Consider the following 144,179-nt stretch of genomic DNA (forward strand, 5'->3'; position numbering starts at 1 on the left):
AAAAGTGGACAGGCCATCAAGAAGATTTCTGCACTTCTATGCAAGAGCCAGTCACTACCAGTTCAGAGTACTGCCCTTCGGGCTCTCTACAGTCCCCAGAGTGTTCACAAAGTGCATGGCAGTCGTCACAGCTCACTTGCGACTACAAGGATTCCAGGTGTTTCCATACCTAGACGACTGGCTCATTTCCGCCCCCGCCAGTCATCTACTGGAAGAAGCCCTGGCATACTCTCTCCTCACTGCACAAAGGCTAGACATAACCATAAACTGGCAAAAATCCAATCTCACCCAATCTCATTCCACAGAATTCATAGGGGTTATCTTGGATACAAGGAACTGCAGAGCTGCCATTCCGGAGCACAGAATTCTAAGGATAAAGCAACAACTGATTCCAATCCTTTCAAGGGAGAAATCCACAGCTCACTCTTTTCTACAGCTGTTGGGTTCCATGGCAGACTCCATCACCATCGTCCCCCTGGTTAGGTTTCATATGAGGCTTTTACAGTGGCTACTGCTCACCCAATGGTATCCTTTTCAGCATCCTGTTTCAGCCAAGATTCGAGTAACCCACAGGTGCAAACAGGATTTAAATTGGTGGATGGCACACAGTCTGTCACAATGGTCTCGCCCCTTCTCCCCCCAGCAACCCAAGGCCACAGTGACCACAGACACCTCCCTGATGGGGTGGGGGGGGTATGTCAGGGACAGACAGTCCAAGGCACTTGGTCCAAATTGGAGGCCCAACTGCATATAAATGTTCTAGAGCTGAGTGCGGTGCTTCTGGCGTTGCAAGCATTCCATCCCCTGCTGCTGTCTAGGACAATTGCAATTCAATCAGACAACATGGCGGTGGTCTGGTACATCAACAAACAAGGTGGAACCAAATCTTACCCCCTTTGTCGAGAGGCCATGAGGATATGGCAATGGGCGATGGCTACCAACTGTTTTCTTCTAGCAACGCACATTCTCGGGAGTTCCAACGTGATAGCAGGCAGACTCAGCAGGTGCATTCTACAACCTCATGAGTGGTCCCTGAATCCCTTGATAGCGGCGGAGATTTTCCACCACTGGGGCCGTCCTTGCTGCGACCTCTTTGCATCTCCAACCAACTACAAATGCAGCAACTACTTCGCCCTGATTCCCCCTCCGGGACAGTCACCCAGGGATGCTCTAGTCTACGATTGGCCCTCTGGTCTTCTTTATGCATGCCCACCTTTTCCCCTCATTCCCCAGTTTCTGAAGAAAGCCCATCGGTTGAAGAGCAAGGTGATCCTTATAGCACCATATTGGCCTAGTCAGATTTGGTTCCCCTTCCTTTGGCCTCACCTACTAGATCGACCATGGATTCTCCATCCAACCCCGGAGTTGATCTCACATCCGTAGAAATTGATTCATCCCAACTTGGACAGCCTGAAGCTCACAGCTTGGCTACTCCAATTCCCTTGATTGCCAGGCAGAATGATCTTTATTTACCAGTACGGGACATTCTTATTGCATCTCATAAGTTTTCAACTAGAATTACTTATCTAAGCAAGTGGAAAAGATTTACCTGTTGGCTGAAAGAAAAACAAGTAGATCCCTTCTCAGCACCAGTGTCGATAATACTAGAGTATCTGGCCAACCTTTTTCAATCGGGTCTTTCGGCCTCTACCATTAGAGTTCATTTGGCTGCAATATCTAATTTCCATGAGGGTGACCAAGACTTCTCTGTTATGTCACACAAATTGTGCAAGACCTTCAAAAAAGGTGTGAATCATCTGAAGCCACATTTTAGGGAACCTATTCAACCATGGGATCTGTCACTAGTTCTACAAGCTCTGACAATGCCACCCTTTGAACCAGCTTCTTCTTGCGACCTCAAATATTTGTCATAGAAAACCTTGTTTTTGGTTGCCATTACTTCTGGCAGACGTATCTCTGAGCTTCAAGCTTTATGCATCAAGAGTCCATACTTGATTTTTCGTAGAGATATTGTCTTTGAGAACTAATCCCTCTTTTCTGCCAAAAGTGATCTCTGAAATGTCCAATAATCAAACCATTGAATTGCCACTTTTCTTTCCCATTCATTCAAACAGAGGAGAGTATTGCCTACATACCCTAGATATTCACAGGCAAATCCATTTTTACTTAAACAGGACTAGGTCCTTTCGTAAATCTGACCAGTTATTTTTGGCCTATTCTGGACCTAGATTAGAATCTGCTGTTGCTATGGTCACATTAGCTAGATGGTTGAAAGAATGTGTGACCTTCATTTATAAACAACGTAATATCCTGTTGCCTACTACCATGAAGGCTCATTCGACAAGATCGGTGGCAACTTCTGCTGCCTTCCATGCCAGAGCTTCTTTACATGACATCTGTGCAGCTGCAACTTGGGCTATGCCTCATACCTTCATCAATCATTACAAATTGGATTTAGCCTCCAGGGGAAGAGCATCTTTTGGTTCTATGGTGCTCAGGAATGTCCTTCCATGAGAGCCTCCCAGGAATAGAGGTAGCTGGGAACTCTGTCCCATACGTAAGGAATGAACGAGGATTAACAATATCAGATAAAGAAGTTATATTTTACCATAACGTTCCATCTGTATTGTTGATCCTTGTTCAGTCATTACGACCCTCCCTCCTTCCCCCTCCTGTGGCTTTTAGTGGATCTCACCATCCGGTTCTCTTAGGTCATTTGACCAGAGGTAGCCTCTACCTTCTTTTGACTTGCAAACTCAATCTGAGGTAACAGGGAGGGGGGGGATTATGGGTAAGAGTTTAGCTCGAGAGTTTGTAGCTGACACAAGCTTGGAAAATGGCCGGCTCGGTTCCGAGGTCGGAACCGATACCCATACGTAATGACTGAACGAGGATCAACAATACAGATGAAACATTATGGTAAGACATAACTTCTTTTTCCCAGTTACCTCTTTCTTCCCCATCACACCTCCAACATTTTATTTTATTTATTTTACATTTGTTGACTGGGCTAGTCTAGCTGGATACATGTCCATTTTTAGTAGAGGCCTGGGGAGAAAAGCTCCAAGAAAAAACATACAGAAAGAAATATAAAAGTCATAACAGATCAAACTAAAAAATACAATTGTAACAAGAAAAAAAAAACTATTTTTTTTTTGTACAATAGTCAGTGTTGATAACATTAGCAGTAAAGCATCAATGGGTAATGTACAAGAGATGGTGCAATATCCAATATATACATACATTTTATTTGCAATAATATGGTATTTTGCTTCATTAGGGTAAAATTATAAAGTTTCAGAGTAATTATTAGTTTAAAAGGAAAAAAGTTAGTCATGGTTAGTACAGGAGCATAGCCAGTGTGTCTTAAGAAATAGCTTTAGATTCCTTTTAAAGAGTGAAAGAGAAATGTTTGTTTTGAGTTCAGTGGGTAGTAAATTCCATAGCTTTCCTACAGAGTTAGAGTACATGGAGTCACCTGATGAGTTATTGGATCTTGAAGTGTTGATCAGCAGTTTGGTAGAGAATATTGGAGTGTTGTTGGGTTGATGCATGGTCTTGTGGACAATGGCAAACTGGTGAAATTGAAGATGGTTAAGAAATTCTAGCCAGTCTAGTTGTTTTAGGTTCAGACAGTGATGAGTTCTGAAAGGAGAGCCTGTAGCAAATCTAGCAATATTATTATAGGATGTTGCCAGTTAAGTGTATATAGGGGAAGCATAGAGTAGAGTTGAGATTAAGTGGGTTCTGGCTATAGTGGTCCTAGCCACTGGTGTAAGAAGGGCTTAATTCTGTAAAGGGATCCCAGTTTTTTGTTCACTGATTTTATTGTGCTGTTTATATGATTATCAAAGTTGAGGTTGTTGTCTATTGTTATTCCTAAGAGTTTAGTGGTTGTGTCGGGAGAAATAATAGTACCATCATTAGATGTGAGTGTGAGATGAATAGGGGTGGAGTTTTGGGTTGGTGTGAAGAGAAACAGTTTAGTTTTTTTGGGGTTAAGGAGGAGGCAGTGGTTTGAGAACCATTGATGTTAAGTTGTCAATCTCGCCTTCATTCTTGCTTGATGGGTTCAGAGCCGATCCCTCGGCTCCGACTCGGCACTTGCTAAGCTCGAGAGTCACGTTTACCAGCTCGAGGCAGCCCCATATCCCATGATGCAAGGCGGTAAGTACCCAGATCTCGTTTGCCGCTTCGCTTATGAGGTCCTCCTTTTACCAGCTCCTGGTAAGTGATTCACTTTTTTGGATATTTAAGCCCCTTTTTGCTAAAAACCCTTTTATTTTTAGTTTTAAGTTAATTATATAGATTTTCTGACAGAAAATCCCTGTCTCTTCTAATTTTTTTTAGTCAAACTTTACCCATCCCATCCCCTCCCTGTTAGGGTGTGTGTGTTTGTGTTTGTAGTAATACCTTTTTGGTATTTTATTTAATTTAATTCTTGACTGGTGTGTGTGTGTGTGTGTGTTGTGAAGCACCATGTCAAAGGAGAGGGTCTCAGGTTTTAAGAAGTGTGACTCGTGCTGTCAGAAGATGTCTCTGACAGACGGTCACACTTCTTGCCTGTATTGCCTGGGGCCTCTTCACCTGCAGGACTCCTGTGCTATTTGTCATTCCTTCAGCCAGAGAGTCCTGCAGGAAAGACGTAACAAGCTGATACTTAGGGGTCTTCTTAAGCCGGAGGGCTCTCCGGCTAAGTCGGCTCCATCAAAATCAGCCAAATCTTCCAAGGCCCAGGCTTCTGTGTCTAAGCCTGCGGCCTCGGCTCCCACTCGTTCTGAGTCGAGATCGCTCGGCTGGAGCCGATTCTGGCTTAACAAAGCCTTCGGCACCGATGGCTATCGGTGCCGATTCTGCATCGACCACTTCGGTGTCGGCTCCGATCGGTTCCGACCACCATGTGGCACAGGCATCGGTGTCGGCTCCGATCGGCTCCGACACCGTTACTTTTGTGGCTGTATCGGCTCCGGCTGGAGCCGATGCATCGAGGCTTCCTGTCGGCTCCGATAAGTCTTCGGCTCCGACAGGATCTATAGTATCGGTTCCGATGGCTCATTCCAGGAAGAGGTCGAGGTCTCCTTCCTTGGAGCCGATACTTCGGCTCGGCTTCACCTCTCCTTTCGAACGGAGCCATCGGAGCCGATCTTCAAGGTCATCCAGACTTTCAGACCATGACCTAGAGAGTGGTCAGCAGATTACTTAAGGCACAGGTACTGGCCCAGATGTTACATAGTCCGTCTCAACAGGCGACTGTTGGTCCACACCCGTTACAGTTCCTCCTTCAACTCTACCCCAGAGCTTGGAGTTGGAGTCTTCGGAATGGTTACTGCTACGGCTGGAGGATGGATACCCCTTCTGTTCCTTCAGCCTCTACTCTTTATCTCCTCTTGAGACCTTCCTTAGAGGGATTCGTGGTCGGGCTTCCATGGTCTCCTCCGAGGGGTGAGTGGCATCGGACCCTTGTCCGAGCCGCTCTTCCCCTTGGAGCCTCGGCCTGGTGAGCTCGGCTCCGACATCTGCCTCGAGACTTCCCTTCGGTGGTCCCTGGAGTTCCTAGTTCTTGAACGGGTTCTCTCGGACCTGCCTGGGAGGGGAGCATTCGAGGTGATGAAGAGTGTGCTGGCCACTGGTATCAGTCAGCAGTCTGTTCCCGTAGCTCCTCCCTCTATAGTACCTGTTGACATCTCTGCCACTTCTCTTGCTACAGGACCCAGAGATCCTCCGCCTCAGGTTTCCCCATTGGGAATTTCCCCCTCTTCCGAGGATTCTCCTGATGTTTGGAGATCCTCCTAGGAAGAGGACTTGTAAGAGGAAACATGTAGACTCCCCGAGTCTGTCACTTGGATACTGACTTTGATGAGTCAGAGGGATCCCCTAGATCCCCTCTGAGGATGTCTCCTTCTCAGACATCCTAGAACTCCTTAAACAGAGGGAAACTGGCCCACCAACAATCCCTCTGAGGATGAGTCAGTATACCTAGAGGCGTTTGGATCTCGGCCCTCCACCTCCTGGGTGTCTCCGCCTTTCGCCCCCCTTATGCAGGTTATTGCACGAAAGGCGTGGGCAGCTCCTGACTCTGTAGAGCCAGTCTCTAGGAGGCCTTCAAAATTTATCACTGCCCCGTGTGACAAGCAATTCCTCACTAAGGGTGTCCCCGCTGATGCCATGGTGGTGGCTGCGGCCACCAAGAAGGAACTTGCAGATCCTTCCGTACCCGTCCATCCTCCTAATAAGGACTCTAGGACCATGGATAGGTACGGTAAGCGGATGTTTTCCTCAGCGACCTTTGCTATGCATTCGCTGAATTACCTATGTCACTTCACCAGACTCCAGAGGGATATCCTTAAGGAGCTGGGTGAAGTAGTACAGGATCCTACAGCTGCAGGGGCTCAAGAAAAAATTGCTTCGCAGCTAGGAACCCTTAATTCCATTGCAAACTCCTCCATGTGGCTAATATCTTATGCTGCTGATGGAGCGAGTAGAGCCGCAGGTACAGGTGTGGCTCTTAGACGCCAAGCCTGGATGCGGCTATGTGATTTTGCGGATCCCTTTAAGGCGTCCTTCACAAATTCTCCCTTTGATGGGTCAGCTTTGTTTGGCCCTCAGGTGAAGGAAACTTTGACCAGGTGCGAACAGGACGGCAAGACTCTTTCTGCTGTAGGAGTCAGTTTTCCACCCCTTCTAGACCTTATCCCAAAGGACAGAAAGGTGGGAAAATGTGGTTCCGTAAATCCCAAGAAGTCACGCCGGATTCACGTGGTCAGTTTACCCCTAGAGGCAGAGGGGGTAACAACAACAGACGCCGCTCTAGAGGCAGAGGGGGTCCGAAAAACCAGGGAAACAGAGAGCCTCTCTCTGACAAGCCCTTTCAGCATCCCTGAGATGTTGCCCGGCTGTCCCTCCTTGGAGGCAGTCTGGGGAAGATTATCACTGTACCCAGAAGCCTGGCATTCCCTCACACAAGACAGATGGGTACAGTCGATCATATCCAAGGGTTACATAATTCCTTTCGAGGAAAGTCCCTTCCCCTCAAATTCCCTTCCAGATGTACCACCCGGTCTAAGGGAAATTGCAGAGTTAGAAGTCTCAAAACTACTGCAAAAAAGAGCCATTCAGCCAGTTACAACAGACCATTCAGAGCCCGGAATCTACTCAAGGTTCTTTTTGGTCCCCAAAAAGACGGGAGACTGGAGACCAATATTGGATCTCAGCAGACTCAAGTCTGTCAGGAAGACAAGATTCCGAATGGTCACTCTTCAGTCAATTCTGCCCTTCTTACAGAAGGACAACTGGATGTGCTCAATAGATCTTCAGGATGCGTACTATCACATCAAAATTCACAGACGCTCCAGGAGATTTCTCCGCTTTCGGCTGGGGTCCAGTCATTTCCAGTTCAGAGCCCTGCCCTTTGGTCTCACTACAGCGCCCAGAGTGTTCACCAAATGCATGGCAGTGGTCACGGCTCACCTGAGACGTCAAGGATTCCAGGTGTTTCCGTATCTCGACGACTGGCTCCTGTCAGCCACCACCAGGCATCAGCTTACACAAGCCAGGGATTACACAATAAACCTTTGTTCTCATTTGGGCATCTCGATCAACTTGAAAAGTCATCCTTATCGCCCTGCCAGTCTATTACCTTCATAGGCAAACTTAAACACTGTTCGGATGTCAGCTACCCTTACAGATCAAAGAGTTTCAGACATTCAGAGTCATGTCAGAATCATTCTGGCCAACAAGAAAGTACAGGCCAGAATGGTTCTAAAGGTATTAGGTCTCATGGCTGCGGCCATTACTCTTCTTCCCCTGGCTCGATTCTACATGCGCCTTCTTCAGTGGATGCTGTTCACATAATGGTCATACCAACAACTTCCAATGCGTCACCAGATTCTGGTGACACAGACATGCAAAGAGCATCTTGCTTGGTGGATCACATCTCCTCAGGTTCACCAAGGCAGGTACTTTGTACCCCCATCCCCAATAGCCACTGTCACCACGGATGCCTCCCTGATCGGGTGGGGGGGTCATTATCAGGGCAGGATGGTTCATGGGACGTGGCAGCCGTTCGAGTACCATCTGCACATAAATGTCCTGGAGATGAGAGCAGTGCTTTTAACGTTGCAAGCCCTCAACGACTTTCTTCCCGTAGGGACAATTGCAGTCCACACAGACAACATGTCTGTAGTTTGGTATATCAACAAACAGGGCGGAACCAAGTCTTACCCCTTGTGTCGAGAAGCGCTCAGACTATGGCAATGGGCGATCTCCTCTCATCGGTTTCTGGTAGCAACGCATATCCCTGGGAAAACCAACATTGTAGCGGACAGATTGAGCAGAGCTATTCTCATGCCTCACGAGTGGTCTCTCAAGCAATCTATAGCGGAAGACATTTTTCTGGAATGGGGTCGACCATGCTGCGATCTTTTGCTACTCCCCAAAACAGCAAATGTCCAGACTTCTTCTGCCTCTTCCCTCCATCAGGCCATCCCCCCAGAGACGCTCTGACCCAGGATTGGCCCCAGGGACTTCTTTATGCCTTCCCTCCATTTCCTCTGATCCCTCAGGTTATCCAGAAAGCTACCGTTTGAGAGCCAAATTGATTCTCATTGCCCCTTACTGGCCTCGACAAGTTTGGTTTCCATTCCTCCATCATCACCTTTTGGTGCAGCCGTGGCATCTGGACCCAGTGCCAGATCTTCTGATTCACCAATCGGGTCAGCTGCACCGGTCAATCCCTTCTCTCAACCTCACAGCATGGTTGCTCCACTTCCTTCCTTAGCCAGGCTTCCTTTGATCTCTAACCCAGTTAGAGACATCATAGTAACCGCTAAAATCCTCTACCAGGAGGATTTATACAAGCAAATGGAAACGTTTCTCTTATTGGGCTAAGGCCAAGAATATTGATCCTTTTACTGCCCCTGTTCAGGCAGTCCTGGACTTCTTAGCAGAGATTTTTCATGCAGGCTCCTCTTCTTCCACAGTCAGAGTTCAATTGGCTGCTATTTCCAATTTTCATGTCGGGATAGCAGATCATAATATTATGTCCCATAGGCTCTGCAGGGCCTTCTTGAAAGGAATTTTCCTACTAAAGCCTCCAATCAGGAATCCTTCTCCTCAGTGGGATCTAAATTTAGTGCTGACATCCTTAATCCTTCCCCCCTTCGAGCCAGCTGTTTCTTGTTCCCTGAAATATCTTTCTTGGAAAACTTTATTCCTAGTGGCTATTACATCGGCCAGGAGGGTGTCTGAACTTCATGCTCTTTCGGTTCGACCCCCCTATTTGGTTTTTCACAAAGACAGAGTATCTTTGAGAACTAACCCAACCTTTTTGCCTAAGGTCGCTTCAAAGAACAATTTGAATCAATCCATTGATCTCCTGTATTTTTCCCCAACTATTCAGATAGAGCTGAACAAAAGCTACATTATCTTGATGTCCACCGTCAACTTAGATATTATTTGGACAGAACAAAAAAATTTAGAAAATCTGATCAACTTTTTGTTTCCTATGCGGATAATAAAAAAGGCCTTCCTGTTTCTAAAGTGACTTTGTCTAGATGGCTTTCTTCAGTCATCTCTGAAATTTATCTGCTCAGGGGAAAACAGCTGTGCTCAAAACCTAAAGCACATTCAACTAGGAGCTTAGCTACTTCTACAGCCTTTCAAGCTAGACTTCCTTTAGACACTATTTGTGCAGCGGCCACTTGGGCCACTCCTCACACTTTTGTTTCCCATTACAAATTGGACTTGGCCTCCAGGGACAGAGCCAGTTTTGGCTCTACAGTCCTCAAGAGTTTGTTCCATTGAGCCACCCAGGATAGAGGTGCTAGGGACGCGGTCCCATCAAGCAAGAATGAAGGCGAGATTGACAACTTAACATTAAGAAGTTATGTACCTACCATAACGTTCCATGTTAGTTGTCTTCTCTCGCCTTCTTTCTTGCGACCCTCCCTCCTTCCCCCTGGCCTGGACAGACCTTTGTTATAAGAAACTGTTATGCTGAAGACCATTCAAACCTGGTCCTCCTTCCATCTGTAAGTTTTCTTTCTTCCTTTTGGGAAGTATTTTATGCTTGGTGCTATTGCCCTTTGTCATCAAACGAGATCTGGGTACTTACCGCCTTGCATCATGGGATATGGGACTGCCTCGAGCTGGTAAAAGTGACTCTCGAGCTTAGCAAGTGCCGAGTCGGAGCCGAGGGATCGGCTCCGAACCCATCAAGCAAGAAAGAAGGCGAGAGAAGACAACTAACATGGAACGTTATGGTAGGTACATAACTTCTTATTCTACAGTATTGAAAGCTTTTTGGGTAAGAGATTTAAGTTCAGTTTGAGAGGTGGCTGCACAGATAATAGTAGAGTCATCTGCATATTGAATGCAGGTGGTGTGTGGGATTGCTGATTGAAGGTCATTAATATAAATGGAAAATAGGAGTGGGCCTAAAATGGAGCTCTGTGGAACACCGAGGGAAATAGGAGGTTATTAGAGAGTTTATTTTGCCAGAGTACAGCCTGTTGCCGGTTTTCAAGGTAAGATTTGAACCAATTCATGGCTAGGGGATTGAGTGAAAGGGATTTCAGTATGTGTAGGAGGAGTTGGTGATTAACCATATCAAAGGCTTTAGATAATTCAATGAAGACTGCAGAGGAAAGAATATTATTCTTACAGTTTTTATTGATGCTGTCTGTGAAGGATAGAAGGGCAGTGGTGGTACTGTGGAAAGGTCTGAATCCATGTTCACAGTTGGCAAGTAAGTTGTTATGGAGAAGGTGGTTAAGTAGTTGTTTATGGATGCATGTTTCCAGTATTTTTGCAAGAGGAGATAGCAGAGCTATAGGACGAAAGTTAGAATAGTCATTGGGAGTGTCCCCCTTTATGTAGTGGGATGATATGGGAAATTTTCCATGTAGATGGGATAGTTCCCTCACTTATGGTTCTGTTGATCAGAATGGAAATGGGGTAAGCAATGGCTTTAGCTCCTTTTTGTAGGAATTCTGCTGGGAGTTGGTCTGCTGAGTGGGGTGGTAGGTTTTAATCTTTGGAGAAGGGAGCAAATGAAGGAAGTAGACACTGCTTGTAAATGAAATGGTGGGGGTGGGATAGTGGTAGAAGTAGGCAGATTTGAGGTATCAGGAGATATATGGCTAGCAAGATTTTGGATAGTGTCAGTGAAGAAAGAATTGAAGGCATTAGCTGTTTGAGAGGGATTGTTAGGGTTGGAGCCAAGTGGGTTGGGAGTGATTGATTGACCTGGGTATAGACGTTTGTTAATGCTAGTCCAAAACTTTTGTGGTTCCTTGTGGTAGGTTTGCTGTATTTGAAGGTAAAAGTTCTTTTTGTCTAACAGGATGTTTTTTTTGTATTATTTCTATGTTGTCTAAAGATTTGGTGATCTGATGGATTTTTAGTAGAACGCCATTTTTCCCAGGATTTGTTTCTAAGAAGGATTTTTTTGCCTAGTATTAGTGAGCCAAGGGGCTGGTTTAGTTTTATTTCTAACAGAGCATGATGGGGCGTGATGGTCCAGGATAGTTAGGAATGTAGAATTGAAGTAATCTACTGCTTCATCGAGTGGGAGAGATTTTAATGGTGACCAATTACATTGTTTGAGTTCAGTTTGGAAAAGTTCCGGGTTAAATTGGTTTTTGGTGCGTAGTGTTCTGTATGAGAAAGGGAAAGATAGGTTGGTTTTATGTCTGATAATATAGGTTAGTGAATGGTCACTTAGGTCATTTGGGAGGGTTCCTGCTTTGTATGCTTGATGGGGACTATTAGTAAGTATCCAGTCCAAGGTACTTTCTTTGTTGTTGGGTCTATTAGTTCTGGTAGGGGAGTTAATAGTTTGTGAGAAGCCATAAAGGTTGATATGGGTGGTTGGGTGTGTTTTACTACAGGTCTTCCAGTCTATATTAAAGTCGCCTAGGACTATGGTTTCTTGTGGGAGATTTATGGAAAGCCAGTTAAGGATATTCTCAAGTGTACTGATGTTATTTCCTGGAGGAAGGTATATACAGATAATATTTATGGCCTTATGTGTGTTGATTTGAAATTTAGAGATAAGTATTTCAGCACTATTGTCTGAAGGTGGGCTAAGATTTACAGTGCTAACTTGTAGCTCTGCTTTATAGAGGATTGCTACCCCTCCTTGCTTTTTGGCTGTGCGGTCTAGTCTAATGATATTGTAGCCTGGTGGGGTGACTTCATTGTCCTTAACAGCAGGTTTTAGCCAAGTTTCAGATAGGCATAAGATGTCAAGTAGGTGAACATCTAAAAGGGCATGAAGTTGAGCAATTTTATTGCAAATGCTGTGTATATTGAGGTGCGTTATAGAGAGTGCGTTAGAAGGTCTGATAGGTTAGGGTACTAGTTTTGTTTGGGTTGCAGTTTGGAGTGTTAAGGTTATAGTTTGGGCCAGGGTTAGGGTGAATGTCCCCATCTAGTAGGGAGTGGAGGAGTGTTGTGTGTTTAGGGTTGAGAGGCTTACAATAATAGTCTATTAATTTTCTAGCATTTCGGTTAGTATACTTAATGTGAGCTAGTCTATGATATTTGGCTAGTAGGTAGCTGGGTTTGGATATGAAATTAAGAAGGTTTGGATAGATAGTTAATGGTGGTGTGGAAGTGTGTTTGGAGGGGAAGAGAAGAGTAGAGTATAGTGGTTGTTCATAGGAGGTTAAGAGATAGGCAGTGGTTAGAGGAGGTAAGAGGGAGAGAGTAAGAGTAATACTTGTAATTGGTGTGGGATAGTTGAAGTAGACATTATATTTGTTTGAGAAGTGGGAGAAAAATGGGTGGTAGAGTTTTGTGAGCAGGTTAGGAGAGTTGTCAGTAGGTAGGGTGTTTGATGTCAAGCTGAGGAAAAAGGCTTGGGAGCCTGCTTGGGGTATAAAAACACCTATGTAAACACTTCCGGGCAAAGATCCTAAATCTTCTAGATTTTGTTGCATATTTGGGAGACATACATACATATATCCCCCACCCCCATTGTTTCTTTGTGAATTATTTATCCAGTTTCTCTTCCCAATCAGTCCTAAACTCCTCTGATTGTTTCTTATAGTTATCGGGCAATATTTTATATGCTCTACTAATTATTCCTTTCTTAACTGCAACTTCTGTTCTAGATTATGCCAAAAACTCTACCAGTGCTGGTCTTTGTTTTAGGGCTCCCCTATTTCTTTCTCACTGCCTATACTTTATCAATCCGTGATACAGAAGGCAATCTCTAACCTGCAGTCCAAATACGTTCTTAGCGTCTTCCAATTCTGTTACCTTTCCCTCTCTAGTTATTTGCTCTCAATACCTTGGTTCATTTGCCATTTTTCTCCAATATATTCCCACCCTGTCTTGCCTATTGTCTGTATCCCTAATTGCAGTCATCCCTTTTGGCAGAATCTCCTTTCTCCATTCTTGTATTGGCTTAGTTCTTAGAATACCTTCGGCTACTTTATGACTATAATATTCTGTATGATTATTATTCTCAGTCCTCTTCCATGACCTATTCAAAGCCTTCAACACCATTTCTCACCCTCTTCTCTTTACCCAACCCTCTAAAATTGGTCTCCCCCCACCCTAAACTGGTCTCCAGTTATTTATGTGAAAGACAACAGGCTGTTAGATGGCAAAACGCCATGTCTCCTTTCCTCAACACCACCATCGGCATTCTCCAAGGTTCCATACTTATACCAGTCCTATTTAGCATATTCACAACTTCAACTTGTCTCTATCTCAAGGAGCCATCATTCAGTATGCAGATGACTCCTATCATCTGCTTTGCTGACTCTGTTTCCAACTTACTTTTACTAACTCAAAATGCCTTTTCTTCCACAGAATCCTGGATGCACAACAAACACCTAGCCCTAACCCCCCCCCAAAAATCCAAAATCATACTTTTCACCTCTAAGAAAACAACCCCCTTAAGTAAGAAGGAGTTCACCATCTTTTCTCTTAATAAATCATTAATAGAAGTCGTTACCCACACAAAACGCCTCAGAGTCACTATTGACGAACATATGAACTTCAACCTTCATGTATAACAAAACATTTGCAAAACACACTTTAAACTTGGAAAGCTTTATAGCCATAATCACTTCCTAAGCCCCTCCACAAGAATAACCTTAGCCACAGCATACCTACTACCCTCTCTCCTCTACAGTGCCCCTCTACTCACTAATATCCAAAGCACCTCTAAACTCAAACGTGAGGCATGCTACAGTAAAATCACCAAATTCACAACCAACTCCAAATACTCCACCCATCACTGCACTACTTTAAAATCACTGAAATGGCTAGAACTACCTAACTGCTACTCCTACCTGCAACTAACCACAGCTCACAAAATACTGTTCAAACCCCAAGACTGTCCTGCCCTAAGCTCAGCATTCAACTGCCACCACCCAAATAGGCCCCATACATCAGGGGATCAGAAGCTGTTACAAGTTCAGAAACCTAACCTCCCACCTGGCCAGCTTCTTTACTCTTTCTCAATATCTAAGAACTGGAACCCTTTGCCTGTAACCATCAGAACAACTCAAAACCCCTCCTATTTCAAAACTTCCCTTCATACACACCTTTGTTTATGCTGGAAGTGTACTTGCACCAAGCCCCCCCTAGAATAAGCAGATTACCCTATTTCTTGTCATCACTGTTTTTTATATGGAATTGTACTACGGTAAATAGAGATTGTTACAATAAGCAGTGTATATACTTAAAGCAAAATACACACAATGGCTAGCGTGCAAAGCTCCTCTCAATAAACAGCAACTGTCCAAAAGATAAAAACAGAGAGAGCACCACTGCAAAAGTAAGTTATACAAACAAATAAAATATTTATTCAAGTAAGAGCTTTCACGTCTCGATGGATGCTTCTTCAGACTTCAATACAGTACAGCTCAAGAAATGCATTTTATATATAGCAATGAAATCAGTTAAACAATTAAAAGTCCATCATCCCTTCTCTTAAAGAAATATACAAATCTTACTCGGTCAATGTTCTAAATAGAATTAAATTCATATTATTAAATAAATTCTTATTTATACTATTAAAAATCATAAATGTGTACAATGATTATATCCCATAAAACATAAAATGTATATACTTACCTTAAACTGATTGTATAAGATTGTACTATTGCTCAAAGATGCTCCTGTTTCAGGATCTTCTCAACACTTGTATATACTATTTCCTTGTAATTGAGTTATAATTTCTTTGCAATTTCATTGCAGTTTCATTTTTTGTAACTTCAAACTGTTAATTTATTGTACAGTGGAGCTTTTCTCCCCAGGCCTCCACTGAAAATGGTTTCTGTTGGCCCAGTGGACTTTCCTGGTAAACAAAAAGCAAATAAATAAGCAAACAAACAAATAAATAAATAAAATTCTCCTTAAAGGCCTGCATCCATAATCCTAGTCTCTCCCTTTTACTTGAGCTTCTCCCCATTTCATCATCATCTCTTTCTATTTTTTAATTATAGTTTTCTGCTTGTGCTATGTATAGCAGCCTTAACAGTCTTGCTCTGAAGTACCTCTTCAATTCGGGTAATTCCAATCCGCCCTTTTCTAGTGAATGAATAAGCTTATCCCACTTGACTCTTGCTATCTTCCCCTCACATATAAAATCCTTCAGCTCTTTATTAATTACTGTCTATAATGTCTCCTGTGGTTGATAAAAATATGCATGACCTGTGTATAAAACTAGAAGGACTAAAAAACATTTTAACTGCTTGTATCTTATTATCAATATCCATATAACAGAGCTTCCATTTCCTCAGTTTTTGTATTATCTTTTGTTTAGTTTCTTCCCACATATCCTTAGCTGCCTTACCAGTATCATTTTTAATCCATACTCCTAAATACTTCATTTTTTCATGTCCCCATAAGTATGGATATTGCTGAACCAATTTGTATGTGGGTATATAGTTTACCACCATTGCTTTTGTTTTAACTTCATTAGTTTTGTATCCAGAAAAAGTTTGAAATGGTCTCAGTATGTTCCATAGCACTGTTATGTCCCTTTCTGGATTTGTCAGGTATAAAATAATGTCCTCTGCAAATAGAGCCAACTTTCCATGACTACCATACCAATTATATCCTTGAATTTCTGAGTCCCTTATTTTCGTTGCCATTGGTTCTAAATGTAATGCAAATAACAAAGAGGAGAGAGGACACCCCTGCCTGGTTCCTCTGCTCAAGCAGAGATTATCAGAGAGGACCCCACCCACTTTAATTTTTGCCTCCAATCCCTCATATATCCTCCTAATCAACCTCAGAATAGTATCAGAGAATGCAAATGCTTCCGTTGCTGTCCTCATAAAATCCCAGCTTACTCTGTCAAATGCTTTCTCTGGATCAAGACCTGACAACAACAATGGTATTTTCTTACATTCTGTTTCCCTCTGGATCATCACTGTTCTGTTAACATTGTCAAATGCTTGCCTCCCCTCCAGAAAACCACACTGATCCATATCTATCAATTTTGCCATTCTTTTAGCCGTTATAGACATAAATACTTTATGATCATGATTTATTATCGAAATGGGCCTGTATGAAGCTGGATCTGATGGAGCTTTACCCTCTTTAGGTATTACAGCTGCCACCGCTTTCTTCCAGAATTTTGGTACTTCTCCTCCTCTTAAAATACTGTCAAACAAAACCTTCCAGATCTTTATCAGTTTTTCCCCACCTACCTTCCAAACTACCACAGGAATACCATCTATTCCTTGAGACTTTCCTGTAGATTGGTTATATATCACCATTTTTTATCTCATTTCCTCCTGTACCTCTAATGCTGGCATATTTAATTCTTTCATAAACATTTCCATTTGTACCTTTTCTTGATTTCCATATTTCTCTGCTTTATACAGACTTTCACAGAATTTTTGAAATATTTCTAATACTTCTACAGGATCCCTTATCTTCCTTGTTTATAGGCTCCATAAGCTTGGTGACAGCCTTTTCTACTTTCTGTTGTCTGAGTCTTTCTGCTAAAAGTTTTTGTGCTCTAGAGTTATTATCAAAAAACAGTTGGTTAACAGTAGCCTTTTTAAATGCATGCATATTATTGAGGTAATCCAGTATTTTCTGTTTAGCATTCTGCAGGTGCTACTCCCCTATTTTGCGATACTTTAACATTTGTCAGTCCCTCTACGTAATTCTTGTTACTTCTTAACCATATCTCCCTTTCTTTTATTGCCACCCTATTTTTAAATTCCACTTTAATTTTATCCCACTCCCTAGCTATACTTTCAGAAGAAGTTTCTATCTTCTCTAATATCTCCTGAATAATTTCCGCTACCCATTCCTTAAATTCCACTATTTTCAACAAATAGCTGGGAAAGCGCCAGTGTCTCATTTTTATTTTAGTTATTACGGCATGCAAAAATCTACTGCCAATCCTTAGCGGACCGGAGTTCCACTGTGGCGACACCTAACCGGGAAAAGCCGAAAGACACAACATTGGTGCATTGTCTTGAAGAAGTTATTGGGTGTGTTTCAAGACCTTCAATTAAATGCCCATGTTCCTGTGAAATGTAAATTCAGTCTAGCTAGTCCAGTTTTTATATCTTGGGGAATAATATGTAAATTCACTCCAAAGTCATAGGACTGAATTCACATCTTCCATGCCAAATATTTTCATAAATTTCTTTAAACATCTACCCTCCTCTGTTATATTTTCCCTTCTGGGTTCCCCAGACATATCCTCACTGTTGCAAATCAAATTCTAGTCCCCGCCTATAAGTAATATTCCTTGCTGAAAGTAGATTATTTCTCCCAGAATTTTCTTTAGCTCCATTATAGCAGTTTTCAGTGGAAAGTAAATACATGCCAGTGTAATATTTCTTCCTTGCTAGTAGCCATTTAGTACTACAGATCTGCCATTATTATCTTTTACATTTTCTTCTATTATTATCAGAGCTCCACTTGCATCTAATATAAGTACTCCTCTCTTCCTTTGCCTCAGGCATTCTGTCGAATAACCATCCTGAAAACCTTTCTTTATCAAATTCACACATTCATTTCTTTCCAAGTATATCAGCTGGAGCACAGCTATTTGCAGTCTACATTTTTATTATAGTTCACTACTTTTTCTTTTTTGGATTTATCAGTGAGACCATTAATGTTTAAGGACATTATAGAAAGCATGTTCTTGAGGGATTATTATTCCTACCATTTATATATAACAGCTTTTTTGTTAAATGTCTGGTTTCAGATTTTGTGTTACATGCATGCACCATTTGGCAGGTTAATCTGTTATCCAGTTGCTCCTTGTCATCTCCATTTGAGCTAGTATCACATCTTGCAGAATTTTTGTTTTATTGAAAACCCTCAAAATTACACACACTCCCCAATACCCCCTACAACCTATTAACTTAATAATACACAAACTATGTACATAATAAAAACAAATGTTCCAAACTGATAGCCACACCCACAGGCTAGAGACAAGCAAAAAAGGTCATTCATGCTAAGGTGCATGATGCAGCCTGTGCTTTTAGTAAGTGCTGTCTGGTTTGGCTTATCTTTATTGCTCTCCCTACTAAGAAAACACTTGAATGTTTTCAGTAAACATTTTCTCCAATCCATTTCTCTTTATCAGATTGTCCTCTGGTGACATGCAAACCAGACACAAAACTGCAAAGGATACCTTGTTTACCAGAAAAAAGCCTTATAATGGTCAATATTCTTTTCCATTTATATGCTTTGTAGTAAACTTGTTACTGAATAAATCCTAGGGTTAACCCAATCATTTCCCTATGCAAGCATGAGAAGAAGTACACTAATTTCTTTGTCATGCTCTCTTAACCAGACCTTTCCTCTCTCCCTTTTCCCCCACACTGCAGTGCCTACATTTCTTCAAATTGAAAAAGAAAAAAGAGAAAAGAAGGAAGAAAAACAAGGACCTGTTTATATTAATATCCCATTACTTTAAAAAATTAACTAAGAGAACTTTACTTCATAGCTTGCTAAGAAAGTCATGCAACATTTAAACATTACCATTAAAGGAAAAAAAGAGATTTGTTTTACTTACAGTTAACTTTTCCCCTCTCCTCCCCTGTCCAAATAGTTCTCCGAAGATTAATGACATAATGTAGGGCATATGCTTCAGAGTCCCCTACAGGTTTAACAAAGTCCACAAAAATCCAGTATTTCCAAATCCTGTTGTTTTGCCATGTTTCATAGGTTGATACTAGGCTATCTGCCCTAGGGCATTTATAAGCCTAGCCAGAGTGTGTTTGGCTTTCGCCACCCTTTTAGATTAGTTGACTGTGCCTCTGTATATTAGGTCACAGAAGATAGCCCTTTTAAGGTTAGTTTACTGTGCCTCTGTCTAGTAGGGACACAGAAGAGATCCCAGGGGTAAACCTACGATCTCCCATCCACTCGTCAAGATTTCTCTTGAAGAGGGTCATTGAGGGGCTCTGCCTAACATGGATTGGGATTTTGTTCCAGAGTGAGGGGAGCCTCTGGGAAATTAATCTGTCCCTCCAGCATGTCCTATTTATTTATGTGCTGAGGTTTAAGTCCCTGGAGCGTGTAGCTCTAAGGGATTTGGATTTCCTGAGGTGGAGCATGTCCATTAATTTTGGGTTGGACATGGCTTTATAAGTCAGGCACAGATTGCCTCTGAGTAGGCGGTAAGCAACCAAGTAGAGCTGGAGTTTCTTTAGCCTAACTGTGTAGGGCATCTTTTTGAGTCCCTTGATCCTCTTGGTGAGCTACTTATGGGGTCTTTCCAGTTGCTGCAGGTGTCAAGTAAGGTACATCCCAAATGGGGCATTGTATTCAATTATGGGCCTGATGAGTGATGAGTAGAGGGGCACAATGACCTCTCTTGATCTAGATGGGAACCCTTTCGTGATAAGGTGGGCTATATAGAAGGTCTTTCTAACCACTTTGGCAGTGTGATTGTCAAAGGAGAGATTGCTATCTACTTGGGTCCCCAAATCCCTAATTACTTCTTCCGTACTTAATGGATTACCACCTATGTGGTAATTTGTGGGCACTTTGTTTTCCCAAAGGAGATGACTATGCATTTTTTGGCATTTAGCTTTAGGCCATGGCTCTGGCACCAGTTATCCGTCTCTGTGAGACCCTTTTGGAGGATGATTGTGTCAGTCGGCGAGTCGATTATGGCACCCAGTTTGCAGTCATCTGTGAACTTGGTCAGCCATAGTCCTCCCGTGTTGGCCTGTACCTCAGAGAAATATATACCGAACAAGAGAGGTCCCAGGACTGAGCCTTGTGGGACGCCACTTGTAACTGGTTTAGAGTCTGACATGGCACCTGCAATTCTGACCATGTGGGTTCTATCCCTGAGCCAGTTTGCAACCCATCTTGTGACATGGGGTTTATATTTAAGCTGGAGAGCTTATTTATGATGCCCGAGTGGGGTATTGTGTCGAAGGCTTTTGCGAGGTCCAGGTAGGCTGTGTGGGTTAGCTTCCCTTCATCTATGGCCTTGGTGACTGTTTCAAAGAAGTCAACCAGGTACAAGAGGCAAGATCTGCCCTTAACAAAGCCGAATTGGGTAGGATCCAGTGTTTGGAGGTTCCCAATGTCTTTGTTTATGAGTTCCATGATGATACGCTCCATAGCTTTGCAGACCAGGCTAGTCAGGCTCATAGGGCGATAGTTTCCGGGGTCCGTTGTGGCACCACCTTTGTGGAGTGGGATATAATATTATTATTATTATTATTGCTTTGTAAACCCACATTTGTCTGTTTCCAGGGTACTGATTTTATTCTTCAAATATTAATAACATGAAGCAGGGTATATGCTTTAAAGTCTCCCACAAGTTTAACAAAGTCCAAGGAAGTACAATATTTACAGATTTTCTTGTTCTGTCATGTTTGACAAATATAATTATTGCTTTATCATCCCATGGTTGTTGATTTCCAAGTTACTAGCTTTAATCCTGTCTATCTCCATCTCCCAAATCCTGTCTCTGTTTCATTTCAAACATATTCCTGATTCTTCTAGTCAATTCTTATGTTTTCTTCCTTCTCTCAGGCATCTGAAACAGTGGAAAAGCTATCACAGGCTCAGTCTCTCTGTAGTCTTTATCACTAGGAGAACATGAAGCATTACCGCCTCCTGATTCACAGCTCACCTTCTGTTGGACAAACTTTTGTATTTCTTCCTTAGCATGTACTTCATCAAAAAAATTATTTTGTTCCTCCAGGGGAAAAACACTTTGAAGATGGCTGGGTACAGCAGTTTGAATCTCACACCTGCGTTTCGACATTCCCTAAATATTTATTCCTCTTCTGCCTGGTATATACTGAGTAATCATTCTCCACAAACAATCAACAGTCTACCACCTTTAGCACTTTATCCTTCTGCCACAGTTTTGTCAGAATTAACTCTTGCTGCTGATAAGACTGCATCTTTACTATTAACGGTTTAAGTTGTTTTCTAGTTTCTCGTAAACAAATTTGGAGCATAGACATGATGTAGCCTTTCAGTTAACAGTTCCTGTTGTGGAATACCAGTCTAGTTGCTTATTTGTGCTTTCATAAAATTACTACAGTCTGTTCCTTCCAACTTCTGTGCTACAGCATAAAATCCCAGGTTTTCCCTATGTGCTCAATCGTCCATCTCTATTATTTTTTGAAACATCTCTTGTGCAGTTTCATATTCAGCCAGCATTTTCCTCATTTCGACCTCTGAGTTTTGCATTTCTGTCACCTTATCTGAATATCATTTTAAAACTTCTTCCATTCTTTCCAGCTTTTCATTGTTTGTATTGATATACTCCATCAGTATTTCATTTATTTTAACCAGTTCTGTGTGCAGCTGCTTTATACGCTCTTCTAGGTTACTGGAAGTCATGTCTGGAACTTTTACTGCCTCTTGCTGAACAACTGCAGTACTCCTCTCAGTCTGTTTCTTTTTCACCTTTTGTAGCTGATTTTCCTCCAGATCCTTTAGATTTCTTTTTTCCTGGCATCCAGGCAGTACACTTATTAGACAGTTACTGAAATTTACCCAGAAATCTAGGTCCACTGGCCATCTTTAAGTTTCTCTTTTCAGACTGGGAAAGCCAGAATTAAGCTGTTACTCAAAGTGCAGCCATCTTGAAAGTTCCCATAGAACTGCCCTTTCATCTGAAAATTATATAAAAATGCAGATTCATTTAACCCAGAATTAAATTTCTTATCCTCCATGTATTCATTCAATATGATTTTGAAAGTTGACAAGGATTTCACATAGAAACATTAGAATGTAATTTATGCCATAAAAGCGGAGATTTTGGGAGATGTAGGAGCCCCCTAAGTCATATTTTATATACTGAGCCCCTTGGTTAATTGTCAGGTTATTGATTACCGAATATTAGTCCTCAGTCGTTTCTTAAGCCTTCACTTGATTTTGCTTTATAAACAAGACATAGTTTCTCGCACAGTATTATGTAACCTCTGCAACTAGTTCTAACTTTTGGAGTAATTGGTTATACACTTTATTACTCATACCCCTTGATTTTTTATAAATCTTCTTTGTATTGATTCTAAATGATAAAAGTCAGTAATTGTCAGTTGACGAAAGCAAGAGTGCTTTGGTACCATAGTAGCCTGAGATTACTAGTGCTACTTTCACTGATATGATGCGGCAGTATTCTGAGATCACTGCCTTGATATACCTGTAGTTATTGTTATCAGAGTGATACAACAGCATTCTAAAACGAGTACTGTAGTACCATGACGTTTTCGAATTATTGTTATGGTGCAGCCACACTCGGAGAATGTAGTTGTACAGCAGCATGCTGGCATCAGTACTCTGTTTTAACAGCAGTGTGATGTCATGACAATGGGTTGACAGCTGGTACAGGATGACTATCTCTGCCATGTGCTTATGGAGTGCTGAGATAGGCTTTAGCTCCCCTTGAACCTGAAATGGATTAAGTAGTTAACTGTTAAAAAAGGAAAAAAAGAGTGCATGTAGGGTAGGCAGTATGCTGCAATATATGAGAAATATGAAGATAAATGGAATAGTAAGGGTAGGAGGTAAGTAAAAGGAAGAGAGAAAGATATGTATAAGTAAGTAAAATAAACAAATAAAGCAGTTCAAGTACCAAACAATAAAAGTGAAAAGACAATTTGTAGCAAAAATACTCTTTAAATGCTCAGAAAATAGCTCCAAGATGAGTTGTTGTATAACTTCATTCAATAATTTTGGATATAACCAAGAACAAAAAAAAATCATATTCACTAAACTTCAACATAGAAGGAACATTTATCTGAGGTTTTAACAATGAAATTATACATATATAGAATCAAAGATTAGTGTTCATTCTTAGACCTTTATAACTTCATAGGTTCATAGGTTAGTACTAGGCTAACTGCCCTTGCAAGCCTAGTCAATTATCCCTTGTGAGACTCAAACCCTGCACCTTGTGTTTGTAAGGCAAATACCTTAACCATTAGGCCACCCTCCCAGATTGATCTTTTAAGACAATTAACTATGAACATATAATTAATTATACATATAAACATTTAAAATTTTAACTTGTCAGTTAAGAGCAGTGTGTATATATATATATATCTCCACATGTGTCCACAGCCCCTTTTTCCCATTTTTGCATATGTGGTCGGGGTGTTACTTCAACAGTGACAATCATCTAGAGCCAAGGTTTACACCACCAGGTGGCTAGCCCTACTGGGGTAGTTCTTTCACACCACGCACATATGCACACTCTCACCTATGACCAATTTAGAGTGTTCAGTCCACCCACTGTATATCTTTGGAATTTGGGAGGAAATCAGAGCACCTGGAGGAAACCCATGCAAACACAGGGAGGACATGCAGATTCTGCACATAAGGCACCCTAGCCAAGAAATGAAGTAGGGAAGCTCTTGCTGTGTGGTGACAATGCTATCTCTTTTGCCACTGTGCTATCTATCTATATATATATATATATATATATATATATATATATATAGTGTGTGTGTGTATGACTATGATATATATATAATTATTATATATATGTATTGTGTGTGTATGTATATATAGATTTTTTTCTTTCTTAGATGCATAGGCAGTCATGACATTTAAAAGATGGTAGGATCATCTGGATTTCAATATTACTTTACGTCTTAAAATAATTTTCTTGAGTAATCATTAGATGTTCTTCATCTCACATTGCTGCAGTCCTTACATATGGGTAGTCCGCTGTCCTCGGTCGGCCCGAATACCAAAGTATTAGGCTGACGTCGGTCAAGGCGCCTTAGACTGACATCAGAACGTCAGGGTACAAAAGCGCATGACCGACGTCATATCCTCAGTCTTTTTTGCCGCATGGTCCGATGCAGAAGCAGCGTTGCAAGTGCCGTTCGGCGTTCTGAAATTTTTCAGGTTCGGAGTTTCAGACCGAATCCAAGTTGGCTAAGTACCCCGTTGGGGAATATTTTGTTTTTTTCTTGCCTCAGTGTATTACCGGATGTCAGAAAAAGTGAATATCTGTATTTCTTGTGGGAAACAGATACCGCATAGGGATTATCATTCTTTGTGCATTCCTTGTTTGGGGCCTGAGCACGACGTTGTTGGGTGTCGCTTTTGTGCGAGATTCAATAAGCGCACTATTAAGCGAAGGTTAGATTGTGCTAGGCTGGTCTTCGGTAAGCGGTGCAATTATAATATGCCGTCGGATTCTCCGGCGCCCGCTTCTTCGAAGAAGCGCAAAGACAAAACAGTTAAACCCAGGCAAGATGAGTCGTCCGTCCCGGACGCCGGTTCTTTAGAGGCTTCAGTGGAGCCGGTGGTTCCGACGGAGACTTCTTTGGAGTCTCAGGGGGAGACTTTGATTTTGCAGGATGTGGCCTCTCAAGAGGCAGGTCAGGCTGAAGGGGCTTCTCAGGTTTCTGTACTTCCCTCCCTTCCTAGGGTGGTTAGGCCCTCTCCTTCTGTTTCCAAGGCTTCTCCCAGAGGCAGGCCAGGTTTAGCTTCTGTTGGTGTCACTCCTAGTTCAGCAGGGTCTGTGCCTAAGAAGCACATGCTTAAAATGGCAGAAGATTTGATTACTCTGATTAGAGGTTCTTTGCCCCCTCCTGATAAGAGGCCTAGGGTGGAGCCAGAATTGGGAGGTTTTGAGCAGGCTTCGGATGTTTCAGAGTCTTCGGCTGAAGACTTGCAGGAGTACTCTCCTTATTCTGATTCTGATGCAGATGATTCCACTCCTACTGCTTCTCCTCCAGAGGATTTTTCTTTTTCAGAGACACTTCATTCTATGAGGGAACATTTTAAGTGGGAAGGTCAGGACTTCTCGGATTCCCGGAAAAGGCTTAGGGAATTTTTGCTTTTACCCCAACACAGGCCCTTGGCTATACCTCCTGTTCTGGATGTTGTGGAAGATGTGTTTTCAGAGGCTTCACTTAATCCTGATTCTCTGCCTCCTGCGCCTGTTAAACCAGATAGGTATTACAGGGTACCTGAGGCTCATAAATATCTTTATAAGAGTCCTAGGGCAGACCCAGAAACTATTAGTCAGGGGCTTAAGGGTGTTAAGGCTTCTGTGGCAAAGAATCCGGTTCCTCTAGATAAAGAGGCCAGAGCTTTGGATAGATGGGGAAAGAAGGTCTATACTTCTTCTACCTTAGCTATGAGGGCTTTGAATTGCCAGTTTCATATGTTGAAATATCAAAACTTTCTTCTTTCTCAGTTGAAGTCTAAGGTGGATGCTCTGGCGGAAGGCATTGAGTGTAAAGAATTACAAGATTTGGTGCATGTCTCTGAACAGGTGGGTAAGCATTCATTACAATGTGGTTTTGATGCTGTGCAGACCTCGTCTAGGGTGGCTGCCACTGGTTCAGTTCTTCGCAGGCACGCCTGGCTGAAGGATCAGAATTTATCTGACCATGTTAAGACAAGGATTTTGGATGCTCCTTTGCAGTCTGATGTGTTGTTTGGTTCACCTGTGGAGTCAGTCTTGAAGAAGATGGAGGACAAGGCTAAGTCTATGCAAGCTGTTAAAGATTTTTTGCAGGTTCAGCCTCCAAAGTTTAGTAGGAATTGGCCTGCTAAGGGGTGGACGTATCCCTCTTAGGATTCTCAGTCTAGGGGTAGATCTAGACGTGGTAGGGGCAGAGCTCAGGGTTCTTTCAGACCTAGAACAGGGAGTTCACCTGCACAATCTTCGGGTGAGGGCAGGGGCCAGTCCTTTCGTAAACAGGCCCAATGACCTACTTTTTCAGCTGCCAGATCCTTCTTGCTTGGCAGCACCTTTGGGAGGAAGGTTGGCACTCTTCAAGGAAAATTGGATTTTGATTACCCAAGACAAATGGGTATTGGATATCATTCACCAAGGTTACAAGTTTTATTTCCATACTTTGCCTCCTTTCAGAGGCATGCCAGACGTTCCTCCGCAGCAAAGACTAGAGGCTCACAAACAAATTTCTCTACTACTTCAATTAGGGGCCATACAACCGGTCCCTCTGCCAGAAGTGGGCCTAGGATTTTATTCTCGCCTGTTTCTAGTACCAAAGAAAGGGAACACGTGGAGACCAATTTTGGATTTATCTATCCTCAACACATATCTGGACATTCCCAAGTTCAAAATGTTGACGTTACATCAGCTTTTACCTCTGCTGGGCAAAGATCACTGGATGGTGACTCTGGATCTCAAGGAGGCTTATCTTCATGTTCCTATCAGGCTCAGTTGCAGGAAGTATCTGCATTTTCGAGCTGGGACTTCTCATTATCAGTTCTCTGCATTGCCCTTTGGCTTATCTACTGCGCCCAGAGTGTTCACGAAGGTTCTGGCTCCAGTGGTAGCTTTCTTCAGGCTAAGAGGAATACAAATCTATCCTTATTTGGACGATTGCCTGATTCTGGCCCAAGGAAGGGACGAACTTCTTCATCATTTACAGTATGTGATGGCAGTGTTAAGATGCCTGGGGTATTCTGTGAACGAAATAAAGTCCAGTCTAGTACCCTCTCAGGACATGTGCTTTCTGTGTGTGAGACTGAATACAGCATCCCAGATGGCCTTTTTGACCCCGGACAAACAAAAGAATCTTTCTCTTTACTTCCATCAATTGTCTCGTCAGTCCAGGCTGACTGCAAGGACAGTCCTTCAAGCCTTGGGGTTCATGGCATCTTGTATTCTGGTACTTCCCAATGCCAAACTGCATATGAGGAAGCTACAGTGGTATCTCAAGAATGTATGGACACAGCACTGCCAAGATTTGGACACTGTCATTCAGATAATACCTTGCATTCAAAAGGAATTTTTGTGGTGGGCTCAGGAATGTCACCTAAACAAGGGACTCTCTGTGACCCGACCAGAGGCGAGTCAGAGTCTAACGACAGATGCCTCAGACAAAGCTTGGGGAGCTCATCTAAATGGAAAATGGGTACAAGACACGTGGCCTGCCAGACTTCAACATTTACATATCAACTTGAAGGAGATGTTAGCAGTCCAGTTTGCATTGATAGCTTTCAAGGATTTACTTCTTCCAGGGCAGGTGTTGATTCAAACAGACAACACAACTGTCATGTGGTACATCAACAAGCAAGGGGGGACGCATTCATATCCTCTATGCAGACAAGCAATGATTTTGTGGGAGACTGCTCTTAGTTTACAGCTAAATCTTCAGGCAAGGTTTCTGCCAGGAGCACAGAACTCCTTAGCAGATGTGTTGAGCAGACAAATTATGGATCCCCACGAGTGGAAATTGGATCCTCATGTATTTCAGAAATTGACAGTGTTATGGGGAACTCCAGACATAGATCTGTTCGCTTCTCCACTAAATTACCAGCTGCCAAGGTTTTGCACAAAAAGGTTTCATCCCACAGCTTGGAAAGTGGATGCTCTCTCATTCAATTGGAGCAATCTTCACGTGTATGCCTTTCCACCTCTACCTCTCCTCCCAAAGGTACTCCTGAAGGTCAGACAGGACAAGCCAAACATGATTTTAATAGCTCCGGATTGGCCTCGACAGCACTGGTACCCATTACTGAGAAGTCTGGTACGGAAGCCTCCATGGCCGTTGCCTTCGATTCCTCACCTGCTGTCTCAAGAGAACAGTCATTTACTCAATGTCAAACTTCACACTCTACATCTAACAGCCTGGCATATTCTGTTTTAAACCCTGGAGGGTCTCAGCTTCCACAACAAGTTTTGAATGTTATTTTGGAGGCCAGAAGGCCTAGTACAAGGAAAGTTTACGCAGATAAATGGAGGAGATTTTTATTTTGGAGTACAGCAAAGGACTTTGATGTTTCTAAACCTAATTTAAGTGTTGCTCTTCAATACCTTACTGAGTTATTGGACAAAGGTTTGTCCTTCTCCTCTATAAAGGTTCATGCTGCAGCAATCTCTGCTCACTATGACTGTGACCCACCATTATTTTCTCATCCTTTGTTTAAGCAATTCCTTAGAGGGGCAAAGAATATAAGACCCCCACGTAGAGCTCCTAATCCTGCTTGGGATCTCAATTTTGTGTTGGAGAAACTCACTCTACAACCTTTTGAGCCTGCAGCAACAGCAGAGTTGAAATATTTATCATGGAAGACTGCTTTTTTGTTGGCCATTACTTCTGCGAGAAGGGTTTCTGAATTACAGGCCCTTATGGCGGTTGAGCCTTTCTTAATTTTCCACAAGGATAGGGTGTCTTTGCGTACTAACCCTTCTTTTATGCCTAAAGTGGTTTCTAGTGTGGCTTTAAACCAAACTATTCATTTGCCGACTTTTTATGCAAACCCCCAAAATAAAGGGGAGAGGATTTTGCACACTTTGGATATACACAGACAGTTGCGATATTATTTGAGCAGAACTAAAGGGTTCAGGCAGTCTCAGCAGTTGTTTGTTTCTTTTGCTTTGGGTTCTCAGGGCAAACCAGTTTCAAAACAAACTATTTCTAAGTGGATTGTTTTTTGTATTTCTTTCTGTTATTCCCATCATGGTAAGGAGATTCCAGCTGGGATTAGGCCTCATTCCACTAGGGCTACTGCCACTTCTACAGCTTTTTAAGGGGGATGGCTACTAAAGATATTTTGGAAGCAGCTACTTGGAGTTCAGTGCATACTTTCTCTAAGCATTACCACCTTCCACTTTACTCTAAATCTAGGGCTGGATTTGCCACTGCAATTTTACAGGGCATTTTGGCAGCCCCTAATGCTTTTTAGTTGGCCATCCTCCCTTACCTCTGCTTTGGGATTCTACCCATATGTAAAGACTGCAGCAATGTGAGATGAAGAACATAGTACAGTTTTGTACCTACCATAAATGTAGATGTTCGAAGATCCACATTGATGCAGTCCAATTTACCCTCCCTCCTTCCCCTCTGTATTTAGAGGTGGTGGTGTGGTTTGGGTTGTGCATATTGTAAATATGGTTAGTGCAGGGGTGGTTGGTTATTTTTTGGCTTTAGCCTTTGTTGTTAGGGCCTTCTGACATCTGGGGCAAGAAAAGACTGAGGATATGATGTCGGTCATGCGCTTTTGTACCCTGACGTTCTGATGTCAGTCTAAGGCGCCTTGACCGACGTCAGCCTAATACTTTGGTATTCGGGCCGACCGAGGACAGCGGACTACCCATATGTAAGGACTGCAGCAATGTGGATCTTCGAACATCTACATTTATGGTAGGTACAAAACTGTACTTTTCAGTGGTTTTAGTAGGTGTTGCCTAACACTGTATCCCGGTTAAGAGGTGGCACAGAGTATGTTCTAGTACATACAGGAGGTGCAGCTAATGGCTTCACGCATCTTTGATGATTTGTTTGCACTAGCCGGTAAAGAAATAGACAGTGCATTGTTCAGATGGCACATGAGTAGCCAAAAGAAAAAGGAAAATGTGTAGAGGGCTGTACTCCTCTTCCAGAATAAGTATCAGGGTCTTTGTCATTCTAAGTGTAATGTGTGGTGTGCCCTGGATTCCATTTGCGCCCCACCCCAGTTCATAATCAGAGCTTGCAGTACACCCCACCTGAGAATAGCAATTTTCTGTATAATAGAATTGCTGCAAAGCATCACTGAAATTATAATGTGTATCATTTTGGTTATATCTGTTTTTGTTTAAAATTACTTATTTCCTTCTTACCATTTTTTGATAGCAGCTCATCTGAAATCCTCAGTGGCTAACTGGGATCCATTTTTGTCTATTTCTTTATCTCACCTTATAACAAAGGCATGTAGAGAGGGTTTCAGATTCCTTTTGGCCTGCATTACCCAATACCCCATTCAGCAAATTATTTCGTTTCTAGTGCAGCTGTTGCAACATATTAAATGAAAGAATTACAGACAAGATATTTCTCCTTAAAACAGTGCAGCAGCCATCACAACACACAATCGATTTCATTTGTCTTTTATGAACTATAGATGTTCTTCATCTCACATTGCTGCAGTCCTAACACTTGGGTAGTCCGCTGTCCCTCGGTCGGCCCGAATATCAGAGTATAAGGCTGACGTCGGTCAAGGCGCATTTGACTGACATCAGAACGTCAGGGTACAAATGCGCATGACCGACGTCATATCCTCAGTCTTTTTTGCCGCATGGTCCGATGCAGAAGCAGTATTGCAAGTGCCGTTCGGCGTTCTGAAATTTTTCGAATTCGGAGTTTCAGACCGAAGTCAGAGTTGGTTAAGTACCCTGTTGGGGAATATTTTGGTTTTTTCTTGCCTCAGTGGTTTACCGGATGTCAGAAAAAGTGAATAACTGTATTTCTTGTGGGAAACAGATACCGCATAGGGATTACCATAATTTGTGTATACCTTGTTTGGGACCTGAGCACGACGTTGTTGGGTGTCGCTTTTGTGCTAGATTTAATAAACGCACTATAAAGCGAAGGTTGGATTGTGCCAGGTTGGGCTTTGGGAAGCGGTGCAATTACAATATGCCGTCGGATGCTCCGACGCCGGCTTCCTCAAAGAAGCGCAAGGACAAGGCAGTTAAACCTAGGTTAGAGGAGTCGTCCGAACCGGACGCCGGTTCTTTAGAGGCGTCAGTGGAACCGGTGGTTCCGACGGAGGCCTCTCTGGAGTCCCAGGGAGAAACTTTGATTTTACAGGATGTGGCCTCCCAGGAGGCAGGTCAGGCTGTAGGGGCTTCTCAGATAACTGTACTCCCCTCCCTTCCTAAGGGGTCTAGGCCCTCTCTTTCTGCTTCCAAGGCTTCTCCTAGAGGCAGGTCTAGTTTAGCTTCTGTGGGTGTCACTCCTACTTCTTCAGGTTCTGTGCCCAAGAAGCACATGCTTAAAATGGCAGAAGATTTAATTACTTTAATTAGAGGCTCTATGCCCCCTCCTGATAAGAGGCCTAGGATGGAACCAGTGTTGGGGGATTATGAGCAGGTTTCGGATGTGTCTGAGTCTTCGGCTGAAGACTTGCAGGAGTATTCTCATTACTCTGATTCTGATGTGGATGATTCTACTCCTTCTGCTTCTCCTCCTGAGGATTTTTCTTTTTCAGAAACCCTTCACTCCATGAGAGAGCATTTTAAATGGGAAGGTCAGGACTTCTCTGATTCCAGGAAAAGGCTTAGGGAATTTTGTTTTACCCCAGCATAGGCCTTTGGCTATACCTCCTGTTCTGAATGTGGTGGAAGATGTGTTTGCAGAGGCTTCTCTTAATCCTGATTCTTTGCCTCCTGCTCCTGTTAAACCAGATAGGTATTACAGGGTGCCTGAAGCTCATAAGTATCTTTTTAAAAGTCCTAGGGCAGACCCAGAAACTGTTAGCCAGGGGCCTAAGGGTGTTAAGGCTTCTGTTGTCAAGAATCCGGTTCCTGCAGATAAAGAGGCCAGGGCCTTGGATAGATGGGGAAAGAAAGTTTATACTTCTTCCACTCTTGCCATGAGAGCTTTGAATTGCCAGTTTCACATGTTGAAATATCAAAATTATCTCCTTTCACAGTTGAAATCTAAGGTTGATGCTCTGGCGGAAGGTATTGATTGTAAAGAGTTACAAGATTTAGTGCATGTTTCTGAACAGGTGGGTAAGCATTCTTTGCAATGTAGTTTTGATGCTGTACAGGCCTCGTCTAGGGTGGCTGCCACTGGGTCAGTTCTTCGCAGGCATGCCTGGCTGAGGGATCAAAATTTATCTGACCATGTTAAAACTAGGATTTTGGATGCCCCTTGCAATCTGATGTCTTGTTTGGTTCTCCTGTTGAGGCAGTTTTAAAGAAAATGGAAGACAAGGCTAAGTCTATGCAGACTGTTAAAGATTTTTCGCAGGTTCAGCCTCCAAAGTTTAGTAGAAATTGGCCTACTAAGGGGTGGACGTATCCTTCTTATGATTCCCAGTCTAGGGGTAGATCTAGACGTGGCAGGGGCAGAGGTCAGGGCTCTTTCAGGCCTAGAACAGGAGTTCTCCTGCACAGTCTTCGGTGAGGGCAGGGGTCAGTCCTTTCGTAAACAGACCCAATGACCTACCTTTTCAGCTGCCAGAACCTTCTCGCCTGGCAGCACCTTTGGGAGGAAGGTTGGCACTTTTCAATGAAAATTGGAGTTTGATTACCCAAGACAGATGGGTATTGGATATCATACATCACGGTTACAGGTTTTATTTCCATACCTTGCCTCCTTTCAAAGGCATGCCAGACATTCCTCCTCAACAAAGAATAGAGGCTCACAAGCAAATTTCTCTGTTACTCCAAATAGGGGCCATACAGCCGGTTCCTATGCCAGAAAGGGGCCTAGGATTTTATTCTCGCCTGTTCCTTGTACCAAAAAAGGGGAACACGTGGAGACCAATTTTGGATTTATCTATCCTCAACACTTATCTGGACATTCCCAAGTTCAAAATGTTGACGTTACAACAGCTTTTACCGCTGCTGGGCAAGGATCACTGGATGGTAACTTTGGATCTCAAGGAGGCTTACCTTCATGTTCCTATCAGATTAAGTTGCAGGAAGTATCTGCGTTTTCGGACTGGGACTTCTCACTATCAGTTCTCTGCATTGCCCTTTGGCTTATCTACTGCGCCCAGAGTATTTACGAAAGTTCTGGATCCAGTGATAGCTTTCTTCAGGCTGAAAGGAATACAAATCTATCCTTATTTGGATGATTGCCTGATTCTGGCTCAAGGAAGGGACGAGCTCCTTCGTCATTTGGAATATGTGATAGCAGTGCTAAGATGCCTGGGTATTCTGTGAATGAAATAAAGTCCAGTCTAGTACCCTCTCAAGACATGTGCTTTCTGGGTGTAAGACTGAATACAGCATCCCAGATGGCCTTTCTAACCCCGGACAAACAAAAGAATCTTTCCCTTTACTTCCATCATCTATCTCTTCAGTCCGGGCTGACTGCAAGGACAGTCCTTCAAGCCTTAGGGTTCATGGCATCTTGTATTCTGGTGCTTCCCAATGCCAAACTGCATATGAGGAAGTTGCAATGGTATCTCAAAAATGTATGGACACAGCACTGCCAGGATCTGGACACTGTCATTCCAATAATACCTTGCATTCAAAAGGAATTTTTGTGGTGGGCTCAGGAATGTCACCTAAACAAGGGACTCTCTGTGACCCGGCCAGAGGCGAGTCAAATTTTAACGACAGATGCCTCGGACAAAGCTCTGGGAGCTCATCTAAACGGAAAGTGGATACAAGACAAGTGGCCTGTCAGACTACAGCATCTACATATCAACTTGAAGGAGATGTTAGCAGTCCAGTTTGCATTAATAGCTTTCAAGGATTTACTTCTTCCAGGGCAGGTGTTGATTCTAACAGACAACACAACTGTCATGTGGTACATCAACAAGCAAGGGGAACACATTCTTATCCTCTATGCAGGCAAGCAATGATTTTGTGGGAGACTGCTCTCAGTTTACAACTAAGTCTTCAGGCAAGGTTTCTGCCGGGAGCACAGAACTCCTTAGCAGATGTGTTAAGCAGACAAATCATGGATCCCCACGAGTGGAAACTGGATCTTCATGTATTTTAGAAATTGACAGTGTCCTGGGGAACTCCAGACATAGATCTGTTCGCTTCTCCACTAAACCACCAGCTGCCAAAGTTTTGCACAAAGAGGTTTCATCCCACAGCTTGGAAAGTGGATGCTCTTTCTTTCAGTTGGAAAAATCTTCATGTGTATGCCTTTCCACCTCTGCCTCTCCTCCCAAAGGTACTTCTGAAGGTCAGACAGGACAAGCCAAGGATGATTTTGATAGCTCCAGATTGGCCTCGACAGCACTGGTACCCATTACTGAGAAGTCTAGTACGGAAGCCTCCATGGCCTTTGCCTTTGATTCCACATCTGTTGTCCCAGGAGGACAGTCATTTGCTCAATGTCAAACTTCACTCTCTTCACCTAACAGCCTGGCATATTCTGTTTTAAATCATAGAGGGTCTCAACTTCCACAACAAGTTTTGAATGTGATTTTGGAAGCTAGAAGGCCTAGTACAAGGAAAGTGTACGCAGATAAATGGAAGAGATTTTTGTTTTGGAGTGCAGCTAAGGATTTGGATGTTTCTGAGCCTGACTTAAGTGTGGCTCTTCAATATCTTACTGAGTTGTTAGACAAAGGTTTGTCCTTCTCTTCTATTAAGATTCATGCTGCAGCAATTTCAGCTCACTACGACTGTGACCCACCATTGTTTTCTCATCCTTTGTTCAAGCAATTTCTTAGAGGGGCAAAGAATATAAGACCCCCACGAAGGGCTCCTACTCCTGCTTGGGATCTCAATTTTGTGTTGGAGAAACTCACTCTACAACCTTTTGAGCCTGCAGCTACTGCTGAGTTGAAATATTTGTCATGGAAGACTGCTTTTTGTTGGCCATTACCTCTGCAAGAAGGGTTTCTGAATTGCAGGCCCTTATGGCAGTTGAGCCTTTCTTAATTTTCCATAAGGATAGGGTATCTTTACGTACTAATCCTTCCTTTATGCCTAAAGTGGTTTCTAGTGTGGCTTTAAACCAAACTATTCATTTGCCTACTTTTTATGCAAATCCCCAAAATAAAGGGGAAAAGATTTTGCACACTTTAGATGTACACAGGCAGTTGCGATATTATTTGGACAGAACTAAAGGGATCAGACAATCTCAGCAGTTATTAGTTTCTTTTGCTTTGTGCTCTCAGGGCAAGCCCGTGTCAAAACAAACTATTTCTAAGTGGATTGGATTTTGCATTGCTTTCTGTTATTCCCATCATGGCAAAGAGATTCCAGCTGGGATTAGGCCTCATTCCACTAGGGCTACTGCCACTTCAACAGCTTTTTTGAGGGGGGTGGCAACTAAGGATATTTTGGAGGCAGCCACTTGGAGTTCAGTGCATACCTTCTCTAGGCATTACCACCTTCCATTGTACTCTAAATCCAGGGCTGGTTTTGCCACTGCTGTGTTGCAGGGCATTTTGGCAGCTCCTGCTTCATTATAGTTTAGCCATCCTCCCTTACCTCTGCATTGGGATTCTACCCAAGTGTTAGGACTGCAGCAATGTGAGATGAAGAACATAGTACAGTTTTGTACCTACCATAAATGTAGATGTTCAAGATCCACATTGCTGTAGTCCAATTACCCTCCCTCCTTCCCTCTGTAGTTTGAGGTGGTTGTGTGGGTTGGGTTATCCATCTGAGGTATATTGTGTATATTGTATATATTGTATATATTGTACATATTTTTGGTGTTAGGCTGGTTGGTTGTTTAGTTGTTGTCTATGGGTTTTGACCTTTCTTTTTAGGGTCTTCTGACATCTGGGGCAAGAAAAGACTGAGGATATGACGTCGGTCATGCGCATTTGTACCCTGACGTTCTGATGTCAGTCAAATGCGCCTTGACCGACGTCAGCCTTATACTCTGATATTCGGGCCGACCGAGGGACAGCGGACTACCCAAGTGTTAGGACTGCAGCAATGTGGATCTTCGAACATCTACATTTATGGTAGGTACAAAACTGTACTTTATCATGGTTCATTTAGTAGGAAATCTACCTCTTCACCTGTAGGCTTTAGTCCTCCAAAAGCAATATCTTATATCCTTAAAATCAAACAACTGAAAAAGATCTATGAGGAAAGAGAATGTTGTGGTACCTTTCAGGTAGGGTTTTTTCCAGTATTTCTGCTCTTCATTTGTGCTTTAATGCCTGCCTAGTTTATCATTGGTGATGTACCTTGTTCTGTTAGCACCACTTCCAGTGGAAGGGGTAACCCACAGATAGCAGATAACAAGGCTTATGATGGCAAGTGTAATATCCAAAGGATAGTACTGGAAGGTGTCTAGTATAACTGAGGGATTTTCTTTTTTCTGCAATGTGAACTGCAGTCGTGAGGGATTAGAACACCAGGAATAAAATTCTACACCCCCTCCTGCATACACACATGCATCAAGGAAGGGAGCATCTATGATTTTTCAGCTGATCTTTTTACAATCAGTGACCCACATTTTGCTGTGGATGCAGTAACAGACTGGGACATGAAATTAAACATTAAACTGAGTTATTTCTATTTATGTGGCTGCTGTGCTAGCTAGTGGACATTCATGGATGTTTCTTAAGATGGAATGGTGCTTCTTCCAGTCTCCTGGTTAATTTCTCACTGAAAAGATTGGCAGTTGCATTTTCTGATTTAGTTTCAGCAGGATTTTCTGTGTATAACCTTCCTCAACACACACACAGAGCAGCCTAAAAGCAACAATTTCCAGAAGGTACTCTTAGTTTAAAATATGTAAAAATCAATAGCATTTCAAAGCTCCCCTGTCTGAAAACAATAGTTACATTATGTTGTTCCTAGTTTAAGATCAACTAAACTTAATAAAGAAATTTAAAAAAGATTACAAAGCACTCCTCAGCACTGACCTAGTTTTCAGTTGTTGAAGAAAGAGTAGGTGTTGCAACGTAGCTTTGTATTTTTTTCCAAGCTACATTCCATTCTTTCAAATATGAGACATCAAGGCCATTTAATCTATGCAATGTTTTCAAGCTTAAACCTGTGATAAAATTCCTTTCTTTCTTTTGAAATTAACAGCTAGAATGTAGTTAACTTTTCTTTAAGTGAATATCACAACATATTTCAATATTAGAATCTATTTTAAAATTAAAACACAGTTTTGCACTCTTAGAATTTCTGTCCTCTGGAAGAAGTAACTTGTATTAGATCCACACCTTATCTTTTGCCTCCACCAGATCACTATTCAGTTGTGAACATCCTTCTCTTTGCTTACATATTTACATGTAAATTACCCCTCCCCGTGGAATGCAATGGTAAGTTGGCTTCTGCACTTGGATGTAATCGAACATAAATCCACTTCAAGAAGTGTTGTTATCTATGCCTGGTTCATTTCTTTCTAAATTCTTTTAGTGCTTCAAATATTGGGAGAATAAGCTGAGATTAAGCTGCTAGTGTTTAATACTGATTTGTTTGCGTGGGTTTCCTCTGGGTGCTCTGGTTTCCGCCAACATTACAAAAACATGTAGTAGGTGGATTGGACACTCCAAATTGGCCATAGGTGTGCATGTGAGTGTGGGGTAAGGAAGAACAGGCGGCGCCCTGTGTGGCAATGGTTGCTTCGGCTTATCAGAGAAATGTGCATTGTTTGTGTAATTCTGCATCTAAAGCAAGTAAAACAACCGAATCAGGGACAAAAACATATGAAAAGCTAACGGGCAGTAAGGAGAGACTTCAGAAAATTCATCTACAAAGCTCGATGTGCAGTAGGTTTGATGGACTGCTGGCTGCATGGCCTGTAAGGCCTAATACACTCCACGAGCTACTGGAACTAATAATTATACTGAAATACAATCCAGACTGCACAAATAAGGTGGAATCAGTGCTTATTACTCAGGGAAGGAGAAGGAAAAGAAAGACGTGTGAAAGAACTGGTAAGCGAGGATCCATGTCTGGAAACATCACAAGGTTAAAAGTTAACCCCCTTCAGGCCTGCACTGCCATCCATTCTACTGGCTAATGTTCACTCCCTGGAAAACAAAATAGACTACATAAGGCTAGAACTAACTAACCACAGCAAGGTGAGAAACTCTTGTGTATTTATCTTCACTGAGACTTGGCTGAGCTCTAGCATAAATGACAGTGCAGTTCATGTGGAGGGGCTATCATTATTTTGTGCAAATAGAATACAGTCTCTAAGTGGGAAAGCAAAGGGGGGTGGTGTCTGCATCTACATCAATAACAATTGGTGCACCAGCTGTGAGGTGGTAAAAACACACTGCTCTGAGGACCTAGAGTTTATGTCGCTGAAATGCAGACCTTTCTACCTACCAAGGGAATATAACAGTGTCAGCATCACAACAGTATACATACCTCCCAGTGCCAACACAAACAAAGCACTAGTTAAACTATATTGTTCTATAAATGATTTGCAAAATCAAAATCCTGACAGAGTACATATAACAGCAGATCAGGCAAACCTGAAAACAGTCATACCTCAATACTGCCAGTATGTAGACTTTGCAACCAGAGGGAAAAATACACTGGACAAAGTCTATACAAATATAAGCTAGCATTTAAGGCAGTACCTCATCCCCACTTGGGTAACTCAGATCACCTTACCATTATGCTGCTACCATCGTAGAGACCACTGTTGGCTAGGGGGAAACCGTCAGTGAAGCAAGTAAGAGTATGGTCAGAGGGACCAGTCTCAGCAATACAAGACTGTTTTGAGAGTAGCTTTGTATTTGGAACATCTTCAAGGAGGCAGCCACAGTAAAACAACACATCAAGCTGGAGGAGCACACTGAATCAGTGATGGGTTACATCTCAAAATGTGTTGACGATGTGACACTCACCAAAAACATCATTACAAGAGCCAACCAGTAACCCTGGCTAACAAGTGAAGTGTATGAGATCCTGAAAGCAAGGAATGCAGCATTCAAGTCTGATGATAAAGAGACTGTCAGACTGGCTAGATCTCAGTTAAACCAAGGGGTGAGGGAGGCCAAACACAAATATGGTCAAAAGACTATGAGCTATTTCTCAAAAAAAAAGGACCCCAGGCACCTGTGGCAGGGCATCCAGTCTGTAACAGATTACAGGTCCCTGTCTTAACAGTGTGATGATGATACAGAATTCCTAAACAAGCTCAACATCTACTTCAGTAGGTTTGAGGAAGGGAACAAGATAGTAGCAGAGAAAATCGCCACAACAAGTGTGAGGAAGAACTCAGCCTCAACCCTGCTGATTTTAGAGGAACCCTGTGAAGAGTTAACCCCAGGAAAGCAGTTGGACCTGATAACATTCTTGGAAGAGTGCCCAGAGACTGTGCGAACCAACTAACAAATGTACTCACAGACATTTTCAACAACTCACTGAGTCAAGCCATTGTGCCCAAATGTTTCAAGTACACAAACATTATACCACTGCCAAAAAAGTCACCACGCGCGAGCCTAAATGACTATCGTCCTGTAGCTCTTACCTCCACTGTGATGAAATGCTTTTCGAGACTGGTCAGAGATGTAATAACTTCCAAACTACCTGCAGACTTTCATCCACTTCAGTTTGCATACAGACCCAATCGCTCCACAGGAGATGCTATTTTTTTGACACTCCACATATTGCTGGACCACCTGGACAACAAGAATAGCTATGCGATGCTACTTTTCATCGACTTCAGTTCAGCTTTCAATACAGAAAGCTGGTTCAACTGGGTATCAGCACTCCACTATGCAACTGGATTCTGGACTTTCTTCTAGATAGACCCCAGAAAGTGTGCATAGGCAAGAATACATCAGAGAGCATCACCCTGAACACTGGAGTCTCACAGGGATGTGTCCTAAGCCCCCTGCTTTTCACCATACTAACCCACGACTGTACTTCCAAGCACAGCTCAAACAATATAAAATTTGCAGATGATACGACAGTTGAGCCTCATCAGGAATGATGATGAGACAGCCTACGGAGAGGAGGTGAATCAATTCATAAGCTGCTGTTATAGCAATAATCTTGCACTAAATGTCAACAAGACCAAAGAAATAATTGTGGACTACAGGAAGAGCAGAGAACACTTTCCACTTCCAATCAATGGAGAAACAGTTGAGAGAGTAAAAAGCACACAATGTCTGGGGGTTCACATTGCAGAAGACTTGACGTGATCATCCAACACAAATGTCATTATTAAGTAGGGTCACCAACAGCTTCACTTCTTGCGAAGGTTGAGGAGAGCAAACCTACCATCAATGGCTCTCATAACCTTCTACAGGAGTAACCATCAAAATTATACTAGCAAACAGCTTTACAGTATAGTATGGAAGCTACTCTGCTTCCAAGCACCAGTCCCTCCAGAGGGTAGTGAAAGTGGCTGACAGGATTATCAGGAACTCCCTCCCATCCACACAAAACCTGCACATGTCCAGATGTCTCAGCAGGGCAAGGAGAATAACCAGGGATAGCACTCATCCTGCTTACAAGCTGTTATCACATTTAACATCAGGAAGGTGCTTTTGATGCATACACTGCAAAACCACGAGATTTATAAACAGCTTCTTTTCACTAGCCATCAGGTTACTAAACTCTAGGAACAGTACCCTGCACACTGGGCATTAAGGCAGTAATCCAACAGTACTGAAAAGTCTCTATAGTGCAATATCTAACAAGGTCTTACCCGCACCCAGACAGCAAAGTCAGCAGTAATCAAACTGAACCGTCTTACTGTGCAGTATAAATGTAGGCCTTAAATCAATTGCTTAAGTGCAATTTTTCCAGTGAAAATAAGCTAATAACCTAGTAATGAGTGACAGTCTGTTAAATCAGTGCAATAATGCAAGTATTTATTATTGTTGTTTGTCTGTGTGTATAGAATTTTGTGTATTATTGTTACGTTGACTGTAGTCTATGTATTGTATGCACATCGAGTCTGAAAAACATAATTTTGCTCGGTTCGCACTTGTATGAATCGAAATGATAATAAAGTTTACTTTGACTTTTGACTGTCAGTATTGAAGTGACTCCCTGTCCCCATGTGTAAAAATGGGAAAAGGGGCTGTGGATGGATGGTTTACCACTGATGAGTATATTTTGTGTATACAATGCCTTTTTCATTTTATGCCTTGCTGCTGCAGTACTGCCAGTGGCCACACAGTAGTGCTAGGGCTACATTCAGTGCAGTAGTCCTGATGGAAGACATTGTCCTGGATACTGGATCCTCTTTGTGTGGTGGTTATATTCATTCTTAAATCATCACCAGCTACAAAAGGCAGTTGTATCATTTTCATTCCTTCAGATACTTGGCATACCGGGATGCTTCCTGCTCCTGCTATGAGGACATCCCAATGCATATATTACAAAGACCAGTGCCTTATCAGGCAGTCTGCTTTATAGGATCTGCAGTAAACCATCAACTTATTAATATGTGAGGTGGCTAGGTGCTGATTTTTTTTCTCATTTATTTCTAATTCCTAAGGCTAAAAACAATACCTGTCTTGAAAATGTACCTGCTCCATATTTACTGTGTTCTAAAAGTCTCCCTTTTTTGTTCATTTTATGCATCAGTAGTTTTTCTGTTATTTATAGTACATATATTTTGTCCTTTCTCCATGAAGGGATATTGAGTTCATCCACCCCATCTCCCTTACCTCCTTCCCTAGTGACAACTTTCATCTGGGATTTGACTGTCCAAGTCCTTTTGGGAATTAACTAGCATCTCCATCCCATATTCTTAATTGTTACATAGTTGCATAGATGTCTTTGTGTTCCCTTCATCCTAAATTACATGTCTTTAGTATCCACCCAATTGACCCAAACTTTACCTGAGCCAGATAGGAACAAAAAGCAATTTTCTTTATAAGTCTGTACCATTCCTTTTGCAAACACAATTAAAAAACATTGAAGACTTTGGCACTCCACTGCTTAGTAAGTTTGTTTCTCAGCATTCTAATGTCAGACTCACCAAATGCTTTTGATCAGACTGCCATTTCCATCTTTAACATCATCATTTGAGTCCTGTGCATGTCTTTTAATTTTTCTACCAATTTCTTTTGAGGCGTAGTGTCACAGACCTTGCTGTATTCCAGGCTCTGTTAGCCACCTCGATGGTGGCCCACTCATAGAAATGGATCACATTGGATCGACAAGATATCTGCTGTGTGGAGCCATAATGTTGTCCCTCACACAGAGAATTACCATACCTGTTTACTACTCAGGCTCCCACATCCATGCCTTCTGTGGAATGAACATGAGATGAGTAAGTCAAAATGAACATGAGATGAATAGACCTAAAGTCACTTCCTTCTTAGACTCGCCTGTTTTGCAAGAGAGCTAATGTCCCCAGCTGCAGTATTATTGCACTACTTCAGTTACTAAAGCAGGAATGTGAAACTGGGCCAGCTATTCGTGAATAAATGCAGTAAAGTAGCATCCTAGGAGACAGCAAACGTTCTAATGCTGCATGTTTCTGAAATCATTCGGGAGATATACTATGGTGGCTCAGTTACCATTAAACCACACATGCTAATCAAAGAGTTTTGGACTTCACTGTCTTCTGGTGGGGATTTTATCCAACATATTCTCCATGCATGGAAAGGCCCCTTGCATGCCACTTACTTATAAATGACAAAAAGGTCACAAAATCTTTGAGAGAGTTATTTCTGAAGTCCCAAAGCACTGCCCACTTGGCTGGGCTTTTAAAAGACAAATGAATGCCTTCTCAAGTTCCTCCCTTACTTTTTTCATAGTTACTGTGAAAATAATTTACTAGCAGTTATGTTTGTAATATCCGAAAACTTCATGTTAGTATGAAGTATCTGTAGAAGTAATGTGGGTATTTTTGCCACAAGACTGATACTAACACCAAACATCCCATTTTCCTCCTGTGCACTATGCTTATCTGTATGTTACTGTATATTTAAATTTATGCAGTCCTCGTTATTCAAATATTTTTCTGACTGAAGACATCACAGATCTATGTTGATTAAAAGATGGAGACGCTTCACTTCATAATCCTCTGCTACACCATGCAAAGTTCAAACATTAAATTTAAGTGCTCAAAAACCTAAGCAGTAGATAGTTCAATATAAATGCATCGGGTCTGCTACACATGATCGAAATTTCATATGACTGAAATTCATTTGACTGAGACCAGAACATCAAAAATTCAAAACACTGAAAACTTATTTAACTGAAACTCATAACACTGACACATTAAAGTAAAGGGCATATGCCCTTTTCCCCACTATAGTGCGATCCTGGAGTTAGTATATGTAGTTGGGGGGGCACAGCCTCCCACATTGGGGGGTGTGGGGGCGTAGCCTCCCTCATAGTTTAGGTATATTGTCTTCTGCAAAGAGTTATTCATTGCAATTATAAGTATCCATCTGTATGTTTTAAAATGTATAACGTATGTGGGGGGCTGCGTCCCCCACAGCCCCCCCTAACTATATAGAGAGTTCCATAGGTATATACTAGGCTAACAACCACCAGGGCCTTTATAAACCTAGCTGCAATAATACCCAATTGGGTAGGTGTTATTGGGAAAATAACAGACCCATGTAAGATCCATTATTTCTCCTATAATATCCACCCCTGCAGAGTATTATGACATTTAGATAATGGGTTATCTGTTACACTGTTTTTTATTTTTTCCTTAGTATATACTGTAAGTGTTTATTTTATATGTTTGATGTAAAATAGTTCCTCCGCCTAATGTTTCAGACTTGCTGCAACATCTGTAATTGATTTTGGAGGAAGCATGTTGCATCTAAAATGTATCTGGTAACTGCTGCTGCTTTCTTGATTAAATAAACTTTGTGTGTCATTGTGATCAAATGAATTATAAAATTAAAAAAGTCATGCAGTGTAAGGTATTTCAATCCCCCTTCCATGCCTCCCAACTGTCCCTAATTTTGATCTGTCCCCAGAAAAATGATTTTCTGTTAAATCACTGAAGATTACTGTCAGTCAATGAAGGCAGATAACCTATTGTTCTGAAACCCCCCCCCCCCATTGGCTCTATCTTGAAATTTTCAGCAGAGAAGTTAGTTGAACAGTCTCTTGTCTGTCTTTTGATATTGGCTTTATCCTGAATTTTTTGAGCAAAGAAGTTGATCAGTTTTTCTATTTGTGTGTCTCATGCATGCACTCACACACACACACACACACACAAATATTCTCACTCTGTCATGCAAGCACACAGACACATTCACGCACACAGACACATTCACACACACGAACAAGCATTACCTTTTTTTTTTACACACACTCACTAAGTAGCTAAGCTGTGTTTACTTAGTGTAACAAATGGTGCCCATTTTGTTTTGTTTTTTTTCTGTGCAAGCTTTGTGCCAGGTAACTAACTATACTGCTATGAAGCAGCAGACAAGTTTTTTTTTTAACCTACTTATATCTGTACTTCAGTGCCCTGTGGCAGAACGTTTGCTGTCCAGTGGAGTATTAGTATATGATTAGCCCATTACATAGTATATACAGACACACACAACTTCAAAGATAACTCTAAACTGTACACAGATCATTTCTGTTTCCTGTATGGCAAAATCTCTTATTTTATATACTTGCAGCTTAATCAAATTAAATACATAATTTAAAGAAAATCTGTTGGTCTTGTAGTTTTCAATAATAGTTAATATTTAACTTTGTGTTCTAATTTGTATAAATTGCATATATAGTGATAGAGTAATAATTTCACAAACTTCTGTGGTGGTGCAGCGGTAGCGTTGTTGCCTCACAGCAAGAGGTTCTCCAGTTCGATTCTCGGCTGGAGTACGGGGAGTGCCTTCTGTGTGGAGTCTGCATGTCCTCCCCGAGGTTGGGTGGGCGGGCATTCGAAAGACATGCATAAATGGGCGTGCCTTCATTGAAGGTTGAACGTCGAGCTGGCACCTCGGCGTTTGTGAAAATCTACTGCCAATCATTAGCGGACCGGAGTTCCGCTGTGGCGACCCCTACCGGGAAAAGCCAAAAGACAACAGCATCATGCCAAGCATATATATCAATATTTTAAATAAGTGAATTGCTTAATTGACAAAGGAAGACAACTTTTTGAACTATCTAGCAACCATAGATGTTCTTCCATATCACTGTTGTGATACTCCTTACAAAAGGCATATACTGCCAAGGATAGCCATACATCTGGCCAGCATACAAAAGCCTTGGGCTGTTCCAAGCACTGTATGTCATACATATGTCCCACATACCTATATATGTCTCTTCTATAGTTATGTAAAGAATCTCCACGGCAATACCCAGATTTGCTCTGCGGTACTGCACGATGTTACCTACTGTAACGAGCCAACAGATATTGCCAATATACTGGCCAACAAATTCATTGCCAACTTTGCCCCCCCCCCCAAGGACCAATCACAATACCAGTAAATTGCCAGGCACCCAATATTACTGCTGCACAGATTGAAACAGCACTGTCCAAGGCCAAGAATACAGCTTCTATGGGACCTGACAATATCCCTGGCTGTGTTCAACATGAACTGCAGAGTGAAATTGGCACCTCATCTGTGTGCCCTGTTCAATCACAGCCTCACCTCAGGCTTTGTCCCTACCAAATGGCACACTGCTACAATCATCCCTGTCCGCAAAGGAGGAGCGACTACAGACCCTGGGAACTATCTCCCCATTTGCCTGACGAGTCTGATATGCAAAGCTATGGAATGCATCATCATGGACCTAATAAACAAGGATATAGGGAATCTCCAAACTCTGGATCCCACACAGTTTGGTTTTGTGAAGGGTAGATCATGCCTGCTCAACTTGGTTGACTTCTTTGAGTCAGTCACCAGAACTGTGGATGAAGGCAAGGTGATTCATACAGCCTACCTTGAACTGGCCAAGGCCTTTGATACCATTCCCCAGTCAGGAATCATAGAAATACTCATTAAGCTAGGCATCAACCCCTATATCACCAGGGAGGTTGCAAACTGGCTCATAGATAGAACCCACAGTGTGAAAGTAGCTGCCTCCAAGTCAGACTGCTGATCAGTCATGAGTGGAGTCCCACAGGGTTCATTCCTGGGTTCTCTCCTGTTTGGTATCTACTTCTCTGAAGTCCAGGCCGACACGAAGGGACTCTGGCTGACAAAGTTCGCAGCTGATTGCAAGTTGGGAGTTATTATTAACTCCCCAAGTGATGTTGACATCCTACAGAAAGGTCTCACTGAGACCAACGACTCATGTCAGAACCATGGCCTTAATCTCAATGCCAAAAATGTGTCGTCATCCCCTTTGTGAAAAAACTGGTTCCCGTGAATTACCACATCGATGGTAGTCCATTGAACACAGAAGGCGTTATGAGAGATCTGGGAACACAGGTTGACAGCAACCTCTCTTTTGACCACCACATTGCCACTGTGGTCAGAAAGTCCTTCTGTGTGGCACATCTCATTACTAAGGGTTTTGCATCTAGAAAGAAAGAGGTCATTGTCTCTGCTCTTCCCTCATTAGGCCAATCATAGAGTACAGTGCCCATTTGTCATGTACCTCACTAGACACCTGCAACAACTGGAGAGGCTGCAAAAGTACCTCACAAAGAGGATCCTAGGTCTTAAACACTTGTCCTATATGGACAGACTCAAAAAACTCCCAACTATTCTCTGTCTCATATCACCTACTTAGAGGCAATCTCTGCTTGACTTACAAAGCCATGTCTGACCCAGCTCTGTTAGAAATGCTACATCTAAAGGAATCCCAATCCCTCTGCACTACATGCTGCAGAGACCTCAACCTCATTACCACAATCAACCGAACGTGCTGGAGGGACAGGTTCATAACACAGAGACTGCCCATGATATGGAATAGACTTCCCATACATGTCAAACAGAGCACCTCACTGGTCCTCTTCAAAAGAAATTTTGATGAGTGGATGGGAAATAGAAACTTCACCCCGGGGATCACTTCATTGGCATCTACTGTTATGGTACATTTTTACTTATATGAAGGGGTGCTGATAAGTTCTAAGCCTGACCAACTTTCTAAATTCTGAGTGTTATTTTGCCTCTGTAGCTGAAAAGAGGGTTATTTCATCTTGTAAAGGGCAGAATCATAATGCTGTATTTTGACATTGTTTCAGATCATTGATTGAACCATGTTAAAGCAAAGTGTGGAATTTTCAAGTGTGGCACTCCGAGCTGTCATGACGTTCCTATTCCTGTAGAAGTAAACTCCAAAGAAAATCCATGAATGTATGATGCAAACATTGAGTGACAAGTGCCCTTCTTACTCAACTTTGAAGAAGTTGTGTGCAAACTTTCAGCATGGAGATTTCAAGACCAATGTTGCAGCAAGGTCTGGGAGGGCTCAGACAGTGTCAACTCCTGAAGTTGTTGACCATGCCCATGACCTGATTTTGGCAAATCAGCGAATATCAACTAAAACAATTGCTGAGACACTACAGATATCCAGGGAATGTGTTGGGTTTATAATCCATGAGCAGCTGGGTATGCAGAAGCTGTCAGCCAAGTGGGTGTGCAGATGTTTGAATGCCGATGAGAAAAGACATCAAGTGGACACTTCCAAGTTGATTTTGCTGTGTTTTCATCAAGCTGGTGCCACCTTTTTGGAACGGCTTGTTACTGTTGATGAAACATGGTTACACCACTGTGATCCTGAGACAAAACAAAAGACCATGCAATGACAGCATTCAGGTTCACCAAGGCCAAAGTTGTTCAAGATCCAAAAGTCAGCAGGAAAGCTGTGCCAATTAAAGGAGGCATTGAAAGAAAAAAATAGAGGGTGGGTGTGGAAAGGAGTTCTCTTTTTGCAAGACAATGCACCTGTTCACAAGGCTGGCAAAATGATGGATGTTTTGACAAAATTGGGGTTTGAGTGTATAGATCATCTACTCTTCTCACCACATCTTGCTCCATCTATTTCCTGTATCCAAACTTTAAAAGGAGTTTGAAAGGGTGGCAATTTACGAGTAATTTGGAGGTGATTGCAGCAGTGGAGCAGTATTTCAGTGACCAGACGTCAGACTTTTTTGGCAGGGTTACAGAAAGTTCAGACACTATATGCCAAGTGTGTTGAGCTCTGAGATGAAAATGTTGAATAACTTGTAAGTTTCATGACTCCAAGTCATTCCCTTCTAGGTCAGGCTTAGAACATTTTAGCACCCCTTTATGAATAAAGTAATATGTCTGCACCACTACAACAGATGTATTTGGAAAAAAGAGTTTTTGGACTTCACCTACTGAACTGTTTTAATCAGTATTACATTACCTAAACAATTTATATGAAATGAGTGATATATTTTTGAATTAAAGAATAATCTTCTAGAAAAACTTTAGTTAACATGAACACTGGTATTTCTTCAGGAAGTGCTGTATTAAACAGAGAAGCAGTCAGAAATGTAACTTTTTTGTGGAAACTGTTTTATTTTCTTCTCTAAAACTTGCTTATTTTGGCAACATTATTCGTTAAGTGTCAAGATTAGCCTGTGTTTACTCAATGTTATGTCTTTTAGATGTTATTAAAATCCTTAGTTTGTAGAATGGAAAACATCACCGCTGAATACTTAAGTAACCTTTATCTGAAATCGCAGTGAACTTCCACAGTTTCCTGTATTACGAGTCTGTGCTGACAATGTATCCCTGTATTCTTCTAATGTTCGAAGAGTAATGTCATTCATGTAAAAAGACCAACATAGATTTCCTAAGGATTGCATGTTATTTTTGAAGTAAATTAGCCTTCATTTCCATTACCATATATTCTTCTTTATCCTAGCAAAGAGGTACAATACCCACCTCCCCCTCAAAAAAAAAACTTCTCCATCTTTTAGGAATGCTTTATTTGCTCATCTTAACCTAACTTTTAGCCATTACCCCGATAATGAGAATCAGTCTTAGTTTTTTACTGCGCCGAGATGTATCATACATTTTAATTTTTTATTAAAAATATTTAAGTTGTATTTATTTATTTAACATTTGTTTACTGGGAAAGTCCGACTTGGAATGAAGCCAATTTTCAGCACAGGCCTGAGGAGACATGCTCCAGACGTATGTCTTTGTAACGTGGGAGGAAACCGAAGCACCGTTAGGAAACACACACGAACACAGGGGGGACATACAGACTCCACACAGAAGGCACCCCAGCCGAAAATCGAACCAGAGAGCCTCTTGCTCTGAGGCGACAATGCTACTGGTGTACCACTGTGCCATCCATTTGTCCTTTTAGTTTCTGATTTTTATTTTAGACTTATATTATTCAAATATTGATGCCTTATTAAAATATCTGACTGATTTCTACTACATGTACTCTATTTATCTTTGTTTATGATATATCCACACTGCAAAATTTGTCTGCCTTTGACCTGGGTCATAGCTAGAATACTTCCCATGAACCAGCCCACCCAGTTAACAAACAAGTATATAATTTTTTTAAGGAGAGTTTAACCTTCTTTAAAGCTAGGATAATAAGAATCTACCTTAAAAACTCATGTCACGATAAAATAATAAATATTCTTTGCATAAAAGACATGTAGGACAGTTTTCTTACTCCTTATTGAACTTTGACTGAACAAGACTTCAACTTGGCAAATTTTTGAAGTGTGCATTGGCAATAATTCCTTTTTTTCCTGGGAAATTTCACCCTTTTACATGTTTAGCTAATAATGGAGTTGCTATCTATAAGTTCAGGGGGCATAGGAAGGTTGCTCATCCATATTTAAGGGTGCAGGGAGTCTTGTCCAGCTGCAGAAAGTACTTTGTTTTAACTTTTTAAAGACATGGTTACAACCAGTTGTTTTTGTCTGGTTGTAAACTTCTCCAGATGAAGATTATTGGTCATACTAGAATCTTCAAGAACACCAACTTAAGTCATAAATATTACAATGACGAATTAATAATGCTTAGTTATACATTGTCACACACCTTGTTATGGAAATTTTTATTTTGGGTGACTTGTCTCCTAAAGATTATATGAAGGACTAGAGTAGCTTCTATAGATTTATTTCTATTTACATGACAGCTAAATATGAAAAGAATGATTTTAATGTTCTTGTATGGAGATGTACAGTGAAACTGTAGGTTATACTAAGAAAACATATCACCAAATGAGTTTAACTATTGTTTTACAGCAAAACTGGAAAATGTAATATTAATTTGCTCATGTACCGATCATGGATATTACACTGCCTTTCACTGCATGATTACTTTTTTGTTATATTATTTTATTTGATGCTGGTATCTGTAACATATGTAATTTATGCTACTGGAATACAAGTTGTTATTGTATAATTTACGTTTTTAACCAGCAAATTATGCATCATTCAGTCTGATGAGAGATATATTACATTACTGATTTATTGGCAATTATTTTGGTAATGCTTCCTGGGCCCCCTCCCAGAGGTAACCTAGCACTGTCTGGGAATCTACTTAGAAGCTATTATTTACTGGAACAGTGACCCTACACACACACACACACACACACACACACACACACACACACACACACACACACACACACACACACCTTCTGTGTTCTGGTAAGTCATTTATCATAATAGTAGATCTTTTTTTTGCAACAATTTCTAACCATTCCGAGGATAGCATATTTTCATATTTGTTATGTTACATTTTATTAGAACTTTAAGTGGTACAGAAACTCTGGGCTTCAAAACAAGCTTTGTACTATAAGAATGGAGGACTGCAGTGATTATCCCACTTCAGAAGAGTGAACCATCAAATGACCCTAGAAACTACAGATATATTAGTCTGACTTGTGTAATATGCAAAGCCATGAAATGAATTATCATGGAAATGATCAACAAAGACATAGGCAACCTTCATCCACTGAACCCAATGCAATTTGGCTTTGTCAAGGGAAGGTCATGCTTACTAAACCTGGTGGACTTCTTTGAAAAGGTCACCAAGGCAATGGATGAGGGGAAAATGATGCATGCTGCATACCTAGACCTCAGTAAACTGTTTGATACAATGCCTCACTTAGGTATAGTTGACAAACTTATCGATCTGGGTGTAAACGCCTACATAATTCACTGGCTTGCCAGCTTGCTCGCACACAGGACCCAGGACATTTGCATTGGTGAGACCACCTCCACTAAGAGACTGGTCACCAGTGGGGTACCTCAGGATTTCATGCTGGCATCTGTTTCTCTGAGGTAAAGGCTAATGTCAGTGGCCTTTGGCTGACCAGGTTTGCAGATGGCTGCAAATTGAGAACTATCATAAATTCATCCCCATGACACAAACATCTTACAAGATAGTCTAACAGTGACAAATGACTGGTGACAAAGTCTCAGATTAAAACTCAATGTCAAGAAATGAGTTATTGTACCTATAGGGAAAACTGCCACCCAGGCTGATTACTCCATCATTAAGACACCCATAAGAGTTGATGTGATAGTCAAAGATCTGGGAATATATGTAGACAGTAATCTGGCCTTTGACCAACATGTGGCCAAGGTAGTAAGAAAATCATTCTATGTCACCTAACTTATAAGTAAGGGCATGGCATCCATCATTGAGGATAGTGCACCCTTCAGCGTGTACCTGACCAGACATATGCAGCAGTTGTAACACCCGCAAAGGTTCCTTACCAGGATAATCCATGGTATAAACACATTGTCCTATGTGGAACATCTTAAAGCCCTATTTCTATACTTTGTCCCCAACAGGTTACTGAAAGGTGACCTATGCCTGGCATATAAGACATCCTCGGATCCAGCTCTGATGGATTTTTTGCACATCTGCAAAATGAACAGTATCAGAACCACTAGATCCAAGGAAATGAATTTCACTTGTGACCATAAATAAGGCATATTGGAGAGACAGGTGTGTCTCAGAGGTTTCCCATGCTCTGGAACAGGCTCCCCATCCACGTGAAGCAAAGTACATCCCTAGCCGTATTTACGTGTAATACTGATCAGTGGATGGGAAATTGGAATTTCACCCCAGGTGTGGCCCCCATGTCTCTGATAGACAAAGACAGGCAGTAATGCCCAAACTAACATACCCCCGCACATAACTAGAAACTTTCTAACATACCCCCTCTTAATAAATGCCCATGATACATATTGGGTTGGATTGCACAGCAAGGCGAATAAAGGCTCTGATCATCGTTAGCCTAGTATATACCTGTAGACCTATGAGATCTACTAAGCAATCCTTTCTACAAAGTCACAACATTTTTTTGGGTGTTGTTCAGTATATGTTGCACATTTAGATTTGCTTTGCAGTTTGTTTTCCCAGAAGCACAGTTCTTCATGGAGATAGGCTCAAAGAGCCAACAATAATGAAGACGATTGCAAGACATCTAAGTGAATCTCACTCCTCCTTTGTCAGTATCTAGTTAGCTCCTCACAGGACAGATAACTACTATTTGGACATGGTAAGCAGAACACAGAAGGTGGATAAAGGGTCTGAATGGAGAGATAAGTCAGCAAGCAAAGGAGGGTAGTATTGCTGGAAATGAATTAATCCTCAAGTCTTGGTGAATACCTTCAGGAGGGTGGGCCCTGTTTTTCACAAAATCTCACCAAGATGACACTATGTACCCTGTATTTTATATAGCAAATATCATGGACAGAAGTAGGTTAAAAATAAAAAAAAGATAGTTGGGTGCACAAGACCCAGGATAAAAAAGTGCCCAGTCTGGGTAGGCACACTGGTGCCAGGACTGGAAAAAATGGCAGTGTAGAATCCTCAAGGCACGGAAACATTCCTACAATGTGGCTAGGCCAGGCCCAGAGGGAGCATGCCCCCCCGCCCCGTTGTAGAAGGAAGTAGCAGTCCACAAAAATCATAAAAACTGATGGGCTAAAAAAGAGCCATAAAGATGATAGAGTGGACTATTAAGGATAAGATAGAAATTATGTATTGTTTCTATTATGCAAGAAGCTCATAATTTCCAGACAGAAGATATACAAAAAGATTGAGAGAAATTAGAGGAAAGAAAAGTACTTTGAAAAGAAAAAGTGTCAGAAGCTTCAAATAAAAAAATTATGTTTGTTAATGCAACAGATTTATGAAAAACATTATATAGACCAAGAAACCTTTGTCATTTAGAAAAAGAAGCAACTGAGGAAGTGTGAAAGTATAAAGAGCAAAATCTAGAGACTTTTTAAAGGTATAAAAAAGAAATATGGACATGGGAAAGAAAGAAAGATCTGATATGGTATAATGTCTATGCAAAGGAGAAAGTCAAATTAATCAACACAAAAAAGGCAACCCCAAAGATATTTGAAGAGAAATATAGGCAAAGCAATCCAAATATGGAAAATTTCACAATAAAAAAAATAAGATCACGAAGAGGAAATGTAGAACAGAAGATTAGTAAAGTAGAAGGTAAAAAAAATAGAAGTTGATGTTCTGGAATACTTGGGAAGTGAAGGACTTCATGTAGAAAGTCTAATACAGGTTACATCACAGCATGATGGAACAATGAGCCCACAAAGTAAGGAGAAATTGGGGGGGGGGGGATCAGGAGACGTCTGAAGAAGAAATGTGGACATGGGAAAGAAAAAGAAATTTAATATGGTGTAATATTTATGCAAAGGAGAAAGGAAATCTAATCAGTACAAAAAGAGCAGCACCAAATAAAAACGAAGCCATCTGGACATGGAAAATGTTACAATGCAAAAAGTATGAAAACAAAGAGGAAAAGTAATGGAGAAGTTAAAGAAATAGAGACTGCGGTTATGGATTACCTGCAAAGTGAAGGATTTAATGTAGAAAATCTAACTCGGAAAACATCCCAGCAGGATACAGTAATGGATCCCCAAATTAAGGTGAAACCAGTGGAGCGTGAAACATCTAATCAGTTGTCATATGAAGATACTTTGGAGCCTTACATAGGAAACCAGTACAAACATTCAGTTGGAGTTGCAGAGCAAGAGGAGAAGCAGGAAACTGTGACAACTCTGAAGCAGTCAGTGTTGTGGAGTGATAGGCCAGTGAGTTCCCATACGAAAGTGCAATAGATGGCACAGGAGGATACTCTGGAACATTCTGTAGAGTGCCCACAGGAAAAGAACAAAGAATGTGCCCTCAGTTTAGAAGAAAATGATCTAAGAGTAGAGTTTCTTGATTTAATAGCAATGGACAGATATATGAAGATCACTTGAAAGAAATATACTACAGAAAATCAATAAAACCCTAAAAGTTAGAAATTTGATAAAACAAATGACACGGTAATTAGGAATGTCCATAGAGATTCATGTGATATAACAGAGGTAATTAGGATGTATTCCTGTGCAGCTAAATTAATAACAGATAACATCTTACCCCAAAAACTCATGGTAGTAATGGAAAGAAAGGGGAAAAATCAAATGCCATCATGAAAGTATCAAATAGGGAAAACTATAAAGCAATTAAGAAAAGAAAGTGTCACTGTTAGAAGAGTATAGAAGAGGGAACAGAGCAACAAAAATACTCAGAAAGATAGAAGTAATAAAAACCATGCTCAGTATCAGAACAGATCAGGATCTATCATGCCCTATTGCAAATAATAAAATAAAAATATCAGCACAGTCAGAAACACTTAGAAGATGTGCAGATAAATGTAAAAGAAAAGTTCAAAATAAGCAATTTATTGATGACCCAAAAAAGTTTTATACAGAATTGGGAAACAAGGCAAAAGGAATTGAAACATCACCAAAAAAAGAAGAAACAGATTCATTTTGGAGAAATATCTATGAAGATGCTGTGGAACATAAAGATGCTAAATGGATAGAAGTAAAAGAAAGAATAAGAAGTTCAAATGTACAGGATATGAAATAGGATGAAATAACAGACAGAGAGATTGAAACAAAGTGAAGAAAAGCTCCTAACTGGAAATCCCGAGGTCCAGGTGCAATACCTAACTTCTGGCTAAAAGTATTAACATCTTTACATGAAGATTTAGCCATGAGTAAGAACTATTTGTATGCAAACCCAGAACAGACACCATCATGTAGGAAAAACAATACTCCTACTTAAGAGTGAACTTGCAAACTATCCCAAAAACTATAGACCAATAACTTGCCTTCCAACGATGTATAAACCATACACTGGAATTGATGCCAACAGAATTTACAGTCATTTAGAAGAAAACTCAGTTATGGTAATAGAACAAAAGGGTAATAAAAGAAAATCATATGGAACAAATTATAATTTGTTAAATAAAGGCATAATGGAGAACTGTAAAAAGGGGAGGAATCTTAGTATGGCATGGATAGACTACTAAAAAGCATTTGACAGTATACCACATTCATGGATTAAAGAGGGCTTAAAAATGTATAAGATACACCCTACGCTAAATGATTAAATTACAGCGACCATGAAACCGTGACAAACCACTTTGCAGTTAAGCCATGATAAAGGAGAAATTATTATTCCTGGGATAAAAATTCAAAGGGGGATATTCCAGGGGTGATTTTTGTCACTGCTGCTCTTTTGTCTTGCCCTTAACCCATTAAGTTGACTGCTTAACAGATTGGGTCATGGCTACAATTTGGCTCCCAGAAAACATCAAAGTGTAAAGACTTCTCATCTTTTTGTAGATGGTTTAAAACTGTATAGTTCATCAGATGAGGAACTGAAAGCACAACTGCAAGTTATCAAAACCTTTTCAGATGATATAAGAATGTCAGTAGGTCTGGATAAATGTGCAAAAGCAACCTTTAAAGCAGGAAAACTGTAGCACCAAGAAAACAGCAGTTTAGGACAGAAATTTGATATAAAAGAACTTCAGCAAGAGGGAGTGTTTAAATATTTCAGAACTGATAAAGGATCCACAGTAAAACATGAACAAATGTGAAGAAAACTTAGTAGGGAATATTTTAGAAGACAAATTAATATTGAAACAGTGTTGACATCTAGGAACAAAGTCCAAGCTGTAAACCAATTTGCTATTTCTGTCTATGAAGATAGGTGAAGGTTGTCAGCCTAGCCAGATAGAATTCTGTAGATAATTCTGACATATGTAAATAATGTAAGCCACAGGCTTGTTCTTTTAAATGTGAAAAGACTGCATTGGATATTGAACTGAAAAACGGTAACAACAGTGCACTCTGCTGTAAGAAAGCTAAGTCAAGCATTTTATGACTGTCTTTGATGTAAAAATCCGGAGCCGATATGTCTAGAGGGAGGCATCCTGCTTATTGTTTTAAGGCCAGAGTTAATGGCTAGAATTTGCATGCATAAATGTCCTTTATTGCTCTACACCTGGTCAGAAACCAAAGAATGTAAAAGTAGATCTGAAGTAGGAGATTCATTTGTCTGCAACCTGTGGGTTATGGATCCGATCCGGCATGGTTTACCAGCTATGGATCCAAGCTCTCAGCTCCTCCCCTCACCCACAATGCCCTGCTCTACCCTCATGACCTCAGATCTCGTTTGCCGCGCATGGTGACCAGATTGTGTTTTTCAAAGCTCTCCAGCTAAGTGAAATTTATAGTCTTTAAGTGCTTTTTTGAAAGTTTTGTGTGAAAGTTGTGTGAAAGTGTAGGTTTCCCCTTATATTATTATACTTTTAGTCTCTTAAAATTTAATTTTACTTATCCCTCCCCTCGCTGGTAGCGTAGTGTGTGTTTGGGCCTGTTGAGTGGTTTTGTTACTTTACTTTAACTAGTTTTAGTAACTTTGTTTTTTGCTTTTGGGATGTCTGAGCAGCCCAAAGCTGTATTTTCCAAGTGCTCCGAGTGTGGCCATAAGCTTTCCCCAGCTGATGGCCACACTCGGTGTGTTAGATGCCTGGGGGTTGAACACCTCACATCTGGATGTTCCATTTGTGCAGGGTTCAACCCCAGGGCATTGAAGGAGCGGAGGTCCAAGCTTGTCTTGGCGGGTCTTTTGCCGCCGGACTCGGCTCCGGCCTCCCCTCCTTCGGGGGTAACCATCCCCACGGTTGTCCCCTCTCCGGCTCCCCCGCCTCCTCCTGGGACTCAACCTCCCTGTCGTGGTTCGGAGGAGAGGGAAGCTAGGAAGAAGGACCGGAGGGAGAAGCACCATAAGCGGCGGGCTGAGATCTCTGTTTCGGCCCCACCAGCCAAGCGGGCTTCTCCTCCGGCCTCCTTGTCTGCTGGCTCTCCCCCTCCTCGGCTCCGGTCTCCAGTGTGTTTTTCACCGGGACCTGAGGAGGAGGAGACCCGATCTCCGGCGAGGCTATCGAGGAGGCACTCAAGGCCTACCTCGGTAGCCTCGTCGAGATCAACTTATAGCTTGTCAGACGCTGATCTGGACCGGATGATGAGAAGGTTCATCCAGGCCCAGATGCAGATGGGAGTGCTCTTGCCTCCCGGGGAGCTCGACCCCTTTTTTCAAGCCAATTGCTCCTTCTCCGACCCGCTACCCGGGTTCGGAGCAGTTGGAGCCGAGCAGCTTCGGAGCCGGGGGTGGGTCGGCGCCGATAGTACTTGGTACTTCGGATCCGACCCTGCCCTCGAGTGCATCGGATCCGACCTCTCGGAGCCTGGATCCGAGCTTCGGATCCGGGGGGATCAGTGCTCCTTCGGCGCCGTCTGTGTCGGAGCGCACTGTCCCTTCGGATCCGAGCGCTTCGGCGCCGGCTCCGATCCACTCCTCGGATCCTTTGGTCGAGGTCGGCTCCCCTTCGGCTTTTGATGTAGTGGAGAGGGCCCTGTTGAGGGTCTCCGGACCCCCGGCACTTGCTTCGGCTCCGTCCCGCGCTCCCTCTGCACTGGGTCAGGCTTCCACCATCCGGCCCTTGAGACAGCCCACTCCTGTGCCCCAAGCTGTTCCCCTGGAACAGGTTACTGTTTGCGAGGAGTTCTCTGACAGCCCCCCAGAGGATGTTCCTCGCAAGCATACATGCAAAAGGAGGCACATTGACTCCCCCGAGTCTCTCACGGAAGACACGGATTTGGAGGAAGGGGAAGGCTCCCCACGGTCACCCCCTGAGGATATCTCATTTGGAGACATCATGGAAATGCTCCGCATAAGGGGGGGTGGTCTGCCCCCAAGTCTTCCTCGGACGAGTCCGTGTTCTTGGAGGCATTTGAAGCGGGCCCGTCTACCTCTTGGGTGTCCCCTCCTGCCGACCCCCTGGTGGACCTCATTACCACCAGGGCGTGGAAGGAACCGGACACCGTGGAGCCAATCCCTAAAAGGCCCGACCGGATTCTCAGTCCCCCGGCTGACCGTGCCCATTGGAGTAAGGGGCCTCCGGTAGATGCCATGTTGACGGCGGCGGCCACCAAGAGGGAACTTGCTCAGGAGAGTCCCTCAGTCCATCCCCCGAGCAAGGAGTCTCGGATGATGGATCGCTTGGGGAAGCGGATGTTTAGTTCAGCGACCTTCTCGGTAAGGGCGCTGAACTATCTGGCACATGTCATTAGGATGCAGCGCGATCTTATTAAAGAATACGCTGCATTCCCCCCAGAGTCCATGTCAGAGGAGGACAAAGTGCTGCACTCCACCCGCATGGCCACTCTCAGGTCCGTTACCAATACCTCTATGCGGCTACTCTCCCATGCTACGGAAGGCGCCGCTAGAGCCGCAGGGGCAGGTCTAGTTACTAGACGTCAGGCCTGGCTCCGTCATTGCGATTTCTCAGAGCCCTTCAAAGTGTCATTTGCGAACGCCCCCTTCGATGGTTCTGCCCTCTTTGGCAAAACTGTTCGCGACACTTTGACCCAGAGCGAGAAGGACGGGAAGACGCTGTCTGCCGTCGGAATCCGCTTCTCTGCACCCCAGAGGCCCTATTCTAGGAACCAAAAGGGTCAGAAGAAGATGTGGTTCCGGAAGTCGCAGCAATCCCAGCCTGCTCCGGACAACCAGTCCTTCCGTGGCAGAGGAGGACAGGGAGGACGCCGCCCTAGAGGCAGAGGGGCTCCCAGGAACTTCGGGTCCAGAGAACCCTTCTCTGAACGGTCCGCACAGCAACCCTGAGGGGTTGCCCGGCTGCTCCACTCTGGAGGCAGTCGGGGGACGTTTTTCAGAGCACCTAGCAGCATGGGAGTGCATAACATCAGACCGCTGGGTTCTCCAGATCATATCCAGAGGATACCGTATCCCCTTTCGTCACTTGCCAAAATTGAAGTCCCTCCCCGACGTTCCACCCGGTCAGTGAGAGGCCGCTTTAGCAGAAATTGGCCATCTGCTAAAGAAAAGAGCCATCCAGCCCGTCCCCCCAGACCAGATTGGATCAGGGTTCTACTCCAGGTTCTTTTTAGTGCCAAAAAAGACGGGGGATCTAAGACCAATTTTAGACCTTTCTCTCTTGAACCTGGCAGTTCCCAAGGAGAAGTTTCGAATGGTCACTCTGCAGTCTATTCTCCCCCTTCTGGGAGAAAATCACTGGATGTGCTCCATAGACCTCAAGGATGCGTACTACCATATACTAATGGACAGACGCTCCAGGAGGTTTCTCCACTTCCGGCTGGGAGCCAGTCACTACCAGTTCTGGGTCCTTCCCTTGGTCTCACCACAACCCCCAGGGTGTTCACCAAAGTATTAGCAGTGGTAGCAGCCCACCTGAGGCTTCAGGGGGTACAGGTCTTTCCCTACCTGGACGACTGGCTCCTTACCGCCCCAACAAGGCATCTACTACTATTGGCGCGAGACTCCTTTCTCCATCTTGCTCCCCATCTGGGCATCACTATAAACACAAAAAAATCCAACCTAGCACCCACGCAGTTCATAGATTTTATAGGTGCCAGGTTAGACACAAGGACTTTAAAAGCCTTCCTCACTGCGGACAGAGTCCAAAATCTGCAACTCCAGGTGCGGGCCATTCTCCACTCAAGCTCAGTTCCGGCGGAGTTGGTCCTGAGGGCTCTAGGGTCCATGGCGGCTGCTATAGCACTTCTCCCTCTCGCCAGGTTCAATATGCGCATCCTCCAGTGGACACTCCTAGTACAGTGGTCGTATCTTGCTCTTCCTATGCATCATCCCATTGCGATCAGCAAGGCTTGCAAGCGGTCCCTCCTGTGGTGGCTTCACTCTCCAGATCTCCACGGAGGCCGCCCATTTTGTGCTTCTCCCCCTCTCGCCACGGTGACCACGGACGCCTCCCGCCTCGCGTGGGGGGGCATTTGCAGGCCGGACCGTCCAAGGCACGTGGAACGATTCAGAGACCTTACTGCATATCAACGTTCTAGAGATGAGAGCAGTGCTCTTAGCGTTGCTAGCACTTCAGGCCTTTCTTCCCTTGGGAACTATTGCGATTCAATCGGACAACATGTCCGTTGTCTGGTATATCAACAAGCAGGGAGGAACCAGGTCTTACCCTCTTTGTCGAGAAGCCATGAGAGTTTGGGAATGGGCAATCTCCACCAACCGCTTTCTCATAGCAACGCACATTCCGGGTCGGTCCAACATCCTGGCGGACAAGCTCAGTCGCACCATTCTCACCCCTTACGAGTGGTCTCTCAATACTCAAGTAGCGGAACGCATATTCGTATGGTGGGGAACTCCTTCTTGCGATCTTTTTGCCTCTCCCTCAAACACCAAGTGCGACAGTTTTTTCGCTCTGATACCTCCTCCCGGAGGTTCCCCAAGAGACGCTCTGGTGCATGCTTGGCCACCCGGTCTTCTTTATGCTTATCCCCCCTTGCCTTTGATGCTCCAAGTTCTTCAGAAAGCCTCTTGGTTGGGGTGCAGAATGATTCTCATTGCTCCGTTTTGGCCTCGACAGATCTGGTTCCCCTTCCTAAGGTCTCACTCTGTGAATCCTCCTTGGATTCTAGATCCCATTCCGGATCTGATATCTCATCCATCCCGTTTATCTCCTCCGAACCTGGACAACCTGAAGCTGACCGCTTGGCTGCTCCAGTTCCACTCTTGATCAGGACTCCCGGTATTTCGTCCCCTGTTAAGGCAATCCTGGTGGCAGCTCATAAGCCATCCACTAGGAAAGTCTACCGCAGCAAGTGGAAATGGTTTTCGTTGTGGGCGGAGCAGCAAGGCTTAAACCCCTTCACAGTTCCTCTCCCTTTGGTGCTTGATTTCTTAACCACTCTTTTTAACGATGGTGCCAGCAGTTCCACGGTCAAAGTACAACTTGCGGCAATTTCACATTATCACATTGGTCATGACTCCTATCCACTGATGTCGGCCAAGTTGTGTAAGATTTTCCTTAAAGGTACTTTTCTTCTCAGGCCCCCTGTAAAACAAGCGGTTCCTCCTTGGGACCTTTCCTTAGTTCTCCAGGCCTTGACCGCCTTCGAACCGCGGCTACGGTAGATCTGAAATTCTTGTCGTTCAAGACTGCCTTCTTAGTAGCAAGAGAGTTTCAGAGCTTCAAGCATTATCAGCTAAACCTCCTTACTTGGTCTTTCATCCGGACCGTGTTTACCTCAGGACCAACCCGTCCTTTCTTCCTAAGGTAGCTTCTGAAGCAAACATTAATCAATCCATTAACCTCCCTGTCTTCTTTCCTAAATATGAAAACAAAGGTGAATACAAGCTTCACTCCTTAGATGTTCACAGGCAACTTAGATTTTATCTAAACAGGACGGCTGGTCATAGGCAATCCGACCAGTTGTTAATTTCCTTTGCTAAATTTAATTTGGGCAAACCAATTTCTAAAGTCTCACTATCTCGCTGGATTTCACAATGTATCTTATTGGCTTATCAAGCTTCAGGAAGGCCCGCACCGGAGGGTGTACATGCCCATTCAACCCGGTCAGTCTCTACCTCGGCAGCCTTTAAGGCTAGGATTCCTCTAGATGATATTTGTGCAGCAGCCACGTGGGCTTCATCTCATACTTTTATTTCCCACTACAAGTTGGATCTTGCATCTAGGGTAGAGCATCCTTTGGCTCCGCGGTGCTCCGGAATATCCTTCCATGATGGCCGCCCAAGATTCAGGTAGCTGGGGACTCTGTCCCACAGGTTGCAGACAAATGAATCTCCTACTTCAGATTTAGAAGTTATGTACTCACCATAACGTTCCATCTGAGTAGGTGTATTCATTTGTCTGCAACCATCCCGCCCTCCTATCCTCCTGGCCTTTCAGTTTCCTGCATATGTCGTGTTACCCTTTTCAGGGTTTTCTTGCTGTTGGCAAACTCGATCTGAGGTCATGAGGGTAGAGCAGGGCATTGTGGGTGAGGGGAGGAGCTGAGAGCTTGGATCCATAGCTGGTAAACCATGCCGGTTCGGATCCAATATCGGATCCATAACCCACAGGTTGCAGACAAATGAATACACCTACTCAGATGGAACGTTATGGTGAGTACATAACTTCTAATTTCTGTTAGCCTGGGAACTCTAGAGAAGTGTGAGGAATGATGTCATGTGAAGCAGCTCTATGTTATCAATTTAAAGAGAGAGAATCAGAGAGCTCAGAGCATTTTGTCTTGAGAACATCCAACATCACCAGCACTGCCTGTTTCTATATGTTTAGAACTGTGTTTTGTCTTAGATATAGCTAGGAAATAGGAAGATTAGACTAGTTTGTTTTTCTGTGATGTCAGAACTTTTGCTACTGTATTATTTTAAGTATTTCTCTGTTATCTCTGAACTCTTGACTAGCACTGTGTAGTAAGAAGTATTGTCTTGCATTTTTATTATTTATTATTAAATATTTTTAAACCTTTCAACTGTGGCTGTTTTGTGTAGAGATAATTTAAGCTCTAAAGAGTACATTGCATGTATATAGTGATGCTGTACCAAGTCACTCCAAGTAAGTCTCGACTGTTAGGTCACACATACCATTTGGATAATAATATTGCACAGTAATAATTGGACACCCTTTTAAGGGCCTTTGAGTAGCTGATAAATATTAGTAGGTGGTGGTAGCTAGTACTACATTTTAGACTGGGCAGAAAAGGGACATGGCTGGAGAACCTGTGCCGGCCTTACCCAGGAGTGTTTATGTGGTTGTATCAACTCTTATCCCAAAGTGTGTGTGTGTGTCAGCTACTTGGGCAGGGACACTGGTTGGAGAAAGAGGGTGCTGGAGGTTTTAGCTTGTCCACTAGGCTAGATCTGGACCCTATAGCTGTGCCAGTGAGGAGTCTTATTGGGGACCTGGAGAGAAAGGGAGAAACCATTCCCAGACTGACTGTAATCTCTGTATGGTCTTAAGGGAAATTATACTTTACTGTGTGTGTGTGTTTACTATCCTTTCCTTATATGGGTGCCCCTCACTGGTGTTAGTGGTGAGGATTGAGGCTTCTTAATTGCTGGGCCAGGGCATGGGCGTCACACTGTCCATACTTATAGTTTTGGAGTAATTGGCTGGCCCCAAAAGGTGCTAGATAGGTTGGACAGGAAAACAAGGATGTTTCACGCTCATCAAATAATTTATAAAAATCAGTGTATATCATGATTATATATTCCCCGTTCTGAAGGAAGTATGGTCCTCCTCATAATTAATTACATGTATATATCTGCAGTCGTGGGATTGCATACATATCTGCTGATCTCACAAGACCCAAACATAGTGAAAGTTTTGAAACATGAGGAGAAAGTCTGAGATGTCTTCCCTGCTTAGTGTAGCAGAAGCATATTGATATCAAGCAGGAATGGAAATCGAGCCACAAGTAGATAAAAATCAGGCAGCAGCTGAATGTACTGAAAAACAAAAGAAACAATATAAGGTGAAGGACCAGATGAGAAGGCAAGAAATGTGGAAAATGCATAAATATAGTTGCAAGTATAGAAAGCTCTTGAAACAACCTCATGTTGGTCAGGACTGAATGCAGGAATGGTTAAGGAGAGGTGAATTTAAACCAAAAGCGGAAAGGTTAATCTTGGCGGCCCAAGATAGTGGACTACATACACGGTTTACAAAGTCCATTGAACATGTGGGAGAAACAGACAAATGTAGGTTTTGTAAAACAGAACTGGAAACAGTTGCACATCTTGTTGCAGGTTATGATATACTAATGGCAGAAGGACTGTATACTGAAAGGCATAATGGGGATTGTGCAAACATGGTACTGAAGTGGCTGAAAAACACTGGAAACCTGAGCCACAAAGCATTACAGAAAATGGTGAACTTTATATCACATGGGATCACACATTATCAACAGTTAAAAAAAATAGATGTGAGAAAATAAGATATAGTAGTCCAGGAAAAGAAGAGAAAAGTAGCATTGACCATTCAAAGTCATAAAATACCAGAATTTGCAGGCAGAAATGAGGGCAATGTGGATGAAGGATACCCAGACAGTTCCAATAGTAGTAGGAGCAATGGAGCTTTTAAAAAAGAATTTGCAATCGTACTTGTATATGTTACCAGTACATGTAACTCTATAGAAAATTGCAAAAGGAGTCATTACTGGGCACATTGCAGGTGCTGCGAAGAGCATTTCTGGCTAACATCAAAGATTGAAACAATACTAATTTTATGTACTTTAATCATACTTTGACTTAGGAATGGGGTCCATTCCTGTCATGGTATTAGAAATCCAAAAGACTTGGAGAAATTAGAAAATGCGGATAAACCAAAATGTTATGATTTACTGACACCGTTACCTCTCCTCAAAGATTTACTGCTATGCTTAAGTCCCTTAGACAAGTATACATGTTTGCAGCTCCTGTGCTTCATTAGGACGAAGAATCATTTTAGCACTTTTGTTCTCACGTGTAGGTGAGATTGCTGAGGAATTTGATGTTCATTCAGGAAACTGCTCTCATCTCTGCAGCTACCATCAGTTGATTTGTGATATATTTAAGTACTAGTCGGACCGAAAATGTAGTACAAAGTTTCTAAGGTTTTCATACTACTGCCTTGTTTCCTCCTGTATCTTGGATTGTATTTGATTCAGTAGTCAATAGTTTAATATATGTGTATAGCTTTAGGATATTTGGGTCCAATAGCATGTGTCAGAAATGGAGATGCATGCCATGGGGTTTGGAATCCTGAACTTACTGGACATTCTGAAATACATGCTGATGGAGCTGTTGTTTGTTGCATCATTTTTGTCCATCCTTAATACTACAATTGTTATGTGGTGTTAACAAGTTGCCTTGTGTTTCATTTCATAACTGGTTTGGCCACCTGTAAACCGTACTTTTTAGGGTGATTTGTCTGAGAACTAAAAATTATCGACTGCAGAAATTGATTTATTCTTTACAGCAAGGCGAACATCTGAGAAGCCAGAACAGAAAAAGTATGCTGTGTTCCTTTATATCGCAAGTGGGGTAACCCTGAAAGTTTACAGTGCATTTGAGTTTCAAAAGGGAAAGAGTGAAAGTATTGCATTCATGAGACAAGAAGGCAAATCATTTGCTAATGAGTTAAGATATTTTATGGAATACCAAAAGAAGTATACGTAGACAGGAAAACAGCTACTTGCTGCTGTGTGTGGATTTAAAAAGTTCCATGACTGTTGTTATGGGAGAGTCATGGAGCCTTTTACATCCACACATTATGACAAGACACAGGATTCCTGATGTGGTAAGGGTAGAGCAATTTAATTTCTTGACAGTTGACTTGCTTTTCCGATAAGGTACATTCAGATTGGGGTAGCGTCTATAAGGAGGGAACTTTTGAGTCTTCTGAAAGTCCAACTCTTGCTATTTCCTGTCCGGAAAGAAAGGCAAACAGTGCAGAAGTGGAACCCATATGTACACGGGGGTAGGGCAGTAAAACAAGAAGACATTATTAGAGATTTATATTTATAAATACTATAAAAATCTTTTATAGAAGTGGATGTCCAGCATGTTAATTGTTTATGTTCCAGAATGAGAGCTTTATTTGTGCTGATGGGTAAAGGCTAGTTTAGCCTTTATCTTTGTGAAAGACATAATGGTACGATAACTTACTTTCCTGACGTTTGATTGGCTTTTCCAATTAAACTTTTTCAGACTGACAAGCTTCCATAAGGTCAGAATTTCAGAGGGTACTTTCTGAACAACTGTGGTTGTTTCCTGTCTGGAAAGAACAGTGAACAGTTCAGAAGCACAACACACTGCCATGCTAAGTTAAAGAAAACAAACACATTGCTTAACTATTTTTTTGTATTCACTCATTTTTTTTGCTTCTTTCCATTAAGTTTTAATTCTTTCAAATTGGTTACTTAATCTGCGTCCAGACTGATTTCACAGGGTCTGTCTTAAATAGTTCTTCCAGTTATTCACATATTAGCATGCTGTTACTTTTAGTTTGGATGTTTTTATGAAATTTTCACTAAAGCAGTCTTATTTCTGTAAACTTTTGAAATGAAAGTGTATTACATAACTTAGAGAGGTCCTTTCACAAAGGTAAAACTATGTATTCACTAGTAGTGCAGTTTTCTAAAATGGATTTTTAAACAAGAAGGATCTTTAGGTGTGGAGGCACTATACAAGCTGATTTTTAAAGACTTGATAGATGATAGTTATCTCAGATAAAAAAGCTTGCAGAAAATACACTTTTTAGTGGCAAGACCTTAAGTATCTGTGAAAACTGTGAGTGTATAAAGAGTACTAAAGCTAAGCTGTTGGTACCAATGTCCCCTGAACATGCACATATACTTACCAGTGCTGAAGAATATGGAGGCAAGCATCTCACCTTTATCTTAAGAAGTCATAAACTCGACAAAACAAAAGCCTTACACATGGTACACATTACACAGCCCTCCTCGGCACCACAGTAAATTGCACATATAGAATTACTACAGCAAGGCAACAGGGAGGCCAGACTTTGTGCTACAGAGAGATGAAGCCATGACTGTGGCACCAGGTAACTCAAGATTGATTAGCAGCCTTGGCACTGGGGGATCCCGGCAGGGAGGAAGAGAAGCAAATGAATGTTTCCTGCTCGATTCACGGGGGGGAGGGGGGGGTAGTACAAACCCAGAGGCACATGAAGGCAGTGTCATTTCCCTGGTTGAGACCAGGGAAACCACCGTCATGGTTTCTAGGGAGGACTGGGGCTTTTTAGAGGGAACAGCCCTTATGAAAGTGAGGAGATATCCTCTGTCATCAGTCCATTGCATGCTACTCCACCCACCCACTGTGTACAGAGTGAGAGAGCATACAAAAAATTAATAAATAAGCAAGCCACTCCTGACGTCAGACTAATTGATGGCCTCTCCTGGGTAAGTCTCACCCCACTGATGGTGAATGAATGGTCAGGACGGAGCTGATGATCTGTAGGGGCAAAAGAAGCAACAAGGAGAAACCATAATAACAAAATAACTGCGGTTAATTCTGAACCAAGCTAGACTCAAAAGTAGATAAAGCAAGCACTGCTACTTGGCAATCCCCAAAACATCATAATCATTGACGAGTGTGATGTTTCCACAAAGACATGCACCTTGCTTGAGTTTAAAAGGAGTTGTGACAGTGTTGTGTCTACATGAGTCCAAAATTAGGGCCACTTAAAATGGATTAAGGACAGTTATGACATGGTCATTGTTCATATTGTAGTGAACATTCTGAGGAGGTCATTCTTCTTAGATGTGCAACAGGATATGGCAGGTCTATTTCAGCAAACATGAGGATAATGTATCTGCTTAACAAAATTCTCCCATCAGCTCAGTGGCATTTACATATCAAGGCAAAATTTTTGCATTCAGTCATCGGCAAAAAATGTGGTGTTATAAAAAAGGGATTCAGACCCTATCGATATGGAATAAGATGTGCAACCAGATAGAATTCTTTGCACCTGATAGGCTGCACCGTTCTCTCTAAGTAGTATAAGTACTGAAAAGGAAGTGCTTCATCATTTATTTTTAGTAAAAAGAAATAAAGAAAATTAATTAATTAATTAATTAATTAATTAATTAATTAAAATAATGCAAGTATCCAAACTTTAAATGAATAAATTCAGTCCAAAATCAAACTCATTCAGACAACAGCAGAGTCACACAGCACTTCAGCTGGATTATAATGCAGCTAAATAAGAAATCCTATGTCCCAGTTCCTTCCACTAATTAGCTAGATTGGATTCCTTTTTAACAGTGAATGGAAAAGGAATTATTTTCTAACTTTCTATATAGCCATGAGCTTTTATAACTCCAAGAAGAAGAAAAAACTTTGAGATAAAACAAAATTAAAAATAAATTGTTATATAACAGCAAAAATAAAAAAATGTGAATAAATCCAATCCAAAATCAAATGCAGTAAATCGATAGCAGAGTCGTACGTCACTTCAACTCAAGTTACCATACACTCTGTGTCAACATGGTTGTAATGTGGTACACAAGCTGGGAAGAACTAATTGAGAAACAGTGAGGTTACCTGAATTGGCTAAGCCTTCCAATTGCCTTTTGATACCTATTCATGTCCTGGAAGAAGCCACTATAACAGACAGCCTCAGCTGTTACCATACAAGTGGTTATTCAGACTATCTGTAGCTTGGAAGCCTTTCTGTCAATAATGGTGGTCTTGCTGTGATCTGTTTGCATCCCCGACCAGTGCTAAATGCAGCAACTTCTACTCCATGATCCCCTCTCCAAGTAAGTGTCTTAGGTGTTTACTCTCATTCAGCCATGGTCTCCATGTCTTCTTTATGCTTTACCTCAATTTTCCTTGGTATCCACTTTCTTACAGAAAGCAAAACATAATAATCCTAAAGTCATTCTTGAAAACCACATGTAGCCTACGTGTATCTAGTTCCCTATGGTTTAGCCCCATTTTCTGGAGAAGCCTGTCAGACTGAGATTCTTCAGAACCTTTACTGACTTACCTGTTAGCAGTTCTCATCCAGACCTCCAATCTGTCAGTTCACCACATGGTCTCTCCACTTCTTTTGATGGCTAGGAATGCTGCTTAGTCTCCCAGGGTCATCCAAATTCTCACTTCTGCCCACACACCCAATGTCAGAAAAAAGTAGGAGAGTAAGCAGATACATTTTTCAATTTGGGCCAGCTTAAATGGACTATGTCCCATCTCTGCTGCTGTATCAGAAATCCTGGACTATCTTTCTTAAATTTTTGATGCAGGCCTTGGTTAAGGTTTATTCATCAGCAATCTCAAACTCGTCAAGGATTACATAAGTCATTGAAAGCATGTAAGGCATTTCTCATATGTGCGATTTTAATCAGATTTCCATTAAAATAGGTGGTGATTCTCTCTCTCTCTCTCTTGCACTTCAAGTTGGGAAATTAACTCTCCTTTTTTTTTTAAATAACTTCTTGGTCAGAAGTGAAATACCTATGTTGAATGACTGTTGCTGTTAGCCATCATCTCTGGAAAGAAGATTTCAGAAATTTTTGCCTTCAATGTCTATCCTGTATGCCTGGTCTTCCATAAACAGAGTGATTTTATTACCAAATCCTATATTTATGCCAAAAATAGCCAATGAATCAAACATGAATCGGTCCATCAGTATTGCTTGTTCTTTTCTAATCATATTATTCTAATAAATTGTTCTCTTTACTGTACTGTATGGATTTATGTAGGCAACTGAGATTTTATTAGAACTGAACAAAGTCAATCAAAAATGATTTACAGTTGTTTTATCAGCTGTACCACCCACAGTATGGTCAACAAAATATTTATGATCACTCCTTTAAGTTAACTGCTACAGCATCATAAGATTTGCTGTACTAAATATGACAAGAGGTTATCAAATCTACCTAGAACGTGCTCTGTATACAGTGGATAGTGGCTTTATTCCAAGCATTCTTTAGGAACACATGCTTGAATGACACATGTATGGCTGCAACATAGGACTGTCTAAATATTTTTAAAAAAGGCAGTATAAACTGGATGTGGTCTGAGTGTACAGGTTTTCCTTTGATGCCATGGTCATATAAGGAATTTCTTTCTGATTCTATGTAGGACAACCAGATGCCGATTCTTTTTTAATAGTTTAAGGAGAATGAACCAGAGCACAACGGATACAAAAATTATCAACTAACTCTAATGATAGATCAGCATGCTCAAGGTTCATCCTGTTTAACACACCCAACCACCTTCTTCTGACCTGGAAGAGTGTGGATGAAAGGGTATCTGGGCTGTTGTTTTGCCTTGTTCTAGTTAGTGTGTGCTCTTAAGCAACACACTTCAAGTATAACAAGGAGTGCAGGGCATTATGGGCAGGTGGGTGGAGTTAGGAGCTGGGAAGCTTGTTCTTTGCTGAGATAATTAAGACCTGAAGTATCGGTCCTAATGGTTTGAAGAAGGGGGCACATGACCATTCAGATCTACCACAATAATAACTACATTTTTTTATTTATGTTTTGTTTTTTTATAGATTACTCCAAGATAGCATCTGTTGATCTATAGAACAATGTCTAGGCCAGTTTTTCTTGCAATTATATTCTTGGAATATAACACTGGTGGACCTAAAACTGAGTCAGGAAATTTGATACAAAAATAGATATCAGTAGTACAAAAATGTGATGGCTATACTGCACACTGCCTTCCTAGATTTTGGAACAGGCTTCCCCTTACAATCAGAAATAGTCATTTAACATAATTCAAAAATAGTCTTCATATGCATATATCAAGTAGAAAACCTGTTATGGTTATAGCTTTAAAGTTTCCTGAAGGCCAGTAGGTCATAGACTCATCAGTCAAACCTACATACTTATAAGCCTTTGTTAAGGCAACATTTGTGGATGTCCCATTCTAGAGACCTTAGCAGTTCAGGACAGAAACTAATAGGAAATTATGCACCAAACATTTCTGTAGGTGTGAATGCTAACTTTCCACAGTACTCCTTTGCAAGTCTAAGGAGGACCCAGTGGAGAGGCTGTGCCTCTAGGAACCTAGAAGTCCATAGCAAGATCAGTGACATGACAAGTGGTCTGTACTTGTAGGTAGTAGCAAGGATACTGGGCTGATCCAGAGAACTTGATTATGTCAGAGAACTAAAGATAGCCCTTTCAGAGTTACTTATGGTAGTCCAGACTCCAAGACTGGTCTTTCCTGTCCAGCACTAGACAAGAGATAGAATCTCCCTCCATGCATGGGACTGACAAAGTATCATAGATGCCTACATCAGGGAGTTAGTGGCAAATGTCTTTCTTTTAAATTATTTTTGCATCAGTGCTTCCCCCAACCATATGTCCTGTTCCATTTGTCAGACTTTTGTCCCAAAGACTCTCCATAATCAGCTTTCCTCTTTGGCCTTGTATTTAGAGAACCAATGTCTTAAGCTGTTAGTGAAAGACACTATGGAGGGAACTTCCCACTCTGAGGGTCAGCCATCCATGAAGAAAAAGGCCAAGAAGTCTCAGTTGGATTCTTCCACTGTATAACCTCCACCAGACGTCTCTCCTTAGACTACTGAAAGTCAGAGGATCACCTGGTTCCTCCACTGGATTACTCTGTTGTGACCCCTTCACAGCCCGGCATGGATCTGAACTCACGCACATCCCTGGAGGCTTCGCAGACATCTTCTTTAGATGATCAGGGGGAATCATGACTGATTATTACTGAAGGCCCTAGGGGTGTTCCTCAGATTCTGGTTAGGGAGGAAGTTACGACTATGATTGTAGAATGTCGTCTGGCATCTGAACCTTCTATGTTTTTCAGGGCAGATGTGCCTTTGAAAAAGAAACAAAAATCAAAACATGTTTCTCCTCCTCCTAAGGACCCTCATAGTGAATGGCAGAATTTCACTCAGAGTTTCTTTAATGCCTTTTTGGCTTTGAAACCTCCTCAAGGAGTTTCTGTTCCTGCTCCAACTTGGTCCTCAACTCGTCTTAAAAGACCTAGGAAGCAGATTTCCTCTGAGGAAGAGGTGGAGTCAGATGAGGAATCCCTTTGTTATTCATCCCAGATTTCTTCCCCTTTAGACTATGGTTTTGAGGAAGAGGAGTGTACTAGTCCTGACATTCCTTTTGAGATTTCCTTTGGCACACAGTTTTGCAGGATGATGATTTTTTAAATGGGATTGTGCTCAGGTTTCTGAGTTGCAGAACTGGTATTATGAGCTTCTGCAAATGGACCCTTCCATACCTTCTGTTGCCCCTCCTGTTTTGGCTGCCTTGCTGAATACCTTTTCTACTGCATCTCAGGCTCGAGATTCTCAGCCTCCTGCCCACAAAAAACGTGATAGGTTTTACAGGGTGTTTGAGGATTGTAAATTCCTTTATAGATGTCCTTCCGCTGACCACTTTTAGGTGTCTGTGGCATTTGACAAGCCATCTCAGGTACTGCCTTTTACAAAGCTTCCTTCTGATAAAGACAGTAGGACTTTGGAAAGGCTAGTTAAGGTTTATACCTCTGCTACCTTGGCTTTTAGGGCTGTTAATTACCAGATCCATATGTCCAGATATATTTTCACTCTTCTATCTCAGGCCTATCAGGTTATCTCTGACCTTCCTGATTCTGAAGGGAAGACTTTGTCTCTCTCTCCTTGTTGGGGGTGACTTCTCATGTGGCTTGCCATTATATTAAGTGTAGTTACTATGCAGCAAATGCTTCTTTCAGAGCTGTTTCTTTTGGCTGTGTAATGAGGAGATATTCTTGACTTCAGCTTCAACCTTTGCCTGATGATATTAAAGCTAAGTTGATGGATGCTCCTCTGGGTAACAAACACTTATTTGGTGCAGCTGCTGCTGATTTGTTTAAGTCTCTTCAGGATAAGGACAAGACCTTGCTGGAACTTAAACATGTTTTTGTTTCTCCTGTGCCTAAATTTCAAATAATTTACCCTAGTAAGCCAGCCTTTGTTCATAGGCAGTCTCACCGTCCTCCCAAGGGTAAGAAGGGGAGGGTTTAAAGGGCTCCTCCTGATAAAGCTACCCAGATTCCAGTGACCCAGAAATCTCCTTTTCCTGACAAACCAGGTGCTGTCTGACTATCCTAGTCTTCTCACCCACATTCCTCATTCTCTTTATCTTTCCCTATCTCTTCCAGTTTGGTTAAAGATTACTTAGGATTCCTGAGCTGTTTCCATTATCTGTCTAGGTTATTACATGGTCTGGAAATCTCTTCACCCTTTAAGGGCATTCCTCAGCCCCCTCAGGAACAGTTGGCTATTCTTTCCCGGGGTGCTTCAGGATCTTTTGACTCAGAGAACTATTCAGGAGGTTCCTGTTTCTCAAAGGCGGGAGGGTTTTTACTCCTGAATGTTTTTGGTTCCCAGGAAAGAGGGGACTTGGAGACCCATTCTAAACCTCTCTCATTTGAGCACCCTTCTGAAGGTCCCTTCCTTTTGTTTGTTGTCTTTCAGACTTTGTTCTCTATGCTGCTTCCTCAGGCTTTTCTAGTGTCTCTGGACCTCAAAGATGCTTATCTTTGCATTCCTATTCATCCCTTTTCAGGAAGTTTTTATGTTTCTCTGTTGCTACTGGCATTTTCAGTTCTCTGCTTTGCCCTTTAGCCTTTCTGCTGCCCTAAGGGTATTCACCAAATGCCTCACTCCTTTGATTGCATTTTACAGGCAAAGGGGGATACAAGTCTTTCCTTACTTAGTTAGTCTCCTGCTTCAGGCATCCTCTCCAGAGATTCTACTGCAGCATCTTCACTTTGCCATTTCCCTTCTGCAAACCCTGGGGTTCACTATACATTTCCAAAAGTCCTTTCTGACTCCTTCACAGGATCATGTAATTCTGGGGTGCAGGATCCAGACTATTCCAATGTTGACATCCCTGCCTGTTTCCAAAGCCTTGACTCACATTTCTTTCTTTCAGTCCTTCCTCTCACCTTAGTCATAGCAAGGGAGCTCCTGAGAGCTGTAGGTTTTATGACTGCCATCATTCCTATGCTCCCTTTTGCAAAGGTCACATGAGAAAATTTCAGTGGTTTCTAAAGTCAATTTAGCTTCAGCATTCTCATCCCCTGGACTTAGTTCCTCTTCATCCATCCCTCAAGCTGGAATTTCAGTGGTGGATTCAGCAGTTGACTCTCAGTCCAAGGCTCCCTTTTCAATCCCCTCTTCCCTCTCAGGAGCTGCTCACAGATGCTTCAGACATGGGATGGGGGTCATCCTTTGGCTCTCTAAAGGTGCAGTGTCCTTGGTCACCGCAACAAAGGAGAGTTCACATCAATGTTAAGGAGATGAGAGCTCTTCTGCTGGCTCTTCAAGCTTTTCACCCTCTATTCTCCCCAGGACTTTTCAAGGTATTTACAGACAATGCCACAGTGATGTGGTATGTCAACAAGCAAGGGGGTATGAGATCTTACCTCCTTTGCCGGTTGTCTCTTCTAGTGTGGGAACTAGATATCCAGTACCCTGTGACTCTTCAGGCAGTTTATATTCCCTCATGTCAGAACATTGTGGTAGATTCTGAGCAGGTCCTTACAATCCCTTGAGTGGATATGTCACAATGATGTTTCTGGACATTGTCCACCAGTGAGGTACCTCTTTCAGTAGATCTTTCTGTCTCCGCTCTGAACAGACAACGTCCTCTTTTTTCTTGCAGAGTCCCAGGTCCTCTGGTCTGGAAGATGGATGCACTCTCTTTTTCTTGAAAGGGGATGTTTCTCTATGCCTTTCATCCCCTTCCCCTCATTCCAAAAGTCCTGTTCAAAATACAACAGAATGCTACCAAAATCTTGCTGGTGACTCACCTTTGGCCCAGACAGCACTGGTTGCATTTAGCCAAGGGCAATCATCACAATTTACCTCACAGGTTGGATCTACTCACACAAGACAAGGGATCTCTCATCCATCTTAACCACTCCTCTTTTCAGCTGACACTGTGGGTGATAGGATTTTGATTCTCTACAGAAACCTTTTTTCTGAGGACATGCTTAGGGTCCTGCAGGAGGCCAGGAAGCCCACAACTAGGAAATCCTACTTATCCAAATGGAAGAGATTTTTCTATTTGGTGTCTTTCTTGTAACCTGGATCCACTTTCTATGGATATTCCTTTGGTTGTATTTCATCTGTTTGAACTGCTAAATGCTGGGTTTGCTTATTCTGTTAAGGCCCACTTATCAGCATTTATCACCTCTTTTAGCTTCTAAATTTGACGGTAAGCAATTCGTTAAAGGCGTCCTTTATATTAGGCCTCCCAGGAGGCCTGCCCCTCCTCCCTGGGATCTTAGTTTTATTTTAGAAAAAATGACCCAGGCTCCTTTTGAGCCTGCAGTCGTAGCTTCCTTACAGCATTGTTCTTGGAAGATTGTAATTTTGTTAGCCCTTACTTCTGCCAGATGGGTGTTTAAGCTTCAAGCCCTTATGATCTGTTCTCGTGTTTTAGTTTTCTTTAAGGACAGGGTGTCCCTTCATAATAATCCTTTTTTTATGCCCAAGGTGGTGAATGAGTTGTCCCTTAGTCAGTCTATTACTTTGCCCACATTTTTCCTCTTCTCCACATTCTGCTAGTGAAAAGGTGCTGCACACCTTGGATGTGCATAGACAACTCAGATTTTATTTGGATAAGACTTTTCATAAATCTGATCATCTCATTTCCTTTCATCCTAGATTCTTAGGTTTGGTTGTTTCCAAGCAAACTATTTCTTCTTGGATTTCAAAAGCCATTTCTTTTTGTTATGCCTTCCATGGCAGGAACATTTTACTAGGGCTGTGGCTTCTTCTGGTACTTTTTTCAAGGGTTTGGATACTAACTATTCTTGAGGCTGATACCTGGTCTTCTCTGTATACGTTTACCAAGCACTGTAAGTTGGATGTGATATCCAGTGATAGAGCTGGCTTTGCTAGGGCCAGTTCCATGGGTTCCTAGAGAGCTCTGCTATTCCAGCCTCCTCCCTTTCTTCTTCTTCCTGAGCTATTGCACTCTCCCTATTGTAATGAATACTGCAATAGTGAAATGGAAGGACACAGTACAGTCGTGCAAGATCGTACCATAATGGTAGATGTCCTTCTCTTCACTGTTGCAGTACTCACTCCCTCTCTCCCTCCTTCCCTCTGGTTCTTTTCTCTTCTGAAATGTTCTGCTTACCTCTTTTTTTTCCCTTGGACTGGTGTTCCTACTGGAGCTCTCAGTTCTGAGGATGGTATGGCTGGATGTCATCTTTATGCCCTATGCTTTACGTGTGGAGCATACATCTGACGTCTGGTGTACCTTAAAGTAACCTAAAGGCTTTGATGTACTGGCCAGATGTCAGGCCACCCTTGGCAGGGGATCCCTATTGTAAAGAATACTGCAACAGTGAAGAGAAGGTCATCTACCATTATGGTAAGATCTTACACAACTGTACTTTATGTATCACAGGACCTCAGGAATCAGGATCTCACTGAAGTAGAAGACATTACACTTTGATACAGACATACTGAAGAAATACAGGACACCTGGTAATGGCTTTTATTTTATTTATCTTTTATTGATGGGTTTAGCCCCACTGGGCTACTGGCCTCTTTTAGTGGAGACCAAAGTTGGTAATTATATTAGGAAAATCTGGCCAGAGTATCAATTAGCTTCCCCTACTCTTTTTGATAAGTGATATGGGATTTTTAACATCCACCTGAGTTACAACCAACTCAAGCAGATGAGACCTTATTTAAAGTCTTTGAAAGGACTGCACAATGGAGTGTCCATGATGTATTGCAGTATCAGTATTAGAAAAATTAATCCAAGTACCTGCTGTGGGAATAGAACTCACAGCACTTTGATCTTCCTGTATAAAAGGTGAGTGTGTTACCTACTGAGCCACTGACACTGTATGTACCTTTGCACTTTACTGAACACCCATAGTTAAGGTTAGCAACAAAGATAGGAGCAACTAGTAGATGTAGGTGAGGTAAAACAACTCAAGAGCATGACTGCTACATGTCCAATTTTGTGTGTGTGTGTTTGGGAGGACTGTGACAGAGAACACATAACAAGGACATGGCAGCTACCTGCTCAGCTGTGGGAGGAACACTGTGGCAGGGAACACAGCATAAGGATATGACAGCTGCATGTCCAGCTGTGGGGGAAGACTATGGCAGAGAACATAGCACAAGGGCATTTTAATTATGTCCAGCTGTGAGAAGCAGCAGCAGACTGTTATGTGTGTGCCGAGGGCAAGACATGGTACAATGGACACGATGATACCTATATATAGGTAAAGGTAGGGCTATGCATAGAAAAGGAGTGGAGAGGTAAAGAAAGTGCTCAGCAATACATGCAGTCAATTTAGTGATGCAGGACTGTGGCCAGTGATAGCATGTCTGTTAGTACAGAAGGAGAGGGTGATCTCAGCATGACAACAAACAAGTATACTGACACCAAGTAGTGAGAGAACAGCATTGCAGGTACATTTGGGCCAGCCAAAGACAGTCATGTGTACACACACTCACTTATATAACTCACTGATATACATTTCTTGTAGTGGACTCATGAGAGACAGTAGTGTTCCTGAAGTGCTTATGCACACTTGGCATGTACATCCAAGGCAAAGATAAAATGGACAAGGCATTCTAGAAGCAGGTATTGCAAGGAGCGGTGCAGACCTTCAGTGCTGTGGATGGCCATGACAAAATCATAGTGAAGGTGCAGAGAAACAGAACCATGCTTCTCTCTTCAACGGGTGAACTCAGCTCTTAAAGTGTAGAGCAAAAAATAAATAAATAATTTAAAAACAATACAAAAAAAATCCATTCCCCCAGGTCATCTCTATTCCACACCACTGCCTCCTCAACTCTAAGTTGTAGAGCAAAAAAAAAAAAGTCCCCTCCCCCGACTCTCTGTGTCCAACACAGACACTGGCTCCGAAAGTGGCCCCTCAAACTTGTTGCTTTGCTATAGCTGCTTCTATTGCTACCATTGTAATGCACATTTACTCTTCTTCACTGAAGATTCCTGGCATTCAGAATGGATGAACAACACAATGCATACCACCTTAATATGTCTGTGAATCACTCTGCCATGTTTCTTTTTATTTGCACATGATGTAAGGTTCATTTACATATAGACTCTCATTTGCATGATATTATGCAGTTATTTCCATTCCGTGCCTACAGTTCTAGTTCTCTCATAGCATGAGCCAGAGTATATAGCCAGCTGTTCTTGTGCCTTGTGCTGTTCCTTGTTACAGCATCCCATAAACTTCAAATTGAGGATGAAAAAAAAAGTCCTCTTGTACTTGAATTTTAAACTGCAGATGTGACAGGAAGGGAACAGAGGAAAAGATGGGGAGAATTAAAGTAATTATAAAACTATAAGATAGTTTGTTACACCTTGTACCACACTTGAAGTGCTGAAGTCTAGATCACAAAAGTAATATTGGCATTAATTTCAGAATGCTGGTACAGAAATGAATGTTGGCACTGTCTGACCAGTGATCGATTAGTATCTGCCAATCACCCCCCACACTTACACCTTGTGCCCCTTTGTCCCACCCTAGCTACACCTCTTGCATAACTATACCATTCATTCTCTGAATTACCTCTACACTGCATGTTGCCACTCCTTACATGCAAGTGTACTATTAAACAACAAGGGCTGTAGACAAATTACACATTACATAGATTACCTAACCAGTCGTGCTGTCAGTACCTCTAGATTATGAATGGTGTACTATGAATACTTAAACTTAGATGAAGTGGCTTAATATAGTAAGTATTTATGTGTTAATTAGCCAAGGATGTTGGAAGGAAATAAATAGAGCAGGATACTAGCAAACTGTAGTAGCAATCATTAATGGAAAACACTACGCACCTTACGGACAAAAAGGCAAGAAAAAAGTAAGACATCACTGGGACTATTAAGAGAATACACTGTGGAAATTATCAGTCTCGCACTCAGTCAAAGTTTTGTTTGCAAGACTTGAACTGTACTATTAATTTTGTATAAGTAATTATATATAAAGGGAAGACGTATATGAGAGATGGGTGTGCTATTCATTGGCATACTGTGTGATCAGAAAAAAGGGCAGGATGGGGAGAAGATAATACAAGAAAACTAGCACTATGCTCTATAGGCAAGCAAATGAATATCTGAGACTAGAGCAGGCAGGGTAAGATGTGAGAGAAGGAAGATACTGCTATACTACAGAACGAGACTACAATTAATAAAGGTAGCAAAGAAATAGTAATAGCAGAGTATTAAGTTGTATATTACTAGACATACAGCTTTATCAGTTAGAGGAAGCAGAGCCTGATATAGTAGGAGGCTGTTGTACTGGGGAAGGAAGCAATGAGTAGCTGTAAGAAATGAATGACTGTCACTATCACTATGCTGAAGCACAGTTGCAGTAGCTTAGTAACCATCTCTGGATAAAGCAGTTGGTGCCATCTAGAGGCATGGATGAAAATAACTTTCTCATCAAAAGTAATAACTGACTGTATTAATGATGTCTTGCAAAGAGAAATTAAGTAACCAGTAGCTATGTATTTAAACCAACATTGCTAATTTATACATTGCCCTGCATCAGTTTTGCTAATGATGTCAAAAGCTTAAATTGTTTAGTATTACTAGTAACAGATACTGTAATATATCAAAGCAGTGGCACAGATGGGTCTATATTAGAACATCGAAGTCTTGAAACTTCGAATGTTCTAATATCGACCCCTATTCAGTGAACGCTGAAAATAGCTAAGCTGCTGAACACCAAATTTTTTCCTAGGGAAAGAATTTGGTTGGCCATTTCTGTCGCTTTGCTATTTTCAGCACTGTGGTGGAAAGTTACGGGTCGGGTTCAGGTAAGTGTGCGATTGTGTGGACATGAGGGTTAAGACACGGGTTAGGTGAGTTAAGTTTAGGGCGTGGGTCAGGTAAATGTGCAATTGTGATGGACGTTAGGGTTAGGGTGCGGGTGAGGTGAGTGTGCGATAGTGATGGACCTTAGGGTTAGGGTTTGGGTTAAGGTAAGTGGATAGATAGTAGTGTATGTACAGTTTAGTGTAGGGTTAGATTTAAGATTTTAAGTGTATGTGTGTGGATTGCTGTTTTTTTGGTGTGATTGTGTTGTGTGTATGTGTTTCGGAACAGCAAATTTTTCCCTGGGAAAAAATTTGCTGTTCTGCATGTTCGCTGAATAGGGATCAGTATTACAACATTCAAAGTTTTAAGACTTCGGTGTTCTAATATAGACCTGCATAGATAATCTAAAATCCATCAGAAGCAACAGTTAACTTTCTCAGAAGTCTTTTCAATGTGTGCAGCCAGCACATCAATGAAGCTAAAACTTGTGGTTTAACACACAATGCATAGTAACAACAGTGGGTAGGGGAGAATGGGTGTGGCATATAGTTAGTAGGGGAGAATGGGTGTGGCATATGGTTATTAGTGGAGAATGGGTGTGGCATATGGTTAGTAGGGGAGAATGGGTGTGGCATATGGTTACCTGGGTGGATGCATGCCGTAGAAACAGGCTTTATGTTGAAGATAGTTTTCCCACACAGTAAGAGGTGGGACACACTACTGAAATAGAGGCCCAAGAGGTATGTGTCTGTCATTGTGCTATTAAACTGAGGTGGAGTAGAAACAAGGAAGAAAATAGAGAAAACGGGGGAATAAACACAAAGAATGCTCAGTAAGGTAGGAAGGAAGAATATGAGAAGGAGCAGCAAAAATGTGGATGAAAGGTGATGATATGCAACGTAAGTTTCTTAGGAAAATATGAGGAGATTGCAGGCTAGCTTGGAATCTGACAAGTGGGCATTGACAGCATCCCAGGAACTTAGAGAAATAATAAAACAGGGGTGACTATAAGATCGTTTGTGAGATGTTGAAAGAAGGCAACAGGATAGAATGGAAGTGTGAAAAAAATAAGTACAATGGCAGTAAAACTGCAGACAGACATCTACCACTGTGTCAACAAATCATTGGAGGAGGGCAGTTTGTTGCTGTTCAGGTGAAGGGCTTGAGGTAGAAAGTGTCAAGGGATAGTGATGGGATATCCGAGTCTCCCAGCTGTACACTGGTTAGTTCCTATATCCGGAGCAGAAAAATGAATGTTTATGACAAAAGCTGTGGATCAAGATGAATTTCTTCAGTTGTTTCACAAGACACAAAACTACATTCTAGACTTGATCCTCACCAGGTTGTGTGAAGATCACAGTGTGGAAATGAGAGCACCACAAGCCAACAGTCGCCATGATATAATATGGTTCATCTTAGGCTGAGATATAAACTAAGACACAAAGACAGATCTGTGGAACGACGAAAGGGTAGAAATGGGAGAAGAGGTAGAGAAGGAAGTAGGGCAATGCAGGTATTCTGTTTAACATGTTGGTGTATGCCTGCCAGCAGGCAAAAATTGTTTCCGTTGCCAAATGATTCCCTGCTTTTTGGATTCCAGGACTGGATTTGGATATATTTAACTTGAGTTTTTATATGTTTTTCAGTACTTTTGGCTTTACTATGTCCTTATTGAATCTGATGGATTTGTAATGATTACTAGTCCATGCTCTGTTGTACTAGTCTTTTGTCAGTAACTCTGTTACAGAGTTCCTATTGTTAAATCACTAGCAAACTCAACTTACATTTTGCTCACTAGTTTTGAATATATTATGACAATGTTAGATTTTTACAATATTGGACCAACTGTTATTTGATCCCAGATACTGATTTGGACCCAAAATTGTTCCTTGTGTTTGTGCTTGTCTACTTTGTCATGAGTTAGATATATGATTTTATTAGATTGGCTGGATGTTGCTTTTGACTTGTGGACCATGAAGCTGGTTGTCATCCTTCTCCAAGTTTTGCTGCCTTTTATCTAGTATTGCTTTATGTGTTTTTTTTTTTTTACCTCTTCTGGAAGTTTCAGAATTGTACTATCATTCTCTCAGCTTTACAAATAATATTTTATTTGACTCTGGGCACTTAGGTCCATCTGCAGATTATTTGTACAACAGGCGTCAAAGTCTTTTATTTTAGAGTCTTCTGAAAACTAAGATATGGCACTTTGAACTTCTGTACCCAATAATATTTTAATCATTTTCTATTGTTAATGTTCTGATATAAGTTTGTTTGCATTCATTTTATGGGGTATTTTTCTTTACTCAGAGCATATTCTGTATTGTATTTTATTGCATTTATCTTCTAATGTATGGTTGTGGATACGGTTTTTGATTTTATATATCCTTCTTACTATATCTATAAACTGCATAGGTTTAATCACTCAAATCAAATTGAGATGAGGCAATGAGGAGAAAGTGTGTGCGTGTAGGGGGGCATGTGGATAAGATCTGGGGATAACATTGTAAAATATCTAGGTTCATAGGTTAGTACTAAGCTAACTGCCATTTAAAGCCTAGCCAGTTACCCCATGTGAACCTTGTGTCTATCAGGTAAACACATTACCAGTTATGCCAACCTCCTACCCTACCACAACATGCTAATGTTACATGTGAGGGTAAATGACTAGAGATGCAAAACCCTGAGAGATGTGCAGAAGCATGTCAGAATGTTCCATGCATGTTACAAATGCAGGTAAGGCTAGGCCTGAGTGGAATCCTTGTTCCACTTTAAATAATGCCTAGATACAAACATGCCTGACTTCAATAATTGGTTAAATAGCTGGTGTCATTCCAAGAGGATCCACTATGTGACAGCACAAGACAAGATGCTCAACAGCCTTGCTCACTTCACAAAGGATGACCTGCACCTCTCATTTCAAAGATTTATTATAGGAGCTTAAACCTTGATTGCCACCTACTGCCTTTTTTTTAGGTAGAGTCCAGTATAGCTAACATTTCAGTCCCCAAACCAGGTTACAATAAGGTCGCTGTCCTCAATACTAAAAGTCTAAATGATAAAAATGCCTGCTCTTAAGGAAGGTCTACACTCGGAAAGCATCCATGTCTGTGTAGTTACTTAAACTTGGTTTACAACAGGATTTTGCACTTTTCAAGCCTTCAGACCCAATGGCAACTGCGTTGGAGTCTCCATATTTGTCAAGGAACATATTAACCCCAGGCAAATCCCTACGGACTTAACAAATTTAACTTAATTAATCTTATCTAGAGAGATCTGAAGTTCATTAAGTACTAATTGCTTGTTTATACAACACCTTCTTTGTCTTCTGATGACCATGCAAGATCCCTCAGAGTTCTAAATGATCTCCCTATTAACAAAAGCTTCCTCATTCTGGGTGACATTAACTACTTTTCAATAAATTGGGACACCTACACCTCCAACGTAGGATATGCATAAAAATTCCTAGACTTAAACAACAAATACTCTTGGGCAGTTTATAAACAATCCTATTATGCGGCAGAGCACTTGACCTGATTCTTACAGATACAAGTGCCTCTTGCGGTACTCCACTGGTATCTCTTTCTTCAGTGAAGTCTAACCTTGAACTAGTGACCTTCTCCTTGAAACTTCCCTCAACAAAGCCACAGAATATAAGGACTGCAAACATGCCTATCATAAGCTACTCTGTGACAAACTGTCAAAATTCACTTACGACTGCACTTCCTCTAAACTTACTAGAGCAGCAAACCACTAAGGAATTAGATACCCATTTAGAAAAAAAGGAGGCTAGCAGTCCGCACAAGAACCAAGTATGACAAGAAATTCAGAAGCAAGCCATCTTGGTGGTCTACCACCATCAGCAAATTACACAAAAAAGAAACTCCTTACATTATGTATTGGATACAAAACACCTGTTATCAAGGGTAATATGAAAAGCATTACAAAAATGCCACTACTAAGGTCCACTAAAGAAGCCCATGCCTCTGAAACCAAAGATTATAAATCCTTTTTTAGCTGTTAGAAAAGTAAAAATATAAATGCTCTATACTGCTCAGAACTAATTCAAAATGTCACCTCCAATTCTGACCCAATAAACATTCCTGATATCACTGCAAATAAATTTTGTGCTAACTTCACCCCCGAGACTTCCAATCAAAGCCCCGAAATGTCTGACTATCTTATTCCACCAGTTACCTCAAAAGATCATTTAAGAAAGTACTAACCAAGACCAAAAAATACTAAATCCATAGAACCTGACAATATATTTGGTTGTTTAAGTGTTAGACATGCTCTTGGACAGAGACTCCTCACTGATGTTCTTCGTGTTTCACTGTTGCAGTCATTACATTTGGGTAATCTGCTGGCAGGTTGCCCTCAGTCAGCCTGAATTCCAAAGTCTTGGGTCCTGCGTCAGTTGCTGTCTTCTCTTCCATGACGTCAGGTCATCAGGGCTTTAAAACATGCAGCCGACGCCATTTTCTTTAGTCTTTCTTATCGCGTGGTGCCCGAAGCATAAGCATTTTGCAAGTGCCGGTCAGCCGACTACTGAAATATTCGAGTTTGAGTTTCAGAACCAAAGTCTTCACTAAAGCTAAGTACCCCGTTGGGGAAACTTTTTTCTTGCTTTTTACCGATGTCAGAAAAAGTTAATAATTGTATTACTTGTGAGAAGCAAATACCTCATAAGGATTTCCATTTATACTGTATTCCTTGCCTAGGCCCTGATCACAACGTGCCTGGCTGTCGGTTTTGTGCTAGATTTAGCCAACGCACTATTAAGCGTCGGTATATTTTTGCATCAAAGCATTTTGGAAACAGATTTAACTATCCAGAAATGTCGTCAGATAGCAATCCGACTACCGGAGTTCATAAAAAACGCAAAGAAAAGGACAGAGAAAGGCAGTCGAGATCCAAAACCGATGAAGAAGCTTCTCCTAAGCCAGTCGGCAGTTCGCCGGTACTCAGTGAGGCGCCTTCGCAGCCCCTGATACCCGCTACCTTCGAGTCGCAGGCCTCTACCGACACCCATGTGGAGTCCGGCATGCCGCAAGATACTCAAGGTATTGGACCGACAGATGTATCTCCCTCAGATGGGTTCGGAGCCGCTGAGCAGGCACCGGCTTCTGAGGGTGTATTCAGACCTCAACATTTGTACATCAAACCGACGACAGCTACAAAACCAAAGACAAAAGCAACTTTTAAACCTAAAAAAATGGTGCATGAGCCATGTGCACAGGCCTCTATGCCTAAAAAAACAGATGATCAAAATGGCTGAAGACCTTATTACCTTGATCAGGGGTACCCATCCCCCTCCAGATAAAAGGCCTAGACAAGACACTGATTATGAATCTTCATATCAGGTTTCTATTTCTTCTGATCATGAATTATCTATACCTCCCTATGAGGATTCTGATGCTGAGGAGTCTATTCCATCTGCATCTCCTCCTGAGGATTATTCATTTGGAGAAACCTTGCATACTTTGAGGGAGCATTTTTACTGCGAGAGTCAAGACTTCTCAGAATCAAAAAAGAGGCTCAGGGATTTCCTTCTTCTCCCTCAGCACTTTAGCCATTCCCCCTGTTTTAGACATTGTGGATGATGTGTTTTCGGAGTCAAGCTTGACCCCTGACTCCTTACCTCCGGCTCCCAGTAAGCCTGACAGATATTACAGAGTCCCCAACTCACATAAATTTTTATTTAGAAACCCTGCTGCTGATCCTGAAACTATTTCATAGGGTCCAAAGAGTTAAGGCCTCAACAGCAAAAAACCCTACCCCCTCTGACAGAGATTCCAGGGCACTGGACAGATGGGGAAAAAAGGTTTATACATCTGCAACCTTGGCAATCAGGGCCTTAAATTGTCAATTTCATATGCTTAAGTACCAACAACATGTTATGGGATTGCTGAAACAGAAAATTATGTTGATTTCAGAATGTGCAGAAAATAAAGAATTGCAGGAATTATTGCATGCAGCTGAACAAGTTGAAAAGCATTCTTTGCAATGTGTTTTTTATTCTTTAGAGGCCTCCTGCAGGGCCGCAGTTACTGGATCTATGATTAGGAGGCATGCCTGGTTAAAGGAACAAAATTTACCTGATTATGTTAAAGCTAAATTGCTAGATGCACCTTTACAGCATGATTCTCTGTTTGGTATTAAGGCAGAAGAGGTTTTAAAGAAAATGGAAGTCAGAGCTAAGTCTATGCAAACTGTTAAAGATTTCTTACAAGTGCAGCCACCAAGATTCAGTAGACACTGGCCTACAAAAAATTGGTCCTTTCCTGTGTCAGACAAAGCTCAAAGGGGCAAATCCAGACACCCTAAGGGTTCCAGGCACTAGGCTCAAGACTCATACAGGTCAAAGCAATGGGGCGCATCCACCTCCAAATCTGGAGGAGATAAAGTGCAGACCTACAGAAAGCAATCTCAATGACTTCCCTCTGCCTACACCAAGCAATTATCTTTTGGTAGCACCCATAGGGGGAAAATTAGCACGTTTTGCTCAAAATTGGCAGTTAGTAATCCAGGACAAGTGGGTACTAAACATTGTTTCACAGGGATACAGATTCCATTTCCACACTCTGCCAATGACAAATGGTTGGCCAGATCTGCCAAAAAATCAATGGGCAGAGGCACAGAAACAGGTTACGTCCCTCATGGATATGGGGGCCATTCAGACAGTACCAGAACAGGAAAAAGGACAAGGTTTTTACTCATGACTGTTCTTGGTACCCAGAAAGGACGAGGCCTGGCGGCCAATACTGGATTTATCGATTTTGAACACATACCTGGACATTCCAGAATTCAAAATGCTCACTTTGCAGCAGCTTCTGCTCATGCTAGGCAAGAATGCTTGCCTGGTGACTTTAGACATAAAAGAGGCATACCTGCATGTCCCAATAAGACAGTCGTGCAGAAGATACCTCAGATTCAAGGCTGGCTTAATGCATTACCAATTCTCTGCACTGCCCTTTGGCTTATCTACTGCGCTCAGGGTCTTTACAAAGTGCCTGACACCAGTAATTGCATTTTGCAGATAAAGAAGTATACAGATATATCCTTACTTGGACGACTGTCTCATTCAAGCAGAGAACAAGGACACTCTTCTGCGACACCTGGCATTTGTGAAAAGGCTTCTGACATGCCTAGGGTACACAATAAATGAAAGGAAATCACAACTGGTACCCTCTCAAAAGATAACATTCCTGGGTGCAAGCTTGAATACAACTGCCCAGATGGCTTACCTCACGCCAGACAAACAAAGGCAACTGACTACTTACTTCAAACTGATGGCAACAAAAACCCAGTTTTCTGCAAGACAAATTCTGCAGGCTGTGGGCTTCATGGCATCCTGCTTCCTACTAATTTCATATGCAAGACTGCATATGAGGAAACTTCAATAGTACCTAAAAAGATTATGGAGACAACATTCACACAGTCTTGAAACAGTGACTCCTCTCATTCCCTGCCTGCAACAGGAGTTTCTATGGTGGGCAAAGGCCTGTCACCAAAACATGGGACGGCCCTTCACTCTACCCCCTGCCAGCCAAACCTTAACAACAGACACATCAGATTATGCCTGGGGGCCCACATGGTAGGAAGATGCATTCAGGGCATATGGGCACCAAACCAAATGCATCTACATATCAACCAGAAAGAGATGCTAGCTGTTCAAAATGCCCTAACAGCCTTCAAGGACTTACTTCATCCAGGACAACTACTGATAACCACAGTCATGTGGTATATAAACAAGCAAGGGGGCACACACTCATACCCCCTTTGCAGATTAACCATGGCACTGTGGGACACAGCTTTGACCTACCAAATACATCTTCAAGCTCAATTCCTGCCAGGAAAACAAAACACACTGGCAGACGGTTTAAGCAGAAACCTTATGGATCCTCACGAGTGGAAACTAAATCCACAAGTCTTCAGCATGATAACAGAGAAATGGGGGAGCCCAGACATAGATCTATTTGCCTCTCCTCAAAATTATCAGCTGAAAAGATTCTGCACAAGGACTTATCACAGATAAGCATGGAAAGTGGATGCCCTATCCTTCAGTTGGAAAAACCTATCAGTTTACGCCTTTCCTCCTCTGCCTCTTCTACCCAAGGTCCTCCTAAAAGTCAGACAAGAGAAGCAAAAGATGATATTAATTGCCCCGGACTGGCCCCGCCAATACTGGTACCCAATCCTAAGGAACTTGTCTCAATACCCAGCTTGGACCTTGCCTCAAAAACCACAACTACTGTCCCAGCAAAACAATCAGATCCTGTACAATCAATTACAGACTCTGAACCTGGCAGCATGGCTAATCCTGTAATCATACAAATGACACCTCTCAGTAAAGCTGTGATGGATGTCATTTTGGAAGCCAGAAGGCCTAGTACTAGAAAATCTTATGCTGACAAATGGAAGAGATTCTGTGCTTGGAATCAAGCACAAGGAACTGATACGGCAGAACAACATATTCCTCAGATATTACAATACTTAACTGAGATGCTTGACTAAGGCCTATCTTTCTCATCAATCAAAATCCATGCCTCTGCCATTTCGGCTCATTACAATACAGAGCCACCAATCTTTTCTCACCCTTTACTAAAGCAGTATCTTAGAGGAGCCAAAAATTTAAGGCCTCCTAGAAGATCACCATTACCTGCATGGGACCTCAATTATGTGTTGGAAAAGCTCACCCTGCCTCCATTTAAACCAGCTGCTACTGCTGATATAAAGCTCTTATCATGGAAGACAGCTCTGCTACTAGCAATTACTTCAGCAAGAAGAGTTTCAGAGCTACAGGACTTATGGCTGTATAGCTTTTTATCATATTTTACCCAGACAGGGTGTCTCTGAGGACAAATCCTACTTTTATACCTAAGGTAATTTCCAGTGCGGCTCTTAACCAAACAATTCATCTGCCAACTTTTTATCCAAATCCGCAGAACAAAGGGGAGAGAATTCTGCATTCCTTAGACTTACACACACAGCTAAGATTCTACTTGAGCAGGACTAAAGCTCTAAGAAAAACTGAGCAATTACTGGTGTCATATGCTGCAGGATCAGAAGGAAAGGCTATTTCAAGCTGCGGTAGCATTGTCACCTCACAGTAAGACGCTGACTGGTTCGACTCTCAGCTAGAGCATCTTCTGCGTGGAGACATGCGTGAATGGGCGTACCTTTGTTGAAGGTTGTGCATTAGGGCTGGCAACTCAGCACGTAAAAATCAACTGCCAGTCATTAGCGGACCAGAGTTCCGCTGTGGCGACCCCTAATCGGGAAAAAGCTGAAAGACACAACAATAACAACAGTTTCTAAGTGGATAAGCCATTGCATCCATTTCTGCTACTTACACCATGGCAATCCTGTGCCCAAGGGCATTAGGTCTCACTCCACCAGAGCTGCAGCTACTTCGGCAGCCTTTCTCAGAGGAGTACCATCCAAGGACATTCTCGAGGCTGCTACTTAGAGTTCTGTTCACATCTTTACAAAGCATTACCATTTGCCTCTCTACTCTAAGTCCAGGGCAGGCTTTGCCACTGCAGTGCTGCATGGCCTTATAGCCTCACCTAATGCTGTTTAGCTCCAGCCTCCCAACCATAGCTTTGGGATTCTTCCCAAATGTAATGACTGCAACAGTGAAACATGAAGAACATAGTACAGTGGTGTACACTTACCATAAGTGTAGATGTTCGAGTGTATTCACTGTTGCAGTACAGGTTACCCTCCCGCCATCCCCCTGTCATTCTACAGTTTATCTTTCCTTCTTTATCTTCTGCAACCTATGTGGTGTATTTGCTTGTAGATGAAGGTAAAGTTTATATTGATGCATGTATATATATAAATGTATATAATACTGCTACCTTTTGGGGGGCACATGACATCGGGGGCAAGAAAAACTAAAGAAAATGGCGTTGGCTGCATGTGTTATACCCCTGACAACCTGACGTCATGGAAGAGAAGACAGCAACCGACGCAGGACCCAAGACTTTGGAATTCAGGCCAACTGAGGGCAACCTGCCAGCAGATTACCCAAATGTAATGACTGCAACAGTGAATACACTCGAACATCTACATTTATGGTAAGTGTGCACACCCGTACTTTCCTTGTCTTGTCCCGGAGAAGTGGTTGTGCTCAGCCATAAGGGTTGCTTTACAACTGATCCAGTTAATTACAGTCTTATCAGCCTTACTAAGTGTAATCTATGAAGCCATGGAGAGAATAACAACTAACCTCAAACAGTGATACCAAGGTTCTTGCTAGGCTTGATTCCCAAAAGTTTGGTTTGTAAAGAGTAGGTCCTGTCTTATCTGATAAACGTTTTTTAAATGTTTACACAGGCTGTAGATTTTGTCCTTGCAGTGGATGTGGCATGCCTGGACCTGTAGAAGGAATCCAACACCATTCTCCATGCTGACATCAAATAAAAGCAAAATGCTTTAGAAAGTCCTGTATCTGCTAAGATAGATAGCAAACTGGTTGAAAGATAAAAAAAACACACAGTGAGAGCTGTAGGTGCCTCACAAAAATGTGTAAAAGTAACCAGTGGTGTCCCAGAGGGCTTGGTGATAGGAGTTTTCCTTTTTGAGGCTATACTTATCCGCTCTCCAAGCAAACATCTAAATCCTCTGACTAACAAAGTTTGCAGACAACTACAATCTGAGGGCTGTTGTTAAGTCATCTTATGATACCCAAACCATCAGAATTAACTCTTCCTAATAAACTTCTGGTATACTAAAAATGGGGTCAAACTAAATGCTGAACATTATAGTGTCATTACAGTTGTTAGATAAGCTCTTTCCTCAACATAATGTATAGATGACACACAACTACAAAATGAAAATGTAGTCAGGGACTTACTTAGGTATGTGGGTAACAGCTCCCTCTCTTTTGGCAATCATTTGGCAACAGGTGTCAGGGAATCCTTTTATTTAGCCCAGGTAATTGCCAAAGGAATATCATCAAGGTCTAATGAGCTAATTGTTCCCTTATAATAAGCTTTAATCAGAAGAATTATAGAGTATTATGCTCCATTTGGGATGTATCTCAATAAAATATCGATCAATTAAAAAGATCCCAAATGATTCTAATCAAAAGATCACATGCCTAAAGTCCCAGAACTACCAAGTGAGACTGGAAGTGCTAGCCTTTATTCAGAGTCTTGCAGACTTTTGAGGAGAGATTTCTGTATTGCTTACTGAGCCATTAGAGACCCAATTGTCTTGAACCTCTCATTTCTTGACAAGTCCAATACCACCCTCAACCCCCCCAGTTTTAGAACTAGGAATTTAAATCTTCACCAACAAATAGAGTGGAGGGACAGAATTACAACTGAGTGCCTCCAAAACTTCTGGAATAAATTTCTCATGCACATTAAGTACTGTGACTCATTATCTTCTTTAGCACAAACTACATGACTGGATGGGTAGCCACACATTCACTCAGGCACTGACTAGTATGGCCCTCCTGAAGAAAAGAGGTGCAGCCAGAGTGATGGTGCTGGCAAGGCGTAAATGTCCTAAGGCTCTGTGGCTTTGGAATATCTATGAACCTATAAAAGAGGAAATAGTCCAAGTTTACATACATATACACTTTCTTTTTCATCATCTCCTTTTATCAATGTTTTGCCATTTCCCTCAAAATGTGCTACCAAAAAAACAAGGGAAATTAAAGTGGGCACAAGGAAAGGACAAAGCTATGCACTTTGTTTTCTTTCTACTGGTAAAAGAGGTGCTGCTAAGTAATTTTCAAGAGAGGTCGCATAGCTCGGTTAAGGGAAAAAGGATGATTTTGAAAAAAAAAAAAACTTTTTGCCAAGACCTATTTTCTGCTTCCAGATTATACTCAAGAAACTCCATGAGGTATTTACTATTTCCAGAGAATATGGGATGCAGGACTTTGATTCTGTCTCAAGAAGACTCTGGTAAACCAATGGACGTAACTACCTTACTGGATCTGGAACTATTTGTCCTTCAGGACAGGGGCAGATCACTTGTGTGTATGAATTTACCGAAATTTAAGGGATGCAGTTGATAAAACCTGGCAACGAGTTGAAAAGGTCATGTGTATGCTGAACAAGTTGTGATCAAAGTAGAGCACCACCGAGCAGAGTTAAGTAGCATTAGAATGATTCTTCTCCCGCAACTATTTTGCAGTTCCATAGTATAACATATGATATGCATTTACTAGATGGTGATACGTTGTTGTTGTTTGTCTTTCGGCTTTTCCTGGTAAGGAGTCGCCGCAGTGGAACTCCGGTCTGCTAATGATTAGCAGTAGATTTTTACGAAACGCCGAGGTGCCAGCTCGACGCCCAACCTGCAACGAAGGCACGCCCATTTACGCACGCATGTCTTTTGAACGCTACCCAACCACGGGGAGGACATGCAGACTCCACACAGAAGGCACTCCCAATCCTAGCCGAGAATCTAACGGGAGAACCTCTTGCTGTGAGATAACAATGCTACAGCTATACCACCATATCCGAGAAAGTATGTTTTAATGTGCCTGCTTATATACAAAAAGAAAAAGTGCTAACATCTTAAGGGGTCTATGTTATTTCGCTGAATGGCTATTCAGCGAATAGCCATTTGTTGAACATCTATTTAGTGAAGCCGCTCTTCATCAAACAGAAAATTTTAAGTAGGGCAAACAAGCAGTTAGCCAACTGAGCAACTGGAAAAAAAAAGTTAAAACCTGCCATTGTGGGGGGGCTGCACCCACCACACACCCCCTAACTAAATATACCAACTAAAAAAATCACACTATAGTGGAGAAAATGGCAAATTCCAAACTGTGGCCAACTGCTGGTTTGTCCTAGTTAAAATTCATCATTCGATGAAGAGCGGCTTCACTAAATAGGTGTTCGATGAATAGCCATTTGACAAAATAATATAGACCCCATCTTAAGACCTGAAAAATATATTTATGGCACCAGAATATTTCACTCTGTACCTTAGCTTCTTCCTTTTTCTGTCACTGTGGCTAATACCATGAAATGTAATTTTTACACTGCTTATCTTTCACGTAAAATGTTGCAGACCTACTGTGTGTGTTTTTACCATACCTGATCTTTTTAATGATTTGTTATTTAATTGCGCTCCTTTAACAAAATATACTGACCTACAACACAGTATGGGCCTAGAAACTGGGCTCAGTGTTATAACAGGTCACTTCTGGTTATTAGAAAACAATTTCATGCATATAAGTGCACATTACTTAACATAGCGTAATTAATATTAAGAAAAATAATTCCTGACTTTCTGTTAACAGGCACCACATTTTAAGTCAGTTATACACTCTACGATCAATCATCTTGGAACAAAAATGAATGGTTTATGTTCCTTACCTGAGTTGGTGATCGTCTGGCTATGAAAAGAATGTTCATTTGCTTGAGCGTCTAACATACGCATCTGTGCAGAAGCTGCCTTTTTTTGCCATCTTAGCTTTTCTCTCAGAGGACACTTCCATCATCCTTAATACTTTCACTAAGATCATCAAATCCAAAATATTTTATTCTATAGTCGGAGCTTCCAGATGTTCTGGAAGCCCCCTCATCACCCCCCCCCCCCCCCATCATTTTCATCCAACCCAAAAAAGCCAGCTTGATGTCCTTTTTAGATTTTGGCTTGCCAGGATGGAATCTTGTTGTTATCTTAGAAGTAGCTAATTCTACTTTTTTTTTTTTTTGGAGCCATCCAGCCTCTCCAAGATATGCACAGAATCTGCCCAGAACAAGGAATGCAACTCTCAGGAGAGCAATGTGGCTGAACCGCTTGGTTAAGGCAGCATGCAGAAATAAGAAGCAAATACTCAAATGGGGGAAAAGAAGCAGGAGATGAGGTAGAGAAGCAGGTCTATATCAAGATCAGGGGTGCTAACTAAACAGGTGATTAAGAACAAGGCATGATTGGAGAGGAAATAGACTAGGAGATAAACTAGGGCAGGAAACAAATTTTCAACTACATTTCAGAGAGGAAGGCAGTTATAGGCAGCATGAATATTGTGTAAATACTGAACAAAATCTTTTGTCTCAGTATACACAAAAGAAAAATATAGAAGGGTAGCATGTTGGGAAGATAAATTGGAAAGTAGGGTGAAAAAGGGTTGGCTGAGCCACAGGGAGTGGAAGGCTAGAAAAGGAAAGCTAACATGATAACAAAAAAGGGCGCTACTTAAACACAACACACACACAGAATAACATAATCATTAAAACAGATATTTAAAAATATATCTGTCCACAAGGCCACACAAGAAGTACCACATTATTGGAAAACAGCCTGGGTTGTCATCGTGTTCAAGGGCAGTGTTGAAAACTTTGTAAAATACTGAATAAAACAAGAAATATTTTTCAGTGAAAATATCACAAAACGTAAAATGTGAAAAACTTTACAAAATATGGTACTGCAGTTGTGACACTTTTTTGTGATATATGCGTCAGAATGCTTAGCATGACACATTTTATGTGGGTAAGGCAACCAGAAGACTTAGTTCTAGAGTATACCAACACTGTCATGCCATCAAGAAGAAAAATATTAAAAATAATCTATGCACACCACCAAATGTATTAATTTTCAACATTTTATTTTTTAAGTGTTGGATCTTGTTACACCTGATATTAGCAGTGGTGATACAAAGAATTTAATGTATAGTAAAAAATATGAATGACAGGTAAGATTAAATGCTCTTAAAATGTTTGGTTTGAGTGACCATATCAGTTACAAGTGTGTATTGGACAAACAAAGGTTAAAGACTCAGTGGACAAATTAAATAATTATTATATTTATTTATATGTTGATTATTTTTATCAGTTGATGTGTTATGAGGTCATCTTGATTTTCTTGTATAGTGAGTCAGCGTTGTATTTATGAACAGAGTTCAACGAAGTCTGTTAACAGTTTAGATGAAAGCACTTATTCTGAATTTTTGAATTTTATTAATAGAGTTGTTTGGAGCTACAAACCATTGTTTTTATGATTTGTGTTTCATTTTTGTTTGTAGGTATAGCCACTTTCACATATTTTGTTTATTTTTAAAACATCTAATTGTTTTATTCTAAACTGCAGCAAAATGAGAAAATAAAAAAATGTACAGCAGTTGTAATTGTTTTTCTTTTTTCCCTGTAGGGAAAGCAGCAGTGTCTGTTTGCAGTTGGACACACACACACAAAACAGGGCTTTGGACTTCGTATCAGCCACTATTATCTTAAAAGCTGTGAATTTTCCAGAAGATCTGTAGTTTAGAATATGAATTTGGAGTTTATAGAAAGAAGGCACAGAGCTTGTGACCTCATATGGGAGAGGGGGACAGGGAGTTCCAAAAAAGGACTGTGCTGACATTTTATCTCTTAGTTTTAACTCAGTCCAGTACACGTCTCCATAGATCAGGTGTGAAGAATTATATGCACATCTTCTGTTTGTTTCTTGCTGTTGCTTGCATTTACATGCATGCATATCACAGTTTACTTAACTATTTATTGTAATCAACTAGTCTTATTACTGTATTGTACTGACTACAATAAATACACGAAGATAACTGTTTCAATTAATACGCTTTACTATCACATTTTTCTTTACAGATCTACAAGCATGTAACACAGATGCTGTCAGCTTTCTATGGCAAATACCCAGAGCTTATTTATGCACAGTCATATTTATAACAAAAGGTCTGATATTTTTCACAAAGTCTGATGTAAAACAGTTCTTTCTTTGTATAACAGTTTTTCTTTGTTCTTCTAATGTATGATTTGTCCTTGATTTAAGTTTGGTAGTCCAAGGAAACGCAGTTATTTGAAACGTGGTGTTCCAGCATTATCTGACGTTCCAACTTTATCTTGCTTGATGTTACATCTCTTTACTTCGTTGATGTCCTTCCGGCTGCCATCTGTGCAGTTATTTTTACAGACTTTGTTGCTCAATAACATACTCCTTTACATGGATGCCAAAAATCTAACTAAGCTATATATGCTTGCCAGCACAATTACTATTTTTCTGCATTTTATACTACTTCTAAATTAACCCTTTATATTTCATATCATTCTTGCAGCTTTTATTCAAGCTAATAATCATGTTAGCAATAGTTTGAAAAGACAGTGTATACTAAATAGAACAGAGTATTATTTTAATTCCCCGTTTTTTTTTTATTTGTTTGAGGAACGGACTAAACCTCAGTTAAAGAAAAGACTGCATTTGTTTTGTTAGCATTATCATTTACAGCATTTATGACTTTGCTCATATTTACAATCATAACTTGTTGAGTTATTGCAACTCTCCTTAATCTGCAGCATATTAAACAATTCCAAATTGTCATTATTATTATGACTCCTAAGACTGCCAACACCGGATGTATTAACCAATTTAACAATTTGGTTCCAGATGATGACCACCCTGTGAATATATTCCACCAATTATGGGCAGTGTCGGCTTCTGTTTTTTTCAGCCAACTTTACCAATTTGTCTTTTACTATTATACTATTTACTTCATGCCATAATATGCTGCGGTTACGATGATCCAAGTAAGCTTTAAAATCATCTGTGTCTGGTATTATTTTTCTTAACTTGTCTAAAGACAAAGTAATGGTAGGAAACTGAATCATTTCATATGTCCACTGAAATTTTGCCATTTTTTTAGTACTGGTAGAAAACACATAAGTCTCATTTTCCCAGGTTAAATGCGTGATATTACTGATGCATCCCACAAAGGGTGTTTGCTTGTATTTTAACACTGGTTTATTTGAAACCACACATACAAATTGTGGTGCCACTTCGACAAACATCATGAAGTTTTAAGGCAATATTGTCCATTTGCACATATTTACAGAATGTTGTAAAAAACATGATTCATAGATGGGAGAATGCTGCCCACATATGAGACCATTCATAGTTTCTGTACAATGTTTTAACATATGCGTTTTGCTATCCATATCTATGTAATTTCCTTCAAGTTGAGTTAACCAAAGTTCAGTATTGTTATAAGTAGACAAGAATATTATGGGCAATACCATGAACTGACACATTATTGTTTGTTTTGTTACATTATAGTACATGACTTTACCAATACAAAAATTGTGCTCATACTGAGTGTGTTATGTGAACAGTCTTACCCAGCTAGTGAATGGAATCCATCTGCTGAATAGTTGTCGCCACATGTGCTCATTTTTAACATCAGCTTTGTTTGGAACTCATTTTGCTGTATTTTAACATACAATGGTTGTAAAGTACATTTTGTCCAATTTGCAAATACAGATATATTGGTGGCAAATTGCAATCTGTCTGTTAATGATACGTTATAATGATTAAAAAAAACATCTTGATACCGTACATTTTGTTTATGTACATACCAAGTAGTGGGCCTCCATTGGGCTTGCAAATGTACAATTTGTGATATGTCGTGTCCTAGTAACTTTAACTTGTTTTCTAAAATTTCAGTATCCACAACATTTAGAGTTCCCACTGCTGCTCCTACTCCCCCTAACAGTGTGTCATACCAGGCTCTTTTAAATCTACATTTTGTCTGTTTAAAACTTGGAAATGTAATGTTGAAGTGCAATATTGTTTTTTGGTATAGTTGTCCTATCATAGTACAAGTGGATGGTATTTTTACCGCTTGATCTGTATGAACTACTGGTTTTATTACCCAGAATGGTAAGTATTCCGACCCAAGGTCCTTTACCTTCTGTTACTGTGTTGTTTATACAAATAAACAGAGTATTAGTAGAAATTATACCTGTTCTTTCCCCTGTCAAATTTATTATTATTTTTGTGTTGTTATTATTAACACACTGTGACATTTTTTGTATGATGTCTTTTCTTGTCAGAATTGTTACATCTTCAGGGGGTAATGTACATCATCTAATAGAGACTGAGCTGTTTACTAAAATGTTTATGTCAGTCTTTGACTCTTCTTCTGCTTTTATGTATGCCTGACCCTGTTTAGCTAACCATGCTGTTATACACTTTGTTTGCATTTTATAACTGAAATTGTCTTGTAATCTATTTTGTGTAGCATTTTCCCAACTTAGTGTTATTTGTGAAATGTTGTAATCAATGACCTTAATTCCCTCTGTTTGGCAATCTTCAAAAAGGAGTCCAGTGAGCACAATACATACAATAATCACGTTTTTCATGTTTATTAAAGCTTGTTTGTCCTATCAACCTTTTTGGGAGTACTTTCAACAAACTTTGCACAATGCTTGGCATTCAGTCTTGTACATTGTTTTTAAAAAACAGAAACAGAAACTTTATTGAGCATCTGCTCTCCCTTCTTTTAAAGGCGATGCATTTTGCAGCTGATCTCTGCAAACAATGACTCTTATTTGATCTCTGTGAACTAGCAAGGTCTTGTTTTTCATGCTTTTTTTGACTTTATAGACTAAAGGTCCTATTTGTTCCATTACTTTAAAAGGTCCATCTAACTGCGGTGGTGGTGCTGCGGTAGCGTTGTCGCCTCACAGTAAGACATTGTCCTGTTCGATTCTCAGCTAAAGCATCTTCTGTGTGGAGACATGCGTGAATGGGCATACCTTCGTTGAAGGTTGTGCATCAGGGCTGGCAACTCGGTAGGTAAAAATCTACTGCCAATCATTAGCGGACCGGAGTTCGGCTGTGGCAACCCCTAACCGGGAAAAAACGAACGTTACAACAACTTTAAAAGGTCCATCTGAAACATTTTAATTAATACCTTTGTTCCAGAGAGAAGGTATTGTTCCTGTGGCATTATGGGGACCTTTTTCCATAAATGAAATGCTTGCTCCCTTGCCAAGTATTCACACTGCTCTGTGATGTCTTTTAACCATGCTTGATGTTGTGCTACCTCTAACAAAGGTCTGTTATGCCCAATCTCTGGATCGAAAGGTAGTTGTGTGGGCATTTTCCTGCCTGTTATTCAAATGGTGAAATCCCTGTCTTGCTGTTTGGTGTAGTTCTTACCCCTAATAAAATTCCTGGTAAATGTTGCACCCAATTTCATCCCTTTTCCAACCATGCTTTTTAGTCTCTCTTTAATGGTTCTGTTCATTCTCTCAACTATCTCATTGGACTGTGAATGGTAGGGTACATGAAATCTTTATTGTATTCCTAACAAATTACACATTTGTTTGATTAGCTGACTGACATATTGTGGCCCGTTATCAGACTCGATAACCCATGGACATCTCCAATGACAAAAAATGTTTTCACTGTGTAAATGTGCAGGACCTGTGGAATTTGCAGAGATGCACTGTTCTGCTACTGGATACTGTACAGAATAAGGAGGCAAATGTTTGCACTGGAACTGAACATACTAACTGAATAAAATAAAAATAAATAAAAAAGAAGCTGTAGTTGTCACAATAAGAAACCATTCGGTCTGTCAACTGTGGCTCGTCATTGAAGAATTATATGCACATCTTCTGTTTTTTTCTTGCTGTTGCTTGCATTTACATGCATGCATACCGCAGTTCATTTAACTATTTATTGTAATCAACTAGTCTTATTACTGTATTGTACTGAGTACAATAAATACACAAAGATAACTGTTTCATTTAATAGCTTTACTATCACATTTTTCTTTTTGGATCTACAAGTATGTAACACGGATGCTGTCAGCTCTCTATGGCAAATACCCAGAGCTTGTTTATGCACAGTCATATTTATACCAAAAGGTCTGATATTTTTCACAAAGTCTGATGTAAAACAGTTCTTTCTTTGTAAACAGGTTTTCATTGTTCTTCTAATTTATGATTTGTCCTTGATTTAAGTTCGGTGGTCCAAGGAAACTCAGTTATTGGAAACGTGGTGTTCCAGCACTATCTGATGTTCCAACTTTATCTTGCTTGATGTTACATCTCTTTACTTTGTTGATGTCCTTCCAGCTGCCATCTGCACAGTTATTTTTACAGACTTTGTTTCTCAATAACATACTCCTTTACATGGATTCCAAAAATCTAACTAAGCTGTATATGCTTGCCAGCACACTTACTATTTTTCTGCATTTTATACTACTTCTAAATTAACCCTTTATATTTCATATCATTCTTGCAGCTTTTATTCAAGCTAATAATCATGCTAGCAATAGTTTGAAAAGACAATGTATACTAAATAGAACATAGTATTCTTTAAATGTGCAGTTATATTTCCTAGAAAATCCACCCCAGCAGCCATTTTCTGTTCTCCTGCTTGCTAGATATCTATGCCTAAGGAATGTCTGCTACCCTGCAGAGTGAGTTCATCGCCTTTGACTTTACCTGTTTATATTATACACTTGTTTGTGGTAGACATATTTTTATATTTTAGCTAGAGTTAATGTTACAAATTTGCAGCTAATTTGACTAGTTTTCTGAATGCCATCTGTTTTTTACAGTATTTTTATATTTCCTTGTACAATATTATATATCTTTGTATATTTAATTTTCAAATTTTTTTCCTTAAATTATTTCAGCACTGGGTCTGTATTATTCAGTTTGAAAAGCTTGTGGCTGCTAGCTTATTAATTTACATAAGGGTAAATGCAAAGTATGGGGGAATTGTAACCATACCTCTCAACTGTCCAGATTTTCGCAGAATGTCCAGAATTATTTGGCCAATTGCTCATACATTTTTTGGGTTTCTGGTAAATCACTGAGGATTGAAATAACTAAATAATGTCATACATTTGAGTTTCAGACTTCATTGCTTCAGAAAATGCATGCTACAACAAATACTGTTATTCTAGCAACTTTCTAAGTATCTATAAGAGCAATATTTAAAAATATGTCACTATTTCTGGACCTTTGTCCCTCATTATTTTAGGCTTTGTCCTGATTTCTTATGCTAAGAGGCTGAGAGGTATGATTTTAATGGTTTGACATCTGCCTTTCATAGAGAGAAAGCCTGCTTAGATAAGGTACCATAAGATGCTGTAATACATTTGGCTCATTCATGAGCAGTAATTTGTAATCTTGGTGTACCATTCTAGTATGGCTGGTGTAATTGAATATTGTGAAATAGGAATGAATTGTGGCACTGTAAGGTACTATTAGCCTCTCCTAGAAATTGTTGTGTAGATATATGACTGCAAAGCTAGCAATGTAAGGTTTTGAGCTCAAAGTGAGGTTGGTGAGTTCCTAAGAAGTCAGTGTTTATAATTCTGCTCTGCGGCTGTTTAGTGGGGAATATTACTGGGATGTGGCCAGTGTAGGCCATAACCCTCTTATACTCTTTAGGCCAAACACCTCATATATCTAATTTTTATTTGGTACAGTGGTGTGGACTGAAAGATTGCTGCCCATGTTGCTGACACAGTATTTGATGGCAACGGTATGATTTCAATGATGGACCCTCAAAAGAGGTGAAAGAATTAGTCCAGGCAAATGCATATTTGCCTGAAGTCACGGACAAGGAATATAATGAAATGCATGACACATTTCTAAAGAATAACAAATATCAAACTCAGGACCCAAATTGCAACTGATTAACAGTAGAGCTTGATGAGGGGAGATGTCTGTTTAGACTTCATTAAGGCATTTAAGTCATTACCAAATAAAAAAAAAATGTATAAGCTGATAGAGCTAGGGAAATAGGACCAGGGCAGAAAGGTATGAACTAGGTGAGGCAATGGCTGTGAGGAAGAAATCAAAGGGTTGTTGTAAAAAGCATGCTGTTAGAGTTAAAGGAGTGACCAGTGGAGCTCCACAGATGTAGATGTTGGGGCCCTTATTGTTCAGCATACCCATCTCTTATAACAGATTGAACCAGTTTGCAAACAGTAGAAAACATAGGACCACAGTCTTGGAAGGGAGAAAGCTTAGAAAGAGAGGAGTAAACTGAGGTTCGGTGCAAATAAGTAGAAGGTTCTGCATTTATGAAATGTTAAACTAGGAGAGAGAGAGAGAGAGGCTGAAAGGACTTAGGAGTGACCATTAGCCAAAAATAGAAAGAGTAGCAGCCAACAAAGTGTGGGGTTATATATTTGTATTTCTATAACATCTTGCTAATAGTATAAAAAAATCAGATGCCAAAATACCTTGTTAAAGTTCCTTTCTGTGATCTAAGTCCATAGCTACCACTGTTTCATCAGCACCAACTTTATCCTATTCCCAAAAACACTCATGTAACTCTTCTGTTTGTATACTTATAATGCCTCTTTATCAGTTATTTAGACCATAGTATAGTGAGGTAGAAAGTATCCTGTTTCCTTTTTTAATCAAATCTATAATGAAAACATAAAGTCCCTATGATTGAGACACAGAACATCACAACTGAAGTATCTAAAGTCCAGTATATCTCAAACACATAAATCACAACATAAAACATTTCACAAATACAGTAGACACTGAGCCCACCTGCACCAACAACCATCCACCCTCCTCTGTAAATATAATACATCTTATGTTGCACAAACTCACAAGAAAGGAAGAACATATTTCTCCTTACTCTGAGTTGCCTGACTTAAGAGACAGCAGTTAGCACCACTAACAACAGTCCTACAGTTGGCGTAAATTAAAAGCAGCAATTCATATGTTTGCTTAGTGATATGTGACAGTTGAAATGGGACAGGACAAAGCATGGTGTTTCCTTGTTTTCATTTTTTTTCTGTTTAATCTGCAGTAACCTTGTATAAATATTTGTCATGACTATAAAGTCTTACCATTTTGAGGTAATTCTTTCATTTGATTAAATGTGACACGTTTTTTGATTAAATCCTCTTATAGCTTCTGTGCTTCCCAGTTTACTTAACTTCGTTCCTCCTACTTTGTATGCAGTTGCTATTTATCTCTTTATATCTCTTATTTAACTCACTATTTTCTCCAGACTTCACCTTTTCTTTTCACATGAAACTTCCTTTCCCAAATCTCCCTTCTTCTGTTTAATTTGCCTCTCATTTCCTGTATCTCACTTTTTTGGATTGATACTATCAAACAGATCTTCTTCTGTTTCAGCAATCTGATCATGTCCCATCTACTGACCAACTCTCAATCTAATTTCCTGTTGTATCCCTCTGTTTCTTCCGCTCTTTTCTTATGTTACCTATTTACTTCATTCTTTTTATCTTATTCTTTATATGCTTCAGCTTAACTCCAGTTTCTCTATTTTTTCACCTCTAGTTCTACACTTACAGGTACAAAGTCCAGTCTTCCCTTTGCAAACCACTATTCAGCACTTCAAATCTTTATTATATAAGCTAAGTCATATCTGACTTTTTTAATTGTTTGTTGATGAGAAAAACAAACTGAGATTTCACTTGGTGAAGTAAATCTTCTGACAAGATACTCTAATCCATAGTAATAACATCTGTCTTACTAGTAAATACCTTTTTATACTTATGTTCCTTTAGTTTTGTACCATTTCTTAGTTTTCCATTATTACTCTATATAGATTTTGCCTATGAGTGATTTACATTTAGTATAGAAAAAAGTGAATTTCCAGTTATAACTGGCATAACTGTCTAAAAGGAGTGTGTTTTAGAGCCCATCATGTAGTTTCATTCATTTTATCAGCATGATCTAGGAGAAAATTTTCCAGCTGTTGCATTGATTGCATGTCAATTTCTGAAAGATCTGTTGCACACAGAGTGCATATCTAGATGTCATTACAAAACCCTGACTTTCTCCTTATAGGAGTCATACATCTGTTTTTTTATTTACTACTGTATAACACTCTCATACAGTTCTGTGGTATCTGTTTAACAGTTAATTTAACTTTTACATTTGTAATGTTACAACCCCCACTGTGGTAGGGCAGTGGATAATGTTTTACTCTACTGATTTCCAATTATTCCTGTACAGTCTCTCAGCAAGAGGTTCTCCTGTTCGATTCACGGGTGGAGTACCTTCTGTGTGGAGTCTGTATGTCCTCCCCACGCTCAAGTGGCCTCCGAAAGACATGCGTGAATGGGCGTGCCTATGCTGAAGGTTGGGCGTCAGGCTGGCAACTCGGCACCATAAAAATCGACTGCCAATCATTAGTGGACCGGAGTTCCACTGTGGTGACCCCTAACCAGGAAAAGCCAAAAAGACAAACAAACAGTTAAGAGTAGGAGGAAATCTCTGCCTGTTGTCTCCACACTTGATTATCTACCCCTTGGAATCTAGTTCAGACAGGCATTGCAGTTTTGCAGCAACATCTTAGGTCATCAGTGTCTTATATCGGTCATCTAGAGCTCTGAGTCAATGTTCACTTAGCATTGCAATCACTTTGTGCTATAAAATTACTTCATAAGGGCTCACTGTTCAAATGCCAGCAGTCAACATGCTAAGTGCCAACAAGCTGAAGAAAAAAGGCCAAAACTGCAAGAGAAGACATAATATCAAACGTCACTGTTTTCCTTTAAACATCTTTTTTGCAGGGGGGCAAGCCCACCACTCCCCTCTGGAACTTACATATACCAACTCAGGGATTGCCATACTTTAGAGGAAAGGAAATATTCTGGGAAATGTCCAGCTTATACTTAATATATGTAAATCCATTATCGGCCATTCAGTCTGTGTGTTTTGACACTCACTGTAGCAGGTCCCAGCATTTCAGATGGTTGCCCATCATCCGTCTTTCTATCTACAGCATCACAAATCTAGAGGACATAACCAGTTTGCTCTATGTTCATGACAGGGACGTCAAGAAATTCACCTTGCGGTTAAAGATTTCACTCTTAGAATGAGAACTAGTCCCCTAGAGAATATCCTGAAAAACATTCACATGTCGAGGCATCTTGAGCATTTTGTTCGTCTTCAACACTCATATGTCAGTATTACATTATAGTGCTTGAAGACCACTACCAGGCTGTATCTTTAACATATAGAACAAAATGGAGTACAGCTGTGTATGTTCATGTGTTACTTGGTATTATTGATTTGACAAGTAAATTTATTTATTTTTATTTTATTTATTTTGCATTTGTTGACCAGGATAGCCTGACTGGATACTTGTCCATTTTCAGCGGAGGCCCAGGGAGAAAAGCTCCATACATACAGAAAAACTGTTACATTAATCAAGTTAAAGCAGTGTTACAGATACAATACATAGGTTCATAGGTGTGTACTAGGTTAATGGCCCTGGAGCCTTTACAAGCCTAGCCCATAGGATTACCCTGGCATCGTGCCACCTGACCTTAGTTTCCAGTACCTTTGTCAAGTAGAACCACTGGGGTGTTCCCTGGGGTGAATTTTCTATTTCCCATCCACTCAAGATTTCTCTTGAAGAGGGCCAATGAGGTGCTTCGCTTGACATGTATGGGAAGTCTATTCCATAGCATGGGCAGTCTGTGGGTTATGAACCTGTCCCTCCAGCTTGTTCTATTGTTTGTGGTAATGATGTTGAGGTCTCTGGAGTGTGTAGTGCGGAGGGATTGGGATTTCTTTAGATGTAGCATTTCTAACAGAGTTGGGTCAGACATGGCTTTGTAAATCAAGCAGAGATCACCTCTAAGTAGATGATATGAGACAGAGAATAGTTGTTTTTTTTTGAGTCTGTTCATATAGGACAAGTGTTTAAGGCCTAAGATCCTCTTTGTGAGGTATATTTGCGGCCTCTCCAGTTGTAGGTGTCTAGTGAGATACATGCCAAATGGGGCATTGTACTCGATGATTGGCCTAATGAGGGAAGAGTAGAGGGAGACAATGACCTCTTTCTTCCTGGATGCAAAACCATTAGTAATGAGATGTGCCACATAGAAGGACTTTCTGACCACAGTGGCAATGTGGTGGTCAAAAGAGAGGCTGTTGTCAACCTGCGTTCCCAGATCTCTTATGACACCTTCTGTGTTCAGTGGACTACCATCGATGTGGTAATTCATGGGAACCAGGTTTTTCCCAAATGGGGATGATGACACATTTTTTTGGCATTGAGCTTAAGGCCATGGTTCTGACACCAGTCATTGGTCTCAGTGAGGCCTTTCTGTAGGATGTCAACATCACTTGGGGGGTTAATTATGGTTCCCAGCTTGCAATCATCTGCGAACTTTGTCAGCCAGAGTCCCTTCGTGTTGGCCTGGACTTCAGAGAAGTAGCTACCAAACAGGAGAGGACCCAGGATCGAACCCTGTGGGACTCCACTCGTGACTGGTCAACAGTCTGACTTGGAGTGAGCAACTTTCACACTGTGGGTTCTATCTGTGAGTCAATTTGCAACCCACATAGTGATTTAGGGGTTGATGCCTAGCTTAGTGAGTTTTTCTATGATTCCTGAGTGAGGAATGGTATCAAAGGCCTTGGCTATTTCAAGGTAGGCTGTATGAACCACCTTACCTTCATCCACAGCTCTGGTAACTGACTCAAAGAAGTCGACCAGGTTGTGCAGGCATGATCTACCATTCACAAAACCAAACTGTGTGGGATCCAGAGTTTGGGGGTTCCCTATATCTTTGTTTATTAGGTCCATGATGATGCATTACATAGCTTTGTATATCAGACTTATCAGACTAATGGGGTGATAGTTCCCAGGGTCTGTAGTCACTCCTCCTTTGTGGAGAGGGATGACTGTAGCAGTGCGCCATTCGGTAGGGACAAAGCCTGAGGTGATAAAAGTAATTCATTCTGTCATATATAAAGCTAATTTGTTATAGTATATCAATTAGGAAGCAATGTAGGGGTGGCCAAAAGACCTCTTTAACACGTTTATATTGCCAGAGTTAAAACAGTTTTATAACTCCCCTACAACCAAAAAAAAATCAAGTTTCTACTTTATACTTCATCACTGATAGGCAAAAAATATTTTCATACACACCAACTGGCAATTTACGAGATCACCAATTCATTTAACAGTATGTCTCAGAGATACGGAATGAAACAGAAACACCCTGCAGAACCCCACATGGACACAAAGAGGACATGCAGCCTGCACTTATACTATACATCTTTAATGACTAGCTGATTGCATTATAACTTCCCCTTATAACTTGTCAATTTTTTCCTTTGATCATAGTTTTATAGTTGATCTGTAGGCATGGCAGGATCACTGTTTGTAACAACACAGCTAATTGTTTTTCCTTTCTCTCCTACTGTGGAATTGCACAGTTAGTATGTGTAAGTTAAGAAACTAGGGTCTTATTCTTCCTCCACATGAAGGTGTAGGAATGATTTACCCTCTTACAACAATATTTCATTTTGTACAAGTTAGTTGTAGGTCTATGGTTTTTCAATCAGTTATAATCAGGGATTTTTTTTTCAAAGTAATCATGTCAGTCTTTTATAGAGGAAATGTAACCTCCACATAGAATGCACCCCAGCCAAACCAAGGTGATGAACTAAGACCTGCATTAAGGTCTGACAGCACAGTTAGCACCGTAACTTGTTTTGCTCTTTATTTTGTTATAAGAGCAAAACACAAACTCTTGCAAACACACTGAAATTAATTAACCTTGAAGCAGTAAATTTTGGGTTAGTGTATGATGAATGGTAAGACAGCAATGCTATGTAAAGCTGTACATTGAGTATCTACCGGATAGCTGCGGGTGATTCCAAAAGATTCACAAATGCTGTACAAGAATACATACAGCACTATTACATTTCAAAGCACACTTGTTTGCTCTGTCTGCAGCCTGCTTATAACAACAAGCATTCGCAAATGTGAAATCAACTTTTTAACTGTTGAGCCACCGTAGTGCCAACTGTGCCATTTGATTATCCTTCTATGATACTAAGACTGAAAATGGCTGGTATTGTTATGACTTGAGAAGTCAGTAATGCCACATTTATTCTGAAGACCACAACCCCAGACTCACCCAAATCACTGTGCTTAACTGTACACAAGAAGTAGTTTGGCTGTAGCCAGTAGTGCTGATTTATTATTCCTTTGTTGCTCCCATAAGTGGAAAATGAATGTTTATGAAAAATTAATGGAGAGTGTCATGCAGCAAGTAGTGGAAAGTAATCTGTTGCCAAGTAATCACTCTCTCTATAATTTTCAGATGACAACAAGTGAATGCAAGTGCTGTCTATGACAATGAAGGGAGATTCTTATCTTATTTAGATGCAATTTATACTGGCTTTTGCAACATAGAAAGCAATCCCCCGGTCTCTGGAGCCTTATTCCAAACCTTTTATCTAGGTCCTTGAATGTGGTGGGTTACTTTCTGTTGTAATTCGCACGAGCTTGCCAGAACTACATGCAATAATTTAGCAGGCCAGATTTTTTTTCTTCCAAATATTTCCTTGCAGTTGTGTAATTATATATGTATGCCTTGCAACAATGAGTCCCTCTGTCCCCATTAAGTTTGTTCTTTGTATAGTCTGTGCATTGCCTTCTGATTTTCTACAGCTGGCATTGTAAGAGCACTCTGTATAGTGCCTTACCCTTCCCATGGAGGAAGAGAGCTATGTTTGTCTGTTCTCTGTTTGGTTACTTAGTAATGCAGTTTCATTTCAAAGGCAGGTCAGCAATGCATGCAAACCCGCACTGTTTCTGGTCGGCAGTACTAGCCAGTTCTGTACCGGTTTCTGATGTGGCAGACTGAGTCACAGATTAGAATGCAGAAAATAATAACTTATAAAACCCAAGTCTGACTCCCAATGCAACCCACCCCACTTTGTGTGGCATTAGCCTGAGACTAGTGATATAAGTACCCTGTACATAATGTTTTGCAGTAAACAAAAATATTTAAATATTCTATTCAGTCATAATTTTTGTTTTTAAAATGCACAAGAAAAAAGCCCTTACACAGTGCCACCAAAGTCTTTCAAATGCAAAGTTTAATATACACAAGTCTGCTTTCATTGTTAAGAACCATCCTGTTTGAAAACATTATATGTATGTTTGTGAACACTCATATCTAAATGTAGTTTCATGTTTGTCTTCAAGGTCTCCATTTCCTATCTTTTCCCCTTCCGTTTGCTATGTTACATTCATATTCATGAACCCTCTTCGGGGACTTATTTGCATGTCCTTCCAAAAGTAACCAACTTGCTTATTAGCATGATTTCTTATGGATTAGGTCATGTGCTAAAATGAAAAGTATATGACACTGTGTTAAACAAAAACAAAAGATTTTGTGCAGGACAAAGCCCACCTTCCATACAAGGGACTGTGCATTCTTCACCACCTCCTTGTTATAATCAGTTTTGTGGCTTAGGAAAAATGTGATGTTATCAGAGAGAGAGGACAGCTTCTTGAAAACACATTAATCAAGTGCTGCTTTGCCCAAAAAACAAGTGATCAAAACTGTGATCATTTTGTTTCCTCATGGGTATGGGGGCAAAGCCACCATGGTCTCATGCAGAAGGCTGCACTTTTGAATGCCTGCTAGTGTAATAATCAGCTCTGGGGTTGCTGGTTAAGGCCAAAGCCCCCACCACAATGTCCCGTCTTCATTATCAAGTAACTGGCTTAAGATATCACTACACACAGCTGACTGTTACAAAACCTATTCCTAATTACCCTGTGGCACTAACTACCTTCTAAGAACTAGACTCACTTCACAGTGTGATAAGAATGCAACTGAAGACATTCCATTTGACATGTCTTCCAAGAGTCTTTAAGACACTGAAGCTTTCATGGTGCTAAAACCAAACAAAGCATTTGGACTCCATTTTACATACAGAGAAATACATTCAGACTTCCACACTTATTTACCATTTAAATCAGTTTTATTTGGTTCCTCATTTATATTTTACTGTGTTTTCTCTGAATCTGAAGTTACAGCTATAAACTGATGTCATTTTACTGTTTGTACTGCTTTTTCTGTGCCTAGGTATTTTGAATTAGTTTTGAGTGGGTTCCCTCATTTTTTTTTGCATTTTTATTAATTGTTCTCTGAATCTGAAGCTACAGCTAGAAACTGAATTGACTTTACAATCTGCATTGCTATTTTTTATTAATCAGCATTGCTGCATCTTAGTGCTTTAGTCACTTTTCAAACTTAGAACAAACAGCCAGTTATGGCCAGCAGCTGTGCATGTTATCTAGAGCTTGTGATCTTTACAACCTGTAATGGTGGGGAATATATCTACAGTTCTGGGAAGATAAACACTATTTTTAGTTGTTTCAAGCCTTCATTTCTCCTGGTATTTATATTGCACAGATAGGCAGCCATTATTGTCTAAAACCCAACAAAGCATTTGGACTTCATTTTGCATCCAGTGAAGTACATTTAGCCTTGTTTATTGAACTACCCACCCATTCCCAGTTGTGTTTTTAAACTTGGTGGTTTTTGAGCTGTCCTTCCCTACTGTATATTTGACCTTGGAAGCTCCGCCTAGTTTTGTCTCCTCTGCTCATTTTACTGGCCACTGACAGATTAAATTGGAAAGACTTTCCCCTTAGACTGTTAAAGCATGAGTTTGCCTCTATGTCATACATTTTATGGCTTTTATTACATATTTAATCTGCACTTACAGCTGTCTTCCTTTTTGTACATATGTTTCTGCAGTTTTTTGCTACTTGTCTTATTTTGTATCAAAAGTACAGTTGTTTTTAACTTTAGCCTGGCCTGGTTTCAAAGACTTGTAGTTAGACTCACAGTGCTGGGAATATGATGATTTACTGCATGATATGTTTTCCAAGCAGTATTTTTTTTATCAAAAGTGAAGTTAAAAACATACATTTTCTGGCCTTTAGTACATACTTTAGCTGCATTCATGGTCACCTTCATTTTGATGCATTTGTTTTTGCTTTTTCTGCCTTTGTCACATTTTAACATAAAAGTTAGAGTTGCTTAAATTCTAGCCTGGTCTGGTACCATGGATTTGTAGTTTAGGTTCAAAATAGTGAGAGTATTGTGATTTGCTGGAAGATCTGTATCCCTGAGCACCATTGGTTCAAGCGTTTGCCATTTTTGATTGGTTTAGTTAATTAGCTTGTCGAGTTGCGCTCATTGCACCACTACTGTAGGATTCTGGTCGACTCTAGGTAGTGTGCATAACAGCTTTTTTTTTCCATAAGAAGTCTGCCTAACCTCACTTCAGCATTCTAAACCTGTGGCCACTTTGAACTGTGCTGAATGTAAATAAGGTGCTCTAGGCTGCAGTAAGGTATGCCAAGTATAATAGTCCCCCCGGCCCAAGATAACCAAGGTACCTCCCCACAAGTATTTTTTATTTTATTTTTATTTTACATTTGTTAACCGGGAGTGTCTGACTGAGCTGAAAAGGCTCCTTTTCAGCAGAGGCCCGGGGAGAAAAGCTCGACATAGAAAAATCACAGATACATTTAGATATTTAGACATGCTCGGTATACACATAAATTACAATAGACATGTTTTTACAGTGGTATGCAGCACATCAATAGTTACAGTGGAGAGAACAAACAAGAAAATATTAATTTAAAAATAAAGGTAATTAATAGATTTGTGGGGTACAACTGAAATTTGGAATATATAGGTAGAATACATACATAGTACACAGGTACAGTACATACATTGTACATTAGCCAGTGTTTGTGAGTAAGAGTGAAAACTATTATCAAGTACTCTAAGTTTAGTATGTGTACCTTATCTGCTTTCACTAGCCTGGGGAGCAATCATGGCACTGCCAACTTTGCTTGAGATGCTGCCTAATGAGTTTTTTTTAAAGGAGGCTTTGAACAATGTGTTTTGTATGCTAGTGGAGAGAGAGTTCCATTTTTTAGCCACTGAACTACTATATAGTCTGCCTCCAAAGCTATTGTAGCTGTTGGGACTTCTAGTAGTAGTTTTCTTGATGATGTAAGAGGCCTTTTGGCTGAGTGATGTTATACTAGGTTTTTTGAGGGCAGAACACTTATTGGGGAGGTAATAGATAGACTGACAGAGGCAGAGCTGATTGTAGGTTAGGAGTTCAGTTTTGTTGAGCTTGGTCAGAATGGGAGATGCATAGAGTAGGGTGGATAGAAGTTGGAAGCGAGCAATGGCTGATCTTGTGTTGTTGATAAGAAATGGTTTGATACGGTAGAGTGATCCCAGTTTGGCATGTACTTTTTTAATAGTTAAGTTAAGATGACTATCAAATTTTAGGTGGGAGTCTATGGTTATTCCCAATAGCTTAGCCTGTGCAGTGGAGTGATTGGAGTAGCATTTGTGGAGTAGATAGTGAATTGACTGCTATCAGTGTTTTTGTTAGAACTGGTTATAATCATAAGCTGAGTTTTCTTTGGCTTGAGGATAAGTTGAGCTTTGGTAAGGTAGTTTTCAGTGTCAGAGAATGCTAGTTGAGTTGTTTGCAGAAGGGTGGTAATGTTTTGTACAGCACAGATTAAGGTAGTATCATCTGCATACTGAATGATAGATTCATGCTGTGTGGAGGTATGGAGGTCATTTGTGAAGATTGTATATAGTAGTAGTCCTAAGATAGATCCCTGTGGGACTCCTATAGTTATGGGCAGCTGGGGAGAGAGAGAAGTTTCCCATTTCACAGCTTGGTACCTGTCAGTTAAGTAGCTTTGAAACCAGGTAAGAGTGGAATTTGATATGTGATATTGGTTTAGTTTGTTTAGCAGGATTTGGTGCGAGACTGTGTCAAATGCTTTGGACAGATCCAAAAAAAAAGAGTTGACACCTGCAGGCCTTCGTTTTTGAGACAGTTTACTGTGTCTGTGAAGCAGAGGAGGGCTGTAGTGGTACTATGGGCAGGTCTGAAACCATGCTCAGTAGGTGACAAGATGTTGCTGTCTAGGAGATATTTTAGCACCTGGGTATAGATGCATTTTTTAGGATTTTGGCCAAGGGGGAGAGTAAAGCAATGGGTCTGTAGTTATTAGGTTCAGTGGAGCCTTTATGTATGGGTGTAGCATAGGATATTTTCCAGAGTTTGGGCACATAGTTTTCAACAATTGATCTGTTTATGAGAGCGGAGATTGGGATAGCAATAGCATCTGCTGTGAGTTTGAAGAAATAACTGGGGAGTAGGTTGGCTGCTGTTGATGAGTTTTTTAGTTTGGAAAGCATGCATTTGATTGAAGTGGTAGAAACTGTTTTGAGGGTAAAGCTTGCATTTGTGTTATTTCTGTTGGGGGGGATAGTGAGGTAGGAACTGTCCTGTGATACTAAGGATATAATTGGGTTCACAAAGTGGGAGCTGAATTGTGTTTCAATGGGAACTTTAGTGTCAGGGGTGGTTGGTTTGAAGGTAGCCTTTTGAGTGGATTTTAGTAGCTGGTTTACATTTTTCCAAAATTTGGGGGGTTGTGTTGGTATTTAGTTTGTAATGTCATGTAGTAGATTTTTCATCCAGCCTAGTGCATTTTTTTGCACGGTTGCGCAGTTCTTGGTACTTAGTTAGGCTTTGAGTTTCTTTGTTTTTTTTATAGTAAAGCCAGGCAGTGTCTCTGTACTTCAGGATTTGATTGGTTTCTTTACTGAGCCAGGGGTTTGTAGAGGTTCTAACCTTGATTTTGCGCAATGGAGCAACAGTGTTGAGGTGTTGTAGAAATGTTTTGTTGAAATATGCTACACCCTGGTCAAGTGGGAGGGTTTTTAGGGGGGTCCAGTCACAGTTACAGAGTAAAGTATTGAGGCCCTCAGGAGAGAAGTTTTTTGTGTTTCTAGTGGATTTATAGTTAGTGGTTTTGCGTATGGTTGTTCTACTACATATAAGGTATATGATGATGTGGTCAACATAAGTAAGTAAGTAGTTGCATTAACTTACCTGTCTACCTCTGCTGGTACCATCACCCATGCACCCTAGAATCAAACAGAACTACCACCCCAGTATGTACTAACATCTCTTCCCCTAAAATCAGACCTGTCAAAACCATGGATCAGCACTTTCCCACAATTTCTGTTACCAACCTGATTGAGATGGGAATTTTGAGACAATGTGGGAATTGTCTCATGCTGTCTGACAATCACCTATTACTCAAGCAGCATAATGAAGTATGTGAAAAATTTACATCTATAATGTCACTGGAGGCCAAAATCACACACACAGAAAACATTTATACCAGGATCTTCAGCAGTTCCCCCCAAAACACATCTTCCCAGAGCCCAATAAAACACATCATTTATCATATATTGAGGTTTTAAAGCTTAACTTGCCCAAACTATAAATCCCCTCCAAAATGTAACAAGGGCAGTGTTCTTTGTATTTCACAGTTGCAGTCATCACCTGTGGGTTATCCCTGCTGTGGTAGCCCTCGACCAGACCGAATACCAGAGCCATTGTTTTTCTGCATTGGCTGCTGTCGCTTGCTTACCTGACATCGGGTCAGTGCTATAGAGGAAGGCAGCCGACGCCATGACATCAGTCTTTCTTGCCATGGAACCCATAGCAGAAGCAGTTCACAAGTGTGCCAGTCGGTCGCTACCAGAGTTTGAATTACAGCCTAAAAAGTCTAAAGCTAAGTACCCCGTTGGGGATCCTTTTTTCTTGGACTAACAGATGTCCAAAAAAGTTAACAATTGTCTCACCTGTGGAAAGCAAATACCACACCAAGACTTCCATTCATACTGCATCACTTGTTTAGCCCCAGACAACAATGTCCCCCATTGATGGTTTTGTGCTCTCTTTAACATGAGAACCATTCATCGTAGAGCTCTTGTTGTACCCAGGTATTTTCATCTTCTGTCTTCGCATTCCAAAATGGCATCCATCAGCCAATAATCTGTACACATTCCAAAAAAAGTAAGGATAAAGATAGAGACAGACCACACAAGGCTAAGCCTTCCGACGACTCTACCACTAAGCAGGTAGTCAGTTCTCCGGAATTCAGTGAGGCGCCTTTGCAGCCCATGATGCCCGATTCGATACCTTTGCAGGCCTCTACTGAGATCCTTTCGGAGTCCGGTATGCCTCAGAAATCTTCTTCGTCTTCCGAGCCTTTGGTTGTCTCTGCCTTGGTTGGGTCCAGAGCCGTGACGCAGGCACCAGCTTCCAAGGAGTTTTTTCATGCTACCGAATCTAGACGTCTTCTCTGACTACCATTTCTCTCAGACCGATGGATACTCTTAGGCCTAGAGACAAGGCCACTCCTAGGGAAACTACCTCTAGCCACCATTTTACTCCTGCTCCACCACCCCAACCTCAAATGCTTAAAATGGCGGAGGATCTTATCACCCTTATCAGGGGTAGTCAGGCCACACCTTCTAAAAGGAAAAGAGACCTTTCTCCTGAAATACTGACAGAACAGGATTCTGAGGAGTCTGATTATTCAGATTTTGAAGAGGAACAACAACCTCTGACTGCTTATCAGGATTCATATGCAGAGGAATCCATTCCTTCTGCCTCCCCATTAGAAGATCTTTCTTTTGGAGAAACCCTTCACACCCTCAGGGAACATTTCCTCTGGGAATACCAGGACTTCCCTCTGTCTAAGAAAAGACTAAAAGAGTTTCTAGACCTGCCCCAGCACAGACCCTTGGCCCTCCCTCCAGTCTTAGAGGTGGTTGATGATGTCTTCCATGAATCCAGTTTAACTCCTGACGCTCTCCCAACTGCTCCCAGAAAGCCTGACAAGTATTACACAGTACCGGATTCTTACAAATACCTGTACAGAAATCCTGCTGCAGACCCAAAGGTCATTACACAGGGGACAAAAGGAGCTAAGGCTAGTTCTGCAAAGAATCCTATTCCCTCTGACAAGGACTCCAGAGCTCTGGACAGATGGGGTAAAAAAGTATACACCTCTGCAACCTTAGCTAGCAGAGCACTCAGCTGTCTGTTCCACATGTTAAAATATCAACAACACACTTTGGAACTATTAAACAAAATATTTCAACCTTTCCTGAATGTGCCAATTCAAAAGAGTTAGATTTACTGCACTCTACTTGTCAAGTGGCTAAACACTCATTACACTGTGGATATGATGCCTAGAAGCCTCAAGCAGGGAAGCAGTGTCAGGATCTGTCATTAAGAGACATGCATGGTTGAAGGAACAACCTCTCTCTGATAATGTCAAATCTAAATTCCTTGATGCACCCTTGGATAAGGACCGCTTGTTTGGAGTAAAAGCAGAAGAGGTGCTTAAAAAGGTGGAAGACAAAGCAAAATCTATGCAAACAGTAAAATATTTCCTTCTGTTACAACCTCCTAGGTTCAGCAGGAATTTTCCCTTAAAACACGGGAACTTTCCTGCACCTAGCAGACAGAGGCAAGGTAAGCCCCGCAGGGACAGACCACCCGGACTCCTATCCCAGGGAACAGCAGAGAACCAAACAGTGGACCATTTCCACTCCAAAGGCAGGGAGTTCTAAGTCATCCGTCTATGGCAAAAACTCTCAATGACTTCCTCTCCCTCCTCTGCCCTCTTTTCTGTCAACAAAAACTAGGAGGAAGGCTCTCCCTCTGCAAAGAAATTTGGCTTTCTGTAACAAAGGACCAATGGGTTTTAAAGATATTTTTCAGGGATAAAAAGTCTCCTTCAATGAGCTCCCAGTTCCAAGAGGGTACCCAGACTTGCCTCCAAATCAGTGGGCAGAGGCATTGAAACAAGTCCAAACTCTCATATCCCAAGGGGCAGTAGAACCTGTCCCCTCAGATCAAACAAGCAAAGGCTTTTATTCCAGACTATTCCTTGTTCCCAGGAAAGAGGGAACTTGGCACCCCATCCTGGATCTATCCATTCTGAACACCTTCCTGGTGGTCCCAAAATTCAGAATGCTAACTTTGCAGCAGCTGCTGCTTATGCTGACAAAAAATGCCTGGTTAGTTACCCTAGATCTAAAAGATGCCTACCTCCACTCCTGCAGGAAATTCCTTTGCTTCTGAGCAGGCTCACAGCACTTTCAGTTCTCTGTGCTACCCTTTGGGTTATCTACTGCTGCCAGGGTATTTACCAAATGCTTAGCCCCAGCCATAGCCTTTTGCAGACAGAAAGATACACAAATTTACCCTTATCTGGATGACTGCCTCATTCAGGCAGATTGCAGAGAAAAGCTCCTCAAGGACCTCGTCTTTGTCAAAACCCTCCTAACCTACTTAGGGTACACAATCAACGAGAATAAATCAAGGCAAACACCCTCCAGAAAGATCATTTTCGTGGGAGCACTGCTGGATACCACATACCAAATGGCCGTCCTATCCCCAGAAAAGCAGAGCTTCCTGCATCTCTATTTTACCCAACTGACTTCTAGAAGTCACCTCACTGCGAGGAAGTTCCTGCAAGCCTTGGGGTACATGGCATCTTGCAGCCTTCTAATTCCTCTAGCCAGGCTTCACATGAGAAAACTTTAGTGGTACCTAAAGAACCTTTGGTGTCAGCACTCTCAACCTCTAGAAACCTCTCTACCTCTGCTCCCCTGTATAAGGGCTGAGTTTCTCTGGTGGGCAGGGGCCTATGCCCAGAACAAAGGTCTTTCATTCACCCTCCGCCCAACCGAGCAAACCATTACCACCGATGCCTCAGACATAGCTTGGGGCACTCACCTAGAAGGCAGGTGCACCCAAGGTCTTTGGGATGCCCAGCACCTTCCCTTACACATCAGCCAGAAGGAAATGATGGCAGTGTAAAAAGCTCTGACATCCTTCAAACCAGGGGTTCTCCTTATCAAAACAAACAACACCACAGTAATGTGGTACATCAACAAACAGGGAGGGACCCAGTCTTACCCTCTGTGCAGGCTAGCCATGAACCTCTGGCTGACAGCCTTTTCCATGGGACTACACCTGATAGCCCAATACCTACCAGGGTTCGACATCACCCTGGCAGACCACTTAAGCAGAAACTTAGTGGACCCCCATGAATGGCAGCTACGGAGAAAATTTTTTTACAAATCACTCAGGCATGGGGGACTCTGGAGGTGGATATCTTTGCTTCGCATTTCAACCATCAGCTGAAAAAATTCTGTACCAGGGAGTATCACCACATAACGTGAAAGGTGGATGCCTTGACCTTCCACTGGAACACCCTCATTGCTCCAGATTGACCCAGACAACATTGGTACCCCTTACTGTGCAGCCTGACCTTACAGCCTCCAAGGCAGCTTCCCCTGATCTCAGACCTCTTAACTCAGGTGGGGGGGGGGGGTGCTACACCCAGAATTGCAGACTCTCAAACTATCAGCATGGCTAATACTCTAAAGGCAAACAAGGGGCCCCTGTTAGGCAAATATGTCCTAGACATTATCACAGAGGCCAGAAGGTCCAGCACCAGAAAATCTTACACAGGAAACTGGAAACGATTCTGCTCCTGGAGCCAGTCCAGAGGGGGCAATACCTCACAACCTTCCATTCCTCTTATCCAGGATTGTCTAGTGGAGCTACTTTAGTGGCCTCTGCTTCTCCTCTATTAAAGTTCATGCCTCAGCCATTTCAGCTCATTTTGAGACAGAACAACCCCTGTTCTCCCAATTTCTCAGAGGGGCTTCTAATATCAGACCTCCCAGAAGGCCACCCACTCCAGTCTGGGACCTGAATTATGTTTTGGAAAAACTAACTTAACCACCCTTCGAACCTGTTGCTTCATCAGAACTAAGATACTGCTCCTCGAAGACTGTTTTTCTCCAAGCTATCACCTCAGCCAGAAGGGTTTCAGAACTTCAGGCACTGATGGCCATTGTGCCCTTCATCATCTTCCATGCAGACAGAGTCTCCATAAGGACTAATCACTCCTTTATGCCCAAGGTGGTATCTAATGTTACTCTCAACCAGGCCATACATCTTCCCACCGTCTTTCCTAACCCTCAAAACTAGGGGGAAAGAATTCTGCACTCACTAGACATTGACAGACAGCTCAGATAATATCTGGACCATACTAAACCCTTCAGGAAAACAGAACAACTACTTGTCAGCTTTGCCCCAGGGGCAGAGGGGAAGCCCATTTCCAAATAAACCATTTCCAAATGGATATCACACTGTATCCATTTCTGTTACACATTGCATGGGAAACCCCCCAAAGTCTTTTCAAACCGATTCCACTAGGGCAGCCTCCACATCCACAGCATTCCTCAGAGGAGTTCCCGCCAAGGACATCCTGAAAGCTGCCACCTGGTCTTCTGTCCATATCTTTACCAAGCATTATCACCTACCTGTATTTTCTAAGGATAGGGTATGGTTTGTCTCTGTAGTTCTACAGGGCTTGCGGACTCATTCCTAGGTCTCTTACTAATCCTACCACCCCTCTCCTCAGCTTTGGGAATCCTCCCACAGATGATGACTGCAACAGTGAAACATGAAGAATATAGTACAGTTGTGTACACATACCATAAATGTAGATGTTCAAGTGTATTCATTGTTGCAGTCCTGGTTTCCCACCCTCCTTCCCCCTTTAGCTTCTTTCTTTAGGGAGACATAAGTTTCTAACGGTGGCTTTTAGCCACCAGGACCACTTTACCATATTTAGTTGGGCCTCTTACTGGTTAGGGCAAGAAAAACTGATGTAATGGCATCGGCTGCCTTCCTTTATAGCACTGATGACCTGACGTTAGACAGCAAGCAACAGCAGCGGACGCAGAAAAAACATTGACTCTGGTATTCGGGCCGGCCGAGGGCTACCACAGCAGGGATAACCCACAGGTGATGACTGCAACAGTGACTACACCCGAACATCTACATTTATGGTACGTGTACACAACTGTACTTTCAGCACCCTCAGAGACACTCCAAGTCTGCAAAGCTTGCCACCTCAATGTCAATGTCACAGATGTTAAGCCCTTAAGGCTGACATCTACTCAACCAAATATTCCAATCATAGATGACTCCATTGCAAGACATACTGATCACCATTCACCAGGCTGAGTAAGGGAAGGGTGATGGTCAGTTGGTTGTCTGATGCCACTGTTTGTTAGCTCACGTGCTCAGTCAAGTCTTTGAATAACAAGTACTAGTATGACTCTGTGATAGTACATGTGGGTATAAAGTATTTGAGATGTACCTACCTGGACTATATGAAGAGGGACATGATGGAACTCTTGGACTGTGTGTCCCAGGCAGATATGAGTTTAGCACTGAGTGGCGGCCTATCTTACCCAAAGATGATGCCTCAATACTAGCAAACAATAATTGACTTCAGTAATTGTCTTAGCTACTGGTGTCATTCAAACGGGATGCAATATTCATCAGCCTGGAGGGCATGATCAGCAGGACATACTGCTTTGCCAGGAAAGGTCTGTACCTTTCTCTCAAGGCTTTTGAATATTGGCTAAAACATTGTCCAGCCCCATTGTGCCTTTTATAGGCAGTGCTGACCAGATAAGTCTACCAATATAACAAGACGAGGAAAGGAAAATATAAAGGTGCCACTGATCAGTGCTGGGAGCCTAAACAAGAAACTCCACTCCCTGCAAGCTGTCCTCACCTTGGAGGACATAGATGTCTGTGTAATGACTGAGGCATGGTTTAAATTGGTGGAGAGTATTCTAGCTGTGCAGAGCTATAATGATTTTCACACATTTAGACCAGTTACTATGAAGGAAGGGAAAAAAGGTGGCAATGTCCTACTCTTCACCCAGAAGATACTCACATCAAGGTTGGTAAAGCAGCATGATGCAGTACAGCTTCCTCATGTCCAGCTCAACATCAGCAAAATCCCTTAACATATCCTAGCTAGCTACATGTGACCCAGGAATGACATAGCACCTACTTATATGAACTGGAGTATTCATGGGTGACTTCAGCTAGCTAGCTATAGACTAGGAAACATATACTACCACTAGTATGCACGCCCAGAGATTCCTGGACTGTCTTAAAACAAATGCACTGGACCAACCAATCAGAGTACCCACTGGAGTGAATAACATCCTTGACCTTGTCCTCATCATATGGAGGAATTATGTTCCTTCCCTTGTGTACTGTCCTCTCTTGCCAGGTCCAACCACAAAGCAGACTCCTTTGAAATAAAACTAAAACTGAGATCTCAGCTGCTGCTGGGACTTTTAGAAATGTTTCCAAGGCAAACTTTTTAATTCTAAGTGATACCCTGGCAGGTTTTCAAATACCCACCAACCCAGAAAATGTTACGACTTATGCAGAAAAGTATGCAGCTAACTTATATCAGCATAGAAGCAGCTGTACCCAGCAGAGACAAGTGCAGGGTGAACAGTAAAAACAAACTTACATGGTGGATCCAAAATGTCAATAAACTTTAGAACAAAAAGAAGAAATGTCTGGTCAAATATAAGATGTGCAACACCTAGCATGTTAAAAATCCCATCACTAAATTGAATAAACAACTCAGGAGTCTAATTAAAATCACCAAAGCCAAATTTGAGGCAAAAATTGCCACCTAGACCAAAGACAGTCACAAGGCCTTCTTCAGCTATGTCCATAATCTCAAAAGTTCTATGCACCAGTGTGCTGAGATGATTATAAATGACACCACCTATACTGAAACTGAAGATGTAGCAAACCTGCTGGCCAACAAATTCAGTAATATCAAAAAACAATATGGCCCTACCATCACACAGGACTAAACCCAGAAAGCTCTCTCAGAAGCCAAGAATACTATATCTGTGAGTCCTGACAATATTCCTGGATATATCCTGAATAGCATGAAGCACAACGTATCTAAGCCTCTAACAACACTGTTCAATCTCAGCCTCCAAATAGGCTTCATACCAAGTGAATGGATTACAGCAGTAGTCATAGCCCAACACAAGGAAGTGTCATTAACAAACCCGGGTAACTACTGACCCATAAGTCTGACCAGTCTCATATGAAAAGCCAGAGAAAAACATATCATATAATTAACCAATAAGGATATAGGTAGCCTCCAAGCATTGGACCTATCTCTGTTTGGTTTCATCAAAGGCTGGTCAACCTTTTCTGTAACATCACTGGAACACTTTGGAAGGGCAGATACATATGCCAGAGGATACCACTACACTGAAACATACTCCTCATCTACATGAAACAAAGCTCATTGCTGTCCCTATTCAAATGCATCTTAGATAAATGGATGTGAATAAAGAAATTTACCCCAGGACTGCATCCCATGCTATTAATGACCAGAAGCAACACCTAAATGCCCTAACCTGCAGCAAGGTCCCCTTTCAGTATTCAGTGGTATGACCACAGAAACATTCACTCAAAAATAGGAAGTATAGGAATAAAATTCATGGTAAGGGTAATTTGAACACCTAATGGGATAACATCAAAGTACAGAAAGTCAGCGAAACTGAAACGCCAAATGTACGCTGTCTACTCACACCAATGATCTGTCCAACAAACAAAGATGCCTCAATATATTAAAACTGATTTATTACAAAAAGAGTTAAGCGCTTTCACCCACAACCCATGGGCTTCTTCAGAACTAACATCTAACTGTTCTAAAACATTTAAATATACAACATTGGCACCAAAATCACTTCGGCTTCTAAAAGCTATAGTACATCATTTCACTACTTTTTGTAACCATAAAAACATTTATAATGTAGGCAAGATGCAAGTATGAATACTTCTAATCAGCATCATGCTATTTAAAATGAATACATTCATAACTGTACATTCACTATAAAAATATGAAAAAATAACCAATGAAAAGCATATCACTTCCTTAATTCTAATATAGATTTTACAGAGGTGCATTCATTTAAACCTGGTGGTGTTGTGGCATCTGTTAATAATTAACAGATAATTAATAATAATTACAATAATTAATTAATTAATAACAGATTAATAATTTATGCCTAGCTGTTTCAACCTAATTTAATACCATGAAAATGCTAGTCAATACCCAAGATTGCATTTAGTGATGACTGTTCATATCCAGGGGGTTGTGGGCACTATCCTGGATAAGAATTTATGGTGCTCCATCCACTTGTCCAGGTTCCTTTTGAACAGTCTCATAGAGGTGCTCTGTTTCGCATGAATTGGTAGCCTGTTCCAAAGATGCATCAGTCACTGGGAGATAAATCTGTCCCTTCAGCATGTCCTATTTAAGTCACAGGCCATATTTTGGTCCCTGGAATGGATAACCCTAGTCCTGTTTGATTTACTGATATGCAGCAAGTTCATTAGGTTTGGGTCTTGTGTTCCTCTGTAGGCCAGGCATAAGTCTCCCCTAACAAGTCTGTATGACAAGGAGTATAGTGACAGGGACTTTAGTCAGTCTGTGTAAGGCACATGCTAGAGCCCCTTGATCTTCTTTATTAGAAACATTTGAGGTCCCTGTAGTTGCTGCAGGTGCTTTGTGTTGTACATGCTGAATGGGGCATTATGCTCAATTATAGGCCAGATTAGTGCCAAGTATAGATGGGTTATAACCTCATTTTCTCTGCAGGCGATGCCTTTACTAATCAAGTGTGCTATGGAGAAAGCCTTCCCTACTACAGTAGACATGTAGTGGTCGAAGTTAAGGTCACAGTCAACTTGTGATCCCAGGTCCCTTACCACTTTGTGGGTACTTAGGGTATTATTGTTGATTTGATAGTGTGAAGGGACATTGTTTTTGCTGAAGGAAATAATGATGCATTTGTTTGCATTCAGTTTGAGACTGTGACTAATACCCAAGTTGTTGGTCTGCATGAGATCATCCTGGAGTATACTAACATCATTTGGGTATTCAATGATTGCACCTAGTTTGCACTTGGTCAGCCACAACCCCTTAGCTTTGATCTGAACTTTTGTGAAGTATATACCAAACATTATGGGGCCCAGCACTGACCCCTGTGTTACCCCGCTGGTAACAAGTCTGCTGGGTGATGTGGAGTCACCCACTTTGATAGTGTGTGTCCAGTTTGTGAGCCAGTTGGCAACCCCACCCATGGGGTTTACATTCAGTTTACTAAGCTTATCGGTAATGCCTGAATGTGGGATTGTGTCAAAAGCCTTTGCCAAGTCGAGGTATGCTGTGTGCACAGATTTGCTTGTCAGTGGCCCTGGTCACATTTTCAAAGAAGTCCACCAGATTTAACAGGCAGGATCTGCACTTGACGAAGCTGAATTTGGAAAGATCCAGGGTTTGGAGGTCGCCTGTGTCTTTATTTATGAAGTCCATACTGATATGTTCCATGGCCTCACAGATGAAGCTGGTCAGGCTTATGGTCTGTAATTCCCTAGGTCTGTTGCTAGGCCACCTTTGTGGAGAAGAATAACTGTTGCTGTTCTCTATTCTGCAGGAGAAAGCCTGTGGTTAGGCTATGATTGTACTTAATGGTGATGTTAGTTCATGTTTTAGCCTGTTTAGAAGACAGCCTGGGATGTCGTTTGGTCCCATAGAGGCTGTGTCTTTTGCCTTGGACAAGGCTTTGAGGACCTGCTCCTCAGATATGTAGGATTTGGGAGAAGGCTTGTGATAAGTTAGGTGGGGATAAGGGAGTGAAATTTTCACCAAACCTATCCACTAGCAGGTTTGCTATCTCTGTGAGGTCGGTGTGTGTGATACCGTTGGTCACTAGTTCTGCACATGCTTGAGTCCTACATTTTAGGATATGTATGTAGCTGTAAAATGCCTTATGGTTATCCTTGGCTGTACTTGCTAAGTTTCTCTCAAAAGAGTCCTTAAAGGATTTGACAAGTTGTCTTATTTGTTTGTTGAGGCTGAGGAGAGTGCTTTTCCATTGTTGGGGCCTTGCCTTTGTTTTCTTGGACAGCAATTTTTTTGTGTTTATTGTAAAGTTTATTGATGCTGGATGTCCACCATGGCAGCTTATTTCTACTTGGGGCTCTAGGTTTGATTCTTTCTGGTACAGCCGAGTTTATACACTTATGCAAGTGATTGTAGAGGGCTTTAGAGTAAGCTTCAGCATAGTTACCACTCTTAGCTTGGGGTGGGGCTTGGAATGCATTTATACCTTCACCTACAAAGGTATACTTTGCCTTGGTGGCGTTTTTTAATCAGATTTCACCCTTTATGAGTTCTGATGTTAGTGCCAGCTCAAAGGTGACTGTTTTGTGGTCAGATTTAACTTATGAGTGTCCAACAGTTGCGGCAGTGCATCTGTTTGACATGTTAGCAAGGACCACATCTAGAATGTTTGTTCCTCTTGTTGGGGTATGAACAATTTGTTCCAGGGGATTTGAATTAACAAAGGCAAGGAACTTTTGAGCTAGCGAGTTGGGGCTAGCATAGGTTTCCCAGTTGATGGTGGAATAATTGAAATCCCCCATATGGGATAATTGAAATCCCCCATAACCAGAGTGCTTGGTAAAATTTGGATTGTCTCCAGTTTGGTCAAGTATGCTTCATGGGCATTGTGACCCATGGAGGGGGATCTATAATTGGCTGTGACTTAAATGGGAGCCTTACCCACTGTAACCTGGACTTGCAGTAACTCCATGGAGTTGTCCAGTCTAACTAGATGAGAGGTGACTCTATCTTATTACTTTATCTTCTTTTTCGTTATGAGTTTTCATCTTTTTTTTGGACAGGAAACATCATCCTTTATCTCCCTACCCAGTGACCCACATCAGTTGTCAAGTCTATTAGCCACCTTCTTAACCGGCTATATCAATGTATCAAGCCTGGCTAACTCGAATGTGTAAAAATCTGTTAACCAGTTTACTGTGTAATTTAATTTAATCCTGACTTGTGCTCAGGACTAACTTTAACCTGTGGAACTTGTTTAACTTGCTTACTTATGTAATCTCTGTAAATAATCTGTTTGTAATATGTAATGCTGGTATTATGTAATGCTGTATCTACTTACCCTTGGAGCTTTTCTCCCCGGGCCTCCGCTGAAAATGGACATGCATCCAGTCGGACTATCCTGGTCAACAAATGTAAAATAAATAAAAAAAAATAAAATAAAAATCTCTAATGTAGATAGAAACACCACCTCCTTTGGTGTTCACACATTCATTTTTGGTCTAAAGGTGTGGAAGGAATTGTAGCCTTGCAAGGCATAACATAGTATTACAGCTTGGCTGTTAATATTCATAAACTTGAAAATAACCATAAAGAAATTACACTTTTTCCTTAAATGTACATAAATTACTATTGAGTGTTCATGTAAGTGTTGCTCTGTTTTTGAGCAACAAGCAAAACAAGAGATATACAGCAGAGCTCATCTCCTACTATTTATTTTATTTCAAAATATAATGTGATCTGATAAAAAGAAGTCCATATTCTGTAACCAGCAAGGCTGATATTACAGCCATTAGAACCACTCAACATGTTAGACTTTTGCAGGCTGCCAAGCACCCTCCCCCTTCCCATCATGCACCATTCATGCTTATCTGCCTTGATCTTTGCTGCATTTCATATTCATTAGAAGAAAGTGGCCACAGGATGCATTTAACTTTTTCTGATAAATATTTCTACATTTACAACTCAGAGTGATTTTTTTTCTATGTCTTATTACTTTATCTTCTTTTTCATTATGAGTTTTCATCTTTTGTTTTTTGGACAGGAAACATCATCCTTTATCTCCCTACCCAGTGACCCACATCAGTTGTCAAGTCTATTAGCCACCTTCTTAACCCCTTCGACTAACTCCATAGCATTGGGAGTGATGTGGAACTTGACGGTGTCCTGGGGGGTTGTGTCTGGCTATTCACATCTACTGAGGGGTTTCTATTTTATGTCTTACACCTGTTACTTCCCCCTCCCTTTTAGTCTTTTGTAGAACATCCAAAAGGTAGATGTGCAATGGGGGCATCCAGCATATCTCCCCACCTCTGCAGCAGCTCAGCCTTGTCCCTACTCTCTTCCTCCATTTGGCACTCACCTCCGAACATTACATCCCCAGCCTCTACCAGGGATTGTCACAGCAGAAAGCCACTGAACCACTCACCAGGCATGGTAAAACTCATCCTTCCCTGCTGCTTCATCAGAAGCTAATTGAACCTGGGTTACCTGGTCTGTAGTCAGGGCTGTCTCCCTATGTCACCGAAGTGGCGTTTAACTCCTTTTGATAAACTTTTAGACAAATTTTCACTTTCCATCCAAGATTCCTTGTAGCTATTCAAACTAGCTTGCAGTGTCTCAACAAACCTTCCACAACTGTATTTGTGGTATGGGAATTCTGTTCACCAATAGATGTACAAAGTGCATATTTTGTTTGGTGAGTCTCATGATTCATAAATTTGAATAATCAGGTGACCAAGCAAAATTTCAAAGATGATAAAAACATTTGCTTACTAAGACAATTTTTATCAGATCATCCATATACCTCAGAGGAAGCTTCTGGCTCAATTTCTGAAATAATCCCATTGTCAAAACTCTAAGGCACCAAAACTGTACATAGAGTCTCTTCCCTTTCTGAAACAAAAATTAAAATTTCAGAAACATTTTATGTCCCGGTGTCTACTACTAATTTTCATGTCACAACAGCAGGTTCACCTTTCTCCAAGATTATCATTTAATACACACCAAGCACAAATACTGCCAAAATTCCCACCACAATAATAGCAGAATCCACAGCTGATGAGGTGCAACTAGTCCATTTTAGCCCTCAGATTCCAGAGCACCTACACCAGTGTCTGACCGTCCATGCCACAGATTATCAAAAATTTGGCAGAAGCCTTAATCATGATTTAGTGCAGATATTCCAGTGCCACAACTCCTCTGCTACTAAAGTGGAGAAGTCATGGCAGATATTCCAGTGTCACGATGACTCTTCCACTTTAGCAGCAGAGCTTTGGGAGTCTTTTTTGTATGACCTTTTCTCAGGTACTGGCATCTTTGGTGCTGAAGATTTTATTGTCATTGCCATATGTCTTCAGAAGTAGCATAATTTGTTAGATAGCTGATGCCAAGGACCCATGTGTTGGCTCCAATACCAACAGTTCATGCAGTGCCAGTGTATCTGGTATCATTCCGTCCATCATGCAAACACAGATGATTCTGATACTGATCCTTATTGTATAGCTGTTGTCATTATCTGTGCTGGAATGAGTGTTTCTGGCCATGTTATCAGTGTTGGTATTGCTAGCATCAGCTTCAGCATTGGTGCTGATGCTGGGATTTATACTTTTGACTCCATGACCTGAATTTGGGCCATTTCATCAATACCAGCTATTACGGTGTCAGCAATGCCAGTATCAGTGGCTATGTGTATGCTGTCTGTCATTGATAGCAGGGTTCTTAAGCCAGTATAGAAGTTACCTCAGAAAGAATGGCAATGCCTTTGGCCTTCTGCACTGCATGCTTACAGATCCACTACAAAGCAGGTACCTTCCTCATTTGACCCCCATCTAAAGAAGCCATATAAGGCATTAGCCAAAGCTAAACACATTGAGTCCAGTCTTGGTGTCATCTGTGGAGGACTTGGATAAAGAGGGGTTTTCCATTTCCACAACATCACCCCTAGAAGACCACAAGTTTGGGAAGTATCTCCATTTAATGCAGCATTGTTGGGGCTGGCCTGCTGACTCCAATCCTTCCTTCCTTCAGACTGCAGAAGGTTTGCAGATTCTCTCTCTGTAGTCATTTTGGGTTGCTGTCCTCAGTGGACATCCAGAAAAACGAAACTAGGATTGATTGGGAGAACCCAGATATGATAGACTGTGTTTTCAAGAAAGCTAGACATGTTCTAGCCCCAGGAAGCTGCTGTCTGGACAGAGATTCCAAAACAATATAGCATGTTCTCCACATTGGCACCAAAGATAGCTGGGACCTGGGTGTTTGGAACTGTCTTTTGCCCAGATAAAGAGTCACATGCTATGGACAGATTTGGAAAGCACTTGTTTTGTTCATAGCATTACCTTCATGGTCATTGAAGTATGTGATATACTTATTATTTTCTGCATGACCTAACAGATTAAGTGCAACAGATAGTAGAAGGTTTGGTAGATGTATGCATTATTTTATTTACTTATTTACTTCTATTGTTGACCAGGAAAGTCCAACTCAGTGAAAAATCCCTTTTCAGTAGAGGCCTGAGGATATGTAATTGAAGAACAGTTTGATGGTGCACACCTCAGCTACCTCAAACAACAACAGTTTCTTTGACTGCATGATTATCTAAACAAAACTGAACTAAGCAAAATGGAAGCCTGCTATAACAGAATTGCCCGCTTTGCTGCAAATTGCTCATATAGAACTCATCACTGTACTGCTTTGAGACAGCTCTACTGGCTTGAACTTCCCAACCTCCTAACCTACAGTAAGCTCTGTCTCTGTCATTCTATCTATTACCTCCCCAATAAGTGTCCTGCCCTCAAAAACCTAGCATAACACCACTCAGCCAAAAGGCCTCTTAGATCATCAAGCAAACTACTACTAGAAGTCACCAACAGCTACAATAGCTTTGGAGATGCACTATATAGTAGTTCAGTGGCTAAAAAATGGAACTCTGTCCCTACTAGCATTCAAAACACATAATCCAAAGCCTCCTTTAAAGACCTCATCAGGCAACATCCCAAGCAAAGTTGGCAGTACCATGATTGCTCCCCAGGCTAGTGAAAGTGGATAACATATACATACTAAATCTACAGCATTTGATAATGGTTTTCAATCTTACTCACAAACACTGGCTAATCTACAATGTATGTACTGTACCTGTGTACTATGTATGTATTCTACCTATGTTCCAAATTTCAGCTGTACACCACAAATCTATTAATTACCTTTATTTTTAAAATTAATATTTTTTTGTTTGTTCTCTCCACTGTAACTGTTTATGTGCCGCATACCACTGTAAAAACATGTCTCTTGTAATTTGTGTGTATACTGATCATGTCTAAATAACTAAATGTGTCTGTAATTTTTCTTTGTGGAGCTTTTCTCCCCGGGCCTCTGCTGAAAAAGGGCCTTTTCGGCTCATTCAGACACCCCCGGTTAACAAATGTAAAATAAATAAATAAATGTACATTGTGGCAGAGACAGATACCTGAGCCCCAAGATCAGGGATTCCAATCTGCAACACTCCTGACTTTGCCTTACTGATTTTGCTGAGAACACAGAGATACCCCTTTTTATCCCCCCCCCCCATTTCTGGTACTTAATTGTTCAGAAAAGAAATCAGCAGCACCTAGACACCATGGGGATGAATGGCAAAACCCTGACTGCTGTGGCTGTGAAACTCCACCCACTACAAGATTCTTTTTCTCAAACACAGAGGAGCCAGAGTCACATGGGGTTCTGACATGGCACACAGCATTCACAATTACAAGAGGCTGCTCGTGAAAAAGTAAAACAGCCAAGCTGAATTCTAGGAGGATCACAGTTGCAAAGGCAAGGGCCCTCATTTCTTTCCAGGAAGCTATGGTCTACCTATATGTGGGATGGATATGCTCAAATTTCCTACTCTGAAGGCTGTTGGGGATCACATTTCCTTCTACTTATCTACTTGTACAAATCTATTGGGTGAAGACAGTAGTACCCAGATGGAGCAACATTCCCTTCATAGCCCTAGTCCAACCCCTCAATACAAATGGAAGATGTTCTACCCGTTGGAAACAAATGGATGGCACTTAAGGAGGTATTAAGCTTTTCTCAAAAAAAAAAAAAAAAAAACAGGTGGTTCCACCTCATCAGAAAGGGTTAGGATATTATTAAGCATTCTTTTTGGTGATAAAACAAAACACCTCAAGCAAATACTAGATGTCAGTGGTGTAAATCCCCCCCAAACAAAACCTTCTTATACTCACAGTGTAATCTACCCTTCCATGATTGCCAGAAGGAGATTGGATGTGCTTTTGGATCTGTAAGGCACCTATATTTATATAAAAATCACCAGCACATCATAAGGCATTTGTATAACTGTTTTGGAGTCAGTAACTGTCAGTTTATACTCTACTCTTTGGCCTCACTTCATTTGCCAGGGTCATCAGCAATTGTATGTCTGTTGTAGCAATGTACGAGAGACTGTAGGGCACCAGTATCTCCCATTATTTACTTAATTAGATGACTGCTGTTAGCAGCTCACTCCATGGAACCTCTGGATTGTCAATGACAATCATTTCTTGGATTGATTGATTTCATGGGGATAGCAATGAACCTTGCAAAGTTCCAGTTAACAACAAATCAAACTGTTCTTTTCATTGGCTGTACCCTAGATGCCTTCTTTTGTCATACACACTATTCCTCAGGACAGGTTATAGACCCTGCAATATACAGTAGTTCAAATTGCCTCATGTAAGTCTAGAAACTGAATTCAGTATTCCCAGAATTCTGACCCCCTCTCTTGTCAGAGCAAACTTTACAGGGTTTGCAGATCCCATTTTTTCCTGATGCTTAGAGTCAACCAACATGATATTAGGGAACCTGTCCCAGCATCATTCTTCAAGGATGCAACTGCTATAGGGCTGGTGGGGCATTACAATGGGCAACAGAACATGCTAGGATGCCTGATAATCTTGGGACTTCCATTTTCACCTAACTGTGTTACAAATGAGGGCAGCTCTTGTAATACTGATAGCTTTTTAGAACTCCATTTCAGAAGGCTTCATACCACACAGTCTGCCAAGATGGCAGTTCAGTGGTACACCAACAGACAATGAGGGAATTCTTTCATGCCCACTTTGTCAGGAGACAGTGAAAATATTTCAGATCTTTCATTGTCACATCTTTCTTATGGCCAGTTACATTATGCGGGATGTGAGTTCGCTAATGTAAATCCTCACAAATGATATGTGAGCTGTTTACTAACAATGAGTGTGTTCCATCTCTGGGGCAATCGCAAAGTGACCACTTCACATCCCCAATCTTGAGGAAAAGCCATCCGCCTGCATCCCCTCAAGATTCTTCTGTCTCATCTATCAAACCAACTCCATCCAGATCTTCAGTCTCTAAAAGTGACAACACAACTTCTCCATCCAGTTCTACCAATTGTCAGCAATATAGCTTTTTCAAATAGAGCAGTAGAAATAATTTCACCTTCAAAATACTTTCTACCCAGAAAACTTCCAAGGATAAATGGACTCATTTTTCCATATGGGTATCCAGTAAAGGTATAGATCCCACTTTTATCTCCTGTCATTTCTGTTCTGGATGACCTTTCTTAAATTCTAGATTTTCACCTTAGCTATTCTTCCATTAAAATGAATACAGCTACCATCTCTAACTGTCATTCCTAAATGGACTGTAAACAACTGCAGGAAAGTACTGGTGATGCACTTGCAAATATTAAGGGTGATTCAGAGATATGCAAATTAGCCAATAATGAGGATATTCCTCATTATGTTTAATATGTCTGTGAATTGCAGATTGATGTGTTATGTAACCAGCTCCCTTTTACTGCAGCTCTTAATGACAGTGTGTTTTTTTCTGAATCCCCAGGACACTCTTATATGTGATGATTTTTTTCACTGTTATAGATAAATGTCTACCTTTAATGTTATCGCCATTTACTCCATTAGACTCTTGAGATAATTTAAAATCTAACTCGCCATAGGTTTCTCTTTTAACATGTTTGTAGAAGGAGGAGAGCCTAGTCACCACTTGCCAATTTCTAATAAGTGTGACCATTTAATCTTTAACATTAAATACAGTGTCATAGTGTTATTCATTAGAGATGTAAGAACTACTTTTTGGCTCTCATCTGAATAAAAGACAATCTATTTTAAAACTGTGAAAATCGCAGTGTTTTTTTTTATTACCATATTGCAACAGCTTAACTTTTTTATTGTATCAAGACTTTTTAAGATGTATGTGTGGATAGAAAGGAATTTGATTTTAGCACATTATGTATAGGATAGTTTTCTGTTTTGTCATGTGCATCTAAGGACAGAAAGGAATTTTAGTTTTAAAGTTAAAATTTAACAGATTATATGCAGGACAGTGTTCTATAGTGCTATGTTATATTGCTGTTTAATCTCTCAAAAAGGTTTGCATGTACTATTTTCATAATTGCATATCATATTTTTGTTCTATATGTCACTAATGGCTTTTCATAATGTGTGTGTGTGTGTATATATATATATATATATATATATATATATATATATATATATATATATATATATAAAATCCTGTCCACAAATATATTACTTTTTGGTTTGAAACCATCTATGTGTCTGGTACAAGGAACCTACAGTACCATACCAATCATCATTTTGTATTGCTGCCCCAGAAAGATGGCCAGTAGCCATGCCTTCCAAATTCCTTGCCTCCAGGCACCCCCCCATACCCTTCCTCTCAGATATTCTAGTTCTGGCTTATAATTTGGACACATTCATGCTGTGAGCATTAAACTAGCTGACTCATATGACCATACTCCAAAGAGACTTAGCTCAGAAGGTTGCTAGATTTTTTGAGGATACCTGCCACTTACGGGAAAAAAAAAAAACAGCTTGAGTCTCAGGTGACCATCATGCTGCCCATTTCCAACCTTTCTATGAGGCTACTGCATAGTACTGATGATGAAGTGGTTGAGAAGCAGGCACAGGCATAACAATGAGGCACCATACCTGGCTTTGCTTATGTGACTTTGAGGGCAACTTCTAAGTGTCCTTTGTTAATGCACTTATCTTGGATCCTAATTTTTGGACCTAAAGTCAAATAGAAGCTCCTGAAGAGCAAGTGGAAGGTAAGACACCATCTTGCCTTAGGAATGTGTTTTGAAACACCATATAGATCATTCTCTGTAAAGCTCTCTGACTCAAGAAGTCCTAGTGTAGACGTGTCCAACCTGCGGCCCTCAGAGCTCTTCCATGCGACCCTCAACCTCTAACTGCAACATCGATGTAAGCATGCCCCAAAACACTTTTTTGATTGTGTTTTTCTCTCCCGCGACCTTCCAGTTTTGTTTTTGAGCCAAAAAAGGGTCAGTGTTTACGCCATTATTTTGCGCCGAACAATCAGTGTGTATGTGTGTGTGTGTGTTCTCGCTGAAAAGGGACTCGTGTATGGATTTGCCACTGTTGCCTTTGAAAGGGACAGCAATTACCTGTGTTAATAGGTAAGTACGGAGTGAGTGAGTGCATGCATGAAAGCAGAACTGTGTGTGTGAAAGTAGAAGAAGAGTGTGTGTGTGTGTGTGTGTGTGTGTGTGTGTGTGTGTGTGTGTGTGTGTGTGTGTGTGTGTGTGTGTGTATGTGTGCATGACAGAGAGATGCATGCACAAAGATGCTAACAATGATCAGTCTACCTACTGAACACAAACAAGTTAGCTCACAAATACATCATACATTAAGAGTACACTTTCATTAAATTGCAGCTTTCCTGACAGGGAGAGTGTTGTATTGAACATGAACACATACCTTTTAACTGTATGGATTTTCAAAGAATGTCTGGATTTTTGCCTCATCTTCCAATTTGTGTCTTTTGCTTAGGAAATAAAAGTAGTCATCCAAGGTAATGCAGTTCCAGGGAGTAAGAATGAGACAGCAGCCTAGGGTTAATGGGTCAGTAGTAGACTGACTATGTGGGACTGTAGCATATAAAGTTGTATTGTTTTTTCAGACGAACAAAAAAGCATCTAGTACTGTTTTTTCATTGGTGGGTTCTAAGCAGTGGTAGATTGGACAACAGTAAGCATAGCTTTGGCGGATCATCAATACTGGCAAATTAAGTGGGCACAATGTCATTTTCTAAATGTTTGGGATTTTAGTGTGTATGTGTGTGCTTATGTGTTGGACTGCTGCAACAGTACATGATTATTAAAGACAGAGACTTACAGACTGAGGAGAATATATTTCTTTGTTTCAAAACCTAATACTTGGGTATGCATGCCAGAAGTAGATTTTTTAAGACATAGCTTCTTGCCATTTACAGTAGATGGATATTTACATTTAATGGACAATGTATTAGCGTGGGCCTGTGGGGTTCTGAAGGATGCCAAGTCTACCATTGCCAGTGTCTTGTAAAGTTATCTGGCAATGGATATTGGGATGTTACTGAAAAAATATGGTAAGTGGGCTTAGAAATATAGTTTAATTAAACAAAGTGTACTTTCAATTTACAGGCCATAATTTAATTTATTTCAGGTAGTCCAGATATTGGTAGATTGTATACCATTAGACTTAATTAGAGAGAGCTGTCATTCTGGGGAAACAAGCAGCCCTAGTTTCAGTGAAAGCTCTGTGGTTGCTTACAGGTAGGAAGTTGCAGGATGTTGATGCAATGTGTTTTATTTATTATTTTTAATGCATTTGTCATTTCAAAGCATGGTTTTCTTTGATGCAAAAGAAGGCAGGACTGAATGAGCCATATAATGTTTAACTGACAATAATGGGATAGAAAGATTATAAGTGATGTATAATGTTTGCATCTACAGTTGTTTCAGTGGTGTCTGTGATGCATAACTATTTTTGGGCCTGTGTCACACTTTTATTTTTCGCTTTGTCCAGATTTCTTGCTCTAAGGTTGAGAGGTATGGTTCCATACTAAATCAGAAGTTGTATTTACCTTGGAAGACTTTTCGGCATAATTATGAAAAACAGAACCTTTTTAATATCTCTGCTTATTTCCAATATAAACTGCCATGTAACCTTGCAAATAACCTTCTTATTAAGTTACGTTACTTCTTTTGAAATTGACGGGTATGATTCATCTGTTCGGACATAAGCATAGAGTGCTAATGTGACTTTAATTTCTTGCAGCAGTCTGTGGTTTACATAATCACAATAACTTTTCTGTGTTTCTGAGTGTGTAATGAATTTAACAGTTTTAAATATGTTTTCCAAAAATAAATAAATATATAATAAATAAATAATCCTCTCTACACTTTGAGCTACTTGCAAAGTCTGGGAATTTGTTTTTTTCAAAAGCGAGGGTCAGCATTACAGCTCAGTAAACTGTCAGTCTGTGAGTAACTTCTGCACAAATTAAAATGTCTGAATGTCAAATGGCTTTAGATTGGAGGGAAGTTTATTTTTATTTATTTTATTTTATTTTACATTTGTTTACCGGGAAAGTCCGACTGGACACAGGTCCACTTTCAGCAGAGGCCCGGGGAGAAAAAATCTCCAAAAATAACACAAAACAATATAATACAATACATGAGAGAGAGAGACAGCAAATTATGGATGTAATACTCATACAATATGGCAGAGATTACATCTCATAACAGTGAGAATCATTAAGGTACAGAATAAACTTAAAAACATTTTTTTTACAGTTATAATTACAGCAAGGCAAATAAATATCAATGAGTTAAGTTTTTAGGAGAAAGCTGTTTGTACATAGCTGAAGCTCTGAAACAATCTTTTGGTATGGATTAACCTGGGGATTGACACAAGTTATATGTTTACACCAGTATGTAGCATTATAGTTTATGGTTTTCTTATTGATTTACTTTTTGCTGAGCAGTTGTTTGTTGATTTATTGATGGTCCTTTTGGTGGTTGGAAATTACATGGATGAATCCATCTGTATTATGATTTTTTTTTCAGATATTTTGACTTCCAGACAATTTCATTCAGTGAGTGGGTGTCATGTGATTACTAGCGGCTTTTTTGTGTGTGTGTGTGTGTGTGTGTGTAAGAGAGAGAGAGATTTAATATGTATCCTGAATATAATTTTGCAAATGGAATTCTTAGTTAAACATGCCCCTCTTCTTGGGCAACTAGACTTGAGTAACCAATATTAGATCTTAGCCATCCAGCTGGGAAAGGTTAGTATGTGGATTTTCCATCTGGTTTGATGAAGGCTATGCTACTTACCCAAGGACTAGATTTATGGCTATCCATCCAGCCATTGTGTTGCTGAACTACATTGTTTGATAATGAGAGGAGCTCTTTACAGAAATTGAAGGTTTTTGTGTCAAGAACCTGTCCATAAAACGTGCCTTGTTTATGTTGCAGTGAAGGCTGTGGTCTTTGTAGTGAGCATTTTAAGTATAACCAGTATTTCTGAGGTAAAGGACGTCTCTTAAGGCAGGATCTTTCTTAGCCTGGAAAGCAAGCCAATGATGAAATTTATAGGGGCCAGTGAGAGACAGAGGAAAGCAAGAAGCTTTTTAGTCTGTTTGGATAACTAAGTGAACTTAGTCCTTTGACCTTTTTTGTCAGAAATGGTTGTAGTCTTTCTTTTGGCAGGGTGTTTTGCTGAGGCACATGCCAAAAGGGGCACTGCACTCAATAATGGCTCTTGTAAAGGAAGAAAACAGGGATATTATGACCTCCTTGTCCCTTGATGAGATACCCTTACTAATGAAGTGGGCCATGTAAAAAGCTTTCCCTACAACGGAGACAGCGTAGTGGTCAAAAGACAGGTTTCTGTCAACCTGGGTGCCCAAGTACCATACGACTTATTGCGTGCTTACAACATTGTTATTAATGTGATAATTTGTGGGGACATCACTCTCCTCAAAGGGGATGATGATGCACTTTTTGGCATTTAGCTTGAGGCCATATTTCTGGCATCAGTTATTTGTTTGGGTGAGACCCTCTTGTAGCTTATTCAGAATTGTTTTATTAAGTCAGTAATGTGAATTCTTTACTTTATTGCAAATTTGTTGGGTTATTTTTGTGGATTACAGTATTGTAGGATTCCTGATGTTGACATTTTACGTATTTGGACTGCTGGAATGTTTTTCCCAGTAAAAAAAATATACATATATATATATATATATATATATATATATATATATATATATATATATATATATATATATATATATTAACTAAGATGTTAGAGTTAACTGTGAGATTAGAGAATTAGAATGAGAATTAGAATTTTAAGGCAATTAGGCATTTATTACATTTATTAATTGTTCAAATGCACCTACAGTACAGCTAGGAGGTAGACTGTGGTCTTCCAGAGCAACAAAAGAGTTAACTATATGATATATTTTATATGCGGCCCCAAGACCATTTCTGTTCACTCAATGCGGCCTCGGCAAGCCAAAAGGTTGGACACCCCTGATTGTGCAGAGACATTAAGACTAGGACCTAGTGCTTTCTGTTGCATTTTCTTCAAGCAGAGGCAGCTATGGCAGATGAGTCCCCTTTAAGGGATATTGTGCTAGAGGCAGAAGGAATATGCAAAAAAAAACAGGCTTTGGAGGTCTTTCCCTTCAGAACCAACCCTTACCATCCATGAAGGGTTGCTTGACTGCTCCTCTCTGGAGGCAATCAGAGACAAAATCTCTCTTCAGCTGGATTTGTGGATGGCCATCACACAAGACAAAGGGGTGAGGAACATAATATCCAATGGCTATGTTATTCCCTTCTCCACAACTCCAGAAATGTCACCTCTTCTCCTCCTGCATGTATCATCCTGCCAGAAAAGGGCAGCAGCCAAGAATACTGCACAACTCCTCCAAAAAAGAGCAATCCGTCAGGTTCCACAAGAGCATTGAAGGTCCATAGTCTTTTGCATATTCTTTCTTGTTCCCAAGCAGTCAAAGGACCCCAAGCTAATTCTAGACTTAAGCAGCCTAAATGAGTATATAAAAAAGACAAAGTTTGAGATCATCCCAGTGCAAACCTTTCATTCTTGTCTACAGTTAGGTGAGTGGATGTGATCTGCAGACATTCAAATGATTACCTTCATAAAACATTGCCATATAGTCTAGAGGATGCCTTTGGTTCTTATTTGGAGCCAGTCTTTATCAGTTCTGGGTACTACCCTTTGATCTCTCTACACCCCTCAGCTATTCACCAACTAAATGGTGGTTATTACAGCCCACATGAGGATGAGGGAGATTGACATATTCCCATAGCTGGACAATTGTCTCCTGTCTGCCACAGCAAAGGGAGTCCAGTCAGAAATTATTTGCTTCACCTGTGTTTTTCCTTAAGGATCTCTATAAACCAAGAAAATTGTCAGCTAGAACCATCACAACACTTGATCTTTTTGTAGACTACAATATATTCACCAAGTCATGCATTGTCAAGCTTTCAGATGAAAGACTTATGATGTTATGAAATAAATGTAATGTAATGCCAGCCCTTGTCATCGCACCAACTTCTCTCATCTTACAAGCCCACAATCTGGCTTCCATCCTACTGCTGCCTCACTAAAGGTTTTATATGAAAGCACTAGCGTGGACTGTAAGCATGCAGTGGTCTCACTTAGTAGATTCTATCAGCATTTTGATCCTTCTCTTCTCTGTTTGCAGATGTCATTTAAAGTGATGAATAGAATCCTCTACCATTTTAGCAGGAAGATCTTTCACACTTCCCAATCTAAAGGCCAGGGTGACCATGGGACAGAAGGGACAACCTGTCTCAAACAGTCTATTTCCAAATGGTTTTCTAATACTCACCATGATAAATCTATTCCAGGCATGGTCAAGGGCCGCTATACCAGGTCCTTGGGTTCATCTATGGATTTTTGCAAAGTGTTGCATTCTAGACGTATTCTGGAAGCTGCTACTTCATCCTACATACTTTTACAAAGCACTATAAACTTGATTCCTTCTCCAGATCTAGATCATGTTTTGCTAGGACCATTCTCCTTCCACCTTCCAAACATAATTAGCTGTGATAATCTACCCATATGGCTAAGACAACTGAAGCAGTAATCAACATGAAGAACATAGTACAGTTCTGTAAGCTGAACTTAAAAATTGATGTTTGAATCATCGCTGCTGCAGTAGCAGCACCCTCCATCTCCCTTGTTTTTTATGCCAGGATGTTGACATTTATTTTTTGTTATTCCTAACATTGTCCTTTCAGGGCTCAGCCTCCATTTCTCTGCTGGCAAGAAAACTCTGAAGGCCTTTGCACTCAAACTTGTCTTTTAGTGAGCTCAGCATGAGCTGAACCCGCGGTGGTGGTGCTGCGGTAGCGTTGTCGCCTCACAGTAAGACGCTGTCCGATTCAATTCTCAGCTATAGCGTCTTCTGTGTGGAGACATGCGTGAATGGGCGTACCTTCATTGAAGGCTGTGCGTCAGGGCTGGTAACTCTGCACGTAAAAATCAACTACCAATAATTAGCGGACCAGAGTTCCACTGTGGCGACCCCTAACAGGGAAAAGCCGAAAGACAAAACAACAAGCATGAGCTGTTTGACAGTTTGGGCACATGGAAGGTGCCCTGAGACTTTGGAAGCTGGCTGGCTGTTATATGCTTGGCAGGATATAACCCATATAGCTAAGGCTACTGCAGCAGTAATCATGTGACCATCTTCTGTTATGGTAAGTTCAACTTATACAACTGCACTTTTCTGTTTGGCGTCATATCTTTGATGCTGCTTTGAAGGTTGCTATGATTTCTTTGAAGTGTACCTTAGATGGAGTTATCAGCCTTTTGGGAGTGGTGATCTGCTGGTTCATAGAAACATTTTGACAGTGGATTCGCATCACAATCCTTGAAGTCAGAACAGCTGACAGATTGCTTTCATCTTATTCAGGATTGTGTGTTTACACCATTTGTCCCATGTAGTTATAAATATGAACTTATGTGATTTTGTGGATTTGTTTCTTTTGCAAACAGGAGTGAAAGTATTATTTTATTTCTGAGTAATTTTAGCATTTGGATGTTCATTTTGCTTTGTGTTCTCATAAAATATTATTATATTCTTTCTTCCCAGTTTGATTCCTGTATTCTGTGATATGGATTTTGTTGGGCAATTGCATCAATATTTCTATATTACTTTATACAGTAATATAGAGCTGTGTTTGTTATTACACTGGTATATTTAATTGCAATTTCCAGTATTGTAAAGTTTCTACATTAACTACTATTTTGTTTATATTTGTTTACTGGGGTAGGGCACTGATCAGTACTGACCAGTTTCAGTTACAGCCTGTTTGAAAGAAAAAAACATTTCACAAACATAAAAGGCAGAAATATAAGCAACAACAAAGTAGTTCAGATTAATTACATAGAACAATCTCTAAATGTACATTATAGTATACAAGCAGATTGTAGTGTACAATATTTGCACTGCTTTCTAAAGTGGGTCAACCTTCAGTAATTCTGTGAGGAGGAGAGGGGAAGAGAAGTGGAAAGGAGATTGGGATAGTGTGTTAGGTGATATGTCCTGTGTTGAAGCAGAAGCATTGGCTTGGATGAAGTTGCACTCTAAATTTTTTGTTAAGTGTTGGTTTCCTTCAGGCTGATGGAGACAGCTTACCACAGAATAGATGCATGAGAGGAGAATGCATATGCAGTTCTGTGGAGTTTGGTTTCAGGGGTGGTTAGAGTTGTTGTTGGCTGTGAATGGTATATCAGGTTGTAAGAGGAGTTTTTTTCATAAAATTTAGCTGTGAGAGAAGTAACTGTCTGGAGCTGAAGGATAGTGTAGTGTTGGGATCCTAAAAGTACATTAGATCTTTAGATCATTAAATATGATTTGGACGTTAGTGAATTGAGATGGCAGATATGTTTGGATGCTTATAATCGACCAGGTTTGAACGAATTTTGCACCATTAAGCCCATTTTAAGGCTTAATAGGATTATGGGCAAATAATTAATTTCAAGATCTAAAACATACTATATACAATTCCTTTGTTGTTTTGTTTCTGGTCTTTTTCAGCTGCTTAGAAATTTTACAATTTAATTTTGTCAAACAGTCACTATTAATTACACTGGTTAAGGGTTACTATATTTTTTGACTTAATAGAACATTATCAATTTTATATTATTCATGATATCATATTTATTTCAATTACTGTATTTATGTTAATATATAATCAATAATTATTATATATTTAATGTCAAAATGATATTTATTAATTAATAACTTTTTAGTTTGGTTTAAGAAGTGTATTTTTAGTTCATTCGTTTTTAAGCAATTTGGTTTATGTATTAATATGGTCATTATATATCACTTTAAGTAAGTGTTAGTATTCTTGATAATTTGTAAGAGATTATTAATTGTATTAAGTGGGGTGTAACCTTGTGTATTTAAGTGTTTAGTTGCCAATAGGATATGTATTCTGATGAAGTTTGTTCACACGGACGAAACCTAGGTAAATTCGTTTTGGGTCGGTGCAATAAACTTGTGTTTTTTTATCCATCGCTGTGTTGGGGTAATTTTGGAACACAGTATTTGTACAGTGTGGACTTTGGCTGTTGTTTGAACCAAATGAATTGCTGAGATAACTTCTTGTTGGTCGGACCTCCTTGTCTTTCTGGCGTTATTGGTGTTTGCTGCTCTTGGTTCCTAGTACATTAGATCTTTGTTTTATGGATAGCCATTTTTTCTAGGGTGATACTTTGATGCTGACATGGGGTGAGTTTGTAATGAGATACTGTTGGAGATGGTCTGGAGTGTGATGGTGTTTATCTTGGAGCTGGATCGAGAATGGGTAGCCCATATTCTAGCTGAGAGAGGAGAATTATTTTGCTGATGGCTGCACTGGCTAGTTGAAACAGAAAATGGAGGGAGTTTATTTCTGCTGTTGCTCTGTCTGTGTGGAAATTGAAGTTTAGAGATTTTTCAAGCTGCAATCATAAGTATTTGAAGATGGAGGTTGTTTCTGTGGAATGGTTCTATAAGTCAAAGATAGTTCAAGAGTCAGGTGTTTGGTGAATTTTTCTGTAAAGTTCTAAAAAGCATAGTTTTGGTCTTTGAGGGAATGAGAAGACATGTTTGGATTATAAGCCATTGGTGGAGTTCATAAATGTCTACCTGGAGTTGGGATTGAATGTTGGTGTGACAGTGACTTAATCAGTAAATGACCATGTCATTTGCATAGAAGGTTAGAGGGAGATGGGACAGGTCACAAGGTAAGTTTTGATGAATATAGAAAAGAGTATGAAGGCAATCCTTGTGGTACACCTTTGATAATAGGTTCAGATTCTGATTGGGAAGACCCTATTTTAACATTGATGTGTCTGTACGTGAAGACATTTTTAAGCCAGGAAGTGCTATCTGGGCTGATACCAATTTCTGTTAGTTTGTGTAGGAGAAGTTAATGGTAAATGAAGATAAGTGCTAGTGCTTTTGTCATGTCTATAAGTAAGGCACTTGTAAAAGGTGGCATCCACTAGTGAGATGTAGGATGTCATCAGATAGGGATCAAAGTGCTGTTATAGTACTATGTCCAGGTTAGAATCCATGCTGTTTGGAGGACAGCGCTGGTATTCTGCTGGATGTAGTGAAACAGTTGGGTGGGGACTATTTTTTCTGTAAGTTTGTTCAGAGTTGGGAGGATGGATACCGGATGGAATTCAGAGTTATTTTTTTGGTTGATATGCTTTCAGAGGTGTTTAATTAGAATGGTTTTCCAGATTAATTAAATGATGTTTTGTGTGAGACATTATATATGAGTGAGTAGAAGGCACAGGTGATCTCTACAGTGATATACTAAGTAACAAGTAGTGTGGAAAAAGGACAAGCAGAAGACCAGAATGAAGAAGGAAGTTTGGCAATTAAAAGACTGGCATACGCAACAATGGCTGCAGTAAAAAAATATATATATATATATATGTATATATATATATATATATATATATATATATATATATATATATCATCAGCTGTAAAACAAAGGAGAAAATATTCAGCAAGAAAATGTAAAATTGGGGATAACAGTTATAAGACCTGGGTAAGAATTAAATTAAAAATTAAGAAAAATACAATGACAGGTACTTTATTTTTGACAATATTATATCAGCACTGGGATTTAAAGTAACATACATTAGTGCCCTGATACATTTAGGAACTGAATATTTTTTTTGTGAAATGACTTTTGAAACTTTTTTGTTGGCAGAACAATTTATAAATGGATGAGAAGAAATGGTTTATAAGTCCTTGGAATGAGTATGTTTACCAGAACTGTAAGATACAAGTTAAAAGAAACATGCTGGCATAGTTTAGAACTGTAGACATAGATGAATGTGATATGAAATATTTTCAAATGTATGTCATAAAGTACATGAGAAAAGGTGTTGGATGAAGGAAAATTGTTAACGGGTGCGTGTGAAGTATTGGTAACATTAAATGTAGAAGAGGGTAAGATACAGCATGTATCTAATATGGTAATGCTGAATGGCAAGAATGTGAATGTAAAATATTGGGAAAACTCAAAGTAAATTTTGGGGGGATGATATGTCATATCTTTTGCAAAATTATAAAATATGATCATTCAAGGAAAAATTGAAAACCAAATTGCAAGAAATGTGGCAGTGATAACCATTTTTAGTTTGATTGTCCTTTAATAATAGAACAAATGGGGATAGTGGACAAAATTAAAGAGCATATGTGGAAGTAACAGATCAAGGTTAAGAACTGGTAGAAAAGCACAAGAACTAGAGCATATAACAGGCATGAGTTTGAGGAAACAGAAAATAATGCAAGAAAAGAAGGTCACAGAAAGCAGGTCATTTTAATGCAAAAGAAGAAAATACAGAAAAGGGGTTTTGATGGAAAATAATTATGATGTAATTGACACTGAGGAGGAGGAAGAAGGGAAAATTAGTGGAGAGTCAGAAATTCTGGTGATGAAGTGAACAGGGGCTGAGTAAGGAAAAGAAAACAAGAAAAGGTTAATATTAATGTGGTGTCACTAAATATAAATGTTATACAGAATGATATACGAAAAATCTAACTGCTTGAATTGTGTAAAATAAATGATGCACATATAACATATTTGCAAGATATGAGTTGTGTAGAGACAAGTAAAAGAGTGAATTTTAAATTGATGTATGGAAAAAAGTAGTGTGAACAATAGAGAAGAGTGTATATTCTGGGATTGCAGTACTTGTTACAAATGAAGATGTGAAAATAACGGATGTGACAGTGGTATTAGCAACTACAATATTACTATTTGACCATTAAAAAATAAAGCCACTGAGATTAATTGCTTTATATGCATATAGAAATGTGGGAATAAGAAAAAAGATGTATGAAGAGATAAAAAATGTAATAATTAACTCATTTGTTATTATATTGGGTGACTTTAATTGTAACTTAAGAAAAGAAAAATGGCAAACTAAAACAGGACTTTAAAAAAATGAAAGAAATGAAAAAATGTAGATTAAAGTAAGGAAAGGACAACATTTACATATAAAAGGGGGAATCTTAGAAGAGAAATATATTATGAAATATGTTCACAATATACAAATTAAATGAGGACACAAAGAAGCAGATGTTTCTGGTGATACAGCAATATGGGCAGTTATAGGAGAAAATGGAAAAAAATAAAAAAAGGAAAGGGGATAAGTTAACAGGAAATACAATAAATATGGAATATAACACAAAAAGAAATGAGATAATTATGGAAAGAACATAATGAAGCAGTTTTACAAGAATATAACATATTGGTAGTTGATGTATAAAGAGAAATATCAAAAATATATTCAGAGAGAATTATAAGGAGAAAAGAAAAATATGAGACAAAAGGAAAACTGAAAATCATTGGAAGTAGGAAGCAGAAATTATGAAGAAAATGAGCGAGAAACTTACATGAGTATAATAAGGAGAAAATTAAATTATTATTCATACAGAGATTTTTTTTAAATGAACAGAATAAGTAATATCTTTTTATGTAAATAAGTGATAATATGATGTGAGGAAAATAGAGATCATGGAAAACAAAGATGGAGATGTAAAATATAAGCAGGAGGAATATGTAAGGCATATTTATGAGAAGAATCGGGTGGAAAGAGA

This window comes from Protopterus annectens, chromosome 13.part0, assembly GCF_019279795.1.
Source record: "Protopterus annectens isolate FY-2018-M chromosome 13.part0, PAN1.0, whole genome shotgun sequence".
NCBI lineage: Eukaryota > Metazoa > Chordata > Ceratodontiformes > Protopteridae > Protopterus > Protopterus annectens.